The following is a 116,511-nucleotide window of genomic DNA, read 5'->3' as shown; positions in this document are numbered from 1 at the left end:
TTTACAAATAAATTTGACAATACTCTGATAAAATTATCTCATTAAATAATCAACAAGTATGTATTTTATTGCAGTCATCTATTAACCCCTGATGGTTAGGGATATTAATTTAAGTATACAAGAATGTTTTAACTTAAACCAATTCTAAAAGGCAAGACAGTGTGATTACAGAACATAAATTATGTAAATCTCGTTTATATAAAAAAAAAAAAAAAAAACTTTGTAATTAGGGCTTTATTAAACACAGCCCGCCCCAATTAGACTTTGATTACACAGGGGGTTTATAAAACTCAGAGACCCCCTCCACGTCAGAATATGAGCCTGAGGAAGTCGATGATTCGACGAAACGCGTAGCTCTAAAGTTCCTGCTGAATTTGGCCCAACGTGGCTCCCGTAGCCGGATCAACCAGGCAGCCATTGCAGATAAGGAGAAAAAGTTTTTTTTTTTTTTTTCCTCCTGCATCACGGATGCGTGATTGGCAATAACGGCTGCTTAAACTGTATCCTGGACTGCACGAGGAGGCCAGGGGTCCAACCACTATGTATGTATGTGAGTCTTGTTGTACCAATTGCTTTTAAAACTAATAAATGTGTTTTAAACCCCACTGACAACGTGCCTCACTTTCTCTACCTACTCCCCCCCCCTACTACCACCACTGGGGAGAGTCCCCATCTGATGCCCAAGACTGGAGTTAGAATCCCACGTTGGTTGCAAACAAAGAAGAGTCTACACTGGGGGGAGATGCAGATGGGTTAATTTAACCCCAAAGTTACCAATTTCCTGCAAGGACTCACACATGGCCGTGTGAGTACAGATATATTTATATATTTATTTCAAAACCCTCTAAACCACCATTACCTGTTGTTGGGAGTGACTGGAATTGCTTAAAGAAACCACATTACCGTGTCCGCTTGCACATGGCCGTGTAAGTGTATTTAATATTTTCACCAACCCCCAGCAATATTGTTGTAACCACATTAATTTTATTGTATTTTATTGTTTTTTATTGTCAAATGTTTTTCTAATCCCACGCTCCCCCATTGCTTGTATGTCTCTATATCTTTAAAAGGGTTCCGGATTAACCCTTCCCTGGGGTTGCAGCAGAGGGGAACTCCATGCTGGCTCAAAGCATCTGTCATAGAGCCGTGGTCTAACTTACTGCCACATTGTAAGCACACCTCATATATTAAGCTGAAGGTAAGCGCCAGGTTTTTTCCTATTATTTCGTCTCATGCATACTATAAATATTAAATACTCTTAATCTTATACCAATAGTGTGTTTTTTCTCTTTTTGCGCTCTGCTATGTGTGTCTCTTCCTTCGGTTGTTTGCCCCGCTGATCACGGGAGAGTGAGGAGCTGCAGAGAGAAATGTATTCACTTTTTTGGGACATTACAAGATTTCTGGGACCGCGCGCACTAATTTTATTTTTTCTTGTGGACATTTGTAATACCACTTTGTGCAATGAAAACATGGGGATTTCCCCACCACCGAGATGTTAAATATGTAGTTATGGGAGGTTGTAATTTCCCATTATCTTGTTAAAGAAAATAGTAGGGACAGGTTGGACCCTTTGGGATGGAGTTATAGAGGCTGAGGCTATTTTGGGCTCTTGGTTATAATATCTTTCATGCTAAATATACATCGTATTTATGATTTATTGCTCTCTTAACTTTTTTGAACCAATGTTAATTCTAGGGAGTTTTAAATCTGATAAGTTTATGCCTTTTCTTACTATCTTGCAAAAAACACCCTCTTTTCCCTTCCCCCCATCCCCCTTTTTCCCTTCCCCCTTCCCCCCTCCCCCCTCTTTTCCCTTCCCCCTCACTCTCTTCCCTCACTCCCTCTTGTTTTCTGTACCCTGTCCCATTTCTTTCAATGTAAAAATAAAAATGATCTTTGAGGGTAAAAAAAGAAAACATGGTGGGATTACAGAGGCAGGAACAATCATTGCTCTACTGTCAACAACTACCAAACCACATCTCTGCTGAGCAAGTTATGGGAAATACACTCTTACCTCGTTTAGGTAGGGGGAAACCCTGCACTATTTCTAGTGTGCACTAGAGATATTTATAGGCCGTTGTCTAGGTGTACTGATTCTATGGAGAGTCCCTAAAACTGTACTTCTTGAAAGACAAGACCGAAATACGAGTTCTTGCACATTCAGACTCCTTCCTCGCTGGCTTTTCCTGCTGCACATTATCCCAGCTAGACCAGTCTGCCCAGTCCGAGTTACAGCCCACACCATTACCTGAAAGGTTACTGAGCGAGGTGCAACATCCCAGGGACCCTCAGCCAGAAGATCTCATTCAGCAAAATGGCAAAATGAGTCCAAACCTGTGATTTGTCGGGCGGCATCATTGCTATATTTTGTAACTTATTTTTATGTGATACTTTATTGTATTGTGCGACCTGTTAGTTGTTTCCCTCATTGTTACGTGACCCTTTGCAAACATCTCATTAGGACCTAGTTGACACATTGTGTAAAGGAAACATGCACATTTATTGAAGGTGGAGAAAACCGTTACCATAGCAACATAGGTTTGTTGTTTTTTTCCTCTGACATGAAGCTGTTAACATCTTCCCTAACCGAGTTTTATTTTAAGGATAGTACAGTTTAAGAGACCCTTTAATTTTCTGAGATGTTTCCACTTACATTCTACCTTCCATGCATTCCTATGTTGCCAAGCGTTCAGCTACTACAACTTACAATGAATGTTTCTCGTTGTTGGTCCTATCATTCTTTCTAAAACAATAATTCCTGCGTCTATTGAAACATCTTAAGGCCGAAGTCGGTGATACGTTGGCGGAACACGGACAGAAGATTATGTCATGTGCTATTTCTTTTTTGGAAGTTCAATGTTCTTGCAGTTTTTTCTATATTTTGCTCAAGTTTGCTTTACAATTGAAAGACTTCTCTGTCTGACTTTACATTTTCTTTTACAAAACAAAAATAAAGCAAACTGTACAGCTTACCAAACATTGAACACACAAAGTGTGTTTACACAAGGCCCGATTCTTAGTTAAAAATATCAATATAAAATAGCTACAGAATAATAATAAAAAAAACATTGATTTCCATATTATTCCTCACAGACGTTCTAATAAAGCATGCTTGTGAGACAAACTAGGCCGCACAACACAGCAATAGAATGTTCTAGAGATGTATAAAAAACTAGGGATGGGCAGAACTGTTAATATCCGTTCCCTGGAATTCCTCGGATCATTTTGACATAATGGGGATTGGATACAAAAGAATCCAGAAAGATGAATTCAATGTAATCATTAAATACAATCCAGACGGATTTTTAAGAATACAGATTAGAGAGCGAGAGAGCGAGAGATAGGGTGACCAGATGTCCCAGTTTAGCCGGGACAGTCCCATTTTTTTTAAGGTCTGTCCCGGTGTTCTGACATTCTTTAAAATGTCCCGGTTTTTGCTGATTGTCTCGGTTTTGAACATCAGAGCAGGGGGGGGCAGCAGAGAGCAGAGGATGCAGGGAGGAGAGCGGAGGCCGGGTCTGAGTCTGCAGAGGGTGGGGTCGGGGTTAGCTGCAGGGGAGGGTGGGGTCGGGGTTAGCTGCAGGGGAGGGTGGGGTCGGGGTTAGCTGCAGGGGAGGGTGGGGTCGGGGTTAGCTGCAGGGGAGGGTGGGGTCGGGGTTAGTTGCAGGGGAGGGTTAGGTCGGGGTTAGCTGCAGGGGAGGGTGGGGTCGGGGTTAGCTGCAGGGGAGGGTTGGGTCGGGGTTAGCTGCAGTGGAGGGTGGGGGCATGGTTAGCTGCAGTGGAGGGTGGGAGCGGGGTTAGCTGCAGAGGAGGGTGGGGCGGTCTTAGCGTCAGAGGAGGGTGGGGTTAGCTGCAGAGAAGGGTGGGGGCGGGGATAGCTGCAGGGGAGGGTGGGGGCGGGGTTAGCTTCAGAGGAGGGTGGGGTTAGCTTCAGAGGAGCGTGGGGGTGGGGTTAGCTGCAGAGAAGGGTGGGGGTGGGGTTAGCTGCAGAGAAGGGTGGGGGCGGGGTTAGCTGCAGAGGAGCCCCAGCTAGTAAGACCCGGAAGTGAGTCAGTGAGAACTTCCAGTGTCTGGAAGGGAGAGAGATAATGGAGGGATAAGGGGGAGAGAGAGAGAATGGAGGAATGGCGGGAGAGAGAGAATGGAGGGATGGGGGAGGAAGAAAATGGAGGGATGGGGGAGAGAGAATGGAGGGATAAGGGGGAGAGAGAGAATGGAGGGATGGGAGAGAGAATGGAGGGATGGGGGCATTTAAAGAATGGAGGGATGGGAGGGAGAGAAAGAATGGAAGGATGGGGAGAGAACGGAGGGATGGGGGAGAGAGAGAATGGAGGGTTAAGGGGGAGAGAGAATGGAGGGATAAAAGGGAGAGAGAATGGAAGGATGGGCAGAGAGAGAGAATGGAGAAATGGGAGAGAGAATGGAGGGATGGGCGAGAGAGAGAATGGAAGGATGGGCGAAAGAGAGAATGGAGGGATGGGGAGAGAGAGAATGGAGGGAGGGGGAGAGAGGATGGAGGGATGGGCGAGAGAGAATGGAGGGATAAGGGGGAGAGAGAGAATGGAGGGATGGGGAGAGAGAACGGAGAGATGGGAGGAGAGAGAAAATGGAGGGATGGGGGAGAGAATGGAGGGATAGAGGAATGGAGAGATGGGCGTGAGAGAGAATGGAGGGATGGAGGGAGAGAGAATGGAGGGATAAGGGGGAGAGAGTGAATGGAGGGAGAGAGAGAATGGAGGGATGGGCGAGAGAGTGGAGGGAGAGAGAGAATGGAAGGGTGGGGGCGTTTTAGAGAATGGAGGAATGGGAGAGAGAGAATGAGGTGTATGTGAAGGGGGGGACAGAGGGGGGCCGAGAGACATAAAGGGGAAGGGGCGCAGTTGGTGATGTCATTTGTTTTATTAATATTTATGTGCCCCGGTTTTTACTTTTGTAAATCTGGTCAACCTAGTGAGAGAGCCTTTCAAGTTTAGCCAGTTGTGTATATATATATATATATATATATATATATATATATATATATATATATATATATATCCCCTCAAACTTCCCTCCAAATAAATTCGGGAGACAAGCCTGTGCTGAAAAAGGAGCACACCTGAGGTGCCTGGCTGGGAGATATGCTAATGGTTATGAAAGTATATTTAAATGAGCCCCATATATCTTCCTGTGGATTGCATCTTCTATGCGCCTCATCAGTAAAGTCGCGATCAATTATTTACCGCTGAATTAACTCATTTTTCATGTATGCAAATAAGATGAATATCGCAGCCCAATTATGAATAAATAATTCTTAGCAAATACGATGGTAGTATATATATATATATATATATATATATATATATATATATATATTTCGTCCCAACAAGGGTATCGTATTTCCTGTTATTGCCTTATGGGATTAGCACCTACATTATTTTCCAGTGGAGTGCCTGCTGTTCGCTGCGATATATATATATATGTACATATATATTACAGAAAAGACACAAGAAGTCTCAAAAATGAGCACTCAAAAAATCCCCCCAAAAATTATACTTTAATGTCCTCAAATGTAACAAACTAAAACATAATAAAAACACAAAACAGAACCCTGAAATAGACAAAGTGACTACATATAACATATGGCCAATACAAAAAGTCTAAACCTATACACAAATGTCAGGCTAATGCAAGAAGAGTGTAAGGTGAGATCCCAGGGGAACTAGTTCCCTGGATCAGCAAGACCGGTCGGTCACAAAAGATACCAAAAAGACCTAACGGGGCACACTAATGAATATACTGATGTCATACACGTGTAAACCACACACTCTGCAAGATGGAAACCGTTAAGGTAAAGCTAACCCACCGTAGTGGGAAGTGGGCAGAAATCTAGGAAAACTGTGTAGAGATGGATAAATTCGTTTGAAAAAATAACACAAATATTTTTTTTCTTCTAAGTGTCAAAAAGAAAATCCTAACATAAAAAAGAACAAATGTCCAGTTGTATCCAGGATGGTATGAAATCTTGAATAAACGAATCTACTATATATTTGTGAAATCACTGTATGTCTGCGTCCCAAGGGTCAATCGCATTGGACCTTGGGCCTGTCACTCCGGCTCAGGCCATGCCCGCCCCCGCACACCTCTCATTGGCCTACGTCCAACACCAATGCCACACTGTCCCACCCCTCACTGACTCTCATTGGCCTGCGTCCAATGCCCGCCCCCGCACACCTCTCATTGGCCTGCGTCCCACCCCTCACTGACTCTCATTGGCCTGCGTCCAATGCCCGCCCCCGCACCTCTCATTGGCCTGCGTCCCACCCCTCACTGACTCTAATTGGCCTGCGTCCAATGCCCGCCCCCGCACACCTCTCATTGGCCTGCGTCCAACACCAATGCCCTAATACTTCCACACTGTCCCACCCCTCACTGAGTTTTGGGAACGCTCAACCTGCTCTGGGGCCACGCTTCTGCCGAATCAGGTACAGAATCTACACACAACGCACAAACACAGCACACACACACATTCACACAACACCAAACACTGCAGACTGCCTCTTCAAACCCCCCCTCCCCTCCACGCCACACATCTCCCTCCCGCAACAGGACCGCGAGGCCGCGGCCTCCACTCACACACCATGGCAACGATGTCCCTCCCCCTATCCCGCTACCTCATACAGTGTAGCTCCCGCGAACCGCACAGCACGCCTCATCTCCTGCACCTCACACAGCTCCCTACCGCAACCAGACCGCGAGGCCCCCTACCCCGCTACACCATGCCACCAATGTCCCTCCCCCTATCCCGCTAGCTCACACAGTGTAGCTCCCGCTACACACCACTCCCTCCCGCTACACACCACTCCCTCCCGCTCCATTCCCTCCCCGGCGGGGGAACAGGCAGGCTGCCACGCGGCGCCTAAGATGGCGGACCCCCTTCCTCCCTCGCGCTCCACTCCCTCCCACTCCACTCACCACCCTCCCGCTCCATTCCCTCGCGCTCCACTCACCACTCCCTCCCGCTACACACCACTCCCTCCCGCTACACTCACCTCCCTCCCCGGCGGGGGAACAGGCTGCCACGCGGCGCGTAAGATGGCGGACCCCCTTCCTCCCTCGCGCTCCACTCCCTCCCGCTCCACTCACCTCCCTCCCCTCCCTCCCGCTCCACTCACCTCCCTCCCGCTCCACTCACCTCCCTCCCCGGCGTGGGAACAGGCTGCCACGCAGCGCGTAAGATGGCGGACCCCCTTCCTCCCTCGCGGCGCCGAGTGAGAAGATGGCGGCGGCCGGAAGTACAGGTAGGTGTCGCGTGTGTTGCTCCCCCACCTCCCCCCCACCTGCGGCGCCGCCGCCGCTGCACAGAACTGAGAAAGGGCGCATCACGGGACAGAGACGTGTGTGTGTGTGTGTGTGTGACACTGCCCCCCCTCCTGTCCACTGCCCCCCCTCTTGTCCACTGCCCCCCCTCCTGTCCACTGCCCCCCCCTCCTGTCCACTGCCCCCCCCTCCTGTCCACTGCCCCCCCCTCCTGTCCACAGCCCCCCCCCCTCCTGTCCACAGCCCCCCTCTCCTGTCCACTGCCCCCCCTCTCCTGTCCACTGCCCCCCTCTCCTGTCCACTGCCCCCCCTCTCCTGTCCACTGCCCCCCTCTCCTGTCCACTGCCCCCCTCTCCTGTCCACTGCCCCCCCCTCCTGTCCACTGCCCCCCCACTGTCCACTGCCCCCCCCCCTCCTGTCCACTGCCCCCCCCCTCCTGTCCACTGCCCCCCCCTCCTGTCCACTGCCCCCCCTCTCCTGTCCACTGCCCCCCCCCTCCTGTCCACTGCCCCCCCCCTCCTGTCCACTGCCCCCCCCTCCTGTCCACTGTCCCCCCCCTCCTGTCCACTGTCCCCCCCCTCCTGTCCACTGCCCCCCCCCCTCCTGTCCACTGCCCCCTTCCCACTGCCCCCTCCCTCCTTCCCACCGCCTCCCCCCCCTTCCCACCGCCTCCCCCCCCCTTCCCACCGCCTCCCCCCCTTCCCAGCGCCTCCCCCCCCTTCCCAGCGCCTCCCCCCCCCTTCCCACCGCCTCCCCCCCCTCCTTCCCACCGCCTCCCCCCCCCTTCCCACCGCCTCCCCCCCCCTTCCCACCGCCTCCCCCCCCCTTCCCACCGCCTCCCCCCCCTTCCCACCGCCTCCCCCCCCTTCCCACCGCTTCCCCCCCCCTTCCCACCGCCTCCCACCGCCTCCCCCCCCCTTCCCACCGCCTCCCCCCCCCCTTCCCACCGCCTCCCCCCCCCCTTCCCACCGCCTCCCCCCCCCTTCCCACCGCTTCCCCCCCCCTTCCCACCGCCTCCCCCTTCCCCCCCCCCTTCCCACCGCCTCCCCCTTCCCCACCCCCCCCCTTCCCACCGCCTCCCCCTTCCCCCCCCCCCTTCCCACAGTGCATACAGTAGGGACCCGCTTCTCGGCGATCCGCTAATACGGCGGTACCGAGAAGGGGGCCGCCATGTCTGCGCATGCGCAAAATGGGGACGGCTGAGTTTGCGCATGCGCAGAATGGGGACAGCCGAGTTTGCGCATGCGCAGAACAGGGATGCCCGAGGTCGCGTATGCGCAGAACGGGGGAGCGGCCGAGTTCACGTATGCACAGAAGGGGGGTCTGCAAGTCTGAACATGCGCTGAAGCTGAATATCGCCGGTCAGCTTTTTGCCGCTTTTCGCCAGGGAACGCAGCCCGCCATACGAGCGGGGCCCTCCTGTACAGCGCTTTACAAAAAGTGTGTGTGGAGGGGGAGTGTATACCAATGGTGTTGGTGGGTGTTGAAATGTAAGAGGGTGTTGCATTACTATAAATGTGTGTGGATACTATGTAGTCCCTATTGGTATATAGGGATAGAATTACATTGTACATTTGTATGTGTAAGAGACAGGTGTGTGTGCATTCATATAGCGCTGTAATTATAGACATGGGATTTAGCACTCATGGGAAGAGAGTTCTCTTGAGTAATGGTTCATGAAACGGCGGTCTCGGTTTAGGTCACTGCTAAGTGTCCCGAACAGTTTCATAAATTTGTATTCATGCAACCATCTCTCTTTCAGTGTTCTAAGATTACCTTTGAGTATGGCAACCCTCAGATCGTTCATCTTTTGGCCAGAGTCAGAGAAATGTTCGCTGACAGGACTGTCTCTTGTTCCGCGTGTGATGCTGTGGCGATGCAGGTTCATTCAACGTTTCTCTGACTCTTTTCAACACCCACCAACTCCATTGGTTTACTCTCCCCCTCCACACACACACCTTTTGTAAAGCGCTGTATACACTTTGTGCGCGTTATAAATTTATATACACACACACACACACACACACACACACACACACACACACACACACACACACACACACACACACACACACACACACACACACACACACACACACACACACACACACAATTTGACACCTAAAGTCATACATCGGATACTGTACAGGGGGGAGGGATAGGTTTCATCCACAGATAACATTCCAGCCTGTTTTAAAGTAAAACTTCTCTTGTTTTATTCAATGTAACATCGCCCGAAGAAGAGAACAGTGTATCTCGAAAGCTTGCACAAATAAATTTTGTTAGCCACAGAACGGTATTGAGTATTTGTTTTTGATTATTAAGCTCGGCTAACACGGTACAGACACATACATCTATACACAAATTATATCCCAGCAATCCCATTTTTGATAACGACATATTTTAACGCAGCAATAACATGGAATAGGGAATCTAGCTTTTATCTTCATGTGTGTACGAGACTGCAATAATCCCACTTACCACTTGATGGCAGCAAATTAACATGAGTTTAAAAAAAAAAAAGTTTATCTGAGTCTCCCAGCAACCAAACTGGGGCAAAGCGAATGTGAAATTCAGCACTACATTTATCAAAGAAAAATAATATTAATTAAAGCAATGGGATATTTTTCTTCGATCGACAAGCAGATTTTTTTGTGCCAATTGTCCCCGGTTTTTCACCTGAGACGACTTAACAAATAAACCCCAAAATGAGTTGGCAAAAATTAAGATCTGGATCCTTTTTTTTAAAAAACATTTTTTACCCTTATTGTTGTCATTTTGCAAGCGGAACATTGCGTCTTACACCCCCTTTGCATTAGAGAAATAAAAAACAATGCAACAACGGAATAACCAGTATGATCAGTTACATCCACAGACGTGCTGTGTGTGACTTAATAAATAGATAAATAAAACGGAAAAAAAACAAAAAAAACCACCAGATTCAAAGAGAGAGTACAAAATTGCTAGCAATAAGCCGGCCTCTTTTTGCAGACTTTGATGAATAACCCACTGCATAGTGACGAGTTCAGCTTCCCTTCCATTTTCTGGGAATGCATCAATTAACTTTGTCAAGGTGATACTTTTATATGGCAACTGTTACTACAAACTGTAAAGGTTTCACAGACTGCCCAGTCATCTTGCCCTGACAGTTGGCAGCGAAAAGCCTCAGTGAAGCATTACATGCATCACACAGCTGTGAACTTGTAGTCATTCACTGTAGGTAGAATATGTTTGGAGCGGACAGTAAGAAACCAGAGATAGGTTTGCAGAACTGGAGGCAATTTTCACTCTAACAAATACTGGGCCTTGTTTACCAAGCAGTCGTCTGGCATAAGAACCTGTCTGGGGCTACAAGACACCTACGTCTAATTGAAGACAATGGGTTATAAGGTGTCTTCCAGCACAGGGAGGTGGCTTATGGCAGAAAACTGTTTAATAGCCATGGGCCTTCATCTCCATTCAGTGCCAGTGCGGGTAGCAATGAATTCACGTTGTCTGGCATCAGAGAGCTTAAAACAAAGGGGGTAATTCTACATACTCCAAATGGGCGCTTGAGAAATTTGTGGTCAACAACCTCCATTAGACTGTAAGCTCCTCGGGGCAGGGACTCCTCTTCCTTAATGTTACTTTTATGTCTAAAGCACTTATTCCCATGATTTGTTATTTATATCATCTGTTATTTATTTGATTACCACATGTATTACTACTATGCAGCGCTATGTACATTAATGGCGCTATATAAATAAAGACATACAATACAATACATCAATGATGGTTTTCGTCCGAAAAGCATCCCAAACTGCTGCTTCACAGTATATAGAATTACCACCAAAGCCTTACACTGTATAAATCTAACAAGAGGATTAACCCTTACAAGAAACACACCGCTTAATTCTTATATTGCACTCTCCAAACCTCTAGAACTCAATGACAAAATATGATATTAATATCTAATCTATGTTTACAGATGAAAAAAATATATACACTAGAAAGACAGATATTCATATAAATATGTTACTTGCCAGTGAGCAGTTACCAAAAAAAGCGTAATTCTATTCAAATAGAAAGATTTCGAAACAAAACTATAAAAATACAAAAAACGTGAAAGTATATTCATCAGTATAAAAATAATAGATCATACAATTAAATATATCACAGGTTACATAAGTCACACAAAACAGTATCTCAAAGCAAAATTGTTTCCGTAGATGTGAACTATGTTAAAATATTCATTCACAATGTTTATATTCTCATATGCTGTTTATTCTCAGAGTGGTGTAATGCGGAAGGCATGTGCTTATAGGGGTCCATGTTAAAGTGGACATGAAGAAAAAGGTGATACTGTATGCTCATTTGCATGTTATTACCCAGAATCCCTGGCTGCCCTGGAAGTTCTGTACGCTAAGAGATACTGGGTTGCAGACCTGTCTGAGACATGAGAATGTGCCCACAAGTGTTATATGTATATGCTATTCTCATATGCAAAGATCAATGTTTTTCTTTCAAGATAACATCTACTTCACGAACCACTGGGAGTATTCTGAGACTAAAGGCTTAAATTCACGGCGCATCCAATTCTAGGGGACATTTCTCTTGCACTTTCATACTTATCAATTTATATCTGCATGTTGGTATTGTATTCTTGGTCAGGTATGCAGATAATGAGCATTCCTGTGTGACTCAAGGTAAGTGTTTTCATTATGAGCTGTCTTATCTTCTCACTCAGATTACTCAAAGGTCACTTATTCACCTTTGTTTCAGTCACGTGCGCTCAAGCTCTCCCAGTTCACCTGTTGTTTGCTCACCGTTCCAACTGCACAGATGTATTTTATAATACAGTATTTTATAAATACATGACCTGTGAATGTCATTCAATTCTACGTTACTCACATCTTGATTAAGAGGATGTTTTCTCTATTGGGGTTTGTTCACCGTATCTTTCGTATGAAAGCTGAATATGCTTTCATCTGGTCCTGCTAGCTTCCATTCTCTCATGTGTCTCCCAACGTACGTTTCGTCGGATGTACACTCCTGGTGCACAGGTCTTATGCCTCCACTCTTAATTTCGACACTAGGCTACCAGTTTCTACCTTATCTTATTATCCCACTTCCTCTCAATACCCATTGTAACCAGATATCCCTTTTACATACACTGTATATAATATTCTGTTTCTGTATTTCTGCCATACCCGATGAAGAAGTCAAGGAGAGGAAAGTACATGCACAACAGATTACTATCAAAAAATATTTAATAAGCCAGAGAAACCGTTTCGGCTGCAAGAGTCAGCCTTTGTCAAGATGAGGGCTACTAATTAACACCAAAACACATCTATATTCTTTATTTATAAAATGTTTTAACTGGAAGAAATACATTGAGTTACCTCTGGTTTTCAAGTATGTCCTGGGCATTATTGTAGGGCACTATTACTGAAGGGCATATCTACCTACAGTATCTTACTACCTGCCTTATCCCCATCTGAAGGGCGGCCCCCCGCGTCTAACGTCAGAGAGACAGCGCCACCCACCATGTAGAGCAGGCGCAGGCCCACTGTTTCCATGGTGACCAGTGACAGCAGAAAGAAGCATCCCCCGTCGTCATGGCAACAACAATGCAGCGCCAGGAGGCGGGGAATACCCAAAGTGCACGCAAGGTACTAAAAACATGCAAAAAAATTTTTTTTAAAACATACATGAAAACTGTTTTATGTATGGGGGGGACATGGGCATTGCATGTTTTTTTTTAATAAAGTTAAAAAATAAAGAAAAATGGTATAGTAAGAAAAACAAAAAAAAAAGAATTTGTTCATCAGTGCTGCATCTTTGATGTGACTGTAATGCAACATGTAGATTGTATAGCTGCAATAGCACATTCTGGTGGACAGTCGGGTGTATTGTTTTTTGTTATCTATATTTAAGAATTCCAGTTTTAGGTTTGAGTAGAAAAACATTGGAAAACCAGCACCGACTAAATCTTTAACCAGAAATGAACCCCCTCTTGTAGCAACCCAGCCACAGGTAGGAAACAAAAAAAGTGTATTTTGTTTTTAAATGGACAAATATTTACAGAACCTATTAGACCAATTCAGCCTGTTTTCTGTCTACAAAATAAACATGGATAAATCCGAAGCGCTTAACCTGTCCCTCCCAGCCCCCATATGGAAACTACTACAGACTAACTATAAATATAAATGGAACACCTCCCACATAAAATATCTAGGAATAAAAATAGCTAACTCATATAGCTCCTTATATCAAGCTAACTACCCGCCCCTGTTCCTCCAGATCAAAAGAGATCTAGACGCATGGAACACCCACCAGATCTCCTGGTTTGGTAGAATAGTGTCCACTAAAATGAACATCCTCCCCCGTTTACTCTACTATTTCCAGACTCTCCCAGTCCCAGTATCAGAATTACGGAACATTCAGTCCCATATTCTCCGCTTCATATGGAAACAGCGCAGACCTAGGGTTCCGAGGTCAGTGTTGTTAGCCTCGAAGACGAGAGGAGGACTGGGGGCCCCAGACGTGGTCAGATACTACCAGGCAGCCCAGCTGAGACAGGCGGTAGTCTGGAATAATTCCCCGACTTCTAATTGCTGGTTGGCAATAGTCTCACTATGCATCCCCCACCCCCCTCCCGGTAATATTATGGTCCCAGACACAGAAGAAAAAGAGACCCCAGAGACTCGAGCTTGGGGCAATGAGATGCACGTGGTCTACCTGGATTAAAACTAAAGGGAAACATGGCCTATCTTCTTCCCCCTCTCAACTCACCCCCATTTTCGGGAACCCAGAATTCCCGCCTGGGTGCTCCCGTAACCAATTTGGTCAATTTCAGGACCTAAATATTAGTATGGCTGCGGACCTGCTGAAGAGTGATGAAGTTCTGTCCTTCCAAGAACTCAAAACTAAATTCTCCTTCCCCGACCTCCCCATCTTCAAATTCCTACAAATAAGGCACTTCCTACGAGCTCTCTCTCTAAGCTCTAAATTCCCTGCGCAGACCAGATTCGAATCCCTTTGCCTAAAAGGCGAATACCAGAGAGGATTAATTTCCGAAATCTACAGAACGATAGAGGCCTCCCACCCCATCCCTCCCACACTTACATGCAAAAATGGTGCGCTGACCTAAACCTACAAATGGACCTGGAGGACTGGGGGGATGTCTGGGAAGCTGCTTCCAAAACGTCAATTTGTTCCATCACAAAAGAAAATATATATAAAATATTATTCCAGTGATACCTGACCCCGAGCAGACTGAGCCAGATCTTCCCCGGCACAACAGACTAGTGCTGGAGAGGATGTGGTCAAAGGGGGGACATGGCCCATATTTGGTGGTCATGCCCGGAGATCCAGAGGTTCTGGACCAGGGTCCAGAGACTCTTGATTGAAACCCTAGGACTAGAGATCCCCCTGGACCCTCTGACGTACATGCTGGGAAACCTATTGAGGATCTCCCAGCCCCCCTAACCAGGCTGATCTCCACTATTCTAACGGCCGCTAGATGCTCCTTCTCGGCGGCCTGGAAACAAATAAAAGCCCCCTCCAGGAGAACAATAGTAAACAGAATAGACACAGTTATGAGCATGGAAAAGCTCACGGCCATGTTGAAACAGAAAATGCATCAATTCTACAAAACGTGGGAACCATGGCCTAGCCCGGGTGCCCAGTCACTCCTGCAGGTTTTGGCCCAAAACGGACCCCCTACGGTACAGAAGGGCCAGAGACTCTGTCAACCAACTCCCCCCCCCCCTTATCCTCCTCCTCCCTCCACACACCCCCCCTCTCTTACTTCTTGTCGTTCCCAACTATCACCCCCACCTCTTGTCCCCCCCCACTCTTTTTCACAATAAAACAGGAAAATGGTTTATTGGTTTACTGAATACGTATCGCAGTCATGTGCCTATGACTCATTACCCTCCGCACTGCTGTGACTGTTGTTACTATTTGTACTTTTCTTGCATGAACCCAATAAAGGAAAAAGATTGTAAAAAAAATGGACAAATATTTGTGTATTTGCTTTCCCTAAAGTGTGATATTGCAGTAACGCATAGCATATATATTAGAGATTCATGAAAATCCATGATTTTACATTTCAAAGTAACAATAGCTTTCCAAACCAGGCCCAAATGTTTAACCCCGAACAATTCACTGTTTATTACCACGTTCATTATGACAGCCCTATTTATAAGTTAGTGGAAATCTTATTATGTCAATATTTCATTCAAATGAATTCCAATATAAAGCATGACCCTGTGGTTCATTTTTTTAATTGATTTCAATTAAATCAATTTTAAATTGATAATTTTAAAATTATTTTTAATTGATTAAAGCTAAAAAGGTACAGGGGGGGGGGGAAACAAATTGAGGGCAGGGAGCAGTGATAGAAATAAAAGGGCAGATTTATTTGTAACAATAATTATCTCATCCATCATCCAGCATAAAAGTAAAATGATTTTCAAACATATCTAGAAAGGGTTACTACAAGATTATAATGCAAAGGAAAACATCGTTCCACAATTTCAAAACAGGGACGAAATAAAATAGTAAGACTTCGAAGAGGGGTCGTGGCTTTCGTGATCTGTAGGCCAGTGTTTCCAAACAGTGCAGAATTTTTCTAGGAACCCCTTAAAATGCTGGCAAATCCTTTCAGGGCACACATTTCCCAAATCCTGTCATGTGTCCGAGACCTTGTTAGGAGGAGCGGCTCAGTGAGTAAAGACACCGACTCTGCAAATGACACTGAGTGTGAATCAGGGGAGCCTGGTTCTATTCCCGGTGTCGGCTCCTTGTGACCTTGGGCAAGTCACTTTATCTCCCTGTGCCTCGGGCACCAAAATCAAAGATTGTAAGCTCATCTGGGCAGGGACGGTGTCTGTAACAATCCTATGTGCTGCGTACCACACGATATTCTGTAATTGTGATGTGGTTTGAGTCCCATTGGGAGAAAATATGAAATAAAGTTATTATTAACACAAACATATTGCTGTTAGAGTATGCCTAAAAAGTAACATGTCCATGCCACAAAGAGTAGGGTTAATATTATCTAGATAAGGGGCGGGTAACTCCAGTACTCAAGGGCTACCAACAGGTCAGGTTTTCAGGATATCCCTGCTTCAGCACAAGTGGCTCAAATAAAGGGTTCCCAGGTGTCCGGTTTTCAACCAGACAGGCCGATAATTTTGATGTCTATCCGGTTTAAAATTGGAGGTAATATCGGACACATATGTGTCCGGTATTACCATTGTTGTGGCGGCGAGGGCGGCGGAGGCAGTGGTAACGCAAACTCGAGGGCAGTGGCAAGCACAAGGTGGCGGCGGCAAGCGCCAGTGCGGCTGGAAGCTATGAGAGGGCGGGCCGCTGATGATGTCCGGGCGCAGCAAGAAGGACTTGTGTGCTCCCTTCTTGCCCCTCTGACCACCTCACCACTTGCAGGATGTATCAGAAGGTGCACAATTAAAGTGATACAGACACTTCCTATCATCATGTGCATATACCAACTCCCTGCATCCAATTACACACTCCAAAATACAGTGTGTGCTGAGGGTGCTGTAATACCCTAAGGATGCTGAGTGTCCATATACGAACATGTATATAAAAAACAATCAATCAATAATCTCTATCTACATATACATACATCACCTAAAATATAATTGACATTGTCATATACATATATTGGGAATTATATTAATATTCTTAAATGGAGAGACTACTTCGAGATCTTACAGATGGAGATATGTAGTAAACACTGTTCTATTCCTTAAGGAAATCAAAGTCAAGGTTTAAGGCTAGGGGGGAAAGGTCTTCAATTGGTATATCCAATATGTTTCCCTCTTTGAAATCTGTGTGATTCTATTGCCCCCCCCCCCTCCAGTTAGGGACTGGACGCTCTATACCCTTACAGATGAACCCTTCTGGATCCTGACCATATTTATTATATTATATATTATTTATATATGTCATTTTTTTCTACATTTCACTCCAAGTATGCACCAATTTGCACCATTTCATATTCTATTTTGTTTTTTAAAAAAATCTGTGGAGGGCGCACTCTCCACAGACCCCACCGACTTTTCTCGAATGCTTCGTACCTTTCACTATTGTGTGTCCAGTATTTTTGGATAACACACCTGGCAACCCTACTCAATCAGTGGTTCAGTCACTGATTGAGCCTCTTTTGCTGAAGCAGGGATATCCTGAAAACCTGACCTGTTGGTATCCCTTGAGGACTTCAGTTATCCACCCCTGATATCGACGCACACCGAAGGTTATGAGGAGGAAATATCCCAAAGATTCTGGCCTTGGTGGTAGAACAGGGGTTAAAATTAGGCCTCTGCTATCTAGTGTGTTGAAAAACATGAGCCCAACCTGAAATCTCAGCAGTATCCCTTCTGGGAACAAAGCACATTGTAAAGGAAGAAGCTGATCAAACAAGAAGAGATTTCGCAAGTTCTGAGATAACTCCATCACCTATTCTGCAGGTGGTTAAATACTAGGTCGAAGGGACCATCACCAGTCACTGCTTAATTGAACAGCCCTAATTCAGTGTCAAAAAAGAAATAGTGGCCATTAAACATTATCCCATAAATTGCATGCTACACAAATTGGGTCACAATAACATTTTAAAATCAAACAAGTCCAGTCTCTCAACTGATATTATAGATCTCAATATAATTTCCCATTACTATTGCCATTTACCAGGGGGGGGGTGTTTAAATCAAATGTCACCGCAAACAGCAGCATAGCAAAGCAACGACTTTTATTAAAGGTGAGGAGAGAGATAATGTTTCCATTGTACTCCTGTCTTTGTCCAGCCAGAGACGTTCAGTACAGTATTAGTCATTTGTTAAAACTGGTGCAGTTATTAAAGAGAACATTTCTCATCAAATCTGTCTTTTATTAAACCGGTGTATTTTCCCCCCCAGCAGTGTTGCAGTTTTAGACTTTGATAAATAATGCTGTTGACGTATGGCTTCCTGCTGTTACGTTACGCGGATTCCTCTGGGTGAAGTTTGCTTGTAACCAGCTTGTCTTGGCACTGGCAGTTATTACTAGACTTTCTATGTTGACCTCAGTTGCCATCAACACTGCAAAGATGTGTCTGTTTTTACATAGCTGAATGAGATTAGGTCAACCGAACAAGTACAAACCTTGAGAGAGATAATTTCCACATTAGAAAAATAGAATATTCAAACCATAGAATAATAATAAAAAAAAATCATGATCTACCGTTAATTTGTTTCTATGACATAGTGCAGAGTTAATGAGTACTTCAGTATAAGGGGGTGCATGTTTTATTTGGACTAACAATAGATATTATAAGACAAGCTTCAGAGAGTTCAAAACAGGCCTAGAGGGTAAGGTGTAACTGCAAAGACCGACAGGAGCTGCAAACACACAGAACTTTGCTTGGCGACTCCCTATGGTTACTGCGCCTTATAAAGCAAGCTGCCATTTCCCAAAATGGCCACAGAGAGCAGAAAAGACAGGAGAGACAGAAAACCCGGACCGCAGTGAAAAACCGGATCGGATCAAACAGAATCCTTACACCGAGACGACTCCAGTGATCCAAGTCCCGACGGTTTCAGGACCAGAACCGGTGTCTGTGTGCCTGGAGGGTGAGTCGACTGCCCCGGGGGTGTTGGGTGCGTCTCCCTTGGTGGCACCGGAGCAGGCCTGCTCCGTGCTAATTGCTGCCAGGTAGCGCGAGGCGCCCCGACATCGCGGCCCGGAGAAGGTGTCCTTGCCCTCCACTTCTGATGAAGAACACAGCTGCCAGACACCTGCAGAGAAAACTTCTACGCTTACCTGTGTTCCGGGGCCAAGTCCCGAGTAAGCGACGTCCGTCCTGAAGGCCGTAGTGTTGCCGGAGCCCAGGAGGAGTCCCACGCTCGAGGAAGACATTGGCGTTGCTAAAGACCTGCCTGCTGTGGAGCCAGATGACATCTCTTACCTTCAGTTGGGTGAGGTGCCATCTTCTTCCGCCCAACAGGAGTCCGCTGCTGCCTTGCCAGACGAGGAGCCAGGCAGAGCCTTGTTTGGTGTGCCGCGGGTGATACACTTCCGGTGCAGCCGGATGTGACGTCATCCCTGCCGCCGAACTTGTGCCTGCCTAAGGCTCTCGCGAGGTTGGCCCTCTCAGATGACGTCAACAAGATGGCCGCCGCTTCCACTACAGAACCTGACTCAGACTGGGGTGAGTGCCGAACAGTGCTCCACTGACCCCACTCCGGGAAAGAGGACGTCGGACCCAAAGCTCATTCAATGTGGCCCCTGTACCATCCCCAAAGGTCGTGGCCGACCTAAAGGTACACATACTGGACTGGTCATGGACATTGCTAGGCCCAGTTCACCGGCCCCAGTTGCCCATGCCCCGTCACCATTCCTGCACCAAGTCCAACACCATCACCTGGGAGTAAGGGTAAGGCCAACCCTGTACGTTATGTCCGGGATCATCCTAGGCCTCGACCCTTGGCTACTAATCCCAATATTTCGGCCCCTGCTACCGCTCCCTTTGTGTTAAACAAGTTCCCTAATGATAACCTGTCCCCAGATATGTCAATGGACTTGAGGGACTGGGACTTTGGTGGAAAAGATGGGTGGTCAGGGGATGATTCTGAGGGAGAAATACCCTATGCAAACTGGATACCGGTAGCTAAGTCCCCTGGGTCATTAAGTCATTTAGGGACTCATCCCTATCCCAGAAATCTGCTACTTTTGGTGTGTCCTCCCAGACGGACACAAAGTCCAGTAGTCCACATGAGGAAAATCAGTCCGGGGAACCCCTTAAGTGGTGGGACCCAATGTTTCAGTGCTACTCCGCCAGTTTAAATAGGACCATCCACCAGCAGTAGCCGTGTTCTATCGTGGACCACTGGTGGGAAGGTCAACTATCCCAGGAGGAAATAGCTGAAGCTCTTCGTAAGAGGGTAGGCAAGATTAATTTAGGGATGAGAGTTCCTAAATTCATCCTCTCTTGTGGCAGTAAAACTCGTAAGGAGAGAGAGATTAATGCCAAGGACGGCAGCTGGCACCGAAGAGATGGCGTGCATCTATCACCAAAGGGTTTGGAGGTGTTCATACATAACAAGGGGAGTTTGCGGGAGGAATTAAGGCCAGAGGTCACAGCTTTCTGTGGGCGTGTCGTCCTTTGGGAAGCCGGTGTCCGGCAGAGGGGCCTCCGGGTGGCGGAGCTGCCGCGCCAGCTAAGCTCAGGAGACGGAGAAAGGGCGAGAACTTTAGGGTCCGTCTGTCAGCTGGAGCCCCTAGAAGAGCTCGGCAGGCTGGAGGTGCCGGCTTTAGGGCCGGCCTATGCCCAATCAACGATGCTAAAAGACTGGGTTCCAGCTTTAGGGCTGGGCCTAAGATGACCCTAGGGGCGGGAGGGGGAAGGAATGCAGCCCAACATCGGCTGATAAGGATCTCCCACTCCCATTTTACAGTGCTTCGGGCGGGGGGAGTGCGGTCAATTGCTGGCTGCTGGGCAAGGATCTCCCCCCATTTCGCATGGATCATACTGGGCTGGCGGTCAGGCTGGTTGATTTTAACAGCAGGTGTTAAAATAAAGATATGACCTTTTCTTCCAACCTTGTGTGGTGTCACGTTATTTGGTTTAGCGTTACAAAGAAAGGGTGGCGCTTAAAGCCTTTATCCATTGTACCTATAGTTGCTGATCGGGTGGTAAGTACTTAACCAATTAAGTACTAGAGGAAGTAGATTTACTGAACATATTTTTTCTAATCTTCACTTCTACCAACAATTGTTGCATTGTTAATATATTAATACTTTTACTAATACATAATACGTATGTTAAAATTGTGCAGAAGACTTTTTTTTAGGTCTTCCCTACAGATCAAAATGGTAACACGTTCCAATGTTACTACAGCATCAAGGGCCACTAATGTTATTTAGATCACTAATGCTTAAAGGGATCCATGGTAAACTCTAAACAAAATGTGCAGGCTGCTTCAGTACTGAATGAAGCAAATCTGTTACTAGCCTGTTCGTACTTAAGGTTATAAATGTTCAGTATTTGCACAAACTGGTTGCTTATTTGGCCTAGGATAATAACCTTGGATCAAGCTGTTCTGTAGAAATAAACAACATCTGTATAAACAGAGTATGATTATAGTTCTCTGATGGGGATGTAAGATATTATCCTGGAAAAGGGAACTGGTCTACTGTTCATTCTTGTAATTGATGGAAATGTAAACATTGGGTTTTAGGTGAGAATGTCAATATTTGAAATATTTATTTAACCTTTTTAAACGGCCACCTGTGACATTACCAAAAATTGTAATTTAAAAAAAAAAACACTTAGGGGCTTATGCAGAGAGGATAGAGATTAACAGGGAAAACGGCAATGAAATATCCACAAATTTGGGATATATTATGGCCGTATGCAGAAAGCGCCTTTACCTTCTTTTAGCAGATGTTAGTAAAATAGCCAAGTTTTCCTGGCTACCTGGAACACGCCATAGTAAAGGGCAGAATGGCGCGTTCCAGCGCTTCGGTCCTTCTGGCATTGCACGCTAAAATAGCATGGCGAGTTCCAGGTTCTCGCCACGAGTGTGGCGACTTTTACACTTTACAAAACTGTTCTGGCGGATTTTAAAAATCGCGCCATTTTCTCCTGACTAAAAGGTTTTCTGGCAAGTTTTTTGGCCAGAAGATGGCGCAATTCCCTTTCCGATCCTCTCTGCATAAGCCCCTTAAGCTTTACAGTGAATAACTCTTTATATATTTTTTTCTATGTGCCAACAATATAAAAACGAGGCAGGGGATTGGCAGGTCAGCGGACCCGAAAAAATGCACCAACAACTCACCGGTATGAAAAAATAAAAAACTGTTTTATTAAACTACATAAAACAGGGGACAAAAAAGGGTAATCTCCTCCCATGCGTTTCACACTGCAATACTCCTTGAGAAAGCGCTATTGCAGCGTGAAATGCATGGACGGAGATTCCCCGTTTGTTCCCTTTTTTGTTCCTTGTTTTTATGTAGTTTAATAAAAGTGGACGCACGGCAGCTCTGCAGTATTGGACACATCAGAAAAAAACATGTATATGTTTGAAGGAGACGGTGTTTGATTGTGAGCCGTGCTACGTTTCACCGGGACGATAGAGGGAGAGATTGAACTTCAATCGAGTGGGGCAGAGGTAATTCATATTTTCTTCATCAGTGCATTTCCCCGCCAGTTGTTCCAGCAGAGCCTGCATGCTCAATCCGTATGTACACACCAATAAGTCCTCATCCTTCCTTCCAACTACAAAGTGGTTCTGTTTAATCATTGATTATACCTGCACCTACCAGCTGCTGCTATTACCTGAACTTTTATATACATATAGACTTCCACTAATGGACTGTTGGAGATTTGTTCATATCTCCTTACGGCTCTTTTTGAGCTATGAATGGCTCTTTTGCAACTATCACTGCCAAAAATATAAGGATGCAATTTTTGCCATAGAAACTATATTTTTATTCGATGCATATGATTTATAAATAGGATGATAAATATTTGAGTAGTTTGCCTTACTGTGTTTTTCTCCAAAAACTTTTTGGAGGTACAGATGTAGCCAACATTATTGCCCTTGTTGACACACGATAACCATGTTTCTGCGTTATTGTGCAATTTGCAATTCAATATAATGAAGTCGCAGATTGTAAAAATGTAGATGCTTTGGCGCCAAGTAGTGTGGTTTTGTGCCTTACGATAAAGGGTGCAATAACATTTTAAATGGAATTACTGCTAAATGTCATTGGCTCAGATTGTCATTTGGCTCTACCGTTGTGACCTGCAACTACAGTATAATATCACCACCCACCAATATGAGACAGTCTATACACAGTCATGGAGTCTTAACTTGAGGAAAATGTCAATAGTTCCTATTGTCCATTTTACGGGATCATCTCACCAAAACTGTTCAAAGAGAGAAATCAGGAGAAAATGGCATCAGTGTTAAAAACAAAAACAAAAAACAAAAAATAAGATCATAGTATAATTTTATTTTTTCTTGTGTGTGTTAAATACCATATATAATTTTCTTAATATCTAGCATCTGAGGTTACCATGGTTAACTTTACTTAGGTTTTGAGTAACACAGAAAAATGGGGTCTCCTTCTGTCGGAGTTTACATGTTACTATAATAACCTCCGATGGCAGAGGGCTCTGGGAAGTCATCCATTTTGACTGCCAGACAACATGCTGTTGTTTGTGGTTTGTGCACTGTTGTAGGTTAATGTAAAGTTGTGTTTAGTTGTTAATTAAGCTTCAGGTCTTTGCAAAGGTTGGGGGTCTATGTATCAAGGCAACAGTGAAGTAATTCTGGGGCAATAGAACTGCCCCAAATAAAAAAAATCCTATTACATTGAATGGGACTTTGTTCTTTGATACATATGGTGGTTATTTTGCCGCATTATTGCTCTACTTTTGAGTATTTCAACTGCTCAAATATTCTGTACAAAAGTAATGAGCACAAAAATAGAAGGAGCACACAAAAGATTTTGGTAGTGTCAAAAGACTTCCAAGTGTATTAATACATCAGAGTCAATACAGGTAATGTTTCAGGACACAAGGTCCCTTCCTCAGACCAAACACCTCATAAGTGATAAGCTACAAACATTTATATTTACCCCCACACGGTAAAATATTTACCTACCCCCAGCAACACCTGTAGTGCAGGTACATGTTGGAGGCACTAACCTTCAGTGGTTATTTCTTAGATAAGTGACAATATTTTATACAGCCTGTCACAACTAAACCATAAAAGTAAAACCTATCCCTTTTAGGGAAACTAACTATACAGCAGCATAAGCCTTTCTAACTGTTGCTGGCCAACTAACCTGGTTCCCAGCTTAAATAACACTCCAGTTTCGGGTTACCATATACTAAATAATATCCAGTCTTTAGACACTGCAATATACATTGTGTTCTTATCTGATAGATGGGGACAGCGTCCCAAGAGTCCAGGCAATTCTTCCGGACACTGCAACTCATGAAGGGGGCGTCCTCATTAAATCCTCCAATGTTGTACAGATGTAGCTTCTGGTTTTCTGAACACGTTGAGGTCTGAAATACCGGCTGCTCCATTTCTTTGCATTAAGCTGTGATAAATCTTGCGTGATCGCTTGCAAGTTTGAATAATGTGTGCTACATGTGTATCTTGAAGAAATATTCATGTTCATTTATGTAAAGTAGAAAAAGATGCAACACACCACGATCAATGAATAGAGAGAGGGCGACTTGATAAAGCGCTTAGCGCAAAACATGGTGGTTCGTATCAGCCTCCGTTTTACATGATTGAATAAATCTTTTATTTTTTGGAGTCACCCTCTCTTAATCGGTGGTGCTTCACATCTTTTTCTAGTTTTATCTATGCACTTTGGCGGACTGCACACCTAAGGACTCCCAATACGGTCTTTATCACATGAAATAGAGGAAAATAAAACAGCAACAGTGAGTTCCTCTGTTTATTTCAATGGACTGATTTGCTAAGGGGGTCTGAGGCATACATCTATTATGGCTTAGCAGAATACATTGCGCTATTGTGATTCCTAAGGTTGCATGCTCTCAGAGAGGAAAGCCAGATAGGAGCTATCGTCATTACTTTGCCTATAACCAAGCACCTTACCTCTCAATTAGACCTCACTTGGACATGTATGGGACACTTTATTAAGAATTCTTAAGAAAATGATTTAGAAAAATTGGTCTTTTCATTTTTTTTCTTGCTTTTTGCTGTTACAACACTCTGGAGCCCCAGAATCCTATTTGAACTTTCAAAAAAATGTTCATGTATGTAGCTGGCGTTATTGCAGGAAAACACATCCCCCTGGCATGAGTTTGAACTAGTTATTGGGCAATTTTCAAAATAATGGCACCATGAGTGGCAAAATCACACGGTTTTGCGCATAGTGCAATAACATCTTCTACATCTGTTACTCAACCATGAGCAATACAAGTTTGGAATTACAGCAGCATACTTTTCTCCGTTAAGTAATCTAATGACTAGCACCAACAAAACCATTTCCAAAACAATACTTCTTATTTGTGACCAAGAGTGAATGTATGTTTAAGATGCCACGTAAATGGTTCTACTGCTTTAAAAGGACCTTGGTTAAAGCCAATGCCAACATGCAGTGCCAATACTACAGAACAAGACACCAATAGAAATGTAATTATGTCGTCCACAATACACGTCACATTTAATATCTATTATTTACTTCTAGCCAATATCACTCAATCATGAACAATATAAGAAGGATCCAGTCATCACTTTCACGCTTTACATAGTATTTGAGTATCGATGAATACCAACACATTTTTGCCCATACTCTATGTGGTGAAGTGATCTGTCATTTGTTCAGCAAGATTTTACCTCCATAGGTGATTACATTTTCTCAAGCAAGGGGAAGCCTGCTTAATTACCTATTGAAAAGCAGACTTGATAATTAGTAATTATGCTTTATAAATTCGATTTTTTGCTGTATTTTAAATAAGTTACATTTAATCCCTGAACACTGCTGAAGTTCCATATGTATTGAAAACTCAAAGGTATATTTCCACCCCAGCGATATGCATATCCTTCTCCACAAGATTCATCAGCATGTAATAAAATGAACAAACTCATGCATAGAAGATAATTACGGGCTTTTTTTAACCTTGGTTCCTCACAATTTTACAATTTTAAATCCAGTATTAGTTTTTAGATCAAATGGTTGATCTATTATTATTGAGTATGTTCCAACCGTGTTCATTTATATTCTTCCCCCAGCAAAAAGTGACCACATGTGAAGTCCCAGAGAAACCTTGTTTCATTGGTCCCTTATGGCACTAGTTTTTATTGTACAGTAGTTTTTCATTGAACAATGACACACCTGTATTAATGTTTACATTTTGGAAGAATGGGGGTGGGGGGGTTCCATTGTAAAAAAAAATGCAGTTGTCATAGCAGAGCACCAACACATAGAAATTATTCTAATGTGTAAGATTTATACAACATTTAATGTGGAAAAAGCTTTGCTCAATGTTATTGGGTATCCTCTATTCCCTCTATTATTTTCCTTTTGGCTTCCTTTTGATCTAGGGGGCAGACACCAATACTTCGTCAAACGATTGTGGCGCATTAACTAACCCAGAGTCCCCTTGTGCTGCAATGTTGCTTCAGTTGAGTTTTCTTGCTCAGGGGGTATGGCTGAACTGTGAATTTGAAACTCCTTTTAATAGTAAAAATAAATAAATGAAAACCACATCTCTTAGTGCTCTTTATTATCAAACAGCTGATTACAGAATAGACAGGTCTTCTAAGTTTAGAATATCAAGGTAACAAAACAAATTAGTTCAACACCAATGCAAACCTGGATTTTATTTATCTCAAAGAGTCATTTATCTTCACTCTAATCTCCAACATATTTTATTGCATATCAGTTGTAAACAAGCTTCTTTCTTAAGTACAGTAACACAAAACAGACTCCAAACTAACTGTTACAATTTCATAGCGCTTTAGTTATCAATATTAACTTCATATAGTATCAACTAAACTACATGGATACATTTGTGACAACTTTGTTGCCTTGATTTTATATTTGGTGTAGTTCCCCCCACTCTTTTCCCTTTTTATACACAGATGGGAAGCAGGGGCTCCCCGGAGCTGAAACATGCTATTTCTTCCTGGTCCCCCAGATACCAGGTTAGGTAGCACAGGTCCTGCCTCCTCATATTGGCCTGAGTGACGCGGGGGGATTTAAATACAGGTACTGGCGATACCTTTCCCAGCATGTATTTTGTCAACCAGGACGTCCCTGGAGCTGGAATGAACACGTTTCAGTTCTGGGGACCCCTTCTTGCCACCCATAAAATAATAAGGAGGGAGAAGAATAGAGGGAGGAACTGCTCTTTTAAAGAAAAACCTGAGTTAAGTTTATTTTAGAACCTGACATAAACAGCATGAAAGATAAACAATTTTAACAAGACACATTGACATACTGTATGTATTTTCTCTACTCATCTTTTCTGGCATGGTCATCACTTTCGTCGTACACAGTAAGGTCCAGTGTCAGTACATGACTAAAATAGCATTCGTCTGCCTAAAAGGCAAGAAAGTGTTAAAGATGTCATACATGTGTTATCCAAGAGATGACCGTTTAAGAGGGGAAAGCTTTGGTCTATGGCTATTGTGTATGGCATATCAGATGGAATACAATAGAAATAAGTAACTTGCAATTTGGTAAGGAGTAAACAAATTTCCCTCAACGTGATGGTACTTTAACACCTTGGTTTCCAGTAGGGCTTATGACCTACAGTGCTTGAACGCACAGGAAAGTGACTCTACTTTTGTATGACCTAGAGATCTCAAAAACATTATAGTTCACACAAATATACACATATGTAGATAATCAGAAAATATATATCATATCTGAATATAGAAATCAAACATCTACATATTCTAAACAGAATATATTTTGTTAATGATGATAGACTTATTTTTTTATTCTTTGTTGTGCACTCTTCTTGGGACAAGCAAACACTTCTTGTGCCCAAACTTTCCCCCCCTAACCCTTTCAGTGGCCTTCTGATGCTCGGTGAACAATACAATGGCCAGCAGGCTGGTGACCCCTGTTACATAAATGGAGCATCATGATTTTTTCTCCTTTCTCTGGCTATCACTGAACCGCAGAATAAATGAAATATATATGCCTCTGCTGCTTAGGGATACCAATGGAGAGGCCAGGGCCATGTGATGAAAACGTATGACACATTGTGACCAGATATGTTGGTATTAAATAGTTAAGCTGCAATTCATATTTGGGGTTATACCTTGCAAAGTTACATTACATGTAAGAGAAAAAGGACTTGTGATGAGCAGACTGGTTACTATATATAAATGTCTATATGTGGTGAAACAAGCATTGAGTATCAAAATTCTGATACTCATGCTCACAATATGCTACATGGACTGAAATAACAGGGTCTTTTTATTACTGCTACATCAATAGAGTAATGATCGAAGCAGACTCAATACTGTTTTTTGTCGTTTCGTACTAATATACGTTACAAATATTATAGCGAGTCAGTAAGAAAGCTTTACCACAAACATGAGCCACTGGTCTAAGGCTTTACATTCTTTATTGGGTATAAAAGACATGAAAAAAATACACCCAGCAAATATTAAAAAAATAATATATGGCAGAGCGCCTTTGTCATCGCTTATTTTATCACTAGGTGGTGGTAATATATTTGGAATTTCTCTGGTGGTTTATGGGGCCAGATCTGCATAATACTGCCTGTCCGCAGACTGTAAACATACCTGTGTGCAGACTCCAATTAATGCATCTGCTCTGGAATAAAACTCATCCTTTAGAGAAATAACCACCATTTGAAACTGTTCCCTTGACTGTTCCTTGATATAACGTGTCACCTAAAAACATACTGATTTCAATATGAGTTCATACCATATGTCCCAATTATGCCATTTATAACACCATTATATCTTATCGTCAGAAAATTAAAATGTTTTATTGCCAACAGCAATTTCAAATTTAACATTGGTGGCCGTTTCGGTGATTTCATGTAGGATTCTGAATGATTTTATGTATATAAGAAATATGATTATGGTTACAACAGGGTGCCCAATATTTCTTTTACAAGGACTTTGTTTCTTTCCAAAAATCTCTTTAACACAAAGAGAAAAGGTCCCTAATGAATGCACTCAGTGTTGTGATAAATTATTATAAAATGGTTTTAATTGAAAAACAAACATGTTAACAAATAAATTGAATTGGTATAATAGATCCATGGCCAATTTGTAAATACACAAATCAGAGATACAGAAATATAATAAGTTATCTATACACACTATATAGTTCAACTGCAATATATAACTGTTGGTATAGTCATTTATACGATATTAGATAAATGACATTAGTATTAGATACCAGCAATTTTATTTACAAAAACTCCACATTCACTAATTGAATATGGAGCACAAAAATTCCTATATATATGGCAAAAATATGCCAAATAAGGGTGCAGTCAAACTAATAATTATGGTTTTAACATTTATCAAATTATGTTCATGAAAATGTGAAAATCGCTGCGCGGCATAATGACGCCTCGCTGCCATGACACTGCCGGTAAGACTCGACAGTGGGTAAAATCACTCATTTGTCGAGCCCTGTCTATATCTATAGATATAGAGATATACATCTCATTTGGCATTACACTAAAATAGGTCACTCCCTCAAAATCCATATTTCAGGGTCTGCCAGTTCTGGCCGAATCGAATGTTACAACATTCAAATTGGCGGATGTTATGAGACTCGCGCAAAGGGAAAATAATGGCGGTTTCAGAAGCAATCGACAGAATTTTTAACTGTCCATAGGGCCTATGAATATCTGTCTGCGAATCGAATGTTGCTAATTTTGAGGTGCTATTTCCAAGAGGTAACTTACTTTGCCTATGTTTGTGTTATCCAAAGCTGCATCTACTTCATCTAAAATGAAGAAAGGGGCTGGACGGAAGCTAAAATAAAATAAAATACATTTCAACAAACATACTGTACTTGTTTTAGTTACTTTTTTTGTTGGGTACCATTGTAAATATCATTACCTTTTTTTAACAAACAGAAGTGCAAAATAAACTACTCGAAGTGTACCACATAAAACATAATTGCTGGTAGATGTCAAAGATTTCTGGAAAATATTTTAATGAAGTCTAACTCCAATCAAACCCTTGTTTTTAATCTCCATAACCCTGAATGTATCTCTGTAGTAGGACCCCCTCCAAAACCTATTATGCAGCTCCAGTGTATATACTGACATGACTGGGGTTATAGAATTGAGGCCCTTAATTTCGCTGGCTCTTCCTACAATTTTACTACGGTATATTAGAAGCTGCCTGCTGTGTAAAAGGATCACATTTCCATCTTGCCAATGCACTAAACTCAACGTTACAGTTTCTGTTATGAAGACATTCCAAAGATGAAATAGAAGAGAGTATCGGGGCTTTAGTACAAAGTACCGTAACGTAATTTCTAATTATTTAAAAATAGGAAACAAAGCTTCATTATGTATTCATGGGCCTTGGTCATACTGACCATATTTCAATACCCACTTCTGGCCGATGTCTCCTGCAGACGTTAGCAGATATTTATCAGTCTCCCAGCTGCAAAACGAATTCAAAGTACTACTACACCACATCTAGTAAAGGTCCTCCAATGGTTTACATGAATGTTTTCCACCATCAATCTGGTGACATTTTTTGCCCCCGTTTTGCTGCGGTGAGACTTTGATAAATTACGATCTCTGTCTTACCTGTGTATTGCAAACACAAGGGCCAAAGCTGCCACCGACTTTTCTCCGCCAGACAAGTTGTCCATTGGCATAAAACGTTTTCCAGGAGCTACACAATTATAGCTGATTCCCTCAAGATAGGGTTCTTCTGGATTTTCAGGACTAAGAAATGCCTGAAACACAGAAATATTATGTTAACCCGTATTCAAATTTATTGGTTGCAAATGCTCATCTAGCAGTTTAAATCAAATGACGGTAATAATATATTTTTTATAGAGGATTCAAACAAGTGGGCATGTCATAACTAAAATATCCCAAAGTGTAAAGATATTAACTTCTTGGTAATGACTTGTAATGGTAATAAAGTAGATTATGTCAACATGACGACTAAAAATGGTCTTAAAATAAAAATAACCGTATATTTGAACATTCTTGCCACGTAAACTATACATCATACTGCATCCCCAGAAAAAAAAATGTTTCGTATCATTCTTAATAAATAAAGTAGAGTACATATGGTTTTTGGTCTCCTGATTCTTTGAGTAGTTTGAACTGCTACTCATGTTTGGAGAAAGTCAAGCAGGGGAATACTTAAGTAAACGTTAATAGGGTTGAGGATATTAAGAGATTTCAGTTACCCCATACAGAACCCTCATCTGGGGCACCTGTATACTTAAGTAGATTTTCTTCGGTTCCCACTAAATGGTTGTAGTATGCACTGGGCAACAGAATATATAGCGTATAACATGCTATCCATGGAACGGAACCCGAAACGCCTGATATTCAAAGTGAATATCTTATCTTTATCATTTTATTAACACTTTCTTAACCTAGTCTTTTTACATTTTTGTGCTCATTTGCATGTCATTTCCCAGAATCCCTTGCTGCAGTGGTAGCACTGTATGCTTGGTGATAATGGTTGAAAGGCAGGGTTGCAGACCTGTCTAAGACATGTGAATGTATTCACAAGTGATATTCTTTATTGGCTACATTTTCAGTGTAGACATGTAAACCTACATTTAAATCCCCAGTCCAGATAGAACATTACCAGGTTATATTCTGCAACAGTTGTATGCTTCCCAGTTGGAATATAAACCTACCTAAACCCAAGATGACAATTAGGCGTAACAACCCTGCTAACTACAGGACACGGCTAATCCATATAAGACTGTTCAAATGTAAAACTCTTGGAAGCACATTACACACAAGATGCCATTTAGCCTGCACTTAAATACAATTACTGTGCAACACGAAACCTTGCTTCAAAGTCAAGTGAAATCATGCAAACCTGGGCGCTGGCATTTCTGCAGAGCTTCTTGTAGATCTGATCGATAGCTATAGAAACATGCTCAAAACACTGGCTAAAAAGCTCATATCTCCTGTGCTTCACTTGCTCAAATTGTTGCCTACACAGCCTGGCTTTCTTTCTGCTGGCCTCAAAAGCTATGAAAAAATAAACACATTGAATTTAATGTTGAAGAGTAAAGAATGGCAACTGGCAACGTCTAGCTCACTGTGATGTTCCTTATATGACCTAGCTTATGCTAAAACACTTTCTTAGTGACTTCAAGTCAGGTTTCCGTGCATTTGAATTGGTTTTAGATATACAGTATACATTACTTGTACTGGTCAAGGTAGTGACCACTGGAGATATTAGAGCAGAGTCTAACCTGCAATAACTTCAATGATCTGTCTTCCCACAGACCAAAAGTACATTGTTAATTAGTAATTTCTCAGATCATTTAGACAAACTTATCATACCATTCACTTTTAGAATATATGAAAATGAATAAGTCTATTTTACTATGAATTGGATGCAAATTTCTCTATATTCTAAACACTAGACAGGTTTTACCCTGCCTCACTGAATAGTACAGCCACAAAGAACTTCCATTTGTTGCTCATCCTCACTTACATTGTATGAGGAGGGGAGGGGGTAAAGGGATACATGTTTTTAAAATGCAGATGCTACATGCTGTATGATAGAGATAGATACGCTGGCAAAGTTGTGGGCTAAACAACATCCAATAACTTGTATAACTCTGGTGCTGGGCATATCAGTATTGCAGAAATGTAGCAGTAATACCACATATTAAAAGTTTCACCGTAGGTTATTTAAGGTCTTCAAATGTATTTGTATGTAACTTTTGTTAAACTGGAGGATTAACTGGCAACACTATTAAGTGTTTAGACAGCATCGTGTTGTATTGTAGTGTTCATTATTGCAGCATGTTCAGTCAAGTGCCCGACTATGAACGGTTTTAACAAAGAATTACCAGACAATTCTACTCTTTTATTCAACGATGAAACATTATGGGTTCTGAAAAATAGCAGTGAAAAAACACTGTAATTAGCATATTGTGCAAGACTTATGTTACCATCTGCAGTTTCTTGAAACTTGTCCCTAACATTTTGTAGTTTTTCCAGTGCTTTTAAGTTTGGAGCAGCAGTTTTGAGTAAAGCATTTTCTTGTGTGATGCCTTCTTGACGCAGTTTCATGAGTTCAGCAGTTACCTCCTTATCAGATTGTAGGTTCTGTTTGAAAAATAACAAAAAACGGTTTGCTCGTGTCAAATATGATTTTAATCTACTGAACAGGTACATGAATGGATAAAAAATAACAGAACAGGCTGTTTGAATTTCGACACATTCGCCCATCTTTAGTCTTGAGCTGCTATTTCTAAGAGGTTACTTGTATTTACTTGGTATACTAATAACTAGTCATGGCAAATTTATAGATACATTCATCCCTTTGCATTAAGTGTAATTTTTAATTTAGAAGCACAACTTTAGAAAATCTTACTGTCTGTTATTCTACAAAACCTATGTGGTGAATTTCATATTAGAACAAAAGACAAAAAGGCTTAGTGCTACATCCAACTTGAGCTCACCTATACCACCTTTGTAATGGCAGTTCTTCCTAAGCACTTGTGAATGACCAGTCTATTAAAACAGCTCTCCCTCCATTAGAAAGGTTATGGGAGCTTTTTGCATGTGCAGCAGTATTAGGACATACAGATGGGCCATACCGTGAGATAGTTATAGGCTTAAAATACTTTAGTCAAAGAATTAAACTAAATGACCCTTGCTTATGAGAAGATATACAGATAAGTATTTAACTATATAGTTTGTCAAGTTAGATGTAGCACTGGGGATTTCTGTCTTTTGTTCTATACATAAGGTTACAATCCGAGTAGCACAAAAATATTTATGACTAGCTGAGAGACCCGGCGTTGCCCGGGATGTAAATGCGTAATAGGTAGTATTATTTATAAATTGTGGAACAATAGATGACTATTTGTTGTAAAGGTTGGATAATAATGTTGAAAAGATGGAATAAAATGTAATACGATGTTGTTTAAAAATGGTTTATTGTAAACACACCACAATACAATGTATATTTTGTTGACATAACAGATGTAAAAATGTGAGGCGTGTGTCCTGCTAGGGTGTGAGGCGGCGGGTGGCGCGTGGGTTGTGAATGCTGTCTGTGAGTGGGGGTCCTGCTAGGGTGTGAGGTGGTGGGTCAGTGATGTCGGTGCGTAGGGGCGGGAGGCAGCAGTTGTGTGTGGCGGCAGGTAAGGGGGGTGGGAGGGGAGGAGGGGGGTGGGAGGGAAAGGGGAGGAGGGGGGAGGGAAAGGGGTGGAGGGGGGAGGGGAGGAGGGGGGAGGGGCGAGGAGGGGGGAGGGGAGGAGGGGGGAGGAGAGGGGAGGAGGGGGGAGGGGAGGAGGGGGGAGGGAAAGGGGAGGAGGGGAAGAGGAGGAGGGGGGAGGGGAAGAGGAGGAGGAGGGGGAGGGGAAGAGGAGGAGGGGGAGGGGAAGAGGAGATGGGGGGGAGGGGAAGAGGAGGAGGGGGGAGGGGAAGGAGGAGGGGGGAGGGGAAGAGGAGGAGGGGGGAGGGGAGGAGGAGGGGGGAGGGGAAGGGGAGCGGGGGAGGGGAAGGGGAGCAGAGGGGGGGAGGGGAAGGGGAGCGGAGGGGGGGAGGGGAAGGGGAGGGCGTAAGTGGAAGGGGAGTGTAGGGGGGGAGGAAAGGGCAGCGTAGGGGGGGAGGAAAGGGGAGCGTAGGGGGGGAGGAAAGGGGGGAGGAAAGGGGAGCGGAGGGGGGGAGGAAAGGGGAGCGGAGGGGGGGACGAAAGGGGAGCGGAGGGGGGGAGGAAAGGGGTGCGGAGGGGGGGAGGAAAGGGGAGCGGAGGGGGGGAGGAAAGGAGGAAAGGGGAGCGGAGGGGGGGAGGAAAGGGGAGCGGAGGGGGGGAGGAAATTGGAGCGGAGGGGGGGAGGAAAGGGGAGCGGAGGGGGGGAGGAAAGGGGAGCTGAGGGGGGGAGGAAAGGGGAGCTGAGGGGGAGGAGGAAAGGGGAGCGGAGGGGGGGAGGAAAGGGGAGTGGGGGGGGGAAAGGGGAGTGGGGGGGAAAGGGGAGTGGGGGGGAGGAAAGGGGAGTGGGGGGGGGAAAGGGGAGTGGGGGGGGAAAGGGGAGTGGGGGATGGGGGGGGGAAAGGGGAGTGGGGGAGGGGGGGAAAGGGGAGTGGGGGGGAAAATGGGAGTGGGGGGGGAGAAAGGGGAGTGGGGGAGGGGGGGGAAGGGGAGTGGGGGAGGAGGAAGGGGGGGGGAAAGGGGAGTGGGGGAGGGGGAGTGGGGGGAAAGGGGAGTGGGGGAGGGGGATGGAGAGCAGTGGGCTTATGTATTGTCATAATTTATGTATGTGTTTTCCCCCCCCTCCTGGTTCGGCGGGTGGTCGCTCCCTCGTTCCCCGTGACTCGCCCCCCCCTGTTCCCCGTGACTCGCCCCCCCCGTTCCCCGTGACTCGCGGCTTGCCCCTCCCCCCCGTTCCCCGTGATTCACGCTCCCCCCCGTTCCCCGTGACTCGCGCTCCCCCCCTGTTCCCCGTGACTCGCGCTCCCCCACCCCCGTTCCCCGTAACTCGCGCCCCCCCCCCCCGGAGCCCGCTTGGTCCCCCGATGTGCCGTCCGGCTGAGCGGCGGTAGGAAGCGCCCTTTGTGGGCCTGAGGCTGAGGCGGGACGCGCAGTGGGCCTGAGGCTGAGGCGGGACGCGCAGTGACTTACCTGAGGGGGAGGTAGCGCCGGGGAGGTAAGGGAACGGCTGGGGTAGGAGGGCCGCGCTTCCCCTCCGTCCGGAGCCGGTGCAGGGCGGCGCACGTGATGGGGGACGGACGGACAGAGGGGGGGGGGTGGTGTGTGTGTGTGTGTGACCGGCCAATGAGAGGTGTGCGGGGGTGGACCAAGGGAGCCAATCTGATTGCCGCTAGGGACACAGGGAGGGAGACACATACATACAGACAGACAGACAGACGACACATAGGACACTTTGAGAAATATATAGTAGATGTGGTGGAATTTGGGTTCTGAGCTTACAGGGGCTGTGTGTGTCTGGAAGTTGATATTGGACATTATAACCATTTACTTACCTGTAGCTAAAAACTCAACACCATGTGGATTAGCAGTGAGCTATCATAATCAAAACAATATGAACAGCAACTATTCCACACTTGCAGGTCAAGAATGTTTATGGCAAAGATCTGGGCCTAAACAAAGCTTCATATAATTGCCCAAAATGATGAATGTACAGTGGCTGAATGATCGTGTAAATACGCATTAGTATAGTATAATTTTTTTTTTTTACTCAGATTTTTATTGAAGTTTAACATCATACAGCAACGTATATAATTGACTTCCAATGAGGTAACAATGTTATATTGTAAAACTTGCATTGAACAAAGTACAAATCAAGAAAGAAAAAAAAGAAGGGTGGGGGGTGAAGGGGAAAGGGAATCCGTCTGTTCCTCTTGGTCCTCTCCTTGTTCCTAAATTGAATGGTATAGTATACATATTTTAATGGATTAACAGGTAAATACAATTTTAGAAATCGGTTTTTAAGATATAATATATTTCTTGTGGAATTTTTTTAATTGCTTCACATAATTCCAGTTTGAATAAATATGCCACTATAGGTTTCAGAACGTGACAAAAAGAAGTGTACAGATGAAGTTTCACAAAGATAATACACCTCAATGAATACACAAGATAAAGTTGTTTACCTTTAGATGTTCTGGAAGTTCACTATAGTCTATGTGAATGTTCCCCTCTCTTTCATAGACCTGTGTAGTCGCTTGCGTACTTTCAACTTCTGTTTCCTGTTGTAAAATAGGGCACTACTAAATAAAAATATCCTTGCTAGCATTAAATGTAGATAGAAGCTAAAACGTTAACGCAATTGGATATTTGTAAACATAGTTTGCCATTTAAAATATGAACATACTATATTGCTGCCTATGAACCTCTATGCTGTGTGTGTGTAGGGTAATATTTGACATTTCAGAATGGATAAAAGGAAAAAAACAAATTCACATTTAAGCATTACAGCAAATGTCTACCGAAACCTCAATAATACCCTTATATGAAACATAAATAAAAGTATTGCAGAATCGGAAGAAATAATGAATACTACCAAAAAATATAAATTTTAAATACTGTAAAATATTTGGTACACATTTTGGATTGTGGTTTTGTGCAGCATTGCTCTACCTCTATTTCAATGATATCCTCTAATGATCCCAAAAGGAGATTTATGTGCATATCTTGTACTTTGCAATCCAGAAGCAAGTTGTGCCTTTCTAATTTTCTTTCTTCTATCAAGGTTTCAACTTTCATGGTTTCTTTTTGCATCTTTCCCATTTCCCTACCAAAAAAAAAAAACATATACATTTAAAACACATGACAAAAGAAAACAAAAATAAGTTGATACCTGCATCCTGAAAATTCAGAAACCAGTCTTTATTTAATTATATTTTACAGTCTTTTAAAGAGCTTACAAGTATTGTGTATAAACAATGCATATGACCTGCATACATATTGGCTTTATTATATCACATATCCCATCCAAATGTGAAACATGGCTAACTACGATAAAATGAAACACAGCTCAAGGATTGTGAAGCATGGTTTTGTTGGTGGGGTTTCCCTTCAAACTGTAATATTAGCAGAAATCCAACATAATGATCACTTGTTATCATTTTTAGTCTTATCACCAAAAATATAACATGACTGGTATCTGAAACTGCCTTAAGTAGCATGTATTTTTAAAAAAATCAAAGTCAACATATGTAATATGTCACTGACATAGTTTGATGAAAAGGAGAAAAATATGTTTTATTACTAGCTATTATGATAATATTGTATGTATGTTAACAGCGTATGGCAATGCTAATTAATATGAAATATAAAATGCAAAACCAACACTATGTAATAACACATCAAAAGAAAAAGCGTAAAAAGAAGTCTTCCGTGAAATAAATAGATGACAAATACTAATGCATGCCGTGTTCTTTCCCATATTGATTACTACAACATTCTTTTATCTGGCCTCCCTGCCTCACACATCTCTCTATTACAATCCATTCAAAATGCTGCTGCCCAAATCACCTCCCGCATCTGCTTCTGACCTGAAATCTTTCTGCTGTCTTTCTAATAATTTCAGTTGCCGCCGGGCCTGGCTCTCCTCTAGCTACAGGCCTTTCCCTCACTTTGTCCCATGCTGAGCGTCTGATGCTGGCGCACGCCAGAAGTAAGCTGGGTTCAGCTTCCGGTGCGTGCCGGCATGAGAGGGAGGCCCCATGCGCGCCAGCATCAGACGCTCGGTATGGAACAAAGTGAGGGAAAGGCCTGCAGCTGAGGGAGAGCCAGGCCCAGCGGCAACTACTGTACTTTGTCTGGCTGCCGAGCCCCCAGCAGTCACCGGGCCTGATACCATTCCCAAGGTAAGTCAGAATTTTATATGTATTAGGGGGGGGGGGGTGTCACATCTTTTACCATTGTGTCCACTATTTTTGGAGAAGTCACCTGGCAACCCTACTTTCAACTCAAGCCAAGATTGTCATATTTGCACTTTTTACTTCTACAGTCGTCTCAAGTCTAAAACATTTTTCACTAATTTCTCCCTATCTATGGAACTTTCTCTCACTCAATGTATGTGAAGCACCTTCACTTTCTGCTTTCAAGGCCCAGCTGAAAATTCACCTTCAAAAGCAGCATCTTAAATAATCTACGCACTCTCTACTGACTCCAGATGCACTTCAACTTCCTAACTGCACTTTACAAGTGCACTTGTACTCCTACTGTATCTCCCCCATCATACCACTTAGATTGTAAGCTCTTTGGGCTGGGCCTTCCTTGGCCCTATGTTGGCATTACTTGCTGCACTTATCCCCCATTGTTTGTACTTTATTTACTTTTGTAGTTTTGTAAAGCGCTGCATACCCTGTTGGCGCTATATAGATATAACAATACATATGAATTTAAGATAAACTAGAATATAGACCGGTGGGGGGATTTTTTTTTTGAGGGGTACACCCTGCTCACACCCACTTCTTACACACTCCCCATTCAATAAACACACAGATACCCAGCAAGCTCTAAGGAACCCCAAAAATTACCACATAATATATATATGTATATAAGTGTCAATTGGAGTGCTAGTGGGTATGGCTAAATGTATACAACAAAAAAACAAAGAAGCCCAACGCTACATCCAATATGACAAAAATACACAGTGAAATACCTATATATCTCATTGATCAATGAAGAGCTACGCGTTTCGCTGTGAACCGGCTTCGTCAGGCTCCTTGATCAATGAGCCTGACTAAGCTGGTTCATGGCGAAACGCGTAGCTCTTTTTGGTCCACACAAGGCATCCGTAGGTGCTCGCCCAGCTGATGTCCCAGCCCTGCTACTGAAGCCGAGACGAGACCTGCTGTTGCTGATGTGGACTTTTATTTGTGTAATTGCAGAGTTGTGAGTGTTGAAATAAATCATTGTTATTTCACTTAACCTTCTCTCTCTACATTTACCCAGATTGCGGGGGAGGATTTCCTGCTTTACATGTCCAAGGGAGCTGACAACTTCAAACTGCACGGAGGAAACGGGAACCAACTGTAAAGAAACCCTTGAAGGACCTGGCACTCATACAGGGCCGAGTGAATAGTATCTATACACACATATATATATATCTATAAATATCCAGTCCCTCTGTACCAGCACTAGTGCTTTCACTGGGTTATTTACCCCTTGAGCACCATGCTGTGTATGCTGTTCCAGGAATTACACCTCATGTTATAATCACCAGCACTTTCCTATTTTGTTGCATCTAACTGGAAACTCAGAATATTCACCCTGTGCTCGCCTATTTAGTCTTTGTGGATGTTGACAACAGGAGCAGCTAGAGATATCTAGCTCCCTGCCACCTGGGACATGACAAGCCCTGGTCACCCCTGCAGGACACAGGTAAGACTAGATCTGGCCTGGGGTGGGAGGCAGAGTAGAGGGAATCAGGGGAAGGTGGCATCGGAAAACAGCATGGTAGGAAGATCTGCATGGTACTGTATATGCTGTATATATGTATATCACGTGTTCAGAAGAAAAAATCCACATTATTTTACAAAACAATTGGGAGCCACGCTTGCATCGCGTTATAAGTGGATCCGCGTTGTATCGGATTGCGCTGTACTTGTTGCTACTATGTACAATATTCTATGTACTGCTCTCTATCTTATTTCTCAGTGAAATACTGCAAGAAAAGATTTGGAACTAGAGAGCAGTTTCAAGTCAAAAGGAGCCTTATCCAAAATGCCTGTTTCACCCTGACCTCATTGGAGTGTAGCTATTGGGTTGGTTTTGCACATATATTTTGTTGCCAAACGGACCTCACTATACATATTTATTATTTCCCTATTTTCGGGTTGATTCACCTGCAGTATCCACATAACAATGAAGATTTTACCCATATCAATGAAGGTGTTGCAGGGACGATCCTACCTCCTTAGGTACTGGGCGCTAGCTTAAATAGCTTACTTGGGCAAATGGGGAGGTTGCAGGGGGCCCCTCCTACACGTGCAGGGCGCAGTCGAAGCAAACTTACCCAGGATGTCTCCTGCAAATAAGATCGTCTCAATAGGTCCAAAAGCCTTGGAACACTGCCGGCTCGTATTTCCAGCTAGTCTCTGCTCACCAAGAATAACCACGGATAACCTAGAACTCTGGAGCAGCCTCATATATATAGATTCACCCCCCTTTTTAATTCATGTATGAACGTGCTCAGCCAAATAGAGCTGCGGGAAAGACGAATGGGCCAATCACAGACGAGGCCGGCGCGGCCACAGGTCTGACCACTTGACAATCGTGACAAGAGCGAGTGGGAGATAAGGATTGGCCAATCAGAGGAGTGCCTACGGCTGCAATTGCCAGCCGTGATGATCCAAGCTGGAGTTCCAGCAGGACGAGCTTAACCTATATTTTTAGCAGCCCAGCTACCCGTTTTGTCACGTAGGTGTCCTTAAAATTTTGGTTTCTCTAGCTTGTTTTACGATTCCCAGTGCGACACCCTTTGACACAGATTTTACCATTCAGGATTTGGTTTACTAGATTTCTTATTTATTATAAGTAAAGTTACCGGGTTTATATCCCCCTCAATGGGAAACAAAATGGGTGCCATATTTTGGCCCAATAAGAAGCAGCCACTTTACCGGTAAGTATATCGGGACCTGGGAATTCCCCAGTTTCAATCCTGTAATAAAAACAATAAAAGGGATTTCTGCTAAAAAATAAAATATCTAATTCGATAGAAAAGGAATGTTTCATTACCTATTGATATTTAAGAGTTTCTTTCGTGTTTCATCAACTAGCCTCTGGGCATCGGTAACCTCAGATTTCTTCAATGTACAAAGGTTTTTGAATTGCTGCTGCTCTGTCATAGCTTCATCCACTAATCGTAGGACTCGATCTTCATCCTGAATTGGATCAATCAGATCTAAATGATTCTGAATTTACCACAACTTTTTGTCTAACTTGTGCTCTGTTTTGCTTTGGCTTTCGAAAAACTACACCACATCAATATTTTACGGTTATGTTTTTAGAGCTGATGTAATTTTTAGAAACCCAATGGACATTTCCTATTAAAATACAAAAATAGCTCTATAACAACTGTAAATAAACATAAAAAACATAGCACTATAACTTTCTTTGATATTGGAGTAGTACTTGTATGCCTTAAAGAAAGTGTGGTTTCATATCACGTTTCCAAGCTTAGTTTCCTGTGTCTCCCTCACTTTGGGAATACATTGCAGAGCGGCACAGAACTGGAGATGGTTTTCATGAGAAAATCTCAAACATGCTAATGAGGTATCAACTACACATTTCCTTCGACGGTTAATCACTTGGTTACAGTATAGATAGCACGTACCTTTTTTAGCTTGACAATTTCTCCTTCATCTTTAACCAAGGTCTCCTTTAATTTTTGTATCTTTCTTATTTCTTTTTCAAGTTGCCCTTGACTGTATTCCAGTTGAATTCCAAGTCGAGTCGTCTGATTTTCAAACTCCAATCTATTTAAAATTAAATATCAAACAAAAGTAATCGGAGTTGAAACCAAAAGGTGTTCAGTACAGACACGTTATTATGACATGACTATTGGGTCCTACTGAAAATATGTACTATGTTGTGATATTAATGCAGCCCATAACATTGGTTACATCAATAGCTCAAAATATGTTAAGGCCAGGTCCACATGAAAATGTAATAAAGAAATTAATGCTTCGATATGTATTAGTTATAAAACAAATTATAGAGGGCAAAATAACCAAGTTGTAATCTCGATACAAGACAGAACTCGAAGATCAACTATTCAAAAATGACTTTCCATACTTTCTGCTCAACTAAAAGATCTAGTACAAGTTGTTTTGATGCTGTACAAGTTGACAGTAGATTGGATTATATCCTACCAAACTTAATGGCCTGATCAATAAATGGGTTCAAATGCAATGTTTAGTGTCTAAATCATCAAATTGCATACCTTCTTTTGTCAGTTTCTTGCTGTTGCTTTACATGCTCTTCCTCGTATTCACGAATGTTAGAGACGCCAATCTCCTCGCAGAATTCCTTGAACACTTTATCCTCTACCTTATATAAACAAGGGTGCAATATGTTCTTAAAAATACTACACACCACCTGAATATCCCATTGTATATTTATCTTGCATTTTTTATTTTCTGTATGGGGAGGAGGGGGGGCAGTGATGATGTTCACACAAGTCTCAAAGTTTAACGGTGTGAACCTCCTCTTGCTTATAGGGAACTCTTCACCTTCATGAGAAGTACAAGTATTGTAACATCCCACTTCTCATTGCATGACCAGGAAATAGTAAATGCACAAATCTTACCTTGCATGATCATGATGAAAAGTATTACTAGGCCCATCCAGGGGGGCGGGGAGGGGCCTCAGTACACTCATTTATTGTTTTTATTAGGGGTACTCCATATTTTAGGAATAATGTGTAGTCATTCTCTGTAAGATACCTCAAAGTGGCCCATCCTAAGATTTGTTTGTCCCATTTCAGAAAATATACAACAATTTGCGCATAGAGGTCTTATATACAGTAGTCACTATAGTTACATAAATAAAACAACATGTCAAACGTCACTTTCGGACCCACAAAACATCTCTGGCAATTTTTTTTTTTATACACACATACATACGCGCACGCACGCACACACACACACACACACACACACACACACACATATTCCGGGACCATTTAACACCTTAAGTCATAAATCGCATACTGCACAGGGGGGAGGTCAGATACATTCCAAGATGCACTGTTTTTAAGAAAAAACCTTTCTTGCTTTATCCATTGTAACATCGCCGGAAGAAGAGATCAGTGTATCTCTAAAGCTTGCACAAATAAAAGCATTTTGTTAGCCACAGAACAGTATCGTCTATTCGTTATGTACACATAATTTTTAAAGTAGATAAATTGACGTACTGTAGCTCACAAACACACAATCTGGATAGCAATATCAAATGTTATATTGTGATTCTGGTCACATGGCTACATACTGTATTCACCATCAATTCAAAGCTCAGATAATTCTGAAAAAATAGTGTATGGTTTTCCAAAGATACACCCAAATCCATTCTGTATACATTATTTGACCTGTCCTATATGTAGCCACAATTGTACCAGCCATGGGGGCCACACAGTGTAGGTATTGGTATCAGGCAACCACTCATGCAGGTGTATAGGTGTACCTGAGGGGTGGTGGTTTGTCTCTATGGTACAGGGACTACTACATGTAAAGAGGACTAACAATATATATTAAAGAAAAAAATAAAATAAATAACTTTCAGGTAACACAAACCACGAGTTCTTTGACACAGGCAACTTTAAAACCCAACTTAACCACTGGAATGGGAAATATTCCTGCAGACTTGGATCAGCGCTGTCTCCTGAACTTTCTAGGTATACAGTACTTTCGTGGAATTTCCTTGTTGTCCCCAAACTCCCCACCAGGGTGTTCCTTGGGGATGGTCTATGTCACAGTAATTAATTCCTCCTATTTCTTTCTCTAGCTAATCCCTAACTGAGCCAGCCTTCAACTTGTAATTGCTTCAACATTTTCTAATGGGAACATTAACTCATAACTTCAAAAAAAATGAGAACTCAGAAGAAGTCTAACTGAACTCCCAGCTCAAACTGGCTGATAAGAGGGGGCACTCCTTTACATGTCATATGAGAGGCAACTCTTAATCCATCATTATCTTCAGATATTAACCCGTTTTAGCCCTCAAAATGGAGCCCAACGCACCTGGTAGACCACAGATGGTAACTACAGTACCCTACATTTTCCCCAGTAGAATAAAAAACTAGTAATATAATGTATAACCCATGCTGAGTTCAGAAGGCAAACCCTTAGTACAGGGTTGTGCAAAGTGCGGGGCGCAAGATTTTTCTGGGAGGGCGCAGCGGTTGCAGAGGCCCCGCGCTCTTCTCCAAGGCATTTCAATTAAATGCTAGGGGATTGCGTGAGGCCTCTGCAACATCAACTTACCTTGACTCTGCCAGCGTCAGGACTCGTCTCCGTGACGTCAAATGACGCCACGGGGTCATGTGATGGCACACGCCGCGGCAAAAGACACTATGGGTCACATGAAGCCGTGGCGTCATTTGACACTGCATCAGGGGGGGGGGGGGTGCGAGTACCAGAGGAGGCAAGGCAGGGGGGCGCAGCAGCAAAAGTTTGGGCTCCCCTGCCTTAGTAGACCAGTACGGGGGGTATCATATATGTTAAGTTAATAACTAGAATGTACCCACTTTGATAAAAAGCTACAAAATAGACCTAAATGTAAATTAAAAGATTTTCACTGTTAAAATACAAAACCTGTATATTCACCTTATTCATTTGCTGCTGAATATCTTCAATTTTCAATGCTCTGCTTTCAAGTTCTTCTCCCAACATAGTAAGCTGAGAAGCAACATTTGCCAACTCACTGTCCAGTCTGGATTTTTCCTTTATAGAATGAAAGAAAACACTTTCACAAAAATAGTTTTTAATATTTGACAGAGTACCAAAAAAAGTGTACTGAAGACTTAAACAGAAAGGTGTGAACTATAATTTAAGGTAAAATCATGGCTATTTGTTTAGGTGCTTCCTACAGATATTTTCCCTTGCCATAACAGTAAGACCACCACCTATAAATTATCCATATGTAGATCAAGTAAAAGCTATACTGGTAGGAAGCTAGTGGCACGTGTGACGTTTATTTTCAATACCATATAACAGTTGGCAAGATGTTTCTTTTGAATCACTTCGAGTTCACCCTGGGAATATTTGAGACGTGTCTGAGTTCCTTGAGACTGAGCTTGCAGTTGGTTTAGATCACTCTCCTTTCTCTTTAACTTCATTAGTTCCTAAGGCCAGAAAATAACATAAGAGGATAAAAAAAAGTGACTAACGCTTTAAAGGAGCAACACGCAAACATGTTACTGAGAATTATTTATGCAACACTTACTTTCAGTTCCGTCATTAATTTATCTCTTCTCTCTTTTAAGTCAACAAGCTCTTTTTCATCCCAACGTTTGGCTTTATAACGCAAGTCACTCGATCCCCCAGAGATCACACCTGATTTTAAAAACAGTGTTCCATCAAGAGCAACAGTCTGAAAAATCAGGAACAGTTATTTACCTTATTTAGTTTGTTCATGGTTCACTGAATTACCAAATCTAAAATATGTAAAAAAACAAACATACCAAAACCATCAAATGTGGTGTCACTGCAACAATAATTAATAGGTCATATGATCTGCTAGATTCATAAGGAAAGCACACATTACTCAAAAGTATCTTACAACAACTTGACCAAATCTTTTTTATAAGCGAGTATCTGGCTTATGAATTCTTTACATACAGTGTTTAGTACTGTATACTGGCCAGGAGTCATGAAGATGCGTTGCAGTACATCGCACCTGATCTGCCGGTAACTGATGTTGACTTGAATGGCAGTTACCGTCAGATCGGGCGCCGCTGCCCTGCATCGCGGCTTCATGACGTCCGGCCACTAAAATTAACATATACTGACATCATTAGCCTTATTCAAAAAGGTCCAAAGCCCCCAATCATACTGTGATCAGCACAGTTTGGGCAGTGTAGATAGGGTTTATGGCAAATGCCTCAGAATTTCCCCCCAACACATTGAAAGTCCATTTTGGACAAGCTCTCAGCCCCCTCCATCAGAGTAAAACACAAAGGAGCTGTAATCAGGAAAGCTTTGTGTAGGTAAGAGTGGATGCAATCAGAGAAGAAAAAAGGCAAAACATTCAGCTACTTACTTTTAACCTTTCTGGACCATCAAATGCAATTTGTTTTGCTTCCTTCACAGTTTCACAGACCAACCCATTGCCACACACAAACTGAATCACTTTCTTTAGGGAGGCATTTGCAGTTTGTATCACATCAATCATCATTTTGGAACCTTTTATTTCTCTTAACTTTTCATTGATTGGCTTTATCTGAAATTGGAAACAAAATTGTAATTACCGAGTATATAGCAGCAGTCACTTGCCTTTTTATAAAAACACCTCACGTGGAAAAAGTGAAGTAAAAGCTTTTTCCATTTATCCGCTGTTTGTAGTTCTATAAAGAGGAACTCGTTCCTGGTTGCCTCCAATGAAACATTTGACCAATTGTAATGATAAACATACTACTGTTCTATTGACATTTTACAGATTTATTCTGCCTTTCGTACAGCAGTAGGTCACTATATGTGGTCTGGGAATGCCTTTGTCTGCATGTTTACGGTCATTCCTTAGATTTAGCATATTTGTTTTGTTTTTTATTTAGATCTCCACTGCCAGTCTCTCTAAATTGTATCCCATTAAAATATAAACATACTATGGATTAATGTGAGCACTTTTTGATTATTTCTAACAAACATTTAAAACATATACCAAGTAAAACTTACATCCAGGTAGTCCAAGGAAAGGAAGGTCTCTGGTTCTGCCCTTTCCTCTTTGAGAAACTTGATGCAATCCCTGGCTACTTTTTCGGTAGACACAACAATGGCAATCATGTATCTGCCAAAGACTTTGGTGACAGCCAGCTGATATTTTTTATGGATTGGGTGACAGAGGTCAAGTAATCTGCCAAACTTGGGGAGGAAAAAAGGTAACAAATGTTTGCTCTGCAAAAATCAGTCCATGACTAAAGTAGGCAAACGAAAAACATGTGAATGTGCTTAAACATTCCACTTTCAATTACTTACAAGGTGGGTATTTTCATCAGTACCCAAAACTCTAATTGCTCTGCAATGCAGGCAGGTCCGTATGTTAGCAAACAGGTTTTATGCTCAGAATTGCTATAGATCGGATAAGCGCGCACTGTTTTAGTACTTTCTTAAATCCTTAATTGAAGGAGCAGTCCACGACGGCAGCTGCTGCCATCAATTGCAACTTCTCTACAAGCAATTCTACGTTCTACAAGAATTAGTTTTCTTTTACATTTAAAATTATTCTGTATTTATAACGTTAAAACAGCATCATGTCCCACAAGGAATATGACAAAGGGCATATATGGGGTGTCCCTTCGTCAGTTTGCTCTAACAACTGCCGACTATACACTCAATCTATATACAGTACATCAGTACAACCCTTCTATATGATGAGAGGACGCATAAATAGATATGTGATGTGTCTGGATATAGATGGGCTGAAACAAGTCAGGCAGTGATATTTCTCTTAATGTACATAATACATAATGTCATTATTGAGGTCAGATTTGTGGGCTTTTGGAATACAGATGTATATAAAAGACGAGTGTATAGTCGGCATCCCACAACCATTGTGCCGTTTGTCCGATTTGCATTTCTCGTGTGGAATTATGCAGTTTTAACTTTATAAAGAATAATTTTTGAAGTAGAGGATTATTCTGATATTGCGACTGCTGGCAATTTCTACAGTAAAAGACAACGAGAGATTATATGCGCAAGCTAAAGTGCAGTGCAGGTGGAATCTGGTCACAAAATTAATATATTCAAGAGAATTGTAGTAACTTTCATCCTTGTGCTGGCATAGAGAGGGGGAGACACCCACTCAGCCTTCAATACCAGACGTATGGGTGAACTAGGGGTGGTAATGCGGAAAATTAAGACATTTCTGAGCCAGAGGGTCACTCCGCAGGAGTAGGCGGAGAAAAGAGCCCCCAATAATGTGCACTCGCTAGTCTGTAACATGTATAAGTCAATGTATTATGCCAAGGACCAAGAAACTGATGGTGTATCAGACAGTATGTAGTGCAACTATGGAAGTTGCAGCTTCCACACAATGATAATGAGATAAACGTTTCGTGTATGTGATAATTTAAAAGAAACTTTAATGGGGTCCAATGGACTAATTAAAATAAAGGGGACACACAACAGAGAATACACACAGAAAGCAATAGTGTATAACTACGATAAGATGGAGCTCACTGTGATAGTGTTAGTATTAAAGTCTGGAGTATAAGAGCTTCAAAACATTAGCCATAGAGATAGAATGGCATAGTGGACTTAGTCAGATCTCAGGATACTGCTGGTCTAAATGGCTCAAAGTGGGTCTAGGAGACTCGGGCTGGGAGAAGCTTGGCGCTCTGTAAATTCTGAGACAGCCCCTCTAGTATCAGACACACTGTAAACTAATCTGACCAAACGGGCTCAGCCAGGTGTTTAGGGCGGAGGCCTGCAACATGATCCACTAGGCTACATGGTAGGTCAATAGTTTAGTTGTGGTAGTGTTAATCAGGTAGCAGTCTGCACTGTTGACAAAGAGGTGCAGCCCGGAGATAAATCGGACCTGCATATACTGTGAGGCCGCTGAGGTTTGCACTATCAATAGAGGAGGTGTGGCCAAAAGGTATACGAAATCTCGAAAAGACTGTAATTCAACCATCAAGAGGTAGCTATCTATGAACCGGAACATCGGCAGGCTTACATCTCGGCCCATGTTGTCAGACCACGGGTTCGTGATCAAAGAGGAGCTTCTGTTTGTCTGGTTCATAGATAGCTACTACTTGTTGGTAGGATTACAGTGTTTGCGATTTCAGGGTTACCTTATAGGGTACCTCCTCCCTCTCCCCTCCTGTTCGATCACAGTTTATGCCCAACGGCAGGGTTTAGTGTAGAATGTCCACAGCAAAAGGGAGTGTGGGGTCAGGAGTAGTTAATCCTACTCCCATTTTTCCCCAATAAGTACAGGCATATCCAAAACTGTGGCATGTTATTCCATGGCAGTATGACGTTAAAATACCTTGCAGGGAAGTGAAGAAAGAAGCGAACTAGTGCAGACATTAAAGGTATTCTTTTATAGTGTTAAAATCTCTTTAAAATGAACACTTAAAATAAGTAAGATCTTTAAGGCATGTAAAAGAACAAACCGTGCACTCTGTGGGATCGGGGCTTTTTTCGCTCTCCGCCCCTCTTGTGGATGCCGGCGTCTGGTAGTCAAGCCCCCGCACTTCCAGGTACGAGTCCCGTATGTTTCTCCCGCTCTGGTGCAAACGCATGTTTTTCTCTCTCTTCTTCCTTCCTGAATTTGGAGGAGACAACGCGTTTCACCACTTCGTCAGCTCCTGACAAAGCCGTGAAACGCATTTAGTAGCTCATTCGAATCCAGGAAGGGAGAAGAGAGAAAAAAAGATACGTTTGCACCACAGCTTTAGAAACATCCGGAACTCGTACCTGGAAGTGCGGGGGCTACTAACCTATTAATCGATTCACTTTACCCTATCACTACCAGGGCACATTACTCTACATGGGCACCTACTGGATCATGCGGCAGGTCTCTGTCCTATAAACATAGCAGACCATATCTGGTCAGATTAGTTTACAGTGTCTGACACACTAGAGGGGTTGTCTCAGAATTTACAGAGCACCAGGCTTTTCCCAGCCCCATGTCTCCTAGACCCACTTTGAGCCATTTAGACCAACAGTACCCAGTACCCCGAGGTCTGACCAAGTCCACCATGCCAGTATAGCTCTATTGCTAACGTTTTGAAGCTCTTACACTCCAGACTTTAATACTAACACTATCCCAGTGAGCTCCATTGTATCACCCCTGAGGAAGAGTTTTGTCTAGAAACACGTAGGATTAACTTGGAATACTCTCAAGGACCCCATAGCTGAGAACAGATGAGAGCTGGGAGGAGTGATATCAGTTGGAGAAGCCGTCCGGCGACCGAAGAGGTTGAGCCAAGCAGCTGACCCAGCACGTCTATAGCACCATCGTGCAACCAGCCGGCGATACATAACTGATAGACTTCCATACTGTATACTAGGCGCATGTCCTAGCTACTCGTAGTAAGTAGGATTTAAATTTTAACACTGACAGAGAGAATAATATCGAGCCGACGCTTAGTGTCGCATTTTTTTCACCATTTTTAATGTTGATTGGTACTTGCAATTTGTTTTACAATGGGTTTTTTTATGTGGAATATTAAATATACTTTGATCATCCTATACGAGGAAATTTACTGATGTCTTCAGTTATGATGTATATATATCATCAGAGATAATGCACTATTGTGGCACTCTTTTTCTCGTCTCCAATATATCAATGACAGGAAGTGCCCGCTGAAACTGCCACAGGTCTTTGAAGAAGTCATAACAGCAGAGCTGATTCTGTCGGATACTCACCTGGACGGGTTTGATTTCACAGGCCATTTCTTCTATGGTTTAATTGTCCAAGCGCCATAAAAGTCTTCTTTTTTTCCATTTTAGCATTGTTATACACTATTGCTTTCTGTGTGTCCCCCCTTTATTTTAGTCCATTGGGCCCCATTAAAGTTTGTTCTCTTAAATTATCACAAGCATTTTTTAAATCTCAGTAGCATTGTGTCTGCGACTTCCCTTTGAAGCTGCAACTTGCATAGTTGCACTACGTACTGTCTGATACATCATCAGTTTCTTGGTCCTTAGCATTATACAGTACAGTACATTGACTTATACATGTCACAGACTAGAGAGTGCACATTATTGGGGGCTCTTTTCTCTGCCTACTCTCCTACGGAGTGACCCTGTGGCTCAGAAATGTCTTCTTTGTGCTGGCATGCAGACTAAATGAGTCATTAAAACTCAGGCTATGAAGAATACATACAAACAAGACAAACGTATTTTCCCTTTAGAGAAGCACAGGTACTTTCATTAATAAATGTATTATCCAATTACAAATTAGACACTATAGCATTTCGGCTGGTTAACATCCCTTATTAGTGCCTCCCCTCCTTCGCTATCACATGGGGAAAAAAGTAAATAATGCCCCTTCATGTACCACAGAATCAGGGTACATTCTTTTCATGCTTTCTAGGATCTCAGCTTTCCTCTTCTGGCGGCTGCTTTCATGGAAGTCAATCCGAGCGTTCTGCAAATCTCCAACTATGCTGTTCAGTTCCTCATTGACCTCTGTCATTCTCTGTTTTCCATTTTCAATTTCATGTACAAGTTGTTCCTCATTCGTTCTGTGCTCTTCAAGAGATTTACTTCATCCCAAAGAGTTGAAACGTTAGATTTTAGTAACACATCAACTGAATATTTCAATGTTTAGCCTGCCTACATATCACTTATGCAGTGTGCACACCATATTAAAATAGCAACAACTAGTATTCATGTGTTTTTAACTGAAGAATTCTCCAACACAGCTCATGTTTTACATTCAAGTTTTGAAGACCACTTATGTTTTCAAGACCAAGAAGGATGAATGAAGCAGGTGCATTTACAAGCAAGCTACACCCCTTTTAAATATATCCTTAAAATGTATATTTCTACTGAAAAGTGGTTATATAAAATTAAATCAAATATACATCCAAGATATTGTTACTCTCTTCTAATAGATCAGGCGGCAGATATCTTTGGCACTGAAAGGCTGACTTCCAATGAAATGCATTACAAGTCCTTTTGGCCATTCCCCCGTTTGTGCTGTCCCAATCTTTTCCATTCCTCCTATTCTCTCTTACCAGGTGCTTGCCAGGTGTCAGCATAGAAATGGACAAGTTTGTGATACTCCAGAAAACGGAGGCGCCATTTAGGAATCTCAATGTATTTTAGCCCAATAGTGTCATACATGACATCACAAACTAGTAATGGCTGGTTTGGAACTCTTGAGAATAAAAGAAAAAATATTTCACTCCTATCTGCAGGTGTAATTTTAAGTATTTTCTTGTGTAATGTGTGCACATACATTTCTAAACTATATTACAGTTTAGCCTACCTTTAAAGAATATTGTGAGCACCTTCCACGGTAAGCTGTGCAGTACAGTATATGAAGCATTCTACTAATCTAATTACAACTTTAGTTGAAAATCTAAAATGACTTTGCAGGAAGCAGCAAAAAAAATTGCTCAACATTAATTTGGTAAAATTCACTAACAGGATTTTTGAATAGTCTTTACATCAATAAACAGGGTAAGCCCATAAAGGGCACTTCTGAAATTCTCATTTTAGCCTAGTTTCCAAGTCTATTAAAAAGATCACAAACGTAAAATGGTAGTGAAGTTTTTACATGGCTGAGTACTTTCCCTTTATAGACGTCCTGTTCTAATTGTGCATATTCATTATAGCTGCCTATTACATAATTAGGTTAGTTAAAATGCAGAGTGTAATTGCTTGGTACCCACTGTATAAAAGTTGAAAATGAAACAATAGCAGCCCTTAGTTCTCTCTAAAAAGACTGAATAGTGCTCTAAATATACATACATGCATGTGTTAATGTACTCCTGCAACTTTTCTATCCGTTTCTTGTGTTCTTCTATCTGTTCCTCAACATGCTTTTTGTTCGCCTAATGATAAACAAAGACCAGTAAACAGATTGTAAAGCTCTTCGGTGCAGGGACTCCTTTTCCTAATATTTACTTATGTCTTAAGTGCTTATTCCCATTATTGTGTCACATGTATTACAGCTGAAAATCTCTATGTACATGGAGAATGCAACACAAATAAACATACATACGACATAAAGGAATACATAGCAGAAGATTTTTTTCTGAGATTTCCATTTGATCATGTCAAGCATCTACCAGCAACTGGAACTCAATAAAACAAGTAATGATGCCAGAATGAAGAAAGCTCTTGTTCACCAAATCCTTTTTTGAGACTGTTTGAATGTTGTTCTTCTACCAGGAAAGGTGTTACTTTTTTCCCCTTCTTTTTTCTAATACATCTATTATTACCTCTACTTCTTTGTGCCTCCTCTGATCGAATGCCAGCCTTTCTTGGTCAGCAGTGTGTTCCCTTTGCAGTTTTTCTAGCTGCTGTGCCAACACTGCACCTTTCTTCCTTACGTCTTCCTTCAGCAACCTGTACTGTTCCAACTGGAGAGAAACGAGAAACTCTGATCTCAGTTGAGGTACTTGTGGTGTATATGAAAGCATGTTTGTAGTACAATATAGCAGCTCATCAGAAGATCTACAACACCCATGCTACTTTGTAAGAATATCAATGACTCGCCACCTGCAGTATGCTATGGTTACACCACACAAAACAAAGCAGGAGTTGAAAAAAAAAACTATGTACTCTTAGCCACAACAATGCAATATTTTGAACAATAGGAACTTTTACCATTAAAAATAGAATGTTGCACTGTGTGTTATTTCCTTAGGCACAAAATATTTTCAGCAATATATATATTTATTCCAGGTTATGAACACTATTATGTAATCTTTTACATGTATTAAAGCTGCAGTTCAGTCAATATACTGCATGTGTGTTTTTTTTAATAAATCAGTTCTGTAGAAAGAAAAAATACTTTTAGCATTTTCTGTTTTTAAAAAAACAACTTTGAAAGACCAATTTTCCTGTATTCTATTTTAACAACCATTTACTAAGGCACTGCCCCTTCATGTCCTGTCACAAGCCCTGGCACACCCCTTTGTCAGCCCTGCCCTCCCTCTAGCACATGTCAGTGCAGGAGTGCTCATGAATATTCATGAGCTTCCACTGAGTGACAGAAGCAGAGGAAAAACATATCCCATATCTAAAGATTTCGCCAACCAATACATGGAGAACGAATTGACTGGCAGCCATACAGTTCTTTAGGTAATTAGAGATTGCCCACATGAAACTATTGAATTTAAAAAAAATTTTTTTAAAAAAAGACTGAACTGCAGCTTTAATTGCATATTTATGACTTTACCTGACTTTCTTCCAGCTCAACATCCCCATGTCGTTTTTCAAGATCCTCTTCTACTTTCTTCTCAAACTCTCCCCAAGCCTTCTGAACGTCAGCCACCTCTGCCTCCAGTTCTTGCATGTCCTGCTCCAGCTTGGAGCGATGTTTCTCATTGTTCTTCAAAGATTTTTTAGTAATCTCAATTTTCTTAATGTGGTGAGCAGTGTTCTCTTTTGCTTTAATGTACTGAGGTCTTGAGTGATTCAATGATATTTCATGAGCTCTTGGGGAAAATTTGTTATTAATGATTACATACACTTTGTTGTAGCGCATAAAGAACAACATTTTCTAGAATTCTAAAAATGTACTTTGTCAGTAGGTTTTAAACTTTTTAATCTACATTAAGAGTATGTGTGCATTCCTCTTCAAAACTTTGTCACACCTGAAAGATTTATAATATCTTGAAAGCTCCTATACAAACACATCTGATTACTTTTCATACCTCATGATTGATTTAAGTAATAATCCCCGAAGAATTATACTGGCCAATAATGCCCCGTCTGGAAGAATTTATGGCCCGCGGCGAAGCCGAGGGACTTTAACCCAGCCAGGGCATTATTGGCCAGTAATGCCCTGTTCTGAGGGGATTATTACCAGTGTTCGACAAACCTATACATGTGCACGCCCCGGGCGAGTGGATTTAACATCGTGGCGAGCTCCTATTGGCCCAAGCAGCACACGTGTGGTACTAGGTGGCGAGTAGATTTTTTTGTTCGGCGAGTAGATTTTTTGGTGATTTGTCGACCACTGATTATTACTATTGTAGGCTTATTTTTTTAATTTTTCATAAAAAGGAAGATGCACTTTTGTAGTCATATTGATTTTTATCAGCATGATTGTCTCTACATTCTTATGCTTTTACTGCAAGTTTATTAAAGGGAAATTAACACTGCAGCCCTCCTCTATACACACTCTGCATCCCCCCTCTCTATATACACAAACACGCTCTGCAGTTCCCCCTACACAAACTGCAGCCCCCCTCCTCTACACCCACAAAACACACTGCAGCCCTCCCTCCTCCACCCTCTGAGTTTACACTCACAGACACACAACACACAGCAGCCCCCCCTCTACACCCACAAACACACTGCAGCCCTGTAAACCCACAAAACTGCACACACACAAAAACACACACACTGCAGCCCCACTCTACACCCACAAAACACACTGCAGACACACACACCAAAACAGACTGCTGCCCCCTCTACATCCACAAAACACACATAAGCAGCCCCCACTCTACCTCCACTGCAGCCCCCTGTAACCCCCCCACACACACACACAAAACACTCTGCACCCCTCCTCCACCCACAAAACCCACTGCAGCCCCCCCTCTACACCCACAAAACCCACACAAACCAACAAAAACAGACTGTCACCTCTACATCCACAAAAACACACAAGCAGCCCCCTCCCTACACCCACTGCAGCCCCCTGTAAACCCACACAAAACACTCTGCAACCCTCCTCCACTCACAAAACACACACTGAAGACACACACACCAACAAAACAGACTCTGAAGACACACACACCAACAGAAGACACACACACGTGCCAATAAAACACTCTGCTGGCCCCTTTACAAGAGTGACCAGATTTTCAAAATGAAAAAACGGAACACATTAAAAAAATTATTTATAAAACAAATTACATCAAGTAACGCACCCCATTGCAATGACAACGAGACACTGAAGTCAGGCGGTCACATGTTGCCATGACAATGTGGCGTCACGTGATGCCTCAGCGCCATAATACGTCCCGTTGCCATGTCAACTTGATGCCGTGTGACGTCATGGAGCGTCTCGTTGTTATGGCAATGTGCATTACGTGACGACGCGCAGCCATGTTGATGGAATTTGGAGGGGAGGATACAGCCACACAGACAGTGACACAGTGACACACACACACACACAGTGACGGTGACACACAGTGACAGTGACACACACACAGTGACACACACACACAGTGACAGTGACACACACAGACACAGACACAGTGACACACACACACACAGACAGTGACACACACACACACACACACACACACACAGACAGTGACACACACAGTGACACACACACACACACACACAGTGACACACACACACACACACACACACACACACACACACACACAGAGACAGTGACACACACACAGTGACATACACACACACACACACACACACACACACACACACACACACAGTGACACACACACACACACACACACACACAGTGACACACACACACAGTGACAGTGACACACACAGACACAGACACAGTGACACACACAGATACAGTGACACACCCACACACAGACAGTAACACACACACAATGACACAGACAGTGACACACACACACACACACACACACACAGTGACACACACACACACACACACAGAGACAGTGACACACACACAGTGACATACACACACACACACACACAGTGACACACATACACAATAAGCCCACCTCTGCAAACACAGACATAAAAATAAGGCCTCTCCTCCCTTGGGGTGGGTAAGGTGCCTGGGAGGCGGGTATAAGGGGGCATGTGGGTTACCTGGGGCTCGTGGGTGGGCTGCTGGAGCAGCATAGGTAGCCAGTGCAGATGAGAGACTGACAGGCCCGCGGAGCCTAAAGGGAGGGACAGGGGGCGGAGCCTAAAGTGAGTGACAGAGGGGCGGAGCCTAAGGAAGGGCAGGACCCGGCATTACTGGAGGCGAGAAGGGAGGGGGGCAGTGCTGAGGGAAGGGGAGGCCAGGCATGCAGCACCTCGTCAAAACACCGCCCCCCCTCCCCCTCCGCATCCTCCAATCACAGCCGGCATTCTCCTGCAATCTCCGCGGCCCCACCCCCTTCGCCCGCTTGTGAGGGCAGCCGGCATCCTCCACTCCCCGCAGCCCCAAAAACCGGGACCCCAAGTAAAAACCGGGACAATTTGAGAATTGGAAACTGGGACAGCACATGAAAAAACGGGAGTGTCCCGGCTAAACCGGGATGTATGGTCACCCTACCCTTTACACCCACAAAACACACACACAACAGACACACAAACCTTTCCCCTCAACTTCCTGTGCGGAGCTCTCTGCAGACCGGGAGGGGAGGAGTCAGTGCCTTGCTGCTACCTCCTATCCAATCACCTCCCCTGTCTAAGGCCACGCGTATTGTGCCCGCGACCAGCACCGGGACACGTCACCCGTCGCAGCTAGCGAAACTTATATTTCGCCTTGCTGCGGCGTCGCGGGCGTACTGGCATTTGATTTGTTCAGGGGCTGTCACATGAGGCGACAGCCCTTGAAAAAAATCAAATATTGGCAGCTTCCAAAGTTCGCGACGCCGCTCCGTCGCACTTACTATAAGCGCACGCGGCGGCAATGTATTTGATTTTGGGTGACGTTGCGTTGCCGGCACTATACGCAAGGCCTACGAGCTGATCTCACTCTTTTTGAATGAGAACTGAAAGCTGATTGGCTAAAAAACTTGGCAGGGTGCCAAAAATTCCAGGCCATTACTGATTGGTTAAAATTCCGGGCATTATCCAATCAAAGAGCAGGGATTTCAATAATGCCCAGAATTTAACAGCTTTAGCCTATAATTATTATTATTTGAACAAAATTGCAGTAATTCTGCAGCAGAACTTACTTTATTTCTTTTTCAATGTTCTGCAACTCCCGGGTAAGTCTTCCAAGCTCCTTTTTATTAGCTCTCACTGCAGTTTCAGCATGAGTAAGTTGCTCTTTTTGGCTATTTGTATCAAGATTTTTTTCGTTTAAGCTCCTCATTAAATTCTCCATTTTGTTTTCACAGTGAAAAAGTTGAAAAAGTTGTAGCTGTACCTTGCTTTGTGTAATTTGCTGGCGCAGCATCTGGTAATGATCTGCCTGAAGTATTAAACACATTTTAGTATTTAAAGCTCTCAAAAATAGCGTGAACACAGCTTTAAAAAAAAAATCTTTAAAGCATAATAATACTATTTCTCAAACTTAATATTTGTTTTAAATATAAATGTGCACGTAGCTGTATTGCAATGTTTCATACTCATGCTTACAGTACCATGATCACAGTAAGAAAAAATACAAACTTTGATTTCATATCACATTTACATAGAAGGTGAAATCTAATAAAGGGGTGTGCAAACTGGGGGGGCGCGGGATTTTCTAGGGGGTGGGGGGGGCGCAGCTGTTGCAGAGTCCCCGCACTCTTCCCCGAGGCACTAAAATGAAATGCCGGGGGAGGCGTGAGGCCTCTGCAACTTAACTTACCTGCTCTCAGCCGGCTCTTCTGCGACGCGTCACCATGACAAAGCCGCGTGGGGTCAAATGGCAGCGCGTCACATGACGTTGTGATGTCATCTGACGCGCAGAGCCCAAGAGCAGGTAAGGAGGGGGGGAGCTCAAACAGGGTGGCGCGAAGTAAAAAGTTTGCGCACTCCTGATCTAATGCATGAAAACAAAAATGTGAGTGTTTGCATGTTACAGTAGAGAACAATGGATATAACTTACCTGTCACTTTCACATACATAATCAAAGCAAAAAATAGCTGTATTTACTAGCAATTTAAATAAATTGACTCCAATACTTAGCATTATAATAGGTAAAAAAGTAGAATAGTTTTAAGTAATGAACCTCTTCTTTCTCTAGCTTGGCGTGCTTCCTCTCTGCAGCCACATTTTTTTTCTTATTATAACTAAACTGTGCATCTTCCTCAGCTTGCTGCGCCAGCTTTTTCTTTTTCTCATATTCGTCGGCCAACTCCCACGAATTGCTTATTTGTTCGAAAAGATGAGTTCTTTCTTTAGGTTTCTTCATTGCAATAGATTCTACTTCTCCCTGGTATGACAGCATCAAAACAGTAGTGTTTACATATGCAGTATTAAGTGAAAGGCACATTGTTTGTAGTTAATATATTTGGTACAATAACTACTTTCAATTCTTTTATTCCCTTGGTTAGTGAATGGCCATCAACGAACAAACTGCTAAAAATGAATAGAACATAAAGGCATTTCAATATATTAAAATCAGACTTCTTGAACAGACTACATTAAAACAAATGCTGGACATAATAGCTTTAAACGATGACAGATGTTATCCCTCCAAAACATTCTGATGTGCTGTGCTACCTACTGTCGAGACTTACCTGAAATACTTGACAGTTTCTGGCTTTTACAACGATTCCAATTTTTTCAAGCTCCAAAATGTATGCAGAACGATTTATAGGCTTGTCATTAAATCGATATTCGGAAGAACCGCCTAGCAAGAAAAGGTGCATTAAAATGGAATACCATGAGAAGAAATTATCTACTGAAACTAGCACTTTTGACTACAAAACATTTATTACAAGCAAGTTCAGATTGTTATTTCTAATCCTATTTGGAGAAAATATATCAAATACAAAATCAAATATCATCGACCCTCAACATTCTTTGAGAATCTGTTTAGTCATAGCTAGAATACGTGTAATTAAGACAAAGAATAGATGTACAATTGTCACACATCCCATTGATATTTAACATACCTATAATGATCCTTGAAAACTTCCTTTCGTCTCCATTTTCTTCGCAGTAAACCATGTGGACTCTTGCAGTAGAGGAAACTGGATTTCCAATGTTTGCCCCATAAATAAGCTCTCGAACATTTTTTACTCTCAGGTTGGCTGTCTTTTCACCCATTACAAAACTAAGTGCATCCATCAAATTTGATTTTCCTTCCAAAAAATAAAAAACAAGTTAGAACCTTTGTGCATTTTTTTAAATTATAGAATATATACACATTTTTAGTCTCTGAAACACCACTGTTCAAACAAATTAAGAAGAAATGGTTAGCGAGAAGAACATTACTTTAAAAAAGGCAGTTATACCAATCTGCGCAGAAAAAAAAAATTCTGTAACTTACAAAAAAAAAGTAATACGAACATATTTTTAAAAAAAAAGTATTTTAATCTTCCGAGTAATCATAGGTCTTCTCCATTCCGTCAGAAACATGCACACCCCCACAGATTCCCACCTCGCCCCCCCTTCCATCCGCTGCAGAACTTGCAGCCACCCAGATTGCAGGGCAACTAGGAAGTGGCAGTGTATGTGTCTGCGAGGTAGAGCTTTGCATGTTTTCGATAAAACCGAGAAGGCATCGGTTACTGGAAAGACCACCTCTATGCAGAAGTTCAGAGAAGTTTAATTTTACTTAAAGTCCATTCTTTCATAAGCTTAAAAAATAACATTTCCCAACAGGGTATATTGAACTTCCTTTTTAACTCATTGGGTGCCCAAAGACGTAGTCACTACATCATGGAGTCTGCCACTCCAGGGGCCCCATGACGTAGTGGCGACGTCATGCCCACGGAGTGTTTTTCCAGCTTAGATGGTGTTCTGCATTCCTATGAAGCAAGCGCAGGATGTAATCTGCAGTGAAGGGAAATGGAAGAGGACGCCTCTTTAGTTCCCGGGTTAAGGGCAGCGGCGGTCACGTGGCCTCGCTTTGCCGAAGGCGTTGGTACTTAAAGGGTCCACACAAACTATTAAGTACATGATAAAATATAGAAATGAAACCTAGCGCATGTGTACATAAATAATGTGAATTAAACAAAATCAATGTGTATATTCCATAAAAGGATATGTGTGACTGCAATGAGTGGAGTCCTTTCTTCCAGACATTGAATGGTTAACGAACAGAAAATGGACTCAGTTCTCAATGCACGTAGAAAAAAGTTTCTCCTTCGCAGCAATTATTGTCCTGTAGAGCGAGACATAAACCAGGGACAAAACATTGCGCAGTATTGTTTTTCAGCAATGAAGTCCTCCCATATGCAACTCAAACAAATGCCCACTTACTAGAGTTAGGGTAGGCAGCATGCAGTGGAGAGAAACTGTATATGTGGTCTTCTAGATCAAGGCGGTTTCAGGGTAACACGAAACCCACGTGGAATCCCGATCTCGATGGGTACTAAAAGAACCTCCTTCTCAGGAAAATATCTCCTGAATCTGTTCCAGGTCTTCTGTATGTAATCTCCAACAAGGGATAAAAAGAAACAGAGGATTGCGCAATATCTAAAAACTTTAATAACTCCTCCAGAACTAGAACAGAATTATACTCACAAGGAACCGTGAGTTTAAAATCAAATTAGAAGTGCCCGACCCGGCCACCCAGCAGCAACACAGTCTCTGGTAGTCCTTGCCGGTACCGCGTGTACCTCGCGTTGTTCCGGCGCGAACGTGATGACGTCACCACCTCCATTCCTAGACCGGTGATCAGATGAGTGTCCAGGCCAGCGTCTCCTTAGGCTCTTTTAGTACCCATCGAGATCGGGGATACCACGTGGGGTTCGTGTTACCCTGAAAAAGCCTGGATCTAGAAGACCACATATACAGTTTCTCTCCATTGCATGCTGCCTACCCTAACTCTAGTAAGTGGGCATTTGTTTGAGTTGCATAAGGGAGGACTTCATTGCTGAAAAACAATACTGCGCAATGTTTTGTCCCTGGTTTATGTCTCACTCTACAGGACAATAATTGCTGCGAAGGAGAAACTTTTTTCTACGTGCATTGAGAACTGAGTCCATTTTCTGTTCATTAAGCATTCAACGTCTGGAAGAAAGGACTCCACTCATTTCAGTTACCCATATCCTTTTATGGAATATACACATTGATTTTGTTTAATTCACATTATTTATGTACACATGCGCCAGGTTTCCTTTCTATATTTGTATTTTCATGTTGTTTTTGGGTAACTTTTGAGATAGTTCCCCTAGTAGAATCACCAGGCTGCTTTTTTGTGCACTGCACTGTTTCACATTTGGTCTAGCGCTGGTTTTAGTACTCTTGTTTTGCCACAAACTATTAAGTACAACCTGAATAGAATTGCTTTAACCGTTACACTTCCCTTATGATGTACCTGGTAAGGCAAGGCTCTTCAACTTGCAACCTGTGGCCAAAATGTGGCCTGTGGAGGGCCTTGAAGTGGCCCCTGGATTGTATGCTTCTGCTAATTGCCTTGTAGTTAGGCCGAGCTCATGGTTGTGTGCACCCCTGCAGCCCCAGCGATGTGTGCGCTAGCTGCAGGAGATCAGTCACGGCGATCGAGGGCGTGGTGAACGCGCCACAGACACGTCACTGAGCTGGTTCGCCTTCATTGGCTGAACCAGCTCACGCGGCGCTGACATCACGCTACTGCAGCCCCAAATCTAAATTTGAGTTGTGGCGGCAAAATGTAGCAGCGTCGACGCACGCAGCACTGCAAGCACTTGAACTCCAATAGGCAATAAGGTAAGAGTCCTGGAAGTGCGTGTGGACGCAAGCGCGTGCACATAGCTACGGCCCCACCATGAGCTTGGCCTTAGGCAGCAAAGCACTTTTTTTTTTTTAACAAACTCACTTGTAGACTACGCTAATGTAAATATAAATGGTACAGATGTTATAAATGCTTGCAAAAATTTTAAGTATAATCATTTGTAAGTCTTTAAACGTATCCAAGATGATATTATAATATTCTTGTATCCCTTGTACACCTAAATTGTTTCTGGTGCTGCCATGTGGAAAACCAGTTGCAGAGCCCTGTGGTTCAGCGTACCAGGTACATCATAGGCAATTGTTAATTTTCTAGGGTTTCATAAAACCTGATTTTTTTCCCCAAACGGAAGAGGAGCCCCCTCCACTTATAGCTTTGGAGATCACATGACCAACAAGAACAAGACCGCTGGCATGCACAAGGTTAAATATCGGCTTTCTTTTGTATTATGTCTGTACAATCATGCAAAAAATGTACAACTTTCACATAGCACTTTTCTCCCATTGGGACGGAAAGCGCTTCACAACTATAACATAGCACATGCGTTATAGCGCTGAACATAGAATTTTGCCCATCCCTGACAAGTTTACCACCTGTTTGGTGCCTACAGGGAAATAAGGTAACTTGCTCAAGGAGACAACAGCATTTGAACTACAGTAGGTTTCCCAACTTTAATGACTCGTGTCATTACTCACTTGGTCACACAAAACATTTGATCTACAAACACTTTCAGGATACAGTATGTGTTTTGCTTGACAAATATGGCAAGTTTTAGCGAAATAAGAGTTGTACAGTGGCATTTTATGGGGTCTTTTACAAGTGTGCATTATCTTTATGTATGGGGTTAGAATTGCGCAATAATGGACACTTGATGGAAATAATTTTATTATTATTTGTTCTTGTATAGTGCTGCTAGTTTTGACGTAGCGCTTTAGTGACATTTTTGCAGACACAGTCCGATAGAATTTACAATCTGTTTTTTGGTGCCCGAGGCACAGGGAGATAAAGTGACTTGCCCAAGTTCACAAGGAGCCGACACCGGGAATTCAAACTCAGTGCCAGAGTCAGTGTCTTTACTCACTGAACCGCTCTTCTCTCTTATTGTCGTATTGCCATCAGTCAGTCCTCAGGAATTAAGGGAGTTTGGGGGTCACTGGTCTGAAATGTTCTTTCTAGCTACTGTGACTAACAAAACAAACAAAAGTTGGAATGAGGCGTTCCACAGGACATGCAGTTTAAGGCTGTGCTTATAGTGCCCAAGACGGCAACGTCGCGCCAAAACAAATGCATTGCCGCTGTTGCGTGCGCTTATATTAATCGCAACGTGGCGGCTTGGTCACGATCGCTGGAAGTCATCTCAATTTGATTTTTCCAGCGATCGTAGCCTGACGTCGCGTCGCCGGCACTATAAGCGTTGCCTAAGAATATATAGCCACAAGTAGTGGGGATTTGATTTGCGATTTAATTATGCACTTCAAACGTTCTTTTGACACTTGGAGGGACCGTGTTTCTTTAACATAACCTTTTCATAATTCAACAATCTACTGCTAGCAAAATTACAGTGTACAGAAATGCAGACAAAGGTAATATATATCAGGCAGAATATCATCTAATTTCACTGCAAAATGAGCTGTCCATGGGATAGCTAGCATATTTTCATTGAATGAAATGTCAGTACTTGTAGTGTTAATCTAAAGCTATATAGGCAAAGTATTTCACAAGATACAAAGGTCCCTCTACTCTACCTTTTGGGGAAAGACAAGCACTCAATAAAATAAAAACAAACTTGCTTATACAGAATCTTCTTAGGCCGGTTCTATACTGCGTGCGCTCGCTACACCGTGCGCTGTAGTTTTTGTTGGCTGAAGTTAAGTCAGCCTTTCTATAATGGTGCAGCGCACGCGCGCACACGGCACCGAGCGTGGAACCGGCCGACAGGGGAGAGGATGAAGAAAAGAATTTGCGTTCACGCACACTATAGAACGGCCCTTAGTCAACTAGATAAACTTATCTTGTATTTATTTTGCAGACTGCTTGTCCATTTTGTTCCTAACATTTAGACAAAGGACTTTGTATCTGGAGCAGGTCTCCATGATGTAGCACCGGACCCCAATGAGCAGCTAAATATCCCATTTTAAGGTGTTCCTATGGATTTATGGAACACTCTCCCAGCACCAACAGCATTCAAACAGACAAGGGAACCCTATAGGCTTCAGATATATGGAATAAAAAGATTAATTGGTTCAAAGCAGGGGAAATGGCAACACTAAGTGGTTCTACCCTTCATACAATCACAAAGAATGTGTGTAGCCTCCTACTCTCTGGCCATGTTAAAACATTTAGTGGCTTACTCATATAAATCAAATACAGGAAGGTATTTTTGTTTCCTCGCCAGAGGATACTACACATGTGGTAACTCTTAAATCCAGACCACAGGCAGGCATAACATGTGTAACCCCTTCAGGAATGGACCCAGCTGAAAACGAAGGTGGATCAAGAGCTTATCTGCAAATAGATGCCTCAAACTCAGGCACAAAAGTGTGAGTTTGTATCCACTTCCTACAACCTCATATTGAAAGGCAGGACGGGGGACTTCCACACAAAAACTGCATAAGGCCGTGCGAATAGTGCCCGCGACGGGCGACGTCGCCCAAAAACAAATGCATTGCTGCCGCGTGCGCTTATAGTAAGTGCGACTGCGACAATGCAACGTTTTGTCTCGAATTTTGGTAGCTGGCAATATTTGATTTTTCTAGGGCTGTCGCCTCATGTGGCAGCCCCTGAACCAATCAAATGTCAGTACGCCCACGCCTCCGCCGCAAAGTGAAATATAACTTTCGCTAGCGGCGACAGCGACGTCACCCGTCCCGGGCACTATAAGTGCGGCCTTAGGCTACGCTTATAGTGACGGCAACGCGACATCAGGCTGCGGTCGCTGGAAAAATCAAATTGAGATGACTTCCAGAGATTGCGACCAAGCCGTAGCGCCGCGCTTACTATAAGCGCACGCGACGGCGGCAATGCATTTGTTTTGACGCGACGTCGCCGGCACTATAAGCGCATCCTTACTGTACATTGATCAAGACCAGAGAACTCAAGAATCAGAGATTTTGTTTTTCTGGATTAAAAATAAATTGAGACATTTTAAAAGGAAAAGTATTGGTTTCTAGACAGTTTGACTTCGTGGAAGTCTGATATTGATGATAATCAGCGACTGAAAAGTAAAAGTTTATGCCTACACCCTCTTGCTCAGTGGAAGCAAAGGATCCCCCTTAATTAGGGTCACTTTTTTATGTATCCCCAACCTACGAGAGTTCCTCATAGATATCATAGGGTTCATAGTTTCAACGCCTCATAGGTTTCTTCATGATGCTCCCTCCTATGCAAAGTGATAGCAGGGTCATCCGTTATGTTATGTCAGCCTCACAAATGTCTCAGTCAAAACAAATGCATTGCCGCTGTTGCGTGCACTTATAGTAATCACACAGGCGATATCCCAGTCCGAAAAAAAGTGTTAATTTCCTACTTTCTGTCTGATAAAAATCCCCTTAAAAGGCAGGACGTCAATATAAATAGTTCTCCCCCTAAGGCCCAGATCAGACAGGATGCTACGCGACGTGCGTGCGGCACTTTTTGAGGCTAGCGGATGACAGCTGTCACACTAGAAACTGCTTGTGGCGGCAAACTACAGCGTTGACGCTGCAACATTTTGCCGCCACAACCCAAATTGAAATTTGGGGCTGCAGTCGCGTCAGCTAGTTCAGCCAATAAAGGCGAAACAGCTCTGTGACGTGTTCGTCACGCCCCCAACGCTGCGATGCAACTCCTGCAGTTTGAGCAGATTGCTGGGCTGCAGGAGTGCGCGGCGGCGGCGCGCACGCAAGCGGACGTAGCAGCCAGTCTGAGCTCGGCCTTAATCTCCCTGGACGAGGCCTGACTCAGGAAGCATTTCTGCACTTGTTTTATTCCATACACCAGGGGCGGTCAACTCTAGTCCTCAAGAGCCACTTACAGGGCAGGTTTTTTCAGGATATCCCTGCTTCAGCACAGGTGGTGGTCAAAGACAAAGATCTGTGCTGAAGCGGGGATATCCTGAAAACCTGCCCTGCTGGTGGGCTTTAGAAGACTGGAGTTGACCACCCCCGGTGTATACTTAAGTAAATGCCACCGGTTAATAAAGAAGCCATGGGGACAATAAAATAACGGTGTGGAGAACCTACATTATGTTTAGGTCCAGCTATATTGTAGGTAGGACATGGGCATACTGTATATACTACGAATATAATCCTTTGCTGCAAAACAGAAGCCCCCAAACCCATTTAAATCAATGAAAGAAAACAATTCTAGGGTATATTTCCCTTTTTTTTTTTATAAACACAACCCTCAATTATCATACTTTATAATAGTATCCTCAGTTTTAACCCAATCCTAGCACAGGGAGACTCAGACCCCCCCCCCCCCGTGTCACACATATGATCTCTGTGATGAGGCCGGTATCCCCGCCCGGGCTGGGTGGGCTTTACCTGAGCCGTTGGGACCGATCACGCAGTTGAACTTTTTGAAGGGGCCTATGAGCTGCCGCCCCCGCCAGGACTTAAAGTCCTCCAGCACCAACTCCTTTAAGAACCCCATGTCCCCCCCCCTGAAAGTGTATCTTTTAGTGTTGGTTTTGTTAATTATTGTTATTGTGCAGTGAATATCACAAGGCTTTCTCCGGCTTAAACCGACGCGGGAAACTCGGCGACCTTCGAGTTTATTTTCTGCTGCGCCACACGCCCGTTTCCCGCCACAGTCAGGTGGGCGGTGACGTCACGCGACCTCACCGGCCGGGAATCAAAACGCACTAATAAGCCGCGGAAAATCTCGCGAGAGCATAGAGAGTGAGGAGAGCTGCTCTCCTAGCAACGGTAGTGTTGACATCGCCAGGGGCGACGCGAGGCTCAGGCTGTCCTTTGTAGGCCGCTCCTCATCACTGCAAGGGGAAAGTCTGCACCGACATAACCGCAATCTGCACCTATTTAGCAGGTACCTTGCATGTGTTGGGCTCCTTTAAAATGACCTGTACCTATTCCACAGAATGCTTTGTGCGTGGGGTAAGATGCGATGCGCAAACTGGGGGGCGCGGGAGAATTTCTAGTATTGTATTGTATGTCTTTATTTATATAGTGCCATTAATGTACATAGCGCTTCACAGCAGTAATACATGTGGTAATCAAATAAATAACAGATAATATAAATAACAGATCATGGGAATAAGTGCTTCAGACATAAAAGTAACATTAAGGAAGAGGAGTCCTTGCCCCGAGGAGCTTACAGTCTAATTGGTAGGTAGGGAGAACGTACAGAGACAGTAGGAGGGAGTTCTGGTAAGTGCGTCTGCAGGGGGCCAAGCTTTATGTATCATGGGTTCAGAATATCCACTGTGCTATTCATATGCTTCTTTAAGCAAGTGTGTCTTAAGGTGGGTCTTAAAGGTGGATAGAGAGGGTGCTAGTCGGGTACTGAGGGGAAGGGCATTCCAGAGGTGCGGGGCAGTCAGTGAAAAAGGTTTAAGGCGGGAGAGGGCTTTAGATACAAAGGGGGTAGAAAGTGGGGTGCGTGGGCGTTACAGAGGCCCCGTGTGCTTCCCCACATGCCGTGCGAGGTGTGAGGCCTCTATAACTCACCTGCTGCCAGCCAGGTCTTCGACGACGCGTTGCCATGGCAACGCGGGGTCAAATGCCGCGGGGGTCATGGGACGTTACAAGACCCGCTATGTCATTTGACACAGAGACATAGGTATAGGGGGGGCGCGAACGCTGCGGCTCCCAGGAAGGGGGCCGCAGCTCAAAAAGTTTGTGCACCGCTGCTGTAGGTTGTGAGACTTCCATAGGGATTGCTTGGAATTACCTCCGTCCAGCACTAGTAGAACAACAGTGATGCCTATTTTATACCCACACGATGTTGGAGGGTTTGCACTGAAGCCATAAATATCCTTCCCTCCCTTTAACTTCTCTCTCTCAGGGGCATTAAGTTGACTTCCCGCCGGAGCCATGTACAAGCTGGACCTGCCAGTGGATCTGAACGAGGCTGCTCTCCGGGAGAAGAGGAAAAACGCAGAGCTGCAGCGGCAGAGCAGGATTTTCAACAGCAACGTGAGAAGCATCGGGGTGAGGCTGCATTTATTCTGCGGGTTTGGGGCTGTGGGGTGCGCTGTAAGGCTGCATCTACGCTGCCGCTGAGCGCGCTTGCCGCATTTTTCTCCAGTGAATCTGCACGGCCACGCTCACGCGGCGTACACTCGTCCACGGGCGCGGACGCTCTCCCAAGCCCGTTCCTTGGGGAGACAAAGCGCGCTGATTTTGAAGCGCGCTCAGCAGCATTAAATGCACACACACAAACACACACACATTACACACAGAAATAGCCCCGATCCAAGCCCCTCGATCGCACTTACAAAATTATGCAGGACAGCCTGCGCTCATGCTTAGAGAGTTGGTGCCGTCACCGCCCTCAAGCATGAGCGCGCTCAGTGGTAGCGTGGCCGCAGCCTAAACTTCAATCATACTTCAGTGCTAGTCAATAAAAGATAAAAAATAAATAAAAATATATATGTGTGTGTTTGTGTTTCTAGAAAAGAAAAAGACATAGTCCATCCCTTGTATTGCTTTAATCCATTCGTTGCCAGAGGGGCCGGCAACGCATTGCCAAACAACATGTTGCTGACGCCTCTAGCACCAATGGGGTTAATACGTGTATTGCAAGGACATCACTACATCTGTAAAGGTAAATTCCAATTTGTCTGCAGGGATGTTCTGCTTTTTTGATGCATAAACATAAATTCACTCTTCCTCATCCGCTGTCATGTACCAAACTTTCTGACCCACATGAAAGGTTGGTATTTACTTTTATTTTTTAAGGGAAAGTTTTTTTTACACTTATAGTTCCAAACAAATGCAGTGATTTCCCCCTAATGTCTGTATGTGGCAATAAACACGGATTTTCGCTCTCTCGCGCTGTCCCATGTATCTGTGCTGAACTGCAGATCTCGTGCAGCCGCCACAGGAAAACTCCACAATCTCCTTTAACATGCGCCCCCCACACCCCTGAGGGAGCTCACAATGCAGCACAAAAGGGAAGAAGCAGAAAGCGCACTGAGATGCAGTATATGGATTGTATTAAAAATGTCCCACGACAGGACCATACATAACATTACAATTAATAGAAACATTATAATATAAGACTTAAAACTAGCTTTAAAGAGTGCGAGTGGTGACCGGGAGATCCGGAAATACAAGCATTGGAGAAGATGTAGCAGGTCCGGACCCATAGAACTCTGTCGACTGTATGTGTTCCTCTTTCCTACCAATGAGGAGAGAGGAACACATACAGTCGACAGAGTTCTATGGGTCCGGACCTGCTACATCTTCTCCCTTGCCTGCATTTCTGGATCTCCCGGTCACCACTCGCACCCTTTAAAGCTAGTTCTAAGTCTGTATGTGGCATGCAATTTCCTAAAACATCCCAATAGTATCTTGAAATTAATTGTGTGGCTTATTTTCTCTTCTGTGTGGGATTCACTGAGGCGTGTGTGTGTGTTGTGTGTGTGTGTGTGTGTGTGTGTGCTTTAAAACCACTATGGTGCCCTTATTAAGATCTTGCCTAAAGTGCACATTTGAGAGAGGATGAAAAGGTTTTTTATTTGTAATAACATACTATACCCGGAAGGGACCAAAAGAGGGCACCAGACAACAGCTTTCTGACATTAGTATTGACTTGTAGGCTTATTTAGTGATAATGTGTCCCATCCCCTTAATAAGATTACTGTGCAGGATGTATCAATGACCACAACAAAAACTATTTACAAAGCATTGTTATAAATATATTTAAAAAAAACCTGAAATCACACATAGTTTAGGAATTACTTGTATCAACACATTCATTATTAAACTCAATATAATGTCTTGCTTATGACAGTAGGTCAAGTGAGTGGTTAGCAGATAATTACATGATAAGATCACAATTTCATTGAACGGTGTTTATATTTCTGAGTATACCCATAGTAGATCAGTGGTCTTCAATATGTGGCCCGTGGACCAAACCCAGACCGTCTACTTCCCTTGGGGTGATCCTGGCAATTTCAATGTAGTTGCTCAAGCAGCTTTGTGTGATTTTTTTTTTCACACTGATATTCACATTTAAAGCAGCAGTTCAAGCAATATCCTACATGTGTATAAAACCTCCAATCACAGCACAGCAGTGTCAACGTTACGGCGCTGTGATGTCGGCGCCGTGACGTCGACGTCAGTGCGTCGCGGGCGATTGGCCCAGCGACGTCACTGCCCCGCCTCCAACCACCTCCCGCCGGCTCCGATCGCGCCCGCTGGCTCGCCTGTATGGGCATGAAATCGCGGAGATTTCAGCAGGCGAGCCTCAGCGTCAGCGCGGCTCGGATCTCCTCACCCCTCTATGGCCCGGGCCTTAGGCTGAGTCCATGCTCCCTGCTTGCTCGCTGAGGCGCGCTGAGGCTCAGGGAAAGCGGGTGCTTTCCCTGGCCTTGCGGTTGCTTACCGCACGTGCCGTCAGCGGGCCTGCCGGGGGCGGGCGCGTCACTGGCCGGGGGCGGGCCAGTGACGTCACGGAGCTGGTTCGCCCTCATTGGGCGAACCGCTCACGTGACCGGCCTGTCTCGCCGGCAAGCGGGGGAATTTTAAATTCCCCTAAGACCTGCGCTTCCGCAAGCGCGCGGAAGCGCAGGTGAGCCCCTACTAAAGCCGCTCTAATTGCGGCTGTAGGGGCTCAGTGCTGAGCGGGTTCGCGCCTCAGCGCGCTTCCGCCGGCAAGCAACTAACATGGCCGAGGCCTAAGGGGAGAGGTGGAGAACAACTCTATTAGGAGAGGAGGAACCTTCTAAAGGGATGCGCTGTAAAGAATGAGCGGCTAGGACGACTGCTGTGAGGGGCAGTCTGCCTATTATGCAAACAAAGATGCCCAAGTTCAACAAACCCTTGCTGTGTGGGAGTGAAGTTCTTGCACACAAGGAGGCACCACAGATGAGTTCCTCATCAGACCCATCTCCCTGCGGATGCAGAGATCCTGATGAGGTGGAGGCGCTGCACTGGATATAGGTAGGACTCAAGCACACTACCTCAGCTGCCTGTCTTGCTGATATCCCCACTAACATCATGCGGGAGACTCAGGAGTCCTGTAGCCAACAGGTGCACCACCAGACACATCCATGTAATGGGGACTGGTTAGACCACAGGGGCCAATGTGAGATTGGGTGGGTCCGACTGGTCCAGAAAAACCGTTACAGCTGTGTAAGAACTGAATTAAATAAGCGATCAACTACATGAGAACGGATCGATCTGCAGCTTAGCTAATCACTTGTCAGTGTGCAGATTGTATTGATGCACATATTTAACGGGAAAAAATATATATATATTTCAAAAACGGCAGCTTGAACTGTAGCTTTAAGGTAATTTCATGCTAATATATATGGTGCAGATGTTTTAAATGTATGCAATAACCTATGTAGAATAATTGTAAAATATTTTAAATGTATCTACAATAATCCTCTGACCCTCCTACTTGGACTTTTTTTTCCAATTAGTGTTTCTTTGAAAAACTAATAGAAGAGCACGGTAGTACCTTCATTTCTTGACTGCCCTGCAGCTGAATACAACACTTTTCAGAACTACAGTGTTTAAAGATACAGTCCCATGTATCAAAACTAATTAAAGTTTCATTAAGTTACAGTGTGCTTTTTTTTTTTTAAGATGCCCACAAAGAAAGCTTTTTTTTTTGCCAATATTTCACCAAATTAGGCAACAAATGGATGTTTGCAGTAGGAGGTATGTGATCAGGGTGAATAAGCAAAATTAAGGGAAGTTCAATGAAAAGAGTAGAATTTTCCCCCCAGAAATATACTGTATGTACAGTATGCCACCTGCATGGTGTTACTGGTTAATTTAATGGCAATATAGTTTCTGGCAGCCATTTTTTTAAATACCCTCGGGTATGGAAGTCTTTATATCAACAAAACCAGAGACCTTCCGTTTCCAATTTAGTGTGTGTGTGTGTGTGTGTGTGTGTGTGTGTGTGTGTGTGTATATATATCTGCTTTAAGATGGACATGTCATTTTAACAGAGACCACTGACTATAAATCTGTCACAATAGTAGGATTATTATTGCATGAAACACATATATATATTATATTTTCATTTTTTTTGTATCAATATAGAAATTACAAGCACTGCAAGAATTTAAATAAGTAGTCTCATACAATCTATACTGCACTTGTCAACTAGGCCCAGATTTTCGTAAGATGTAGATAGCTGTGTAAGCTTCCTGACAATATATTTCCACTTTATATGTGTGTTATTATTGTATGAATAATTTAACAAGCACCTATTAAAAATAATAATAATAAAAAAAAATTAAATTGCTTTTATTAGGTTGACGTTAATGCATTGGATGTTCAAGTGCATGATAAGAAAATTCAGGCGGAAATTGAAAGAAAAAGACAAGACGCATATGGTTTGTGATACTTTTGTCTTTTATTAGATAAGAATATTCAGAGATAAAAGTTTGAGTTGTCCAATTTTTCTTTTACTAATTCTAGAACAAAAATTAGAACTGTATAAAAACTAAACTAAATGTTATTTGTTTTTTGCAAGCTTTGCAATATTTTTGATATGGCGTGCAGGCATTGTTCATCCAGATGTACAACTTGTGCAAAATGGAACGAGCTTATAAATTGATGTAATATAAATTGAGGTGATATATTTGCTTTCATTATTCACTTTAAGGTGCACAAATGGTCCAAAATGACAAAATTGCCTGTTTACTGGATGAGCGACAACAGGAGGATATCAGAAACCTAAACAAAGCCATCAGTGAGTTTCGACACTGCTTCCAAAAGAGAGAAGACAGTCGGGAATTTGATATATATGACCCTGAGGCCTTGAAGAAAGACCTTCCTGCACGTCTGTCGGATAATGACCCGCGTTGCACCATTTCTGGTGTTCAGCAGCTGATGGGAGAAGATTTAAAACTAGAAAACCGAAAGAAATATCAACAGGAGCAGTTACGAGAATGGTCTCTGCAGCAGCAGCAAGAATGGGCAAAATCATTAGAGGACAAGAAGTTGGCAGGTACGAATTGGGTATATTGTTTAAGGGAAGTGAATAGTACAGCTGCACTAATCCTATTTTATGCAGACATTCTCTTGTGGGGTATTATTTTGGCAATGGAACTGCCAATAACATGTTCTAATGACCTGATTGTTGCTCCACTTCTGAATTTTGACCAGTCCATAGCATTTTGATCTGGTGATTGTTCTGATTTAATGGTCATACTTTGTTTTGTACTTACCTAACCCAGTTCAGAAATATGACACAGACTCATAATCTTTCTCTGATGTTGGAGAAATGTGGTCTACATCTTAAAAGCCCAGCAAATTCCTGTTGAAATGTCATGTAGCCCCGGTCTTATTTTGCCTCCAGAGACCCCCTCTGTAGCGTGCCGAGCGATCGCGGGTGCCGCCGGAGGCAGCGACGGACCCGCTGGCACAACGCAAAGGTGGGGGCCGGAGCAGGGAGCGCTCCGAGTCCCCGGAGTCTCTGCGGGGGCCGCCATGACAGGTTGCGCGAGCGTGTGCATTGGTCGCGCAGGCGCAGTAAGGGTAGCGCACGCGGTCCCAATTCTAAAGAGGTCCTGAGTGGACTACAATTCCCAGCAGCCTCTGGGGATTGCCCTTTCACCCACATCACGTGCAGCCAGCCAGCAAATAGGGTTTTGCAGCTTCTCCTGTGGAGGAAGGCTACAATGTTGCGGGGTCCACGTTTGGGAGTTGTAGCTGGGAGCAGGAAGGGGGAGGAAGGGGGTAGGGAGCAAGTGGCTCCTGCACCAGGTAAGGTAATTCCCCAGATCCCAGGCAGGCCTCAATCCCCACCAGGGAAGGGGGTAGGTACTGAGGGAGGGTCCACAGGTTAGGGACTCTGCCCTTAGGTGTGTGAGGGTGCAGTCTTGTCAGTGTCACGTGCTGTGAGCGCTGACATGTAGGCACAGTGTGTGCAGAGCAGTGGGTTGCTGCAGGTTGAGTGTGTGTGCAGTGTGTTTGCTGCAGAGGTTAGGGAGAAGTTAGCCAGAGGGGACCCGGGTGGGTACGGGAGAGGTAGTGTGGGTGCAGGGGGTCAGTGACCCACCTGCATAGGATAGGCTACCCCGCAGGCCCTAGGAGTTTCCCCTAAAGCCATTCAAGGTTGCTGTGCTGTAGGGACGGCCTATAGTATAGCGAGTGTCACGTTAGTTCACGGAGTCAGATAGGGACTCCATTGACGCTGCGCACCCGTGCAGAAGGTTGGGCGCTGCTCTTCGTTGCGGCTGCAGAGGCCATCTTGGTGGGGTCTTCCCGGACGGTGGATCCTGGATGTCGGGCCGGAACTCGACGGATCCTTTGTGAAGCAGTTGCAGATCCGAGCACTGGAGTGCTCGGAAGGTACTATATCATCACGTGCACCAACACCGGTCATCAGGCGCTGATCCCGCCTTAGGCTAAACTCTTTGTAGGAACACTGAGCGAGTGGTTACAAGACTGAGCCTATACCATATAGTATCATACATGGACACGGTGTGTGGGGAACGCGGTGAGGGGACGGAGACGTTACTCCTGATGAGAGTGGCTGGGCCACTAAGGTTACCTGTTGCATTGTAGAGTGATAAGGTTGCCATGCATTATCGTTAATACAGTAAAGTTGTTTGCATTACATGTGTGTGTGTATGTATTTCTTGCCCAGGGGAATCTCACATCACGGGGATCCTGGGTAAGTGGAGGCGCTGCGCTAAGTAAGTGTATGATTGTTACCCCAGGCTCCCAGCTAGCGGAGGCTCAGATCTCCTGGAGCCGCAGGTGTTGTACAGCGACCAGTAGTTCCTTTGGGAGGGTTCAGAAAAAGGGCTACAGTCATAATACAGGAACGTTATATTTTCCAATTCTTTTATTCATCCAAAATGTAGATATGTATCGTATCAGAGTCAGAACTACTACATCTATTGGTTTGTATAATTTCTTGATACTGAAGTTAAATGGGATCAATGATATGGCATAGGGCTGCATTTCAAATAGGTTTAGGGTAGTTACTGGCTCATTGAGAAAATGTAATAAATATCCATGTTTCACTTGGAAAGTGTAATTCAGATTTTTACAGACTCCTTGCAGGCTTTAGTCATTTTACAAGACTTTCTAGTACTATATTCATATATTTTCTGTATTCTCCTCAGTTATTCATACCTCCTTTTCTGCACATGCTTCTCACTATACTTCTAACCTTGCTGTAGGAGCGGCTCAATGTGTAAAGGCAACGGACTCTTATAACAAAGACACTGACTTTTTCAAGCTGGGGTTCAAATCCCAGTGTCGGCGCCTTGTGACCTTGGGCAAGTCACGTTATCTCCAAATGATAGATTGTGAGCTCATATGGGCAGGGACTGTGTCTGCAAAATAGTAGGCCAATGTTTTTCAACCTTCTTTTTTTTTTGTTAAGAAACCCTAGAAATAGATTGTGAAATTCTGGGGAACCCCAGCCCTTTCTCCCTCCCTCCTCCCACCATCCAACTCTCCCTCGTTCGTCCATCTCTCTCTTCCCTCCCCCTTACCCTCTCTCCCTCCCCCATATGCTCTCCCCTCTTACGGGCTCTCCCCCTTACATGCTCTCTACCCTCTCTCTTTTCCCCTCACTCTCCCCCTCTCTTTTTTTCTCCTCCCTCTTCTCCCTCACTCTAACCCATCTCTTCTCTCCTTGCACTCTCCCCCCCTTGCATTCTCCCCCTCTCTCTTGCTCCCTTAGACTCTTCTCCCCTACCTCTCTCCCCTTTACACTCTTCCCCCACTCTCTCTTTCCCCCGTACACTCCCCCCTCTCTCTCTCTTGCCTCCTAAAACTACAGCCTATCTCCCCTATCTCTATCTCCCCTATCTCTATCTCCCCTATCTCTATCTCCCCTATCTCTATCTCCCCTATCTCTATCTCCCCTATCTCTATCTCCCCTATCTCTATCTCCCCTATCTCTATCTCCTCTATCTCTATCGCCCCTATCTATCTCCCCTATCTCTCCTCTCTCTCTCCTCTCTCTCTCCCCTCTCTCCCCTCTCTCTATCTTCCCCTCCCTCCCCTCTCTCTATCTTTCTCTCCCCCCCCCATTGCTCTCTCCTGCCCCTCCTGCGCTCTCTCCGTCCCGCCCCCCCCGCGCTCTCTCCCTCCCACCCCACCCCCGCGCTCTCTCCCGCCCCGCCTGCGCTCTCTCTCTCCCGCCCCTCCTGTGCTCTCTCCCGCCCCTCCTGCGCTCTCTCCCTCCCGCCCCTCCTGCGCTCTCTCCCAATGTGCTCTCTCTCCCGCCGCCCCTGCGCTCTCTCTCCCCCCAGCGCTCTCCCGCGCCCCACTGCGCTCTCTCTCCCGCACCCCCTGTGCTCTCTCTCCTCCTCCCTTCCCTCCCTGTGCTCTCTCTCCCCCTCCCTTCCCTCCCTCTCCCCCCTCTGCGACTAGGTGAGACACCAACAACATAGCAACCACCCACTCTGACACGTTTCAGCTAAGCCCTTTGTCAAAGTATATACTGGATTAATCTTCTCTAAGATTTTGAATGGGCCCAGGAATCTCAGAGATAATTTAGGTGATGGCGTTTTAAGCCTGATATTCTTTGAGGATAACCACACCCTGTCACCAGGTTTGAAAGAAGGCCCAGGATGGCGATCCGCCTTGGTCTTTTGTTTGGCAACCGCAGATTGTAGAGTTTTGAGGATTTTTTTCAAGATTCCTGTAGATTAGCAACATGAGAGTCGGCCGCAGGAACGCCCGAAGGAGAAGGCGAGAGAGGAAGGCTACTGGGGTGGAAACCGAAGTTAATAAAAAAGGGAGACTCTTGAGTAGACTCGTTTTTGAGAGAATTGATAGCAAATTCGGCCCATGGCAAAAGGTCCACCCAGTTGTCCTGTGAGTCAGATATGAAGCATCTTAGATATTGTTCTAGAGTTTGATTCATCCTTCCGGTTTGACCATTGGTTTGAGGATGGTATCCTGAGGAAAACAAGAGAGAGATTCCGAGTCTCTGGGAAAATGCCCGCCAAAATTTAGAGATGAATTGAGATCCACGGTCAGAGACAATAGAAATAGGAACGCCATGTAACCTGAAAATTTCTTTGGAAAAGACATCAGCCAAAGTGGCAGAATTAGGGAGACCCTTGAGGGGAATAAAGTGTGAATGTTTAGAGAACCTGTCCACTACGACCAGAATGGTGTTCTTTCCTTTGGAATGTCCACTACGACCAGAATGGTGTTCTTACCTTTGGAATTGGGCAACTCGACAATGAAATCCATCGATATATGCTTCCACGGTTGTTCCAGAATGGGAAGAGGTAAGAGAAGTCCCGAAGGTTTGTGATGGAGTGTTTTACTCTGGGCACATACAGGATAGGCAGAAGTAAAGTCGAGAATATCTTTGTTCATCTTTGGTCACAAATTTTTGTGGTCAGTGAGGATAGCAACTGGTTCCTTGGAAACCTCCAAAAGGTGCCTCCATTCTTGAAGAGCCAGTTTTATGGCCAAAAGTTCACGATTACCAACATCATAATTCCTTTCGGCAGATGAAAATTTCTGCGAAAAAAAACCACAGGGGTGGAGTTTCTCTTGGGGAGAAGTCCTTTGGGAAAGAACTGCGCCAGCTCCTACGTCCGAGGCGTCGACCTCCAAAGTGAAGGGGAGGGAGGTGTCCGAATGGCGTAGGATGGGTGCGGAAACAAAAGACTTCTTGAGTACCTCAAAAGCAAGAATAGCCTCCGGGGACCAGGAAGTGGTATCGGCGCCCTTCTTGGTCAATGCGGTGATGGGAAGAGCAATAGAAGAATTTTTTTTGATGAATTTCCTGTAATAGTTGGCAAAGCCGAGAAAACGCTGCACAGCCTTGAGTGAATTAGGCAGCGGCCAATCGAGAACAGCTTTCAGTTTTTCTGGATCCATAGAGAAGCCTTGGCTGGAGATGATATAGCCTAAGAAGGCAGTAGAGATCTGGTGGAACAAACACTTCTCCATCTTGGCATATAGGCGATTAGAACGGAGCCTAGAAAGCACTAGTTTGGTATGTTGAATGTGTTCCTCCAGGTTTTTAGAGAAAATAAGAATGTCATCCAGATAGACTATGACAAATGTTCCTAATACATCGCGGAAGATGTCGTTCATGAACTCTTGGAAAAACGGCAGGAGCGTTGCATAAACCAAAGGGATATTCATAATGTCCTGATCGTGTCTTAAAAGCTGTTTTCCACTCGTCCCCCTCCCTTATGCGAATGAGATTATAGGCACCTCTTAAGTCGAGCTTTGAGAAGATAGAGGCCCCCTGGAGACGATCGAACAGTTCCGAGATAAGCGGAAGGGGATACCGGTTCTTCACCGTGATCTTACTGAGTCCGCCGAAGTCAATGCACGACCTAAGTGATCCATCCTTCTTCTTCACAAAGAAGAAGTCAGCCCCGGCAGGGGAGGTAGAGTTGCGGATGAATCCTTTATCCAAATTTGCGGCAGGCGAGGGGGTCCCCATCATAGCGATTTGGTGAAGGAATACGGGGTCCAGAGCTGGCATAGGTTGTGGCAACCGGTGGCGTTGGAGCCATGAGACACTCCTGAGGGGAGAACTTGGCCAATTGCTGGTAGACAGTAGACAACTGGTTACTTAGAAATTGTAAGGCCTCTACGGAAATACCTGTACCCACCTCAGGGGGGTCTGCGTTTGTTGGCCTCTGCATAATGTCACGCCTGTATGCCTGCAGACCTGGCAGGATCCCAATACTGAGGTGGGAACGGTATTACACCACACACCCACAGCAGTGGGAGCAAGCCCAGAGTGTGGTATAGCGTTGCTGGGCCTGTTGGAAAAGTGGTTAGGATACTTGCCACGTCTTGTAGGGTTAAACGTAAGAATGGTCGTGTCCGTGTGCCAATGTCCAGGGGTACAGAGAGCAGAGTAGTCGAAGTTCAAAGCCAGGTCCAAGGATTCCAGAGGTCAGCATCGTAGCAAGGTTCGAGGGTTACAGAGAGCAGGGTAGTCCAGGACAAGCAGGGGTCAAAGCCAGGGAAATCCAAAGTAACACAGGAGCAGGGACAAGCAGGAACACAGAGGAAGCACAGCATAGGTCAGCACACACAGGGAAACAGGAACTATGCAGAGCGATGATAGAAACGACAGACAGGGATTATAAAGGAAGACACACCAATGGGAGACAGCGGAAGAGCAGAGAGAGAAGTGGGAGACAAGGATAGGTCAGGGAGAGAAGAGGAGGAGACAGAAGGATCAGACAGAGAGATAGCTTGCAGGGAATGAGAGGAGGAGTCAGGAGAGTGACAGGCCTTAGAAGAGGAGCGTGTGCACGCGCCCTTTGTAAGCAGAGAGTGCGCGCGCACAGGCTGCGCCACAAGACGCGCGGAGCGCCGCACCACGGGCTCCCCAGCGGAGGGTAACAGAGGACCGGATGGGATCGCTACCGGAAGTGAGGGACTGGCACCGGGCACCGAGAGTGTCTGGAAGCGGGGAGTGTTGCAGGGGCTCAGAGACCGCGCGGGTACGCGAGACTTGCGGTGCATGCGCTGAGGCAATGGGGCAGCAAGAGAGGAAGACGGAGCGGGACAGGAGTGGGTGAGCGCAGGGAGATTGGCCAGGGAAGGGACAGAGGGAGAGAAAGAAGGGGAAGGAATTCCCTGAACCGTCACACACACATTGCAACCAATGTGTCTCATCGCGGCCAGCGTGAGCGCCCACACCAGCTCAGCGCCACCTTGGGCGCAGCCTTACATTCTCCCCTTACACATTCTTCCCCCCTTGCTCCCTTACACTCTCCCTACCACACACACACACACACACACACACACACACACACACACACACACACACACACACACACACACACACACCTTCCCATAGCTCTCTTTGAACCCTGTGCTCTTACCCAGAATAATTAAACTGATTGCCGAGGGAGAGCTCGGGGCCTCTGTAACTCTCTTACCTTCTCCTGCATGATCTCTTGCTATCATTATCCCTCCTCATGGCGCCGCTGGGTCATGTGGTGTCACGTTGCCATGACAACGGGATGCCACGTGACGCCATGCAGCATCTTGTCATGGCAACGAGACACCACGGCGCCATGAGGAAGGACACTGGCAGGAAGAGATCGCGCAGGAAAAGGTAAGCGGCCCTGCACCGAGCCCTGCAACTTTCTTAGCCGGCCCTGATTATAGTATTCAAGTCTTTTCCTCTTCTGCTTCTAGAATATAAAATGTTTATCTTCTTCCCACAATCATGTTTGTAGACCTTTGGACTTATACTCCAATGTGAGGACTTTCAGAACAAATTTTTCAGATGCAACCTCAATAAATGTCCTATATGTGTACTGTTGCCCCCCTGTCCCCCAACCCCCCCCCACCCCTCCCAAAAATTATAAAGTGTTTGGGCATGAATTTATATGGAATAACATTGTATGCTATCTTAATGTAGATAGTCTGTATGACAAGATGAGAATTGAACTTGACCAAAAGGCAATGGAATTACAAATGCTGGAAGAAAAAGCAAAGCAAGCTGTGTGTACTTTTACAAAGGATTTCAACAGAGCGCAGGTAATTTGCATGCGAGTCACAAGAAATCTTTAAGTAGATTTTTCACAGGTAGAAATACGTGCCAGCTATATTACAATATTGTTTTTCCATCTGGCTTGCTAGGAGTGCTGTTGATCCTGGCTGGAAAACCATTGCATAAAATAGAACCAGACTTATTAAAGAAAAATCATTGTCTCGTGGCTGCATTATCCACCAGTTTTACAGCCACAAAACATTGTGAAATGATTCCTATATGTCTGCAACTGTTGGCAAATGTGTTGACATAACAATTTTTTGCACAATTTTTTTTAAGTATTCATAAATAACTTTCAGTTATTTCCATTTAGGTTGTAAACAATGGATCCACAACATTAATAAGGGTTGAATATCATGGATCTACTCCCTTTTGTGTACAAAGCTACATGTTTGAATAGGACATGCTCTCTTTTCCCCCAAAACAAAGTGCCCGCCTTTTCTCATTCCTTCTTTGCTGTTGTATGTCTGTTGGGGAGTGTTCTGCACCCTTCTTGGGACCAACATGAACGTTTTCGGAGATGTTGTAAAACATTAGCTTTCCAAACAATAAAAGTATTTTGGATAGAGTATGTGTATTGCATCATTTTGGTCCCATAAAAATTGTCAAAAATAATATTTTTCAGGGCCAGTACAGTCAGTCGGGTTTTATATGCAATAACTGACATTTCTGATGAAACAATATACATGTTTTTGATTAGCTGGGGATGAAAATCAGTTAATTTTACTCTTCAGCATATAAAAGGGCTACAATGCATTATCTCTTCAGTGCTGAACCAAATAAAAGATTCAGTCAACATTCCAACATTCCAGCCTTCTCAGGTCTGCTACACTTTATGGGATCAACATGTCGAAATGCACATGATTTAGAGTTATGATACATGAGAGGTTTGCGATTTCAACGGCTCATCCATTGCAACACATGAGGACATTTTATGATGGTACAAAAAGTTATTATGAATTATACAAAAGGGCAAAAATAAATTGTTAAGTGTTAAGAATTAAACTATCTTTTAACCTCTTAAAAAGTTATTTCCTGGGGCGCGCACACAGTGTAGAGGAGGATGGGAGCACTCTGAAGCAGCTCCGTGGTCTCCGCTACGATCGCCGATGATTTAGCCCTCCAAATCAGATAAAATTTCTTGAAAAGACCACCCCCCGCCAGTGGAACCTACAGGGATGCCTCCCCCTAACAAAGATCAAAAGCTACCGACCCCCTCAGTGTCCCGTTACCTCTTGAAAACGGCCTCTCCGGTTCCCGAAATACAAGATGCCACAACAAGGGGGAAACTTTATTGACACAGGACAAGACCAAGAGACAGAAGAAAATTCCCAAATCACCCCAAACGCTTTAAAAGACTTGTTTAAAGAGATGCAGGGTTACTTTTAAGTGGCTCTTGATAATGCTGTTGCTGAATTTAAGGCAGGTCCACTTCCCTGACAGAATGAACAGTGCAGCTGGAAAATAAACTCGGAAGAATCCCTGCAGAGTCAGGGCTCAATGGAAGACGAGCTATTCAGACTTAACGCCGAAATCAGGAACCTGAATGACTCCGTCGATGATTTTGGAAAATCGGGAAAGGAGGCAAAGCCTTAGAGTTAGAAATATCCCGGAAGCAGTTGATCCGGGTGAGTTGCAACCCTATCTAACAAAACTATTTACCCAAATAGTTCCGTCTTTTCTAACAAGTGACCTGTATATGGACAGAGCACACTGAGCCTTAGGTCCAAGATTCGCAGATCCTCGGAAATGCAGGGATGTAATAGTCAAACTACACTATTACACCACTAAGGAGAAAATAATGAGAGGCTGCAGGAATCAAGAATATGTGAACTTTGAAGACTCTCTAGGATCCAAATTTTCCCTGATCTTTCCAGATCTACAATCTCAAGAAGAAGAAGAAGCCTCCGTCCAAGTCACAGCGGCCCTCAGAGATAACAAGATATATAGATGGGCTTTCCCATTCCGATTAGTCGTAAACAAAGACGGGAAGCAATTTTCATTAAGATTCCCGGAAGAGGCAGAGAATTTCCTAGGAGCCCTTGGTGTACACGGCCAGCAGTCCGCAAAACCACAGTGTTCCCCGAGGCCCGAGAGACCACCGGAAGCTTCACAGCGGAGTGAAAGAGGGTACTGTCCAGAAGCTCCTGATATCGCCCACCCGATCTGATGGAGCAAAGGGTCCTATCACTATGGCTGAAGTTGGATTCGCTGGTGGAGGAGGTTGGCAGCTCAAAGTTTATGATCTGTGGCAAACCTTTTTCCTCGTCGGTGTTTGATATTCTCGCTATCCCCCTGAGGTCCCGTTGGATCTAGGTGGGGAGCAAGAAACCCAAGAGAAAGATGACTTTCCTTCAGACGCAAAGTTATTTTTGTTACATTTTTGTGGTTAATCTGATCCTTTCAATTCAACAATTTTTTCTAAGGTCTTAAACTATACTCCCAGTTATTATTGTTACAAGCGGTGAACCTATAGGAAGAGCGGAAATATTTAATGTAAGAGGTTTAGGCTGTTATTTGAACCGAAGACATTTTCCTATTTCCCAAATGCTGTTTATAAAAGGGGTTGGAGTTTGGAGGAGTCAGCATGGAGGAGTCCTTCAATGGAGTTCGGAGTGTCCCGGAACCCTTGAGGCTTGTGCCCCCCCACCCCCCTCCTATTTTGGCTTCTTTTAGCCCTTTATTTTGGTCCAGACCTATTATGATAAGGGCAATAAAGCAGATAAGCTGCTCGCTAGTAAATTAAGAGGTGTTAAATCTAAATCACAAGTCTCAGCGATAAGACAAGGTAACGGGGAAATCACATATAACCCTTTCCAAATTGCAGAGGAATTGTCTAAATACTATAATTTGTATAATCTGGACTCATCAGACCCCAACTTCAATAAAACATTCAGTGAACAAATAGCTATTTACAGACATGCGAACTTCCAAAGCTGTCTGCGGAAGAATCGCGGAGGGACTCAATGCTAAAATAAGTATTTCAGAGTTAAGAGGTTCTTAAAGGTTTGAAACCCCCAAAAGCCCCAGGCCCTGATGGATTTTGAAATCTATACTATAAAAAATATTGGGGAATTTTAGCACCATATCTTTTAGACATGTTCAATAGTTTATCGTGTTCCCAGATTCCCACGCAAATTTAGTAGTGATACCTAAGGAAGGAAAAGACCCAATGAGTTGCGCAAGCTACAGGCCAATTTCACTTCTTAATACAGATTTAAACATTTATAGTAAAATGTTATAGTAAAAAGCCTGCTGTGCTTTCCTGGTTCCTTACCTACGTGGATATCTTGGAACTTCACTGCTTATAAAATTAATTTGGCCAAGTCAGAGGCTCTAAATTTAACTTTATCAGATATTGAGGTAAAAATATTCCAAATTAAATTTCAATTATCACTGGCATAACGTAAGATTGAAATATTTAGAGATCTTTCTCACAAAAAACTATCAATCTCTTTATAATTATAATTACTCAGAGCTTTTCACTAGCATTAAACAGGATCTTTTACTATGGAGTGGTCACCAAATCTCTTGGATGGGCCGAATTATATCAGTCAAGATGAAGGTTCTCCCGAAACTGCTTTACTGTTTTCAAACACTACCGGTCGCTATCCCGATAAAATATTTTTAAGGATTTACAGAATAAAATCTTGCAGTTTATATGGGATAACAAAAGACCCAGAGTGGCGAGATCAGTTATGCACGCACCCAGAGAAAGAGGGGGTCTGGCGGTCCCTGATATTAGGAAATATTATTTAGATTCACAGTAAAATCAATATAGGTGGGTAGATTTAGAAAATATATTTAATAGCTCCGTGGCTCTTCTGGCCCTCCTGTGGAATAATAAGCTAACAAAATGTTCAAGACTAGACTAGACTTTTTTGATTCGGTGGTAATAACATTTTCTCTTAAAATTTGGCATAGGGTCAAAAATGTATTATCAACTATTTTCAGCTCCCTCAAGATGTACCCCTATTTTTGACAACCTTGACTTTGGTCCGGGTTGGTTTACTGGTACTTTTGATTTATGGAAGGCTAAAAATTCATAGAGATGTGGGGTATATGCTATTGAATGGTAAATTCTTAAATTTTAGCGATTTATGTCAGAAATACTCTTTCACGGGTGCTGAGGTGTTCAGATTTTTTACAAGTTTCTACATTATCTTAGGCAGCTGTCTCCGGGTGTGTCTTTCCCAGAGTGTTCTGTATTCGAAAAATTATGTAGAAAAAGAAACGATCAGTGGGGTCTTATCTCAACACTGTACCAAGTTTTTATTTCTCAGGAATTTAAGGCTCTCTGCACACACCGTTATATTGATCAATGGGCCCATGATTTTCAGGTAGAGATTTCTTGGGAAGATTGGCAAGATATTTGGGTCAATCAACGAATACATCATTATGCACAATATCTAAAGAGAATATCTATAAAGTTATGTTCAGATGGTATCTGACGCCTCAGAGGTTGATGCAGATTTATCCAGGGACCACGAATCTTGGCTGGAGAGGTTGCGGTGGCGTCAGGGATATGGCCCATATCTGGTAGTTTTGCCCCAAAATATAGAGATTTTGGGGAATAGTGCAGACTTTGTTAAGAGAAACTATTGGGATAAGAATCCCCCTAGACTCTCTTATAATGGTCCTGGGTAAACCGCTAGATAATTTAAACCAAAATATATCTAAATTATTGTTACACATTCTGACCGCGGCGAGACATGCAATCGCAGGGGCCTGGAAAAAGTCCCAACCCCCCCTCCAGGAGAGAGATTATCTCGAGAGTAAATGAGGTGCAATCTATGGAAAGACTAACATTTCAAAAATGTTTGGGAGCCCTGGTACTCTAGGGGGATTATGTGAATTTTTGAGTTACTGTGGACCAAGGGCTGTATTTTCTCTCGTAGAGTTGGTTACTCTATGTAATGTGTGGAGTTGTGGTTGTCTAGCGTCGTTATATTTTTGTTTTTTTGATACCTGTGTTAAATATGTGGTACCTATCCCCCTCTCTTCCCCCCCCCTTTTCCCCGCCCTTTTTCTGTATCCATTTCCCTATGTTTTTCTAAAAAAATTAATAACAAATAAGTGTAAAAAAAAAAAAGTTATTTCCTAATGCTCTTCTAGATGTTAAAATATTGAGTCTTCTGGAATAGAATAACTGCATTATCTAAGTGGTATAAGTATTGATAGTGGTGGAATTATTATGGACGAGTCTAATCTTCAAATAAAATATTTATTGTGAAGTACTGTCGGCCTTGGGACACTGTAATTAGTTACATAATAGTTCTTTGGTCTGTTGGTCAACATAAATGTTAACTGCTTCAGCGTGCTCATTATCAACTTTAATAGCCGCAGTTTAGCAAGTACTGTAGTTGCAAAACCACAGCTTGTGTTCAGATGGAAAATGTTCCTGGTTAATTGGATGCTTTAATCCTTGCTGTTGATGATCCAAACCGAAAAGGCCAGACTGCTTTTAGACCTTGCTAACAATTTTTTTTTTTTTAACAAGTCAACAAGTTTATACTGCTTTCGAGTCTGAGAAGTATGACATTTTTCTAGGAACCATTTGGCATGTTTTCCCAAGTCTATTTTGTAATTGTTGGTAAGTTCATTGATATGATGGCTCCAGTGCGTTGCAGTGTTTTTACTTTATTTGGTTTAAAATGAAAGATTACATCTTGGGCAAGTAGCATCCAGAAACAAAAAAAATAGCTGGAAGAAAACATTTCCATTCATTTACTATTCCACGAACATTAATTGCATGTAACCAGCTCAAGACCACGTCTGCGTCTTCCCCGAGTTATAAATAGAAGTCTCTTGGTGAGGCACTTCTATCAAACACATATTTACTATATCACATATTAAATGCATGAAATGTTTGAAATCTTCTCACATTTGACACATCTATTTGCAAAACTGTCATGTCATCTCAGTCCTAGCAGATTGTTGTTTTAAAGCAGAGAAAATGGAGATTTTACAGGCTAAATACAGATGATACTGTAGGTCTACTTTACTTCTCCTTATAACCACTTATGAAATCACTAACTTAATTTAGGGAAGTTAAAAAAGCACAGAGTGTTTAAATAAGGCCTCTGCTAGCATACATTTTTACTGCATGGTGAAGTTTGATCTATTCCCATCTTTGTCCATCAATAATCAAAGATTTCATTGCTATTATTCTTTCTCAGTCATTTGTAAAATAAAATCTCTTTGCAAAATAATAAATGTCCCCCAAAAAGTTTCAAATTAGACTAAGCCCTAAAATGAATGTCACATAGGAAACATGCTATAAAAAGATGTGTTAATGTTCTGAGCTTCAGAGTAAAAGATGCTATAAAAAAAATATATATAATATATATTGTGACAAACGGCTTACTCCGGGGCTCCGTCGTTTGTCCGGGACTGTTTAGAACACGGTCTTTTAGGGTAGGTTAAATGATGAGGCGTCACGTACTGTTCCTTTAAACAGGCTATGCCTGGTTTATTCAGTCCCAGGCACTGAGACTGCCACAGTGCATACAACAGAAAACAGATCAAAACAAAAGCTGCTCATCTGAGCGATAACTTAACTTAGATATCCCTGACTCAGGGTTGGAAGTGGCTTTTCCACTCCCAACAACAAAACAAGGTACTTTTGCAGTCTTATACAAATGAACAGAAAGATTGAACCTGTTAGGGGAAGAGGCTTCTCCCCTCTGTAGTTCAGCAGCCTTCCAGCCTCCTGGCTCTTGTGGAGAGACCAGAGCAAACAGGAAAACAGTCTTACATACCTGATTCCTAATTAGCATGACAGGTGACAGAAATCAGGCAGCAGACAAACTCTGGTCTGGATCTCTCATCCCTCAGTTCCAGCGCTTGCCAAACTGTGGGATGGAGTGTATGTATTATAAGGCTGCACTCCCAGGCCAAACAGGATAGAAACTGTTTAGTATCCTGGGAGCCCTATATACGGAATTTATTACCATCCCCTGGTTTCTGTCACATATCCTCCCCCCCAGCTCAGACCTCGAGGGATGAGCGACCATGGATATTAGGGAGTGCATCCTTGACAACCCGTCAGCATTGCCATGTTTGTGCCCTGACCTGTGTTCCACAGAAAATTTAAAGGGTTGTAGGCTTAGGAACCACCTGGTCACTCTAGCATTCTTTTCCCTGTTTTGACACATCCAGGTAAGGGGTGCATGATCTGTGACCAACCGGAATTTTCTCCCCAACAGGTAGTATTTGAGCGTCTCTACAGCCCACTTTATTGCGAGACACTCTTTCTCTACTATGGAGTAATTTTTCTCCTGGGGATTTAGTTTCCTACTTAAATAAAGGATGGGGTGCTCCTCACCTTGAGACTCCTGGGAGAGTACCGCCCCCAGCCCTACCTCAGATGCGTCGGTTTGGACTACGAACTCTTTGGAGAAGTCAGGTGTGACCAACACTGGTTGGGCACAGAGAGCTTCTTTCAGGCTTCTAAAGGCTTGTTCGGTTTCGGGGGACCACTTTACCATTAGTGGTCCTCTTGCTTTTGTGAGGTCAGTTAGTGGGGTTGCCTTAGTTGCAAAATTGGGAATAAACCTTCTATAGTACCCAATTAACCCCAAAAAGGTCCTTACTTGTTTTTTTGTAACTGGCCTTGGCCAATTTTGTATCACCTCCACTTTGAGTGTTTGGGGTTTGAGTAAACCTCTGCCAATAGAATATCCCAGATACTTGGCCTCCTCCAGACCAATAGTGCATTTAGCGGGGTTAGCAGTTAGTCCAGCAGACCGGACTGCGTCAAGCACAGCTTGGACCTTTGGAAGGTGGGATTGCCAATCTTCACTATGGATTACCACATCATCCAGGTAGGCGGCAGCATACCGAGCATGTGGTTTTAAAATTTTATCCATCATTCTTTGGAATGTGGCGGGAGCTCCATGTAAGCCAAAAGGCAACACCTTATACTGAAAGAGGCCGTCTGGGGTTGAGAAGGCTGTCTTTTCTTTTGCCCTTTCTGTGAGGGGAACCTGCCAGTACCCTTTTGTTAGGTCTAGGGTTGTGAGATATCGGGCTTTGCCCAGTCTCTCTACAAGTTCATCTACCCTGGGCATAGGATAAGTATCAAATTTTGACACCGCGTTTAGTTTCCGGTAGTCATTACAAAACCTTGTTGTACCATCTGGCTTTGGGACTAAGACTATAGGGCTGTTCCACCCACTTTGGGATTCCTCAATTACACCTAGTTTTAGCATTTTTTTAACCTCTAAACTTATAGCCTTTCTTTTGGCCTCTGGGATTCGGTACGGTTTAAGGTTAACTCGGACCCCCGGTTCAGAGACTAGGTCATGTTCAATTACGCTAGTTCTACCTGGCCGTATAGAGAAGATTTCTTTGTTTCTTCTCACTAAATTCTGAACCTCTCGTTTCTGATGAACAGACAGGGTTTCAGCTATGCTAACCTCTGGGTCAGTTTCTTGATTCTCTGACGGACCTGGGGGTACTAGGGTTAACAAGACTTCTCTATCTTTCCAGGGCTTGAGTAGGTTTATATGGTAAATTTGCTCAGGTTTCCTCCTACCTGGCTGTCTTACCTTATAATTTACTTCTCCCACTCTTTCCAAGACCTCATATGGCCCATGCCATTTAGCAAGGAATTTACTCTCCACGGTGGGAACCAGAACTAGTACCCTATCACCTGGAAAAAAAATTCTGACCCTAGCACCCTTATTATACGTATTCCTCTGTGCTTCTTGAGCTTTCTCCATGTGTTCCCTCACTATGGGTAGGACTGCAGCAATGCGGTCCTGCATCTGGGCAACATGCTCTATTACACTTCTGTAAGGGGTAACCTCGTGTTCCCAAGTCTCTTTGGCTATATCCAGTAAGCCCCTTGGGTGTCGGCCATACAATAGTTCAAACGGGGAGAAGCCTGTGGATGATTGGGGAACTTCCCTAATGGCAAATAACAGGTACGGTAACAAACAATCCCAGTTTTTCCCATCTTTATCAACCGCCCGCCGTAACATGCTCTTTAAGGTTTTTTTGAACCTTTCCACTAAACCATCTGTTTGTGGATGATAGACTGAGGTTCTGAGATGCTTGATTTTTAGGAGTTTACATAGCTCTTTTGTTACTTGGGACATAAATGGTGTTCCCTGGTCAGATAGAATCTCTTTAGGAATCCCGACCCGGGAAAACAGAACTACTAACTCTTTTGCTATGTTTTTAGCAGACGTGCTACGTAGGGGAACTGCCTCCGGATATCGGGTGGCATAATCTAATATTACCAATATATGCTGATGTCCCCTAGCAGACTTTATTAGGGGTCCTACTAGATCCATAGCAATCCGGTCAAATGGTACCTCTATTATGGGAAGGGGTACCAATGGGCTGCGGTACGCCTTGAACGGGGCGGTGATCTGACATTCTGGGCATGAGGAACAATAATTCGTAATTTCTGCCAGAACCCCAGGCCAATAGAAGCTTCGGAGAACCTTTTCTTTTGTCTTTTCCACCCCTAGGTGTCCCCCCAATGGATGACTATGTGCGAGGTGTAATACTACGTTACGGAATGTCCGTGGTACCAACAATTGTTTAGTTGTAACTGATTTCCTTTTATCAACCCGATATACTAGGTCGTTCTCTACCTCGAAGTAGGGGTAAGCAAGTGACCTATCTGGTTGGCCAGGAGTACTATTCTGGTCCCGTATATTTCCCCTTGCTACCGCTAATGTGGGGTCCTCCCACTGGGCCTTCTTAAAACTCCCAGGACTGACCTCTAGGTCAGCGAGGGTCTTATCCGGTTCTGGGGTGGTAAGTGTCTGCTCAACATCTTGATTTGGGGTATTCCCTACCAAAGTAGTGATGGGGAAGGGAATTTTACAGCACTCCTCCTTTTCCCCCTTCTTATTTGGGCCCTCGTCAACCTCCATTTCTGAAAAAGGGAAAGGATTTGTTTCTTCTAATACTTCGTTATGGTCCGCTATTGAACTCTGGGCGCTATTCTGAGCGGGGGACCACATTTTTAGAAAATGGGGAAAGTCGGTCCCTATTAACACATCATGTGCCAGTTTGGGTACAATACCCACCTTGAAATCTAAAGAACCAAACTCTGTTTCAAAAAAAACATCAACAGTGGAATATTCATGATTATCCCCATGTATACAACAAATTGCCACTCTTTGTGAACTGTTTCCCTGTTTCTTCTTAATGGGCAAGAGGTATTCGGACACTAGTGTGACCATGCTCCCAGAGTCAAGAAGTGCCCGAACCCTCTTACCATTAACCTTTACAAATGCCCACAGATGGTTATTCAAGGGGTCCTCTGGGCTAGGGCCCATACATTGGGACAACAGCGAATAAGGTTCCACGCTGTTGCATTGCATGGGCTCATCATTTAGTGGGCAGATTTTTGCTGTGTGGCCCCTCTCATGACACTTTACACATTTAGGTACATAGTCTGTGTCCCACTTAGAGCCTTTTCCCGGCTCCCCATGTTGGCTATTGCCCTTAGTGTGCGAACCACTGTTGCTGGTGCTGCGTGAAGGTGGTCGCCGCTCTTCAGCGCCCCTTAACCCCGGTACCCTTTTACCGTCTCTGGAAGAGTCCTGGAACCTCGGGTAGTGGGGTTGCTCCACGACTATGGGTTGCGGGTGCCCTTCTGCTGCATTGTACCTTTCTACGAGGGCCACAAGCTCATCCGCATTGTGGGGGTCACTCCGACTGACCCAACGGCGTAAGGCAGAGGGAAGTTTCCTCAAGAACTGGTCCATGACCAACCGTTCCACGATGTGGCTGGCTGAGTTGATCTCGGGTTGTAGCCACTTCCGGGCGAGGTGGATGAGGTCATACATCTGGCTTCGGGTGGCCTTATCCATCGTGAAGGACCATGCGTGAAACCTTTGGGCGCGAACAGCCGTGGTTACGCCGAGGCGGGCGAGGATCTCGAACTTCAATTTTGCATAGACGTTAGCTTCGGCTGGCTCTAGATCAAAGTAAGCCTTCTGGGGTTCGCCGCTTAGGAAGGGTGCGATTAGACCAGCCCACTCAGCTTCTGGCCATCCCTCTCTCTGTGCCGTGCGTTCAAACGTGAGAAGATAGGCTTCCACATCATCCGAGGGTCCCATCTTCTGAAGGTAGTGGCTTGCCCTGGTCATTTTCGGAACTGGGGCTGCCACTGCCAGTGGAAGGTTACTGATAGTCCCCCTCAGGATCTCGAGTTCCTGCTGTAAGCCCTGAGCGAACCGCTGTTGCTCCTCTCTCAGCAAGCGGTTTGTCTCTTGCTGGTTTGCATTCGCGTTTTGCAGGGCTTCATTCGTCTGTTGCTGGTTTGCATTCGCCTGTTGCTGGTTTGCATTCGCCTGTTGCTGGTTTGCATTAATCTCTTGCTGGGCTATTAGCAGCTGTTGCTGGGCTGCATTCGTCTGCTGCTGGTTTGCATTAGTTTCTTGCTGGGCTATTAACAGCTGTTGCTGGGTTTCATTCGCGTCTTTCTGGGCAGCGACATTGCGTACCAGCGCACCCACCACGTCTTCCATCTTGTTTGCAGAGGATGAAAAAACTTTTTTTTTTTTTTTTTTTTTCAAAGTTCTTCAACCCGCAGACCCCCTAGTGCTCTGCCCGCATTCTCCACCATATGTGACAAACGGCTTACTCCGGGGCTCCGTCGTTTGTCCGGGACTGTTTAGAACACGGTCTTTTAGGGTAGGTTAAATGATGAGGCGTCACGTACTGTTCCTTTAAACAGGCTATGCCTGGTTTATTCAGTCCCAGGCACTGAGACTGCCACAGTGCATACAACAGAAAACAGATCAAAACAAAAGCTGCTCATCTGAGCGATAACTTAACTTAGATATCCCTGACTCAGGGTTGGAAGTGGCTTTTCCACTCCCAACAACAAAACAAGGTACTTTTGCAGTCTTATACAAATGAACAGAAAGATTGAACCTGTTAGGGGAAGAGGCTTCTCCCCTCTGTAGTTCAGCAGCCTTCCAGCCTCCTGGCTCTTGTGGAGAGACCAGAGCAAACAGGAAAACAGTCTTACATACCTGATTCCTAATTAGCATGACAGGTGACAGAAATCAGGCAGCAGACAAACTCTGGTCTGGATCTCTCATCCCTCAGTTCCAGCGCTTGCCAAACTGTGGGATGGAGTGTATGTATTATAAGGCTGCACTCCCAGGCCAAACAGGATAGAAACTGTTTAGTATCCTGGGAGCCCTATATACGGAATTTATTACCATCCCCTGGTTTCTGTCACAATATATATATATATATATATATATAAAAATATATATAAATATATGTGTATATATATATATACACACAAGAATCAGCACTCCTAGTAAAGATAATAAGGGCTGGTGCTTGTCCCTTAAAAATAAATAGAAAGAATATACGTTACCATCCGAGGACTGATAAAGTAGAGACAGCACACAGTAGGAAGATGACAAATGGTTATATTAGCTTAAACAGCATCACAGATAACCGACGTTTTGACCCCACAGAGAGGTCTTTTTCAAGGGGATGTGTATGAAAAAGACCCTTGAAAAAGACCTCTCTGTGGGGTCGAAACAATGGTTATCTGTGATGCTGTTTAAGCTAATATCACCATTTGTCATCTTCCTACTGTGTGCTGTCTCTACTTTATCAGTCCTCGGATGGTAACGTATAATATATATATTATATATATAAAAAAAAAATCAAAAACGAATAGACGATACTGTTCTGTGGCTAACTAAATGCTTTTATTTGTGCGAGCTTTTGAGATACACTGATCTCTTCTTCCGGCGGTGTTACATTGAGTAAAGCAAGAAAGGTTTAACGTACAAACAGTGCATCCTGGAATGTATGTGTGACTGAAGCCTAACCCTCCCCCTGTGCAGTATGCGTTTTAAGCTCGGCTAACACGTACAGATACCTCTACATATACATATACATTTAATTGTTAATGAGCTTTAGAGTAAGAGATTAATTGCTATGTAAGATTAGAGCATGATGCTCTGGTTTCAGGTACTTCCTGTATGGATTAATGGCCATGCTTGTGGGTGCTACTTTTATTTTCTTAATAGGCTGCAGAACTTTGTGCGAGAAAAATGCTGGAGAAACAGCAGGAGGAACAAGACAATTCCGTGGAAATCACTAACATTCTTGAAGGAGATCTTCTGTCAGAAAATCCCGCACAGGCATCAAGCGCCTTCGGACCGCATCGTGTGGTTCCAGGTCGCTGGAAAGGAATGACCCCGGGACAACTGGGAGAAATAAATAATGTTCAACAGCAGCAAATACAAGAGAAGATGGTACTGCATTGTCATTATTATTATATTTATTATTATTATTATCATCACTTATTTGTAATGTGCCAACATGTTGCAAATGACGGCAATACCTATACACTTACTATATCAGGAGTGGCTATCTCCAGTGCTCAAGGGCCACCAACAGGTCAGGTTTTCAGGATATCCCTGCTTCAGCACAGGTGGCTCAGTCTAAGGCTGAGCTTATAGTGCAGGCTACATTGACGACGACGCGACCGGTGACGTCACCCATCGCCGTCGCAAAAGTTGTAATTTAGTTTTTGCGATGTCGCTGGCTGCAAAGGATGGTGGCGTCATGTAAAGGCTATGTGATTGGCCTATTGCAGTCACAAGGTGCGGCCGTCGTGGTAAATATCAAAATCTATTGATTTCATCGATTTTGGTCGCTGTGCTGTCGCGCCCACTACAGTCGGACGCGACTGATTACTTGACATGTTGCACCGTCGCTGTAGCCGGCACTATAAGCGCGGCCTAAGACTGAGCCACCTGTGCTGAAGCAGAGTGATTGGTTGAGAGATGGTGCTCAAGTAATCAAGTGTATACTCCAGGGGCGCGCAAACTTTTTTTGCTGCGCCCCCTCTGCCTCTCCACCTGCGGTGGTGCGCCCCCCCTTACTTTGTGCCCCCCCCTTACCTTGCGCATCATTTGACGTCGCGTTGCCATGGACACGAGTCCTGATGCTGATAGAGACAAGGTAAGTTTAGAGTTGCAGGGGCCTCACGCGATCCCCTGGCATTTCATTTAAATGCCTTGGGGGGGAAGAGCGCGGGGCCCCTGCAACGCCGCGCCCCCCCAGAAAAATCTCATGCCCCCCACATTGCGCGCCGCTGGTATACTCTATCCAAGTATGTTTAATTACTTTTTTAGTATTTTTTTTTTCGTTTTTTTGTTAATGAATAAAGTTTTTCGTATTTTGGTCAGGTGACATTCAGCACCAATGGGGATGGGCGGGGTGATTACGTCATTCCCGGCAATGAATGGCGCCAAAAGGTAACTATAAAGATGTGAGGTATATGTTTGTACCCTACACCTTGATAAAGTGCTTGCGCACGAAATGCGTAGGTGCGTTTGTTCACCCTCATACATTGTGAGCTAACACAATAAATTCATCTTTATTTGGAGTTGCTTTGGAAATGTATTTTTCACCTGTGGATTCCGACTGTGCTCCTACATTACCATATAATCTCTGTGCTGAAGCACAGACTGAGCCACCTGTGCTGAAGCAGGGATATCCTGAAAACCTGACCTGTTGGTGGCCCTTGAGCACTGGAGTTGATAACCCCTTTGCTACATTAACATACACTGGTGTAGTGGGTAAGTGGGCTCTGCTGCAAGGTTACAATCTAAGAAGAAAGGATAGTGGAACCATAAGGTACCATGCATTATATTAATGAATTGCTAGTTCCCATAGCCAGGAAGGAATGTTAGTTAGCTTGGCCTTCATTCACTCCTGTTATAGTATCAATAGCCATACATTAGAAAAGCTCATTGTAGGTTGGAAGAGTGCTAGGATAGGTGAGGGGGTCTGTTTTTTCCCCCTCTAAGACCCCAAGTTATATCTGCGACAAAAAGAGCCCAGCATGGAAGCATTTTGAGATCTGAGCAAATGATGCGGGAAGGTGGCTTAAAGTGCTACCTCCTCACTATATACAGTGTTTACATATACCCTCTTTATTAGCGGACGGGCCTGCAATGTAACTTCCTCCAAAACAGCAATGTGGCTAACATTAGGATAGAAGATGTTTCCCCAGCTTTTGTCAATTATAAAGAGCAGGCACTAAAGTGTTATACTTGCTACCTCTTTATCTGTCAGAGGCTGAAGGAAGAAGAAAGGCAGAGAGAGGCAGAATGGGACCGGCAGAGGGTACAAGCTGCCAGGGCGATGCTGCTTCTAGAAAGGCAGCAAACGCGTCAGGATCGGGAGCTTCGCAAAGCACAGGATCACATGAACTCGCAACTCTCCCAAGCACAAAAGGCACAGTAAGTAGGAGCCACAGGAAATTCACAGATTGAGAACAAATTTTATTTTTGCATATTCTTTCTAGTAATAATAATAATAATGTTTTTTCTTGCGTAGGACTGACAGTGTACAAAGTGCTGTATATCAAATTTTTGCCAGCACAAGTCCCTGCCTTGTAGATCTTATAATCTATTTGGGGGGGGGGGGGGGCTGGAGGCACAGGGAGATAAAGGGACTTATGCAAGATCACGAGCTGACATGAGGATTTGAACCAGGCTCAAGCCTCGTCCACGGTATCTATTTATCAAACACAGTATCTATTTACAGTCAGATTCTTTACTCGCTGTGCCACTCTGCCATCCCAATGATTATAACTTATAAATTCTTCATTTGAATGCCTGGAATTATATGTGTTGGCCTTGAGAAAGAACTGTGTCCTACAACATTAATTGTTTTTTGGGATTTTTTAGTCACCAAGTTGGTATTCTTTCTGAAAATGCTTTAAAAATATATTTAATTGAATCTATATGAATAGCTTTCTGAATGTATCTCCTCATACAAAGAGTTCCTATCATTGTTGTCCTTCTATAATGTATTTCCTTCTAGAGTATGGATTTGGGGAAGTTTAACTTTCTTTAAATCAAGGAGAATATACGGTAAAAACAATTGCGTGAGCCAACATAAATTTAATATTTGGGGTAAACTGTATATACAAGGGGTGGGTAACTTCAGTTCTCAAAAAATGTCAGTCTGGCAAGGTTTATTATAAGCGTTATTGTGTCTCTTGATTAATTGCCAGAATCATGTTCCACCCTGCAGTCAGGCTATTAACCTGCAGCATTGTTTCAAACATGACTTACCTCGGTATTCATGTATTCTACCTGTCCACTTCTACTTCTCCATTTCTGTGTCCACTATTTCTATTCTTTACGGTTGGATCATTCAGTGGAACACATGGCAGTTCATTGCAGCTGGGCATGTCTCGTTTCTTGGTGTTAGTTTAGCCCAGTCCACCAAATAAACTAAACATGTCACAACCTTTTTTTTGTTTGTTTCCTCTGTCTTTTTGTTTGTTTTGCTTTTTCATTTAGCAATATTACAAAGCATCAGATACAAATATTACTACTTATCGCATTGGCAAAGCTGTGTGTTTTCTATCGAGCAATTTTTTGGATAACCACTAATTCTTTTTATCTTGCAGGAAGATCTACCTTGACAAAGAAGTATTTACTAATACTCCAACAGCTCAGTATTTTGAACAATTTAATACAACCAGCCGATGAAGTTTTAGATATTTTAATATTTATAAAATCCATGTAATGCCTAAATATATCAATTAACATTAAACAGCTAATTTTACCTCAATTTTACCTCAATTCTGTAATCCATTATTGGGGGGGGGGGGGGAGGTGGTACTACAATATACAGTACTTCTTGTATAAGAAACCATACCATTTGTTTAGCATTATTTACTTATAATAGAGTTGACCATGTTCTGCGACATGAACAAGTACAATATTTCAGTGACTGTTCTGCAAACCTATCTGCGTTTGCTATATAACCTGCATTTGCCACAAATGAAGGTTCATGCTTGGAATTTTGTCCACTATGTGTGTGTCAAATTCTTCTTACATCACCATGTGTATTATTCTAGATTTGATATACCGTTGTGTCTAAAGGTTCTTTAAGTGCCTCCTTATTAAATAAACCTTGTTATGTGGGTATTAAATGTGCTGATCTGTGGGGTTATATTCCATTTTTTTATTTTTTTTTAATCTCAAGCATCTTTCATATATCTCCTTTTTAGAGATAGGCGAACTAGTCAAAATCCCTTTCTCTGATTTTTCTGAACAAATACGATCCCCCAACCAAAAAACTCTGAGCGGATCAGAATCCACCATTGGATACAATCAAGGCGGATTTTTAGGAATCCGTACTGAGATTCCATATCGAATTGCAGATTCTCTCTCTCTCTCTCCTATTAGAGTAGTCGTGATCCACGCAGAGGTCAAGGCAGACAGCACAGGAGCGATGGTCAGGGTAACAGGCTGAGGTCGGGAACAGGGGATGCTCAGGGACAAGAACTTAAGGGGGCCAGGAACACATACTTTGCTCAGGCAGGGGCTAGGAGTCACTGGCTGCTATTTAAGCCCTGGAACAGGTGCAGCCAATTCTGGAAGTTCAGGAAGAGGCATGCCAGGAACCAAGACAGCCTCAACAGCCAAGTAACAGCCATTCCAGCAAAACCCTGGACCGGAAGGTACCTTTACAGGCTCAAAGGAAACAACCAATCCATTTTGGATTCATATCTGCCCCAAACATTTGCGTTCAGTAATGAATACCAAAGTATTTCCCAGCTCTTCTAAAAAGTAAAACGGTGTAAGGGCATGCATGGGGATAGAGAAGCACACAAAGGCCACTTTTATAGTGCAGAAACCTTGAATAATTGAAATATTAAAAAGCTGTTTAAAAAGTATGTGCATCGGTTAGCGTCTCAGCAGGTTCCACAGGGCAGGTCTTTGTTGGCTTGGGCCCTCTTCTGCACCACGGACTCTCCATCCTACCATTGCATGTCACTATAGATGCCGCTCAAGGCCATCGCAACCACTTCCAGATGCAGTAGAATCACGTCAATATAGCAACGTTTGTGATACTCTAAGAGCACACACAAACTATAAAAAAATAGTATCCCCATACGAAGCGAATGAAGATTTGCGAAATGCGTAGGGCAGATCCATACTTTGTGCTTTCAGAGTATCCCAGGCGTTGCTATAGTGACGTGACGTCATCCTACTGAATCTGGAAGTGGTCAATATGCGACAGCATTGAGCCGTATCCACTGTGAGACATGAAAGGGTAGGTGGAAGAGACAGCAGCGCGAAAGAAGGTCTAAATCAATGAAGACCTGCCCCATGGAGCCTGCTGCGAGAGAAGCTACCTGTTTTGCTTAATCCCAAGCACTAGGTTTGTGTGCATAATTGTATGAACAAATTTGTATCAGTTGAATTATTAAAAGTTTCTGCACCATAGAAGTAGTGTTTGTGTCGAAACAGCGATAGTGAGATTTACAGGTGGACATGGGGAAATTAGGGCGTTTTCATCTAGTATACAATGTTCTGACTGTTAGCCTTGTCACGGTGACTTTATGGCAGGCTGTAATTTACACCAAATATGTATAATAAAATAATATATATATATAACTGGGTTGAACTGGGACGAGACTTAGATATGATAAAATATAATTTATTCCTTGATAAAGGTGAACACAACAGATTATACAAATAACAGGCAAAATATGGACACTTACTTAAAATGGAAATGATGAAACAGTCATATCTGGACTGGCAGTTCATACAGCAACCTTCATAATCATCAAGACACCAAAGACATGAAAGACCTCTGGCATGAAGACATTGCATATCGTTTCTCTCAGCAATCAAGATGGTATAGAACAGACACAGGATAAAGGGTTGACCACAGATTATATACCTTTTGTAACCCTATCCTTAACATTAAGTACAGGTGATTGGTTTTCAACTGCCTCTAGCCACTCACTGACATGGGAACACATTTTGATCCATGCCCCCCTGCTAGTTGGCACATGCGCATTAGCACTCTGGGGTCTCATTTCTGTAATCCCACATTTGCATCAGGAATGCCAGCTAGTCTACCAAACGGAATATCTGGCAGGAAACTTTTTGTTGTAAGATGTGAAATGGGACACTTATAGCATGCTCTGGTTTGAGTCATCTCCGCCCTCCTGTAAACAGTGTAGGTGATAAACTCCTTTGAATAGCACTTAAATTCTAGACATTGGGACGCTTCTCTGACCATCTGCTACCTGATGGCCAAGGGAATTTCCTCTGGTTTTTATCCATACCTTGGTACACAGTATTAAAGATAAAATACAAACATATTAAAATATCCGGTTCCATTGGGTCCAGCAGGTCCAAACTTCCAAGTTCTCAATGCCGGAACTGGGACACCATATGGTCCAATTTGCGACTTGCTACGACCCACGGAACCAGAGTTACACAAATACACCTTAAACCGTTTCCTATTTTAATACAAAAAACTCAGCTGTAAATTAAATCAGGGTTTTTCACTAAATCCCCATTGAAAACAACGGGCTCCGCCGCCATAGACTTTCAATGGCAAACCGCCGCCGTTGGCGGCTATGGGAATCTGCCGCCATAGACTTTCAACGGGGCGCCGCCGCCGTTGAAGTCAATGGGGGTTTTCCGCCATAGCCGGTCAATGGAGATTGGCCGCCATTGGAGTCTATGGGAAAAGTCCCGAACTTTCAAAGGGGTCCATACTCCGTCGGGTTGGTCCAAGAGGGTCAAGGATGGTTCTGCAGCGATGCCGGAACAGTGACTACAGATGCCCCAAACCCTGATCCTCTGGACCCTCCGGAACCGGAGCTATGGATTCCCAAATGTCAGCTTTTCACAATTAGTCGATTTCTTGAGCTGTTTCTGTCTGCGCCATTGGAACCTATAGCGCGACCCGCTCTTCTCGGTTCAACCCTTATCGGGGGTCCAGGATTCTGGGACCCGGTTGTGGTTGAGTGGTGGGAGGTCTAGGAACTAGGGGCAAAAATAATTTTATTTCTATGTGCTCTAGAACTGTTTATTCCCACGCCACTTGTCGTTGAACTTGACTGCTAAGTGATCAAAGCTCTCTTATTGAAAATGTATCCGCTTTGCGGTTTTGCGGTTTGGACGGCAGCCAACTTGTTCCTGCAAAGCTCCTTCGAGGATTCTCCATTGAAGTCAATGGGCCCATTGACTTACAATGGGAAACCGCCGCTCCTCCTCTCGGACGCCATCTGCTGGTCTTCACAGGAAACAGGACCCAAACAGCAAGATTCGCCATTGAAACACATGGAGCCCCAATGGCGGCCTATGGGACCCTGCAAAATGGTGCCTGAAAAGGCGGGAAAATTACACAAAGGGCTAAAATCACTAAACAACTATTAACCCTTGTGCTCCCGGATGAATCCTAGTTTGTGTGTGATGCAGACACTGATATAACAATAAAACAGGGGAACAGGGGAATACACATTTTCAGGTTATAACAAGGGTTAAATCACATTTCTGGGCCTCAGCCCAGTTAAGCCCTTGTCTCCCTGGTGAGGTTAGAGGGTGGCCAATTGGGGTGTAACCCCTTTAATCCCGGGCCAAATCCTCCCCATCGTCACAAGCCTATTTTGCTATGCAGCAATGTGACTAATACAGTGTTTTTCAACCAGGGTTACTAGTTACCCTTGGGTTCCGCGGACAACACTAAAGGGTTCCTTGCAATTTTCAGGTAATTTTAGAATTGTACCAAATACAGAAGAATTTACAATGCTATTAGAGAGGGTTGGGGCTCCTTACAATACATCTGATCTCAGGCACGTTATAAGAGAGGGTCAGGGTTCCTTAACCAAAAAAAATGTTAGAAACCACTGGGATAATAAATGGTGCAAAACCACACTATCACACAACAACAAAAATCCAGTTGAAAGCAATCAGATATTTTTTCTTTGATAAATCTGGCACAATTATTTTTCACTAGTTTTGCCCCAATTTCGCAGATGGGAATATGTAGTAAATAGCCCCTATATTCAGTGTACACATTATTTTTTGTAGCTCAATTTTACGATTATGTATGTCTTTTTATTTATATTTCTTGAGAATCATTTTTTTTATATAGCTCCATTAATGTACATAGCGCTTCACAGTAGTAATACACGTGACAATCATATAAATAACAAATAATACAAATAACAGATCGTGGGAATAAGTGCATCAGACATACAAGGAACATTGTGGAAGAGGAGTCCCTGCTCCAAAGAGCTTACAATCTATTTATATTTTTTTTTAACCAAGTCAACAAAATGTGAGCAATCTATTGTTTCTAACTCGCATAAACCCACACATGTATAGTATACGGCACAAACTTAGCACAGAGGGCTGGAAAAAATGAACATGACAATTATGATAAACTGAAGCGATAGAATCCAAGTTAATGCATCTTTATTGTCTATAGTTCCTTCAGTAGCTTGTCTTCAGTTGTTGCCTTGGTTCCCATAAAACAAATTGGATGCATAGACAATAGGATTGCCAGATGGCTTCTCCAAAAATACTGGACACAATGGGGAAAGGTGCGACACACTCAAGACACACACCTCTCGCTGCTCTATGCTGTTTCCTCCTCTCCTTGGCCCCACCCCTAGGCTCCTGAAACCTCCTCCTGATTGACTGCTGCTAGGTAATGCAGCTAATCATGGTGGAGGAAGCTGCCCAGCTCCCAACCAGCAGCCCTGCTCTTTTCCTACTCGGGGGAAATCCTGTGGCCCCCCAAGCCGGTCAGGTCACTATGTCCAGAGAGGTAATACCGGACAAATACATGTTCTTTCATATATATATATATATATATATATATATATATATATATATATATAAAAAGAAAGAAAAAACAGGCGCACACCTAGTGCATTAACATAATAAAAATTGTATTCAAGGAACATAAAATCGAACAAATGCCCACTCACAAAGGTACAGCAATATAAAGCATGTATGAGATTGGCTCTCATGTGCCAGCAACACGGTCCTCACAGTCCGGCTCGAGGCAATGGAGTCGTCACGTGACCCTCCTTCGTGTAGCCGGAAACAGAACGACTCCCACTCAGTGTTCGGCAAGAGAAGTCCCTCCGGAAACCAATGCTAATGCACTAGGGGTGCGCCTGTTTTTTCTTTCTTTTTTTACAGATTTGGTTAGGGATTGGTGATCCCTTTGAAACGGGCTGCAGGAACCTGGATGCTATTACCATTGGAACAGGACTTTGTTTTTTCAAGGGTTCTTTTTCTTCACTTTTTAAACATTTTTTATATTCGTTAACATTATATTTTTTAATATATATTTTTTATTAAACTTATAGTATACAAATATATATATTTTATAATTTCAATATTTTTTACAGTGTTGATAAAATCATTGAATTAATTTATTGTATTTTTTACATAGTCTTTATCATTGTGTATTAGCTAATATCTTGCCGCCCCACTAAACGCATTCATGATTAGCTTACTGGTTCTTCAATGTATTAACTTTGGTCAGGATATAATAGAGGCGCTACTTCATTCTTGTTTGTTTTGTTATATATATATATATATATATATATATATATAATGTCCTTTCATACATATTACCGTGTATTTTTTACTGGACAGAGTGTCCAAATACAGGACAGTCCAGTTCAATAATGGATACCTGGCGACCCTAAGGCTACGTCTATACTTACTAAGACGGAGCGGAACGGAGGGGTTGGGATTTGGGGTTACGTTTTTTAGTATAAGGGGTTAAGGTTAGGGATTTAGGATAGGGGATCAAGGTTTGGGTTTTCAGGGTAAGGTGTTAGGGGATACATTATCTCCGGCGAACTGTCGCCATGGCCAAATATCCCAGCGGTGAACCGCCCGTGGCGAAAGGGCCTAGACCGAGAGGCAGGTGGGCACTGACGTATTTCTGAGGCGTATTTCTTCTGTTTTAGTTTGGCGCACGCTGCGCTCATATCCTGCACTAAAAAATGACGCTACCTTTAAGGTGACAGAGAAAACCAATGCAGGAAACATCAATAAAAGTAACGCCAGCCGCACATTTTTAACACAAAGACCTGCGCCAGTATGGAAATGTAACTCCGCCCTGACTCCTGTTTGCTCCACAAATCCTTCACCTACTTACAGACAGATGCAGACGTACCATAAAAAGGCGCTACTAAGATTCATTCATGGGCGCTGTATGGCACAGGTATATTTCAGCGCGAGTTGCGTCAAAATAATGATTTTACGCAAACGCTTTACTTTTGATACATAGAGCCCTGTGACTTTAGTGTCGGGATTTTCCTAAGGGTCCGTCTTGCTTTAAATGTATATTATTATGAAGTGACATTTTTTGGTCTTAAAGCTGCAGACCAAGCAATATAGTTCTGTACTATGAGAAAATACTTTTTTTTAGCATTTTTTGTTTCAATAGCAACAATTTACAAAGTCACATCTCCTTCCTCTTCTGAAACAGGCTCTGGCACACCCCTTTTTGAGCCCTGCCCTCTCTCTCTAGCAGTGCACCCATTGTATCTAGTGACTGGCTGGTCACATGATCTTCCCCACAAAACTTTGCATCTTTGGTCCTCTTCTGCTGCACTGACAGCCATTTAGTGACCCCCTGAGCCGAATCTTCGCCAATCGATCACAGGAGAGCTTATCATTGTGTGGATTGTATTGATGCACATATTAAAAGGGGAAAAAATCAAATTTAAAAAAAAAAACGGCAGCTTGGACTGCTGCTTCAAATGCACCTTTTGAACTTACAGTTTGTTGATGTCCTGTTTTTTCCCTTAGATGTCCTTTGATTATGATTTCTCGTCTGTCTGCTTTCTACATACTTCTTCAGCACACCTCCCTTTACCTTCCTCAGCACACGGCAAATAGTAAACATAATTATAAGTTCGATGAGAAGTGACACAGCGGATGCCTTTGATCCTTTGTAAGTAATGGGGTGCTGTGAAAGATTACCTGCATATTCTGCTAATGGAAAATAGATCACTTAGCTTTAGTAAGAACAGCTTTATCTTAAAAGGAAATCTGACGCTATAATCCTTTTACCAGTACCAATTACCTGAATGCTCTCGACAAAATACAAAGCATACAGTAGTACACCAGGGGAGGCCAACTCCAGTCCTCAAGGGGCACCAACAGGTCAGGCCTTCAGGATATCCCTGCTTCAGCACAGGTGGCTCAATCAGTCTCTGCTTCAGCACAGGTGGCTCAATCAGTCTGTTTCAGCACAGGTGGCTCTTCGACTGAGCCACTGATTGAGCCATCTGTGCTAAAGCAGGGATATCCTGAAAACCTGACCTGTTGGTGGCCCTTGAGGACTGCAGTTGGCCAGCCCTGCAGCACATGTTCATTATTAAAATAATTTAAATTTTCATACGTTTGTCAAACGTTCTTTAAATGAGTTGCAAAATGTAAACCGTCTTCACTGTATTATATAGTAGTAGTTGTTTCAGGAAACGTACTTAAGCTTCTGAAAAGTGACAGTGCTTGCACATATGTAGCCGGGACCCCTTTTTGCCACCCGTTGTGTTGTGGGGTGGGAGATGCTGCATCTAGGGAACGCTCCGATAACGGAGGTTCCGCGTAGAGGGAGCCGCCATGTTGGGGTTGGCATCGGCGCAGACCTGGTCCAGCAGGAGGTTGCACATGCGCAGAGAGGGTACAAAAGCCCGCGAAGGAGGAGAGCTCGGGGAGGAGGGGAGTTAGGGGACTACGGGTCCCAGCAGCCCCCGCGGTCCCCCGTGACACGGCAGAACCAATCAGGTACGAGAATAGGGAGGAAAAGGAAGGCGTTTCGCGCACGAGGGTTCAGAGCCAGCTGTTGGAGGAAGGAGAAGGAGCTCCGGTGTAGGGAGGCAGGCCGCCCCCTACCTAGGCCGCAGGCCCCAGACCCAGTTAGGCCCTGAGCCCCAGTAGAGTGCAGCGGAACTAGGGACTGGCCATAGTTAGGTTCCAGATTCCCCTTTTGTGATACGATCGCTACCGGGACAGTTCAAAATCAGCAGGAGGCCTGGGACCAGGCCCCGCTATTATGTCGCAGCGTGTCTGGGTGGGATCGCCCTGGACACCTACGGGTGATGTCATCTACGCCTACGCCGATCCTTTGTGAAGATAGTTGCAGTACCGGGTACAGGAGTGCCCGGCAGGTAAACATCAAGTGCACCAACGGTACCATTTTCACTCCGGGACATGGTGGCTGCACAGTCACACACTTATACATCCACTGACTCACTTAAGGGTGGGGGAACGTATTTCACGCGGGAACTGGACACGGGGTTGGATTACCCGGTGAAGGGAAGAGGGAGCGTTCATCTGGACACTGGTAGTAGTGTCTCCTCTAGGGAGGGACACCTGTTAATTAAGCTGTTGGTTGCTATAAGTAAATGTATATTGGTTAAGGTATATCGCTGTGTGTGTGTTCATGTATGTAAGGTCCTGCGAAGACCCACTTCCCCTAGGGCGGAAGCTGTCGCAGGTGGAGGCGCTGCACCAAGTCATAAGTATTGTGAGCACCCCAGGCTCTCCGTGGCAGAGGCTTAGGCCCTGTGAGCCTACAGGTTATACAGCATATGGTAGTGGCCTGTGTTCGATAGGAAACAGGGCTACACATATATAACGCGTTAGTCATATTATCTATTCTGTGATGGAGACTGATGAGAAAGATTACGAGGATCAGCAAAGGTTTCTTGAATTGCAGTGGCTACTTAAACGTACACTCCTGCTTCTCACGCTTTATGCCACCGCTTCTTACTATGCGGTTTCATTTCATTACTGATTTTGCAGACCACAATGTAGCAATGTCTCCTGGCTGAAAAATAGGGCCAAAAGAACACTGCATTTATTAAGAGAAAACATCCCCCATTGAATTTTCCTATTTTATAAACCGAGTGCAGTATTAGTGTACCCGTTTCTCCCTGGTGTTGCAGCTCCGTGACCTGATAAAAGACCCTCAAAGTTCTGGAGTTGTTTCATTCCTCATTAAAAGAGAAATTCATGTGATTTTTTTTCCAAATATTTTTTTTACATACAGTAGGTTTGAAGCAGGGGCTCTCCGGGGCTGGACCCCATTCATTTCAGCTCAGTGGACCCCCTGCTTCCAGAGATACAGATCTCCAAAGGGGGCGCCGGTATCTCTGCAAAGTTTAAAGCTCACGTGGGCCAATTGGAAGCTGCATCTGATGACATCACAGCTTCCTACTGGCTCGCATGGCGCGAGAGAGCTGAAACTCCAATCATTACATGATCCCTGCTAGCCGAGAGGAGTGGCTACTGGAACCCTCTATGGAGGTAAGTATCTCTGAAAGCAGGTGGTCCCCGGAGCTGAAATTTATGGGGACCCCCTGCATCAATCCCATGTTAAAAAAAACTCAGCTTTAAGACTTCTAAAAAAAAAATGAAACATAACTCTACAGTGAAATATCAAATGCGGTTATCATAGAATATCAAGCAGAATATCATATACCACCATATCAATATATATACCAGCCCATATTTATTGAGTGGTGCTATTATATGTAACGGGTATTCCCCCACCCAATCGCAGATATAGTGTGAGTGCGGAGAACCTACTGTTACCCGGTGTGGTGCTTTACCTGTTAGGCTCACGGGAGGGCTGAGCTTCCACCACGGGGAACCTGGGGCAAGTATAATATGCGTAACCCTGTACTCGGTGCAGCGCCTCCACCTGCGATGGCTCCCACCAGAGAGGGAGTGGTTCCTCGCAGGACACTATATTAATACACATACACTCAGCATGTATAACAACCAATGCCTTTACTAGTGTAACCATACTCCTACATAATCAACAAATCAACAGGTGGCCCTCCCTAGAGGAGACACTAAATAATGCGTCTCGCAGGACGCTACCCCCTTCACCAGGTGATCCCACCCCGTGTCCAGTAACCACATACACAATACGTCTCCCACCCTTCCTAGTGAGATGATATGTGTGACTGTGCAGTCACTGGTCCCGTATGAATCTAATAGTATCGTTGGTGCACTTGATGAAGGTTACCTGCCGAGCACTCCAGTGCCCGGGCCTGCAACGGAGCTTTGCAAAGGATCCGATGACGGATGAACACAGGAACTACCCTCCGGGGCGATCCCACCCGGATGGCCTCTGCAGCAACAACGAAGATCTGCGCCCAACCCTCTGGACGGACGCGCAGCATCTGATGAGTCCCTAACTGACTCTGAATAGTAAGGGGCAGGGTCCCTAACCTGGGCCTGTCCCTGACACAACTTACACTACTGGGTGGCTCAGGGCTATCTCGGGCCTCGGGGGCTGCTGGCCTAGTGCAAGGAGTCACTGACTCCTGCACCCTACCTCCTTCCCCTGACTGCTCCTGGCACTGACTGACTAGCGTGGGCTCAGCGCGCGAAATGTATCTATTTCTCCTGCAGGCCAATCCTTCAGCCCTATTGGCTACTCGGGGGCACCTGGTGCCTTTCCCCCTTAGCCTCCTGGAAATTGTAGTCCCGTGGAGGCTATTTCTACATTGGGGCCGCGTGCGCGATTCTTCTGCACATGCACGACTCCCTATAGGCCACCGCAACTCCCTAGCTGAAATCGCGCATGCGCGATCCCGGCGCCTGCGCGCGCAACCATAATGGCGGCCCCCGCTAGCCGGGTGCGCCGCCGAGCCTCCTACGGCTCGGATCACTCCCTGCTCCAGCCCTCACCTTTGGGAACAGCCGGTGGGTCCGTCGCTGCCTCCAGCGGCACCCGCGACCGCGCTGACCCAAAGGAAGGGGGTCTCTGGGAGCCGGAGGGCACCGGGGCTACATATATAAGAAACTTTCTGCCACCAGAAGACACCATACAGCCTATTCACATGAATGGGACATCGATTGTCTTCTGACACCAGAGGTGTGCTATGGATTAGCACCCCTTAGAAGAAATGGGCAAACGTAAAACCAGTAAGTACAATGTAGGTCTTTAGGGAAGGCCAAACTATGGCTCTTATTCCATATGCTGTGAAGATGCTGCTCAGGTCTTCCCTAACTTAGAGAAGCAGCTTCCCGTCTTATTAAGCAGGGGGTCTATATTTATTGCAGTAGATAAAACGAATAAGGAAAGACACACACAAAGCAAGTTTGTTAGATCAGATCCAAATACCATTGTGGAAGATTGTAGAATCATTCATTTGATAACCTTGGCACAAGGATTCAAGGTACTTCTCCTGGTATCCCCCCTTGGTTTTTCTTTTAAATTCCACATCCTCCTTTAGTGCACTTTATTTTCAGTTACAGGTGCACTTAAATTCTGTTTTTTTGTTATATATTTGTTTTGAACCTCTTTTCTGGTTGGTTCTTGAACGACCAACTAGATGCTGTATTCACTGATTAGCTGGCTTTGCCAGCCAATCAGTTATAAGGTTTCAAAAATATATCTACTTCAAGTAGATTTGCTGGGGTTTTTTAAGAACGCCCTTAGACTGACTTTTACTACTATAAATGGAGATGCCATAGTTGAGCAGTGACGTAAATCAGTTTTAAGCCCAGGAAAAGTGTTCTCATTCTTGGCAAAGTGTAAAGAGCACAAGTCTTCTGAATGTCACCAGGAACCAGGAGAGAAATTAATGTTTGCCACTAAATACACTGTGAAGTAGAAACTCTGATTCATCAATCAATTATCAAATTAAGCCAGGAGATATAAAAAGGAATCGTATAGAAATACTCGGGGCTCTTTATCAAAGTCTCACAAGGAAGCGTAGCAAAAAAAATAGAACCAGATTTATAAAAGAATAAAATAAAAAATATTCTCATTTAAACCAATGTGGGTTTCTTCTTTGATAAATGCAGTATTTTTGCACCCGTTTTGAAGCCTGGAGACCTCGATAAATGACTCCCTATATGTTTACACAGTAGCCAGGGTGCAAAAAACAAATGGATGACATATGATTAATCTGGGTGTCATAATTATATTTTTAGGTTTGAATTCCTAAACCAATAATTGAGACTCGCATGAAGTCATTTAGTTTGGGAACCAATGATACCAGCTAGCATAGAGAAAGTACTGTAGTTAATAGATACTAGAGAGCACATGGCTGAGATTTTAAAGGTGCCTCTTTGTTGGCAAGATGATATTTCCAAATGCAAACCTTCTGGCCCTAGAAAAACCTTAATGTTGTTTTCAGGCATCAACGCAGGGCTTGTAACAGCTATTAAATTTGCGCAAATTATATTCAGATGTGAAGGGCAGTACGTACCACTTTCACAAATAGGTGCACTGTTCTAAATCCGGACACTTAGGGGGTTATTCATTACACTATGATAGAATCGCACTGCAGTTCTTAATTAAGTCAATGGGAGGCTTCATGCGATAGTTCTAGGATCCGCACTATAGCAGTTTAATGAATAACCCATAGGCCTATATTTACAAAGCTGTGTTGTGCAGATCTGGAAGCCAAAAAGATGGTACTGGTGAACACACACACACACACACACACAATAGATAGAAAACAGGACACACACTCCAACATACAAAAAATTGTTGCTTATTGTTAATAGAGAGACAATAAGCAACACCATCTCAACTTCTCCATCAAGGATAAATAATTGTTGTGTTTTTACCTTTCCAGGGATGCCGTCAAGCAGGGATTGCTTTGGTATGAGTTTCAGGGGGGAGGGGGGCGGGGGTTTGTGGAGAAAGTGTTGTCAGATTATGTCTATCTAGTCAGGGCCCCGAGTTGCTGGTTCGCCTAAAAATGTACCCAGTAATCAGGTCAGATGCCTGGATGCATGTAGACACATTGTCTCGGTAATATCTCCCCTTACAAACGCTTGTGCGACTCGCCACTAGGGGGTCCTTACTTCAGCGCAGCCCAGAAAGGTAAATGGGGCATGGGGATGTGAGGTGTCCCTCGAAACAATCAAGGGGTCCCTAGGTTAATGGGGATACCCAGTAAATGCCCAGGTTACCCAGAACTGGCATAGGGTTCTGGGGGTACTCCAATCATCTACAAAGTTGTGAGGGGACTTTTAAAAGTCCAGTCCTAAGTTTAATGTATAGAGTGTGGGGAGTATGGCTAGTAAGAAATAACGTGCAGCTTCTTATTCTATTTCCCATAACCAAAAGACTTAGGATATTTTTAAAGATTATATTTTATGTTACAGAGTGTTTTAAAACATATTTGTTTCTGCACAGAAATGAGCTGGGACTTTCAGAAACAATGCTCTGACAGGCCCCTGGGCTACCAAGTGGTGCCATCAGGTCTGGCAGGACATCTGGAGATGAAAGCCCCAGAGGATGTCCAAGGTGGGAAGACCATTTGGACAGGAGGGTAGGATTCAAGTATTCACATCCTGAGATCAAGGGATGCCCTTTGCATTTCCATTTGATCCCACCATACTGGCAGGAGCCTGTCACCGTGGGTGGCATTGAGGGAACCAAAGCCAGGGGTGCCAAATTGCCCCTGGCCCTTGGTTCATTCAGATTTCCAGGTAATTTATCATACTTTGGATTGGGCTATAGTATTTTCTTGAATGAAAGTCAGAGGTATTATAACCTGTTGCGCCCATTAGAGTGTGTTTTCCAGTGTTCTCCAGTCCTCTAAGATTCTCAGATTCTAAGTTCTAGAGCAAGTCTCCAGCAAGAAAAGGGCTGCTTCAGCGAAAAGCTTCCTGGAATATTTTCTGTCCTGTTTTTGCAACTGTTATCAGGTCTAGGATTCCCTGCAGTTAGGAGAGTCTAGGTTGTATCCCAATTCCCAAGTTTTTGCTGTAGTTTGTGTAACATTGTGTGTTTTGCCTTTTCCTGTGAATAAATTTACAATTTATTTCATTAACTCGTTTTGCTCAATGTATGATCCTGGTAAAAAGGTATAAATGGCCTGGTCTCCCGTGAGAAACTGCAATAACGATTCAGTCTCTGAGACTGTGTCCGCTATCGCACGCTGAGAAAGGTGTCACTGGTTATCCAGCGGTGCTTTCGTCTGAGTAAGCTAATGAGTCAAGAAACAGAGGCCCAAGTCTACAAGTCTGCCGACTGTAAAAGAGAGGTGCCATTGGGTTCAGTTACAGTTGATGAGAACTCCGCCAATGTTGACGTACTGGAGCTAAATGATGCTGAGCTAGACACAGATCAAAGTGCAAGTGACACGGACAAGGAGATCATGCGAAGTGTGGAAGTAATCGTTGCCAAGCGAGTGAAAGAGGAGGTGGAGAAATGTAAAGATAAACTTCAGCAAGAAGTCCTCCGCGAGTGACTAAAACGTGAGGAACTAGAGCGAATACTTGCAGATACTGGGTGACTGCAGAAATTACGAAAACTTTGGCACTGGTCTTCTCTTCAATCACGGCTAAACATCATGGCTAGAATTTTATAAAGAGTTAGCGAACTACTGTGCATCACGCCTGAGGGCCTGATAATGGAAAATACAAAGCTGCTGTTTGGAGTGGAAATATCCTTTGAAGGATATCCCCGGCAGACACCCCCTGTTGGCGGGCCTGCCCGGTTCAACAGGTCTCAAACTCTTAAAGTGATAAAGAAGATGTTCGGGGAAAGGGATATTGCATCAAGGAGAACCAGGTCCCTGGATCCAGTTGGAAGTTGGACAGTCTGAAAGACACAGTAAAGACTGGAGAGAAACTTGCTTCGGGTGCCCGCTGATGTCAGAGAGGCCCGGCAAGTGCCTGCATCACAATCTTGGCATGGGACAGTCAGTGAGGGAGGCCCGCAGCTGGGGGAGAGCGGGGCTGGTGGCAGCACTGGCCAGGGCCTGGCCGCAACACCGGCCGGCCGGGGTCCCTCACAACCACCGGGTCACCTGTCCTGGCTCTCTTCCCCTGTCGGCGGCCCTGCTTCTCTTAAAAAGAAAATATTATAATACAGAACAATAAGCCAGAGGGGAGCGGAACAGGAATAAGATAGGATAGGGAAGGAGAAAGACAGGGAGCATAATTCTATACAAAAGCAACAATATTATATATGGGTTAGGTAGGTAGACAAGTTTTTTTTATTTCAACAGGTTTCTGAAATGCGCACTGCTTGTCAATGGTTACCTCCACTTTAAGCTCATTGGCTCTTCTCCAGTGAGGACCTGTAAGGACTTACATGCTAAGGCTGCGTTGTTCTGTGCAGGTCTTCGCTGGACAGCTATGCTTGCTGCAATACCTGACTCCCTTTGCCTGAAAGAAGTGACCTGTTCCTCACCTTTGGGCTTCACAACAGCTGTGCTACTGTAACTGGAGTAGGCTGTGTTGCTCCCCTGCTGCAGTACCTAGTATTTCCTGATCTATTGTATTCCTGATTCCGGCTTGCTCTTGACTTCTCTCTACCTGCTACCTACCCTGACTTCGGATCCTCTCTGCTGTTTACCCCTGCCCTGACTTCGGATCCACTCTGCTGTTTGCCCCTGCCCTGACTTGGGATCTACTCTGCTGGTTGCTCCTGCCCTATACATCAGTCCGTCCGACTATTCTCCTGCTCTATTCATTGGTCAATCCCACTATTCTTCCACCCGTCCTGACTTCCATTCACCTGTCTACCCCTTCTACCTGTTCCCCTCTGGACTCTCTACGGACCATTGCTTCGTGGAACTGGATTCCTGCTCCAGCTATCTGCTACAGCCCTAGGTTATTCTGCACTTCAGACTCTTCCAGTGGATTTTCCACCTTCAGACCTGATAGGACCCCAATGTAATCAGTCCTGCCTCCTCCCTGTCAAGGAACTAATCAGGTGAGATAAGAGGAGGAAGACGTGACAAGCTGGACACACTGGAAATTGTAGATATAATTAATTACCTCTTATGCTTCAAATCGCTGTGTGAAATTTAGAAAATGGTTTAAAAATGCTTCTAGTCATATGATGTACTACTCTGATGTAAACAGCAACATATAATTGGTGTTGGTGCTAAAAGGGACTGACCCTTCAATAAAACTTGACAGTTTCTTTTGCTTGTCTGTTTTACTAGATCCCACACAGTTGTGAAATTCTTTGTTATTCTATTTTACAGTCAGCCAAAGAGCACCGTGAAATCTGACCCCCAGGCATAAGCTGTTCACATCATCACTGACTTAGGATAAATAGCCAGCATGGAATATAGATACAGCTGCAATGTTATCAGGCGTATCTTTACTGGGACTAGGAAGTGATGAATGAAGAGGTCAGATATTATCCATTATAATTCTATTTCCTAAAATTCTGTTGTTAACCAAAGCAGGGAGCAGGGGAAGGGGGTAGGCTTCAAGAAGGATACCTCAATGGTTACTTCTAAGAAATGAATGACCCCATTGTGATCCAGTTGGCTACCTTCCTAAAAATGGCCCCTCGTTGTCCAGGTTTAGTTTTTAGGTAGGAACTCTTAGTCGATTCTCTTTGTCACCCAATTTTGTTTTATATTAAATCCCAATAGTCTTTAAGCAGGTAACAAGTAACTCAGTGACTGTAGTGGTGCCCTGTTTATTCAATGCACCAAGTCCTTTCAGCACCATTAAGTGTTAAATTCCGCTCGGGAACTTGTTTTTTTCTGGCACTGTCCATTTGTTGTAATTATGCAAATACTGCCCAAAAGAAACTAGACAAAAAGAACATTATTTCCCGCAGCAAAAAAAAGGCTTTTGTGAGAATACTGAGTATGAAAATTGTCAGCTGAAATCAGCATATCCTCAGAAGGTGAAGCAAAGGACAGAATGAAGCAATTTCAAATAATGATATGAGATTCATGTACATCCCACGTTCCCGTGCAATGTCCACTCTTCATTTGAATATTACACGTGGTTGAAGGCGCAGATTCAATGGATTATACAAGGGGTGCTGAACTCCAGTCCTCACGACCCCCACACAATGGGTCAGGTTTTCAGGATATCCCAGCTTCATCACAGGTGGACCAATCAGTGCTGAAGCAGGGATATCCTTAAAACCTAACCCGTTGGGGGGTCTTGAAGACTGGACTTGAGAACCCCTGGTATAATCCATTGAATCTGCGCCTTCAACCACGTGTAATATTCAAATGACGAGTGGATATTGCATGTACAAAGTATGTTATAAAAGTAATGCCTTTATTGGCTGAATCCCTTGTGCACTGATACAAAGTATAATAAAACGTTCACAGGAATCTAAAGCATGTAGATAACAGAGAAATGTATAGAAATATAATACTCGTTTTGAGTTGCCTGGTGTTTTTTTTCCCCCCAAACCAAATCTGCTTTTAGACGAGGTAGATTCAGGGAGCATTTAAAGCTGTTTTGGGGGATAAGACACTTGCTGGAAGGGAGTCCTGCTATGATGAACTGCTGTCTTAAAATGAGACGTAAACAAAGACTAAACTGGCCCTGTTCTGTGCCAAAGAAAGAGCTACGATAAATGATGGTGTTTTTGTGGGTGGATACAAATTAGCTGCAGATTTACCGTGTAGAAAAACATGTTCAAGATGTCCTTTCAACACAAACAAAGGAAAAAACAGCAAATCAGAACCATCTGACTACAAACCCATCTTAGTGGTATTTGGGTTCAGAGTTGCAGGCTGTAGAACTGGCCAACTGTGGTTTCAAGCCAGAAATGTATCATGGCCTACAACCCTCATCCAACACGTCCAGTGGGTTATGTATCAAACTCTTCTGGCTGCAAAACTGAAGCAGATTAAAGAAGAATTCCTTCCTAGGGCGACTTTAAAAATAAATGTCATGAAGCAGGAGGTCTCAAGAGATGAACCATGTTTATTTCAGCCCAGGGGACGCACGTCGTCCCTGAGATACCTCCGTAGGAGCTACCCGTTACGTCCTGGTTCTTAAATCTCCTGCGACGCTTGGTCCAATAGGAAGCCACAATGGATGACACTGCAGCTTCCTATTGGCCCACGTGCCACAGGAGATTTAAAACTCCATTTTGTTTCCCCTGCAGAGGATTGTACCGCAGATAAGTCTCCACCCAGGACATACTTGAAAACGAGAGGCAACTCTCAATGTATTACTTCCTGATAAAACATTTTATAAATAAATCTATGTAAAAAAAATAACTGGAAAAAATACTGGATAGACAGAACTACACCTTTAACTGGACCAGATTTATCAAAAACACAAAACCTTGGGGAAGCCATCGGATTTTTCACTTTGATTGATCTGATGCATTTTTTTTGCCCAAGTTTTGCAACTGGGAGACATTTATTATATGATTGTTTGGATCCATCTTGATGCGCACATAGTTACCATAAGGAGATATCACCCAGCTATGTATGAACTTCTCTACCTCTTTTATTGTTGTTTCCCCCATTGTTTCAGATATATTTTGTTAGTGTATACAACAAGACAGAGATCCCCAATGCTACATCCAACATAACCAATCATATAGTTAAATACTTATCTGTTTTGCTCTCATAAGTGAGAGTCACTTAGTTAAATTCTTCGGCCAACGCATTGTAAGCTTGCAGATCACGCCAAGGTGTCCCTTCTCTGTGAACGTTCTCTTTACTTCTCTGATAGAGGAAGAAGTCTTAATAGACAGGTCATTCACAGCTGCACCTCAAGACCTGCTATTTAAAAGAAACAAAAACTGTCAAAGTTAGCAAATCCATTTTGGTTAGCTCTGCACATTTTTACCCATAATACCACAAAACAGTAATGGACCGAGGCGCATGCGCGGCGTGCAGGCAAGATGGCCGCTTAGCTGCGGAGCTCCT

The 116,511-nt window shown here is 43.7% G+C and overlaps 2 protein-coding genes across 5 annotated transcripts; one reads left to right on the top strand and one right to left on the bottom strand.

Annotated features, from left to right (window-relative positions):
* Nucleotides 1-26,549: 26,549 nt before the first annotated feature.
* On the bottom strand, nucleotides 26,550-67,223 carry SMC1B (structural maintenance of chromosomes 1B). The gene is made up of 25 exons (XM_075602745.1): nucleotides 66,923-67,223; nucleotides 59,635-59,823; nucleotides 59,257-59,369; nucleotides 58,746-58,949; nucleotides 57,763-58,001; nucleotides 54,084-54,342; nucleotides 53,122-53,262; nucleotides 52,649-52,731; nucleotides 51,228-51,435; nucleotides 46,892-47,077; nucleotides 46,260-46,439; nucleotides 45,444-45,590; nucleotides 45,205-45,342; nucleotides 44,825-44,941; nucleotides 42,445-42,551; nucleotides 41,836-41,977; nucleotides 41,238-41,383; nucleotides 37,128-37,281; nucleotides 36,641-36,736; nucleotides 32,968-33,124; nucleotides 31,878-32,032; nucleotides 30,611-30,762; nucleotides 29,750-29,819; nucleotides 28,605-28,715; nucleotides 26,550-27,384 (listed from the first exon to the last, which is right to left on the bottom strand). Exons 1-25 carry the CDS (start codon nucleotides 67,029-67,031, stop codon nucleotides 27,298-27,300), a joined length of 3,690 nt encoding a protein of 1,229 aa, XP_075458860.1. The 5' UTR covers nucleotides 67,032-67,223; the 3' UTR covers nucleotides 26,550-27,297.
* Nucleotides 67,224-67,275: 52 nt separating this feature from the next.
* Nucleotides 67,276-97,652, top strand: RIBC2 (RIB43A domain with coiled-coils 2). 4 transcript variants are annotated; one of them, XM_075602746.1, is made up of 10 exons: nucleotides 67,276-67,424; nucleotides 68,403-68,548; nucleotides 72,837-72,918; nucleotides 73,191-73,535; nucleotides 80,919-81,037; nucleotides 94,082-94,309; nucleotides 95,249-95,317; nucleotides 96,141-96,307; nucleotides 96,405-96,580; nucleotides 97,489-97,652. In XM_075602746.1, exons 2-9 carry the CDS (start codon nucleotides 68,432-68,434, stop codon nucleotides 96,547-96,549), a joined length of 1,272 nt encoding a protein of 423 aa, XP_075458861.1. In that variant the 5' UTR covers nucleotides 67,276-67,424; nucleotides 68,403-68,431; the 3' UTR covers nucleotides 96,550-96,580; nucleotides 97,489-97,652. The 4 variants fall into 4 exon arrangements, with proteins under 4 accessions (XP_075458861.1, XP_075458864.1, XP_075458863.1 ...); XM_075602749.1 differs by lacking the exon at nucleotides 95,249-95,317; XM_075602748.1 differs by lacking the exon at nucleotides 96,405-96,580.
* The last annotated feature ends 18,859 nt before the right edge of the window (nucleotides 97,653-116,511 follow it).

The sequence above is a fragment of the Ascaphus truei genome, chromosome 5 (assembly GCF_040206685.1).
Source record: "Ascaphus truei isolate aAscTru1 chromosome 5, aAscTru1.hap1, whole genome shotgun sequence".
NCBI lineage: Eukaryota > Metazoa > Chordata > Amphibia > Anura > Ascaphidae > Ascaphus > Ascaphus truei.
This window is presented reverse-complemented; position numbering and strand designations above follow the sequence as displayed.

Bases quoted from the DNA above. Each gene is read 5' to 3' on its own strand.
- RIBC2 (XM_075602746.1), top strand. From the start codon at position 68,432: ATGTACAAGCTGGACCTGCCAGTGGATCTGAACGAGGCTGCTCTCCGG. The intron at 81,038-94,081 runs GTAATTTGCATG...TTTTCTTAATAG, and splicing joins AGGATTTCAACAGAGCGCAG to GCTGCAGAACTTTGTGCGAG. The intron at 94,310-95,248 runs GTACTGCATTGT...TATTTTGGTCAG, and splicing joins AGCAAATACAAGAGAAGATG to GTGACATTCAGCACCAATGG.
- SMC1B (XM_075602745.1), bottom strand. From the start codon at position 67,031: ATGGGGTTCTTAAAGGAGTTGGTGCTGGAGGACTTTAAGTCCTGGCGG. The intron at 46,440-46,891 runs GTAAGTTTTACT...TTCCAATTTCAG, and splicing joins TTTCCTTGGACTACCTGGAT to ATAAAGCCAATCAATGAAAA. The intron at 44,942-45,204 runs GTATTGAAAATA...CATTCTATAAAG, and splicing joins ATCTTGCCAACTGTTATATG to GAAAAATCCAGACTGGACAG.